General features: G+C 39.9%; 3 protein-coding genes and 1 long non-coding RNA gene across 7 annotated transcripts; 3 read left to right on the plus strand and 1 right to left on the minus strand.

The window, feature by feature from the left end:
• The first annotated feature begins 3,736 nt into the window (after nucleotides 1-3,736).
• On the plus strand, nucleotides 3,737-8,581 carry ZNF367 (zinc finger protein 367). Its single transcript, XM_054004467.1, has 5 exons — nucleotides 3,737-4,348; nucleotides 5,321-5,471; nucleotides 7,088-7,207; nucleotides 7,583-7,721; nucleotides 8,308-8,581. Exons 1-5 carry the CDS (start codon nucleotides 3,989-3,991, stop codon nucleotides 8,546-8,548), a joined length of 1,011 nt encoding a protein of 336 aa, XP_053860442.1. The 5' UTR covers nucleotides 3,737-3,988; the 3' UTR covers nucleotides 8,549-8,581.
• Nucleotides 8,476-11,883, minus strand: LOC128822671 (uncharacterized). Its single transcript, XR_008441549.1, has 3 exons — nucleotides 11,803-11,883; nucleotides 9,914-9,993; nucleotides 8,476-8,561 (listed from the first exon to the last, which is right to left on the minus strand). It is a non-coding gene; the product is annotated as an uncharacterized LOC128822671 (long non-coding RNA).
• SLC35D2 (solute carrier family 35 member D2) lies at nucleotides 11,504-34,701 on the plus strand. Of its 4 annotated transcripts, none has more exons than XM_054004464.1 (14): nucleotides 11,757-11,838; nucleotides 13,096-13,191; nucleotides 14,397-14,430; nucleotides 16,025-16,111; nucleotides 18,940-19,007; nucleotides 21,414-21,485; nucleotides 23,510-23,578; nucleotides 23,802-23,846; nucleotides 24,648-24,750; nucleotides 26,743-26,835; nucleotides 29,192-29,259; nucleotides 29,998-30,076; nucleotides 31,867-31,949; nucleotides 32,551-34,701. In XM_054004464.1, the coding sequence occupies exons 3-14, from the start codon at nucleotides 14,410-14,412 to the stop codon at nucleotides 32,651-32,653; spliced, it is 891 nt and encodes a 296-aa protein (XP_053860439.1). In that variant the 5' UTR covers nucleotides 11,757-11,838; nucleotides 13,096-13,191; nucleotides 14,397-14,409; the 3' UTR covers nucleotides 32,654-34,701. The 4 variants fall into 4 exon arrangements, with proteins under 4 accessions (XP_053860438.1, XP_053860439.1, XP_053860440.1 ...); XM_054004465.1 differs by lacking the exon at nucleotides 11,757-11,838 and adding an exon at nucleotides 11,878-12,068; XM_054004466.1 differs by lacking the exons at nucleotides 11,757-11,838; nucleotides 13,096-13,191 and adding an exon at nucleotides 11,878-12,068.
• A 4,060-nt stretch (nucleotides 34,702-38,761) lies between these two features.
• HSD17B3 (hydroxysteroid 17-beta dehydrogenase 3) lies at nucleotides 38,762-57,058 on the plus strand. Its single transcript, XM_054003042.1, is given in 9 exon segments — nucleotides 38,762-38,909; nucleotides 50,119-50,226; nucleotides 50,678-50,744; nucleotides 51,507-51,534; nucleotides 52,425-52,433; nucleotides 53,611-53,645; nucleotides 54,684-54,776; nucleotides 55,919-55,973; nucleotides 56,286-57,058. Coding segments are annotated over 9 exon segments (714 nt in total). The 3' UTR covers nucleotides 56,457-57,058.
• The last annotated feature ends 82,779 nt before the right edge of the window (nucleotides 57,059-139,837 follow it).

Raw genomic sequence — 139,837 nt, forward strand, 5'->3', positions numbered from 1 at the left:
CCCACACTGGAGCAAATGGATGCACAGAGGAGCCTGTTGTTATAGGTAAAAATTGACCCAGCCGAACTAAAAAGAAAAAAAAAACAATTTTTATTACAGTGATCAAATTCTGTCTGAGCCAGCCGCAAAAAAAGGACAGAGCCGAGCCCAGGATCAGCGCTGAGTGAGACACAGGTTCAGCCACTCTAGCAGAGGGTCTCCTGTGCTTCACACCACCTGTTCTGCACGAGCAGTTTTTATACAGTTTATTTTGCTTGAGGCCAGGATTTCGGTGATCAGCCTTTTCTTTCCATTCAAAGTCCCACATATTCATAAAGTCTCTTTTCTCTGCGCCGGGTTGAACAATCTGAGGTTCGGGAAGCGATGTACATTGATGATGGAGTTACGGGAACCTGACATTGAGATATGTCCCTCGGAGATTCCAGCGATTCCAATCTCGGGTAGTTGTTGGGTAGTCGTTGGGACGGGTCATCCCTCGGGAGATCACCCCTCGGAGTTCCTAGATTATCTCAAGAAACAGCCCATCTCAGAGCAAACCACATGTATTAACTTCTAAATGAAGCCTTGTCTACAATGGTTTTGGCATACATGAGGCAGTCCCCTTGCCCTGGCTTGCTTGCTTTGTGTCTATATTTTAATCATATAAAACTCCTACCCATATATCACTTTATAGGCGCAAATTATGCCTGTTACACATAACGCTGTGAACCCAAGGGAGGCCCCATGCTGGAGCAGCCTGTCCTTGAGGGACTTGCACCTTGTAAAAGAGTGACTCACACTGCAGCAGTTTTGGGAGGACTGTTGCCCATAGGATGGGCTCACATTGCAGCAGTTCACTGAGAGCTGCTGCTCATGAGATGGACTCATGCTGGAGAAGTTCATGGAGAACTGTCCCACATAGGTGGGACCCCAGGGTGCAGCAGGGAAACAGCTCCCCTCCCTGAGCAGCAGGAGAAGCCTTGGGTGATGAACTGCCATAACCCCCATTCCCTGTCTCCCTGCACTGCTGGGGTATGAGGCAGAACTGGAAGGAAGGAGGGGTGGCAGGAAGCTGTTTTTAAGGGGTTATTATACTTCTCATTATCCTGCTCTGATTTTGTCAGTAATAAATTTACTTCATATCTCTTAAGTTGGGCCTTTTTTACCCATGATGGTATTTGGTGAGTGATCTCTACCAGTCATTATCTCAACCCATGAACCTTTTGTTAAAATTTCTTTCCTCTGTCCAGCTGCAGAGAGAAGTGATCGAGGCTTTGGAATCTAGCCAGGGTCAAACCACAACACACATTAAGCTAGTTAGCATAGCATCAAAATACTATGAAAAGGAAACGTATTTAATATTGCTAAGACACTACAGTTCAGATGATTACTTTAGAACCGGTTTTACATGTTACATGAACTTTTAAAATAATATATCACAATACCTATGACTGTGTACTGAAAAGCAGTGTGTTTTAAGCCCTCTAGGTCAGGTACATTCTATATGCACATTTTCTCTTCCAGTGGCAGGATCTGGAGAAAAAGTTCACTACTCTTTGGTTATGGCTATTGCAACATGAAGCACTACTGTTCAGAACAGTTAAAATATCAGATGTGGCATCAACTAACTTCTTCCTTGTGGTGCCTCTATTAACAAAATTCTATTAGTTGGCATTAGAAAAATTTACAAGATCCACGTAAATAAGTTAATCTGCTGCCAGCCCCTTGAAATTCATCACAAAACATAATGTGTACATTGGGGCAGCATAGGTTAAATATGGAGATATCCAGTTGCTCACAATGCACTGCACGATTCCCAATATCTACAGTTCTGTATACCAGCTCACAGTGTCAATTCCATCCATCACTGGAGTTCTTTAGCAGCTACATGTACTACCTGAAGCATTTGGCTTCAGATTTAGAAGTAGTTTTGGAAAGTTATGAAGAGTATTTGCAGTTTGGTTTTGGGGTGCAGTTATTTTAACATAAATAATCTTTTCCCTTTTTTCTACATTTTAAAGTAGGTTTTAACATATTTTTCTTTATTACTACTCCTCTACAACATCATTATATTACCAGAACTATTTACCATGGGCTATTTTTAGGGCCAAAGGTTTTTAAGGGGGTCAGATCCAAGCATGTGGAAACCTATTTGCTCATTTTGGAAATAAATGCTACAAGCTGCAGTATTTTCTTTCTGGCCTGGTAAGCAAGGCCTGACCTGGCATAGTAATGGTAGGACTTTGACATATAACACTGACTTTGAGAAGCTGGGATAGCGTAACGATGAACAAGAATTTGCCTAAGCAAACATTTGAGGATTTTTAGTTAGTTTAAAAGAGTAGTCAAAGCAAACTCAACTATAATTCCTAATGAAAGGGCTGCTGATCTCAGGATGGATAAGGAATGCTGCAGCCCCATATTACAGCCTCTGCGCTGGAAGAACTAGTAGGCTTTTCGCATTATGCAAAAGACCATTAATTAGTAGCCATATGCTGCAAACCTGCTCTTCCTTGCACTTTCCTGTTCCTGTCAGTCGTGATGTTTGTTGCTCTTACAAGGCAGCAGTCTGCAGCATACGAACTGTGAACAAAATAGACCTAGGGAAAAAAAACTTCACCATTTTTACAGCTCCGTGGCTTCTCTGTGCTCCTGATAGTGGCCTCAAAATTTAGCTACTAATGTAATAAATGCAAGTTATGTTCTCAGACTGGAGTAGCCTCATTTTGAGGGGGAACTTCTTATGTTTTAGTTCTCTACCACACTCAACGTAATGAAGCTGTTCCTCATGTTGAGGTGAAGCTTCTTATGTTTCAGTTTCTATCACTGGGTACTTCTGAATAGTCTGGCACCATCCTCTTAAAATACCACCTGCTTTAAGAACCTCCTAAATTGCCCAAGTCGAGGGCCGTGACAACGTCTCCTGCATACTTCTCACAGCCCCGGGACCGGTGCACGTAGCTGAAAAGCTACGAGTGCCCTATTGCCGCGGGCACCGCTGCTAGACCGGGGCGTCTCCCCGGGCGGCCCCGCCAGCGCCATAACGGCCGCGCTGGCCCGACACCGCCCGCCCTACGATGCCAGCGGAGGCGGCGGCAGCTCACTGAGGAACCCTCGCAGCCCGCAAGTTCGCTCGCAAGTCTGTCCGCCGCTGAAGGCAGGGCCCCGGCAGAGGAAAGGAAAGTTTTTCCCCCGCCCCGGGAAAGGAAGCCACAACCCGCCGCCAGGCGACCGCTTTAAGCCGCCGGGCGCGCCAACTCCGCTACGCCGCCACGGGATTGGCCTGCGCAGCCCGCCCACAGCAGCAGCGCGCCAAACCTGCCCGGGCGCGCCACCCCGCCTCCCCCCGCCCCCGCCGCGGCGGGCCAATCAACGCCTCCTCCGGGGCCGTCGGCCCGGCTTCTGTCCAATAGAATGGCAGCAGCCGCACGGTCTCGCCTTCAGGCCCCGCCCCTAGAGGCGCGGCCGCCGACTTTCCCGCCCAGCGGTTGGCCGGCGGGAACAGACTCCCCGTGACACTCGCGCCGGGGCGGGTGATTGGCTGCGCTCGGGCGCGAAACGTAACGCGGGAAAACCTGGGGCTCGGCCCGGGCTGCGAGCGCGGAGGTACCGCGGCGGTGGCGGCGGCTTCTCCTCGGGCATCGCCGGGACCAGGGCTGCCAGCGGGGCCGGCTTCGCTTCGGAAAGGTGCGGGGACGCTGTGACTGCTTCGCTCCGGCCGCTGCCATGGTCGGGGGCCGCCGCTGACTTGGCGGATCCGCTCGGGGGTGGCCGCGGAGGCGGAGGGGTGCGGCGGGCAAGCCACCAAGACCACAGGGAGCCGCCGTCCTCAGTGATGAGCGGCTGAGACGAGCCCGGGCGGCGACAGGTGGTGACGGCCGCGGGACCTCCGTGCAGCTGCACGGCCCATTCCGGGACACAGACGCGGACAGCGGGGCCGTGCCGCCGCGGAGCGCCCTCCTTTCCCTCTCTACGCACTCCCTCCGCCGCTGCCCGCGAGGGTGCGGCGATGGCGGAGCGGCTCCCGCCGGGCCCTCCCCCGGTGATTTTTTGCCAGGACTCCCCGAAGCGCGTCCTGGTCTCCGTTATCAAAACCACGCCGATTAAACCCTCCTCGGGGGGGAGTGGGGGCGAGGAGCCGATGCCCGTCCCGCCCGTCCCCACCAGCCCCGGCTTCAGCGACTTCATGGTCTACCCCTGGCGCTGGGGCGAGAACGCGCACAACGTGACCCTCAGCCCGGGCGGCAGCGACAGCACCGCCGGCCCGTCAGCCCTCCCGCCTCCCCGCGGGGGAGCGGGCAGGGTCCCCGGCGGGGACGAGGAGAAGGCGGGGAGCCCGGGGAGCGGCGGCCGGCACCGGCACCTGAAGGTGAGTGCGCGGCGGGCGGGCGGGGGCGGGCCGCGCGCTTACAGGGTGACTCCGCGGCGCGCGCCCCTCCCGCGCTTCCGCCCGGGCATTTAAAGTGAAGTCACTTCCGGCAACGGCGCGCGCGCCGCGGGGAGAGGGGGGGGGCGGGCGGGCGGAGTGGCTCCCTGTTCTCCCTCCTTTAAAGAGTAAAATAATAAACATAAGAAAACCACCCTCGCCATCGATAAAAAAAACTCTTGTCCCCTCTCTCCTCGCATCTGGAGCGCTTTGTCCCGTTCTGGGTTCCATAGTACAAGAGAGACATGGAGCACCTGGAGTGGGTCCCGTGTAGGACAACAAGATTATTCAGGGACCGGAGTATTTCTTTTATGAGGAAAGGCTGAGGGAGCTGGACCTGTTCAGCTTCAAGAAGAGATGACTTTATTAATGGATATGAGTATCTTACAAGGGTGCCAAAAGGATGGAGCCAGGATCTGCTTGTGACGAGCTGTAGGAAAAAAAGGCAGGAGGCAAAAACTGATACGGAGGAAGTTCCACCTCAGTATGAGGAGGAATTTCTTTATATGTTGGTGACCAAGCACTGGCACAGGTTGCCCAGAGAGGTCTTGGAGTCTCTGTCACTGCAGATACTCAAGAACTGTCTGGACACAATCCTGTGCCATGTGCTCTAGAATGATTGCTTAGCAGAGAGGTTGGAGCAGATGACCCACTGTGGTCCCTTTTAACCTGACCCATTCTGTGATCGTGTTGTCAGTTTCTCCCCACACTCCTGAGCACATGGTGGTGCCTGTCACCTCCCCTCCTGCACCGGGCAGTTAGGAATGGGCTGGGCACACTCTGGTGTGGCTCTGTGCTGTCACAGCACCATCCTTGGTCATGCTGTTGCTCCAGGGGATGCTGTGCCAGTTGGCCAAACTGCCGGGGGTGGGGGAGGAAGTGCCTGAGTTTAGTTGCCATGTTATTTACACCCAGGATGGAGTAAGACGTGGCCGTCCAAGAGCAGACACTGTCCGAGACCTGATCAGTGAAGGAGAGCACTCTTCCAGCAGGATACGTTGCAATATTTGCAACAGGGTCTTTCCACGAGAGAAGTCACTGCAAGCCCATAAACGAACTCACACTGGTGAGTAAAACGAGGTGTGAATAGCTGGGGACAGCCAATTAGGAAGCACGAACAAAGGAATTAAATCCCCCCCAAGCAAACATAAAGGAAGTTATGAAAGAACTTGACCTGTTATGATTTTATTGTAACTGCTAAATTAACCATACTTTTTAGTGCTTTTTAGTCAATCAAAGTCTTTGTAATCATATTTGTCATGGAGAAGTGTAGCAGCAATTTGGGCTATATTAGTATAGTGAAATTGTGTAAGCATTTTATCTGTCAATGTGACAGACTCACTTTGTAAGAGAAAGAACTAGTCTTGGGCTCGGTGCTCTGTACTTGAGCTTTGTAGCACTTTCTATCCTGATTGCCTCTGCTCTGTGATTTGTTTCCTCCTTGCTGATGTATTTTTCACATCACAATTGAAGTTTTGCTGTTAGAGGTTACAGTAACTTAAAAAGCGGCTGGCAACTTCAGGATTGTCACATCCTAGGAAGTGTGCTTAAATATTGAGAGAAGAATCCACATGCTTAAAATCATCACCCAACTGTTTTTTCCCACCACCTAAAATTAATTTTCTAGGGTGAATTTACTGAATTGTATTTAGGAGGTGATTTGTAGTTAAGCTAAAATGTATGACGAACTCACTCAATACTCAGCTGAGCTTAAACTGAAGATGCTGTTTGAGTTTTTAAAACTAAACAAATATATTCTATTTCTTCAACAAAACACTGTGTTTGCCATAAAATATGAAGAAATGTAGCTCATAATACAGACACAACCACCAGCACTTCCCCCAAACCAACCAAACAAAATCCCACAAAAGCCTTGGCTCTCACCATCTCCTGACTCAGGTCACTATGACTAATCTAGATAATGATACTAAACAGCAGCATTCCTCATTTTTGGTCATGATATGTTATTTCACTCGGTCCTACAACGTGTTGAACTTGTAAGAACTACTTAACTGAGCAGAGCTTACCCTGTCATTCCTCTGAATTAGTGAGCCAGACTCACCCTCATTTTGTTGCCTTCCTGAGGGTGGTGGTATGGCATACCTTTGTGTAGCGTGTGCAGTTCAGATCCACCTGGGGAAGGAGACACCTCTGGTTGCTGTTTGCATGGAGAACTCTTCATTGATGACTGATTTAAGAAAACTTAAATCTGGAATAAGTTTCTCATGTAGACTCCATAATTTTAACTTTTCTTAAACATGAGATATTTCTCCTGATGAGATATTTCTATAACCTTGTAGTAATGTTGACCTCAGGTATTTCACCCTAGTTCAGGCTATGGTAAGGATAAAAGTTTTCTGGTTACAACCTGAATTACATTACTTGTCCAATTACTTCTCCATATTTCCTGCTCTACATCTGCACAGTTTCACACAACTTACGTAGTGCTATCTAAGAGTCTTAAACGAGAAAATATGACAAAAGTGCAATTTTTTTTTTCTCTTTGGAAATAAGTTTGTTCAGTAGCATAGAGCATGCACTTCTAAGTACGCCTGGATTTTTTAAGTAGATACAAGTTTCTGAGTGGGTAAAAGGAGAGTTTGCTTTTGCCAGGTTCAAGCCAGGGACCGCCACTGGATACTATGACTATCTTTCATAAATCTCTTCTGTTACTACTTTTAGGTGAAAGACCTTATTTATGTGACTACCCAGATTGTGGGAAAGCCTTTGTACAGAGTGGGCAGCTCAAAACTCACCAGCGTCTCCATACAGGAGAGAAACCCTTTGTCTGCTCAGAGAATGGTAAGTCATAAGAGAACGATTTGCAGCTTTCTGGGGTCAGACTAATATTGGAACTGTATGTGTGTTTACATGGCAAAAGCTCTGGAGTTTAAATTTGGTGGAACTTTTATGGAAGGGAAGAGCCATGCAGAATCTGCTTAATTGTGCAAGTATGTATCTAAGGATTACATACATTCTCAGTCAGTGGATACTAATGTATAAAATAATGGGGCATGTTACCAACTGAGAGCATTTGGTTTTCAACGAAACCTAGGTTTTTTTGTGAATGGGAAAGGGCGGATTCAGTGGCATTTCCATCCTACAGATGTTACGCTTTCTCTGGTTGGCTGCTTTCTGTAACATGTTCTTCATTGTCACTCTGTGGTTTTTTTTAAGGCTGTTTAAGCAGATTCACACATGCAAACCGTCATTGTCCCAAACATCCCTACGCCCGACTGAAGAGGGAAGAGCTCACAGATAGGCTGAGTAAGAAGGAGACCGCCGACAATAAAGCTGTGGCTGAGTGGCTAGCGAAGTAAGTTCCCTCATGGTGTCATCTTTCTCAAAATATTTAAGAGTGGTCTGACACAGCATTTATTTTTTGGGATAGTTAAACCCCAAGAAAGCAAAACTAGATGTTCTTTCAGTACACATCAGTACAGCTTTGCCTCTCCTTGAAGAATTATGAACTTCTGGTCAAGACAAAGTTCCTTATGAAATTTTTTTCTTACAGTTTTGTTTTGTTTTGTGTTTGCTCTCTGATTAAATATTTTTTTTTATCTTGATAAACACCTGTTAATACTTTATTAGCTGGTGCTACAGTTTTGCTGAATGTGCATTTGTATGAGGTGTACTGTATGCCTAGGAAGAAATGCCTGCTGAGAACACCATGGAGACAAGAAATCTGTCACAGATATTCACTTGGGCACTTTACATTTAAAATACTGAATAAAGGTTTCTGACAGCTTAAATACTACCATATAAGGGCTGAAAGGTAAAGCCAAGTGCAATGCCCAGTTGGATGCAAGCTAGTACTCGGGAGGTTTTTGCCCATTTTGAATTGTTGGTGTGCGAGTCAATTGTGTGTATTTTACAAGTATTCCTCATGTTTGATGTTACAGGTACTGGGAGACTAGAGAGCAGCGTGCTCCTGCTTTGAAGACCAAAGCAATCCAGAAAACAGATCAGGAACAGCAGGACCCAATGGAGTATCTTCAGTCTGATGAAGAGGATGATGAAGAGAAAAACGGCGCTCATTCAGCTGCCCGTCACCATCGCCTCCAGGAGCAGCGTGAACGCATGCATGGCGCGTTGGCACTCATTGAGCTGGCAAACTTAGCTGTGGCACCCCTGCGACAGTAGATAGGAGCAGTCTCTGCCCATAAAAAAATGTACTTTCTGGTGTTACTTAACCAGTTAGATCCTAAGCATAAGCTAAGCACCTTATTTGCTTATAATAGGCTGCTATTCTGTAGAATTTATGAAGAATGTTGTTGCCCCATAACATGGGGTGAGAGAATTGCACTTTTGATAGGGTAGAAGACAGATGTAAAATTTCTAAGTATTTTGTAAATATGGGACTGCATAAGGCAGGGTTAACAAATTTGTGTCATGGGAGGCTAGATTTTGCAAGGTTAACTCATTTATCTGAAGCAGATTTCACAGGAAACTCTTTCTGAACAAAGTGTTCACAATTAGCAGGAGGGTACATGTGGCCAAAGAAGGCTGACAATAAAGTATTTATCTGATTATCTAGCAAAGTGATGAGTCTGGGGATATTGTTAAACAGCAATGAAATAATGTTTTTCTAATGTCTGTATATCTTTACCTAGCATCTCCAAGGCGAAGGGCAGAGGTTATTTATCTCAGCTAGTACAGGGAAAGAAAATGCTTCATGCAGGGAATATCTTCACTGTGACTGCCCAAGGTATGAGGCTTGACTTTGCTGCTTCACATTTTTTTTGATTTGATATCAGCAGAATCTCTTGGTAGCACTTGTTATTCCTAACATGTGTAGTTGGGAAGTTTTGCACATTGTTTTATCTGAAAATGATTAGTCTTGCAAAGTCTAGAAAAAGGTAAAGAACTGGTAATATTTTTTCAGGTGTTTTTAGGCCCTGTAGTGATTTGGCACTTGATTTTGTTAGTAAAGGGGTTATATACAGGGTGGTATGAATTTGTAGTAAACTATTCTAGGTCTTCTATTAGCAAACACTAAGTTTTAAAGTATTGCTTTTATAATGATTAGCAAATAGAAGCCTCCATACTTACTGTGCATAAAGCCACCTTACTGCTTTACTCCAGCATAACATGCCGATTTTTTATTCACTAACCATAGCACAGCTATAAAGTAAACACTGCTGAAAAGTATTCACTATTCAATTAGAAAATAGGCTTCCAAAGTTAGTTACAAGTTTGTTGATAGTGTGATTTCCTATATGTCCCAAATAAATGAAGTTGCAGAATGCTGCCTAGTACTCAGATGCTATAAATGATGATACAAAATGTTTAACAGGGTATCTTGTCACTTTGTGAATGTTGTGTACTTTCAGTAGCATTGTCTCATGGTGATATTTTACCATATTTTGCTTTGAAGGCAGCCAGAGATTCCTAATATGCTAACAAAACTTTGTTTTCAGATTGGACTTTTGTGTGTGGTTTTGTTGTTGGTTGTTGTTGTTGTTAAGCTACTGCTCAAGGGGATATTAATAATGTGTATTTACTGACCTGCTTGCTTTAACTTCTTCCTCTCATTGGAAGTCAGGAAATTCAGATGAGAAGGGAAGCCTCTTTCCCTCTCACTTGAACTGAAAAGGAAGAAAACATTTTGTCAATCACTTGATATAGGCTGACCAGACACATACAGCTGTTCCAGAAAAGTAGAGTGGTTTTACATCAGAAACTGCAGCTGTTGAAGTATGTTCTCTGATAACCTATTGTGATTGAAAATCTCATTAACCCAGTTTGTTTAAATCCTGTGTTGATGCACTTAACTAAAAAGTAATTGAATAATTTAAAAAAAGAAAGTGTCTTTCATTGTTTGTAAATAATTTTGCACCAGTGCTACGGTTTAACTTCTGCTTCAGCTTCTGAAAAAAATAGGAAACACTAGTCATACAAGGCTTCTTTGCCTACATAAAACTGGTAATTCATTAATGTATGTAGGTTTTGGGTTTTTTAAAAATATTAAGTGCTTCTGACTGTTCTTCTGGCTTCATGTGAATAGTCTGATCCCAAAATGAGCCCTGAATACACATCTGTTGTAATTCTGAATCATAACTCAGAATTACTCCCGAGTAGTATTTCACAGGACAGAAGACTGGTATAATTACCAGCCACTTGCAGACTGGTATATTACTTCATCAGGATTGGTTGTGGGTGTTTTTTGTTTTTTTTTTTTCTTTTTCTTTTTTTTTTTTTTGTTTTTTTTTTGGTTTGTTTTTTTTTGTTTGTTTGTTGTTGTTGTGGTTTTTTTTTGTTTTTTTTTTTTTTTTTGTTTTTTTTTTTTTTTTTGTTGGGTTTGAGGTTTTTAAATTTCTTTTTTCAGTCAGCCAGAATATTTCCTCAGGTCTTTGAAGTATGACAAGTACACTGGATTGTACTTTGCCAGACAAAATTCAGACAGCTGAAGCAGTTTTGGATCATGACAAGTTTTGGGTAAAATACCAAGTTAAAAAAGCAAAGATGAGATGTGGAAGACTGCTTTTTGTTTTATTAAGTGATTACATACAAGAAATTGTTTGGTGCTTTGAAAGATTTAAGTTGTTGTTTGGCATGAGTTAAAAGCAGAAGAGTTGATGTGCTGTCATTCTAATAGATGCTTTGAATAAAAACTTGATTTAATTTTCAGGTTTAATGTGTGCTGTTTGGTAATTATTAAATACTCAGCGTCTTCCTCGTTTCTGCCAGCCTGACACGTTGCAGAGGAGGTTTAAGATGTTTATTTTGCCTGTCCCTTGAAATTTGACACAAATTAAACCACCCAAGGCAAATTGGTTTTTTACAGTTTCAGGAACTTGTGAGAGTCCGTCCCGCCGTGCGAAGCCCAGGCCGGGCTCTGGGGGTGCTAAGGGTGGCTGCAGCGGTGTCCTGCTGTCTGTGCCCGCGGGGCTCGCCCCTCTCTCTTCCGCGGGCGAGCCCCAGAGGCCCCGCTTTGCCACCGGCCTGGTTTAACAGCACGGCCGGGCGCTCCGGGGACCGGGCTGCAGCCCGGCAGCTGCTGAGGCGGCGCCCCGGCACGCCGGACGCCCCTCGCGGTGCCTGCCCCGCCGCCGAGCCGCGCAGGCCGCGCTGCGGAGGCGGCCCGGCCCTGGCGGAGGCAGCGCCTCCCGCAGGCGAGGTGCGGCGCGGCGCCGCTCCAGACCCGCCCGCGGGGCCGCCGCGCCCGGGACCCGGTGCCGCCGCCGCCGTCTGGGGACGGGCCGCGGAGAAGGAGGAGGAGCGGCGTCCCCACGGCCACCCTGGTGCAAGCCCGCGGTGCGGCCCTGCTCGCCGCCGCTCGTCGCCGCCATGAGCGCTGGGCAGGCCGCGGAGGAAGAGGCGGACGCCGCCGCCGCGTCCCCGGCACTTCCCAGGGTGCTGTCGGCGCTCTTCTACGGGACGTGCTCTTTCCTCACCGTCCTGGTCAACAAGGCGCTCCTCAGCGCCTACAGGTGAGCGCCGGGGCGGAGCGGGCGGCCCCCCACCCGCGGGTGCCGGTACAGCCGGTGCCGGGCCGTGCCGGGCTGTCCCTGCTCGGCGGAGAAGCCTTCCCGCTCCTGTTCCCTTTCCTGCTGGCGTGGTTCACGGGCGTCCGTGCAGCTCGGAGCCCGAGCAGCCAGCTGGTGGGCAATGTGCTGGAACCGGGGCCGGTTTCTCCAATTTGAGACCCCACTTGTGCTCAGTATGTACCAGTTCTGCAGCACCGCCCGATGGGCAGGCACAGTTTCGACAACACCCGTCTTTTCCTCCGGGTCTTTTTGCTATTCCCAGAGGATGGCACTGCCTCAGACACCCCTGAGGGAAACAGAATACCCTCTAACTGTTCCTGCCGAACAGTATATTCCTTCCAGCATCTTTTTTTTTTCTGAGACAGCCAGAAACGAAAAGTGAATCTCATAAAACGGCTTCATCATAAAAACACAGAGAGATTCCGCCCTGACTTGATGGCGCTAATTCCCATAGGGAATCCTGGTGATAGTTAGCATCTTCTACCATTGTGTAAAGCAACAGCATTAACTGCACAACTCTTACGCATGTTTTACTTAAAATCTTTGTTTTTGCTGTGGTTTAGCTCATCTTGAATCAAAATAAGAAAAAGAAAAACCAAAATGAAAAGAAAGCTATAAAGTCAAACTTGCTGTCATTTTCTAACATTCAGTGCTATTTGAACATATAGCAGTTGTATTTAATATGTCTCATAAATTGTACATGGTGCAAGTTGAGATTTTATTTTACAGTGGTTTTTATCCTACAGACTGCAGCTCCCTGAAAGTCCCTGGCATACATCTAGCACATCTGTGTGAGATAATTGAATACAGTATGTCCATCAGTAGGCTTAAGTTTTGTATTAATTCCTTACAGCATTGCTGCAAATATTTAGGCCTCTGCAAATCACAAATGTCTGGAGAAATCTGTGTGGTACAGATGGGCAAACTCTCCATCTTTAATGGGAAAGCTGTAAATACTAAACAAAAGGCAGTTTAAGTATCACATGATTATAAATGGAAGTCCCGTTATTTCTTATGTTTTTTCTGCCCCCAATACTTCTGTTTCTCTGATCTCTTTTGCTATCAATTGCTCCTAACTCAGTGTCAGGACTGTAATGCTCTTATGGCCTTTTTGCTGTGAGTCAGCGTGTTTGTTTCTTTTGTCAATGCTTTGTTCCCATCCCAATTATGTTACTATTAGATGTACATTTCTCACCACAGTAAGTAGGAGAACAGCAGCTTCTGCAAACATCATGAAGTTCAACAAGGCCAAGTACAAAGTCCTGCACCTGGATTGAGGCAATCCTAGGCACAAAGGTAGTCTGCACAGAGAATGGGTCGAGACTAGCCCTGGGGAGAAGGACGTGGGGGTGTTTGTGGTAAAAAGCTGACTAGCACCATATGCTTGCAGCTCAGAAACCCAACCACCTGGGCTGCATCAGAAGCGGTGTGGCCAGCAGGTCAAGGAAGGGGATTGTTTACCCCTGCTCTGGTGAGACCCCCACCTGTAATAATGCATCCAGGTCTTGGGCCCTCTAACTCAAAGAAGACATAGACCTGTTAGTCCAGAGGAAGACACTAATCACAGGGGCTCTGATCACAGGATGGCAGCACCTTTCCTGTGAAGACAGGCTGAGAGAGATAGTGTTGTTCAGTCTGGAGAAGATTCCAGAAAGACTGTATTCCAGGAAGACCAGAGTTTCAAGTACCTAAAGGGAAGAGATCAAGAAGGACTTTTCAGAAGACCGTGTAGTGACAGGACAAAGGGAAGTGGACTTAGGCTGAAAGACAAGAGGTCTAGATTGATATTAGGAAGAAATTCTTTACTGTGAGAGTGGTGAGGCACTGAAGTAAGTTGTCCAGACAGGTTGTGGACTCCCCATCCGTAGAGGTGCTCAAGACCAGTCTGGATGAGGCTTTGAGCAGCCTGGAGTAGTGGAGGATGTCCCTGCCCATGTCAGGAGGTTTGGAGCTAGATGATCTTTAAGGTCCCTTGCAATCCAAACCATTGTAGGATTCTATCCATGCTTTCAGCTAAAGCCAGCTGAAGGGTTATAGTAGGAATGTAGCTGGTTTAGTAGATAATAGATGTTTCTACAACATTTACCTAAGAACTTGATTTTGACAAAAACATATTGCTAGTATGTTTGGATTCTAGTGATAAACTTCCATGTTAGAGCAACTACAAGATGTTTTAGTTACTATCCCATCTCAGGATTCAAAATGTATATGTGAAGCTACTCAATAAGCAACGCATTGAGAGTCCTCTAAGTGTGTTGCCTTCACTTATGAATATTCCCCAAACAACTAGCAATTCAGAATTGATCAACTGTACATGGGCTGTATCGTTGGGCTGCAGAAATAAAATATTTCTACTACAATAAGTGTAGTGTTGAGCTCCTCTTAAACACAGGCCAGTCATCCTCATGTTTAATTGTTGACTTTGGTTTTAAACTTTGACTTTATTATTTTTACTAATTATTTTAATTCCTCAGTACTAAATATCTGTTCATGCTTTTCAGCTTCCCATCACCAATGTTTCTTGGAATTGGACAGGTATGTTCACAAGTAAAGCATACTTAAAGTATTCGTTATTTTAAAGTTAAACTAATGATAATAGAGGTAGATTTTAGGGGGCAAAATCACAGTTACAGTGAACTGCTTGTCTTCTGGATTAGATACACTGTAAGGAACTGTAATTTGTTTAATTGAAAACAGGCAACTTTGAGCTTGAGTCAAAATTATTGCCCAGAGAGAGTCATGTTAAAGACTGGAATGCTATTTATTTCTTCTTGTAAAGTTCAGTAATTAAGGAATCTGGCCTTCAAAACTGTCCAGCTTTGTTCTAGCAAATGCATACATTCTGTGAGGGTCCTTGAGCCTTTGTGGACTACACGCAGAGATATTGCCCCTGCTTGTAGCCAAACCATGTATTTCCTCATAAATTTCTCCCCCTTTCCCAGCAGTTTTCCATTAGGACCAGTGCAAAATTTTGATTCTTTCTTGCTTTATTTGCCCATGGATAAGTTGCAGTACGGCAGCAGAAATGTTTTTTTTATTATTTCTGTTGTTAGGAGGCATCATGGGTAAAACCAAAGTTCAAATGCTTGTGGACTGGGTCCATAAAGAAGAATATATCACTGCAGAGGGATCACTGATAAAGATTGAGCTTTGAAGTGTATGTTGTTTAGGCAAATACATTTTATAGGGAATTTGATTTTTGCCAAGGCTGCACTGCAGGGGGTAGTGAGGAAGTATTGAAAACAGGGTACCACAAGTCTGACATCTTTGCTCTTAGGTGCTAGAGAGAGTAAAATGTCTTGTAAAGACTTTGTGATGTGATAGAGTTTTACATACCCAGACTGGTCAAGGAACCACAGACCATGTTTCAGTGAAAGGCTAGAAAATAATTCATGTCTTGATGCAGCTTATTTCTTTGCAGTAAAAAGAAAAAGAGTTTTTGCAGAATCAAAGACTTACGGCATTTCCATTTTTTTGTTGACAGATCCTTCCAAGATTTTCCTGAACACTATATAAAGTACATATGATACAGTATAATGCTTTAGTCTGCAGAACATGACTCCACCTCATCCTCTAGATAGTTGATTGCTGTATTTTTGTATTAGGGAAATTTGACGCTTTGTTTTGACTCCTTGGGGCAGCATTAACACCTATGATGTATGATTGCTCAGATATTCTTCTTCATTCTGCCTGCATCTTTACTATTTCTTCCTCATTGTCAACAGACTGATCAATACCCAACCTCAATTTTGCATTACCAAAAAAAGTTCTGGGAGTGGTTCTGCAGACTAAACAATTCTCTGAGTAAAAATTTCATAGTTTATCTGGGATTGTGTCCTATTTTATTTGCTCAACTCCTTCTCAGTATGCATCGTTTCACAGTATGCCACTAATTTTCTTCGGGATAGTAAAGTATATGTGTGTATTTTACTTTTAAATAAATAGCTGGCAAAATTGATAAGAGCAAAATTATTTCAATTTGTTAATTTCATTCTGTGCTGTTCTTTTAGAGAAATACATAAAACCTTAGCATTTTTCAAATTCATATAAAGATTTTGTCTTTGACGTAGTTTTTTCATTCATTACAATTTTGCTCTTACGTGACTTCTCATTTTTTCTTTTTGTTTAGATGGTAGCCACTATACTTATCTTGTATGTGTCAAAACTAAATAAGATTGTTCACTTCCCTGATTTTGACAAAAGTATACCTGTGAAGGTAAGGATCACATATGTCCTGGTATTAATATGAAAGAGTTACTTTTTATAGTAGCGTTCTTTCTTATAGGGGCAAGAAAAACATTTGCATTTCTTTTTCAAATGGGATTCTTTGTATCACTGTTTCATTTAAAAATTGATTTGATAATTTTAATTTCTCGGCACTATTCTAGTTTGGGCTATAGATATAAACTCTGTTTGCAGAGAAATCTGGTGCCATTTAGTTATGCAGCACATGGGAAGGGTCCTTTACCTTTATACAGCAGGATGAAATCTTCCACATTCCTGAATGGTTTTTCTGGGTATGGCTCTCTGTGGGATCAGTGGGAGATAGGTGTTTGTGAAAGACTTTTGAACAGAGCATGAAGAGAGAAAGGCTGCTTGGAAATATGAATGGAGCATATGATAAAATAGTAGAAAAATAATGTGATAGATGAGAATCCGGAACAACAACTGACTCCCAGTATAAGATTTATGTTCCATAGGAGGGGCTAAACTAATACCCACTGAAAATGCTGTAGGTGGCGACTAGCTTCATCATACAGACCTTAAATGTATATGGTCTAAAGAGGCAGGACAGAACAAATGTGAGAGGACCTCCTCTTACCTCAGTTTGGGAACTAGGATGTGAAATGACTACAGCGATGATCCTCAAAGATTTTTGCATCTATGCAATGTTGCTGGAATGTTTCTTTGATGCATTAGCCTGTGTGTTTATGTCTTGTTGCAGGTTATCAGTTCGGTTTGCTCCAGGACACAGGGAGTGTTCCCAGCCCTGCTGCTAGGATCAGATAGTATAGCTTTTCAGGCCCACAGCTTTATTGCAGAATCTTGTCTTCCTGTCAGTGTGAGGTTTACAATGGATGTCTCACAGATATGTTCATTCTTAATGCATGTTGAAATCATTGGCATTTCTGCATGTTCTAGTCTTGGAGGAAAATCTATAGTATCATTCATAAAATGGACAATTCTTCTTTATTATTCATAAATAAGAAAGGTTTCCCAGTGGGTAGCTTTGAGTTCCATGTATAAACAACTTATTGAGACCTTGAGAAGTTTCTTCCCTCCACCCCCCACAAGTCCTGCTGTGCTCCCTCTCTGCTGTTGTCTTCACTTTAACTTATATACAAAGGCATTAAGAAAATACAGCATGTATTTTCTTTATCCTAATAATATCTGTTGTTTGGAAGACTTTACTGTACAGGCTAGAAGCAGTCAGCATTTTAGCTTCCAGGACTTCTGTATTGTTTGTAGTGTTGGATTTGACTAGTCATAGTGAATCAGCTGGATTGCTCATTGTTGATTTCTCTACTTTTTAAGGAACCCTTAGGCCAACTCCTTATCCTTTTGTCAACTTTTGCTTTGACACTAAGATTACTTTTCACTCCTCAACTGGTTTATGTCTTCAGTGCATTCAGCTAGGGTTTTAAAGCAGTGAAATGCTTATTTTAGTGACGAAGCTTTGAAGTTCCTGACCCCTTTTAAGTAAATAATTCACTGATCTCTGCTGTTGTGCTGGATGTTGTAATTTTGTCTTTACAATGGAATGAATTTCAGAGGAAAGATAATATAATCTCTGCTCTGCTTTCAGCCTATAAATTAAATGAAACAAGATGTTCTAAATAGAAGTCTGCAGATGAGACAGTACTTTACAAAATTTTTACAAACTTATGCTGACAGGCTGAATATTTATTGTTACTCATATTCTTGCTTTCTTTTTTTTCTCCTGTTTACTTTTACTGTGACTTTCACTCAAAAGTTAACTTCAGTTGACTATCAGCTAACTTTTACTTCACTTTTTTTCTGTCTTGCTGTAAAAGAAACACAGAATTTTTAACATAGATTAAATACACCTCTCTGCTCTGTATGCTTTTCCAGCAGACAAAGTTTAAAAATGTATACCCTTTGACACTTTGTCTTCCAAAGTGTCCCTGTGTAGAAGCAAGAGCAACTATTACACATTGGGTTAGAGGATCTGTTATGTCTTTCTGCCATTTCAGCCCCTCTTGACTGATAGTGAACGGGACCAAATGTACACACTGCCTTTGTCCCCACTGATTACTTCGGTTGGTTTAAATCTTCTGCAAATTCCAACCTTACCCATTCTATGATGCTGTAATTTTTTCTGTAACAGGAAAATTAATGTCTTTGAATTGCAGCTGATTATTGTAGGGATCCATGTATTCTTGTACATTTTATTAAGGCTCATAAGTTCCATTATTGTTTCTCTATATTGTGTTATGGACCGTAGATTTCTGTGCAAGTCAGTCTCTTTGCTAGAAGTAAAGTTTAATTTACTCATAATTACTTACCTTTCCTTTCTAGTATGTTACATAGCATAATTTTCTGGGTTAATCTAAAATGTTGCAACTTCCAGCTGTATTAATATATGTGGAATATGTAGAGGAGCACAGCATACTTGCAGTTTATTAACTTTTTTATTCCATCTCTTCACTTGCCTATTTAGATACTGTTATTATTATTAACTTTATATCTAAAATTAAATGTTAAAAAGGATATTAATATGAGGGTTATAGTAATTAGAATAAAAGTGATTAATATTTGCTCTAAATGGATTCTAAGTCTCATTAGTGGTAAATTGCAACTCTTCTAATGACATCGAGTGAAGCTGTGGTCATGACCAGTCACATAAATAGGAGCTGCAGATGAGCTTGCAGCATAGTTACTTTTTTTTTTCCTGTTTAAAAAAAACCCTCTTTCTTCATAAAAGTACGTATGATGTGACAGGTATCAAATTCTATCAAGTAAAGTTTCTCAACAGTACTTCTAAACAAAATAATCTGAGCTGTGCTTTTAAATTTATCACAGTTATTTCCACTGCCTCTGATTTATGTTGGAAACCACTTAAGTGGATTATCAAGTACCAGCAAACTCAGGTACAGTAAGTAGAAGTTATAAGTAGACTGTTTGGATTTTACCTTTTTCTCTTGTGGGGTAAAAAAGAAACACTAAAGAAGGGCATTCTCTGGAGTCTTAAATCCATGTGGTGTCTGTCTGCCTGTCTGTCTAAACCCCTGGTAGTGTTATGAAATTTTTACACAAACATTTGATCAGTTTACAAGTTGTCTGCTTTCTTTAAGGGGAGCTTAGCCAGTCCTGTACTGACATAAAATCACAATACTCCTATATGACCATGAAAGTGCTTACACTTTTGCTTCACACCCAAGCATCCAGCTTTTCCTGGGTGTCTTAACCAGAGAGTTGGAACACTGTAAGGTGTTTATGAAGGAAGAAGCATAAGGAAAATATTTGTACCATGATGTCATGGCAGATATTTAGGAGTCACCAAGAGTTTAAAAAACTGCTGTGTAACGGGGTGGTGGTGGTGGCCTAGCCCTGCTGAGTTCAAAAAGCAGGTTGTCAAGGAGCACTGCTGAAGGGTGCTTTGACTCCCATGTGCCTGTAAGCATAGACCCATGAGAGTTGCTTCCATGCTAGTGCTAAAATGGTGTAAGTAATGCACACATGTGCCGTAATAGAATGACTGTGTTTTCTGTGGAAGATGAGCACAGAAGCTTGATGGCTGCGCCAGGACTGGTGGATACAGCTGGAGGATACAGCGGGATACACCACTACCATTGTGGTGGTTTTTTTATGTCACTGCAGGCTCCTGAGGGTTGTACTAAACCAAAACAGAATTTTGCAGGTTTGTGTGCATTTTGTAGCTATGAGACAGATGCTAGGAAAGAAAGTAGAGCCACAGAATCATAGAATCCTCAAGGTTAGAAAAGACCTTTAAGATCGTCCAGTCCAACTGTAAACACAGCACTACCACTGTAAGCCTGGACCAGCAATCTTATCCTCCAGTGCCAGGTCCAAATGCCCTCAGGGATGGTGATTCCACCACCTCCCTGGGCAACCCACTCTAATGCCTGATCACCCTAACAGTGACTTTTTTTTTTTTTCTAGTATCTAGTCTGAATCTCCCGTCTCAGCTGAAGGCCATTTATTCTGGTGCTCTCACTGCAGGCACAGTAGAAGAGACTTGCCCTCACCTCACTACACCCTCCTTGTAGGGAGTTGTAGAGAATGATGAGGTCCCCCAATGTATTACTTTTAATTTGTTTGCATTTATTTTTATTTTATAGAATTTATGTTCTCTAGTTATAAACATTAGATGCCTGATTCTGCAACTCTTTGTTTGTGTTCACAAGCTGTTCCACTGAAACAGACATTAAGACTTCAGCAGTACTGTGCCTAGTAGCACTTCAGCCATTGTGGAAATGAAAATAGTTCCAAAACTGTAAAAGTTTGCTTTTTCTTTCCCTTTCCTCTGACTGTAAATTTAAATGCTTAGTAGGGTATGAAAATGCACCTTCTTCCTCTCCTGTGGCTGGTATACCTCTTAGATTTACTAGTTTTAACTAATTTTTATAACAGAAACTTTAAAATGCCTGCAGTGTTTCTATAAATTAAAATTTTGTTACATTACATTTTGGTACAATATATGATACTTGTTTACATCATTGAATTCTTCACCTTGTTTAGGTTGTCTGGAAGATGCAAATGATCCTATGCATAAATTCAAAATATCTGTTGCAAAGTTTTTAAACATTGTGTTAGGAACTGTATCATTTACTAATGCAATTGTTAATAATTATCTTAAGCAGGGGATTAATTGGTCCATATGGCCATGCTGTCATATTTACAGTGTCAGATGTAAGTGTTTTCTCACCCAGAAATGTTTCCAACTGCATTACTTCATGAAGATCAAAAATATGTTGCTAAAAGTAGGTTTGTTTGGTAGTGGCAGCTGTGGCCCCACCTTTCATGTTTCTTGTATTTCCTCTAATTTTTTGGTCAAGGATTTATTTTATTTTTCAAAGTACAGCTTGTTTACTAAGCATATTTTCTTTGTATTTTATTTCTGTTACATGTTTTCAGAAAAAGGTTTATTGTCTCTCCTTTTAAGTTTCAATAGAAATAGTTTTTATTTAACTATACCTATGAATTTTGCAGAAAGAATTATTTCATAAGGGTTATGCTAGGTAGAAAATATCTACTATATTCCATTTCAATAATGCAGAGTGACCTTCAAACATAGCCAGTTGCACTGATTTACTAATTGGCAAAGCTTGCTATCTTTCAATGATTTGGTTGTCCAATTTGCATGTCAGAGTGACATTCTTATATATGTACTAAATGATTTGCTATTTGTTTTGGTTTCTTATTCCTGGACTAATTGTTCTATCCCCTGGGTTAGTAAAATAAGAGCTAGAATATAAGATTTCCTCTTAATCTGATATTATGCTTGGATTTTTATTTTGTTTTTTTTTTGACAGTTTGCCGATGTTTACAGTGCTCAGGAAGTTTACCATTCCACTTACTTTACTGCTGGAAATCATCATACTTGGGTGATCCTTTTTGTTTGTTTTTGGGGTTGTGTTTTTGTTTGGTTGGTTTTTTTTTTTTAAATTTAAGATTGCTTTGTTTTAGATCATATCAAATGGATTACTTGTGTCATCTCATCAGAAAATCAAATGAGTGTTTTTTATTTACAAATAGAGAAAAGCAAAGAAAGTGATTTATGTAGCTTTTTTGAAGGCATAGATATATACATTTTAGTGAAGAGAAGGAAAAAATCAACTTGCCTTCATTTTCAGATCTCATTCTCTAGACTGCTACATGGGTTTCAGGTTAGCAGACAAAACTCAGACACTTTCAGTGGTTATGTTTGTGTCTTGTCTTGGAAGCTCCTAAACTGTGAACTGCTTCAAACAGACAGATTCTTATTGTCTCCAAAGAGTGTTGATAGCATGGCAGTCTGCTTATGTAGAGCAATTGTCTGGGTCAAGTCTGAAAACATACCAGGTTACTGAAGCCAAATGGTATCTACCCATTGTTAGATCAGAGAATTCCTTACTTACAGACACCTACATTATTTTCCATGAGAAATTAAGAAGGATATGCTAGCTGTTCAGGATCTCTAATTTCAGTAGTACTGAGTTGGAGGAACTGGAGTATAAATACATCATATTTTGTCCAGAACTTGACAGTTCTATCCACATGGCTGATGCTGGACTCATGAGATGAATTCACAAGGAGAAAACCAGCTTGCTGAAGCTGAACCCAGGCAGCATGAGAGTAATGGTCAAGGGAAAGCTAAAAAAGCAAAAAGCAAAAAGCCCCCAAGTAAACTATCATCTCTTTTTGGCTGAAGCAGCAGTTAACTCATCAATGTGATTCACTTTTGGATATGCTATGGAATTCTTTTGTAGTTTTAACTTCTCCCAGGGAAAGCAAAACTTGCTGTCTTCTGTGGGCCTGAAGACTCCCACAAGCAAGTGAAAAAAAAAAAAAAAAAAAAAAAAAAAAAAAAAAAAAAAAAGTGAGTCACTGAGATTTACATAAGTGCTCAGCTGGAGAATAGCAATGTGGCCTACCAGTGCAAGCAACATCCTAACCAGTGGGAAGCTTGGGAGGAGAATGCTGTATTGGTGCAGACTGACACAGTGTATTTCCTCAGGGCTGACAATGAAAGGACTCTAGAGACTCTGTGCAGGCTTATGTCAGGATTTTTGAAACAATCAAGGTTTGGATTGTTACTCTTGAGAGTCATTATGATCAAAGCCTAATTTATCTAGAGTCTACTCAGTGCTTTATTGTTGTGACAGTGGTCCACAGATGTGCTCCTTTGCACACAGGATTTCTCCAAGAGTATTTCTTCAACAGAATTGTACATTTTGTTTTGAGGATCTTCTCTCTCAGTCTACCTTGACAGAATAAGAACTAGGGGAATATCTGTAAAGCATATTGCAGTATGATGCAAAAATGAGTGCTTAAGATATTTCCAAACAAAGTAGTATAGATACAAAAACCTTTTTATAGGCTTACATAATGCTTTTTACTACTCTGTGTCAGCACTGATGTGGTAGTGAAGAATGTCATAAGCTCCATATTTTCCCTTTCAGGTAAAAAGTTTCAGTTTGAGTTCAAAATAAGTATCTGATTGAAAATAATCCAGACAGTGTGCTGTATAGCATCTTCCTCAACGAAGGTGATATGGAAAACTGTATGAGAGATGTACACTGATTTTCCTTTACTGGACTGCTGGAAGACACTGTAATATGTCTATTATGAATATCAATACACATTGAATTTGTTTGGTTCAGTGCTGTTACTTTGAACCTTTAATCTTTACTTTTATAATTGTCTAGTAAGAGAGCGCTCACAGTGCTTTTTCAATCTCCATTCTCAAGGCCAAGGTCTGACAGCATGGCACATGGGCAATCACGTTGCTTCTGTAAGGTTGTCAAGACTTTGCCCTCCTGTTAAATGTTCTGTGATTATTAATTGCTTTGAAACTTTTCAGGCAGACAGCCATTTAATCACTGCTTCAAAAAATGAAAATGTGAACTGTTTCAATTTCTGCCTACAGGAAACGGTACCCACTGAATATTATAGTCAGCGTATTTGCCATCATTCTTGGGGCTTTCATAGCCGCTGGGTAAGGTTTTAATTTCTCATACAAAGCCATATTATGAGGGGAGGGACAGTAGGAGGACTTTTTCCTTGTTTAATTCCAAGTAAACCTAAGTGGAGGTAAGTTACTCTGGATAAAGTTTTGGTTTGGAAAATCTCTCTAGTGACATCACTTGAAGGTGTAGTTATACAAAGGAAAAATCTAATTCCTGCTGACAGTCTTTGGGTGTGTCTTTTTCCACCTGTAGGTTTTCCGTGTTTGCAGGATCATTAGTGAATCAAGTTAAAACTATGTGAGGAATGTTGCTTTTATTTCATAGTATCAGTGTATTTTAATAATCTTGGAAAAATATATTCCTGTTCTGGATAGAAAGAATGATATTTTGATGTCAAATCTGGAGTTACACATTGTATATTTTTTAATCATAAAAATCCCACTTTTTTTTTTTTTTTTTTTTTTTTTTTTTTTTTTTGTAAGTTCTATTGTGAGATAATGGTTACAAAGCACCCGTATGCTGTTGTCCTCTGTTTTCTGTTTGAACATTCCTTTACCTATCTGGAAAGTTAATGTTTTGTTTGTTTCCTGGCTTTGCTGTGAACAAAGGTAAATAATTTCCATGTGATGTGACAGAGATAGAGCTATGTCCTATCAAATTAATTACCCTGTATTGATGAGGTAACGAGTCAAAACAGAAAGGATGACAATCTGTCTGAGAAATATACAAATATTATAAAAAACAGTTGGATTTTATTCCCTAGCCACTTTTTGTAGTAAAAGAAATAGGTAAGTAAATTCAGTTATAATTGGACTGGTTGTCAGGGTTGACATGGGTGAAATTTTCCTCTGAATGAAAATTGAAGATTTCCTGCCACTTTCACACTGAGTATTTGGAACTCTCCAATGTCTCATTTGTGATGGTCCTATGAATGGAGAAATGTAAAGTACTTTGACTTACAAAGAAGGCTTGAAGCAAAACCTGTGACTAGCTGGGTTTGCATATCCTCATTCACAATATTCTTCTTGGTAAGCAAGGTAATGCAATGCATTGCATATTTTTTGCTTATTTACCATACAGTATTTCTTTCTTTCCCAGGTCTGATATGTCTTTCAATCTGGAGGGCTACATCTTTGTGTTGCTAAATGATATCTTCACAGCAGCAAATGGAGTTTATACAAAGCAGAAAATTGATCCCAAGGTAATTGTGGGGTGATTGGATTGAATTTAGCAGTGGGCTACTGTCCTGGTTTAGGGGAAATTTAGGGAGGAGTTCCTCTAGAAAGCAGATTCAAGTGGCCTTTCTCCCTACCTGTTTGGGAGATAAACTTCCTTCAAGAAAAGCGGAAAAATGTTTATTTAACAAGCAAAGTACTCACAAACATGAAAAAAGAATAATATTAAGCATTGGAACCTCTCACTAGTCCAAAGAGAGGTTTCTCTCTGAAATTCATAGAGAGAGAGTCCTTTTAGTGGGGTGTAGCTCAGCTCGCTCAGTCTCTTATCAGTCCCTCTGGCGCTAGAAGATGCTGTGTCCTGGGCCCTGGTGGGCCACAGGGATGAGCTCCTGATGTTTTTTTCTGGGTTTTCAGTCCAGAGCAGGTTTGAATAGTTCCAAGAAAAAGAGAAACTACAGTCCAGGGAACTTGTCTGCCTCAGCTAGTTAAAAAAACTAACTAAAAGCAAAGGAGAGCTCTCTCCCGCTGTCCGTGCTGCAGATAACACACACTGAGAGAGAGAGCTGAAGCTCTGTCTTTATGTTTTTGAATACAGCCGCCTCAGACATTCCACCGCTCCTCCTTTTCTCCATCTTCACTTTCGGATCTAGTTTTAAAGGCACAAAACTTATTTCTGGGCTAAACAGACAAATGGGGATAAAATTCAGCATCATAAAGTCACCCCAGACATTAGTCACCCTAGGACACCTACTTATTATATGAATTTTATGTACTTACCATTATGAACTTATAAATAACTTCATTTACTTTCACATTCCAGTTGATATTTCACAGTTGATATATGCATTCTTATTAGAGAACAGCTTAGAAAAAGTTGTTATTTCTATCTCTGGCTAGGCTTCAGTAAGCAAACAGTGTATTTTCTTTCCTCCCAAGTCTTTTAAGCAGAGAGTAGTAGTTATTTAAAAAAAAAAAAAAAAAAGAAGCAAACTATAACCAGTTTACCTCTAAATTTGATATATATTTATATAGGGATGATGACTTTTTGACTAGAAACACATGTTATGTGAGGTTTATGTAAAATAAACAGAGAATTGTCCAGCCTAAATCATAACCACAATAACTGTACAGTAACTGTAGTCTTTTTTGGTTATCTAAAAGCAAGTATTCAGCAAAGGCAGGTGTGACAAGGTATTAGGTGATATATTGATACACATGTCTTAACGTAAATGTTGGGCAGGCTGCTCTTCAAATACAGTGCCATGAAACATACTAAGTATAGCAAAGAGCAGTCTTGGATAGAGGTTTGGTTTCTGACTTCTGTGGTTCACTCTGTACAGCAGAAATATATGTCTTTTAATAATCTTAGACATCTTTGTCGATTCCACACTGCATTTTTATATATGAGAAGCATTTAACAGCCTCACAATTTTCTGCAAAATACAGGAGAAGAGATAGGCTGGAGAGTTTTTCTAAGCAGCATGGCTGAATCTGGAGGGAGGAAGGGAAGGTTATTTTTTCATTCTCTTAATTTCCTCCTGTTGTGTCAAGCAAGTTAACCCACAGGTTAGATGGCAACCCTTAAGTTGCATAAAGTTACATCAATTACCAGTGGTTACAGAGCTCTATGAGTCAAACTTCATTCATTTTCCTGTTATATGTTTTTGTGGTTGATTTGTAGAAGGACTAGGTGATTCCTTGGCCAGGCAGAAGTCAACTTATGTGAAGTCAACACAAAGCACTTTTGGACCAGTGCTTTGAAAATTCCTAGTGTTGTATAGAAGGGTCCAAGGAATAACAGAGCAGTAATACTCTGCTGAATGCACAGACAAAGTGAGTGAAGTGGAAATTCAGCTTAGTAGGAAACACTGAACCCAAGGATTGCAAGTTTGTATTTTAAATTGAGATGTAGTCTGTTTACTCACTGACAATAATGTCAGAAGAATTACCAGAGTAATATGTAGTATTTTGCTCCCAAGTGGCTTTTAATATCAAACACTTTTTGTTTTTCACAGGAGTTGGGAAAGTATGGTGTCCTGTTTTATAATGCTTGTTTCATGGTGATTCCAACAGTTTTTATTAGCTTTTCTACTGGAGACTTTCAGCAGGTAAGTAGCAATATTGCATATCTCAGACTGTTAATATTATTTTGTTCAGATTTCATTCGGGAAGTGGGAGGGGCTTTTGGTTTGTTTCTGAAGAGGTAACCCTCCCTTATAGTTAGTGGTTAGTGTTTGAAAAGTGTGAGTTGGATTTGTCCTTCACAAGTAAGAACTTGTGATTATTCACTTAAGGAAAAGCTGAATTTGTGTGATAGTCCTTATCTGAGTCTTTCTCTGGGAACTTAGGTATGTTCAGGGACTGCCAGCTAGAACAAATGGTTGAGAATCCAACTGCACTATGTGATTTGCCACATGCTCTATAACAAGATTGCAACTGTACAGACAATTTCCAGTCTTTCTCTCATTCTGATATCCAGGGCAGATTTCTGTTTAGTCTCAGTTTCATTTGGTGACCTCCATTGTGCATTCTCATAGGATGAGAGCAAGACTCTCCCCAGGCAATCCTAATACAGTGTCCGTCGGCAGTATGTCCTGATACATAAACTATCAGACCAGAAGGTTTTCCTGGCTCCCTCACAGTCTTGCTGAGTTGCCTTTTTCGTAATAGTTAAATTAATCTAGTCACTCATATTGCTTTCTAGAAATGTTTTACATTTGCCACGGAAAATTATTTGGAGGGTGTAATAAATAATTGCAATGTTCTTTGTTGTATACTGTTGTGCCCTGAACTCACATGATTTTGCCATTGTGTACTTAGGATTATGCTTTAAGCAGAAAAATTATGATTCCTTAAAAGTGCTGGAATTAGGTCTGCTGTGAATTTGAAATTTCTTTATGTCATCAGTCCAGCATGACCTTGTGCCAGTTTAGGAAAATGCATCTGCTGCCTATCTTGGAAAAGGAGCCCAAATTTTTATAGCTGTAAGATTTCAACTGCTTTTCCAGCACACAGGGTTGAGATATGGGAGATTTTGGGAGCCCTGGTCAGAGAGGTCTCTCTGTTGCTAGGTTTATCTCAGGGGAAAAAAAGGAGTGTGTTGTGTCCACTGGCTTATTTTCTGTAAACATCTTAATGCTCAATTACCTGAAGAGAATAAAAATCTATTAGAGAAATACATTGTGCTTTCTGTGCATCACATTGGTTTGGTCACTTAAAAATAGAAGTCCTAGTAAATTATGCAGATAACTAGTGTCAGTGTGACACACAGAAATCAAATCACAGAGAAAACAGAGAAAATGGAAAAATATTGATGACAACTCAGCAAATTATTGTAGATAACCCGTGTACTTATAAGATTTTTCAGACCAGTTTTTACCCTGGCAGAGCTTCTTGCCTTGACCTGTCACAGTATATGTCTTCTGCTCTGAAGTCAAAACATCAGTACCACATCTGTATGATAGGGACATGCTTCTACTCCTCTAGCTAGTTCTGTAATCTTGGAGAGATTGCAGTTTGTGAGTGAATGTCTGAGTTAATTTCTCCCTCACCAGCTGGCTCACTGTGAGGAGAAGGAAAGCACTGAGAGGGCAGGAAAGCATGATTCACTATAAGATGAAGGAAGCCCCAGAATGGCTCTCTGTTATACTTGGCAGCTTGTTGTTGCACACCAGCAAAATTCTAGCAGGGCAGAGCTGCTCAAGATCCTTTTCACCTATTACCTCACATGGTGGAGGTTCAGCTGGCTGTTAGCATGGACTAACAGCTTTTTTTCTGTTTCTCGGGATGCATTCAGCCTCAGCTGAATTTGGTACTTATGCAGCAAGTGTAGACTAACCAGATTAAAATGAGGCATATCCAGGAGTTAATAGAGATGGAAAAGAATCTGTGATATGTTTCTTAGTGACTGTATGGCACTGTATGTTTGTTTGCTGCACTTCACTAGGGAGGATATTTCAAAGTAATTGAGCCTTTTCATTGATCTTCATTATTGAGAGACCTTAGTAATGCTCAAAAATGCAGGCATGGGCCTTGAAAGCTGTTCATGAATGAATCTGTGGTGTGGAAGAGATTTAGAGGAAATTATTTATGTATTTGCTGTTTCTGTCCATCTCACATCAACACTATTTATTATGTGTTATTATTCACAGTGTTAGTATCTGTTAGTAAATACCAAAACACAATTTTCTGGATTGCATTTATGTAAATTGCTTACAGTATGCACTTGTATATCTGCACTGCTCTGCATGTTACAAGTACGTGTCTAGGTATCAGAGATGCTGTTGTCCTGCTGTCTGTCAAGTTAGATGCATTAAACTGTTTCCAGAAGTAATATAAATGGTTCATAATTTTGGTATGAATTAAATGTATTTTGTGAATTTACGTATTTTCATATTAAGTACATTTTGTATGTGTTTCCAGTTGATTATATAGCACATAATTCTCTCTCTCTCTTTTTAATAGGCAACACATTTCCAGCACTGGACAAATTTTTTATTTGTCTTTCAATTTATTCTTTCCTGCTTGTTTGGGTAAGGACACAGGGGAATAAAGCAAGTTGTTTTCATGTCAGTGTTTCAAATTGCAAATCTCAAATGTAAGACTCACTAATAAGTTACATTAAAGTTCAGAGAAAATGGGTTTTCCCCCAGGATTATGTCTTGACTTTTAATTGTTTCTAATGGTGTATATAACTGTTCAGTGCTATCTGGATTTTTGACCTCGCAGTACAGTGCTGAACAACATGACATTTAGCTTTGTATTTTCTGTACTGTCTCTTCTGTCTGTCTCTTCCAACCATCTAACTTCTTTGCAGTTAATAGCATGTAAGTCCGTGAGTATAGGAACTGTTTCAGTGTGTTTGTTCTTTAAAGCAGCTGGAAAATGTGGGAGACTTAAAAGTAATGAAACAATGCTTTGTTCCTGTTGAAACTGCAGAGTAAAAGGAAGAAGGAATTGCATCCTGTTCTCTTTCACGTCATAACCAAGAGGTCAAATTAACTTCAAATACTGACATAAAAACAGCACAGAGAAAAGAGTTGACTCTGTTAGAGCCCAAGTAGCATATTTTAACATATAATTTGACTATTCTGTATGTGCACATCATTAACTTAAAATAGAGATGCACAGAAATTCTTTTACAAGGGTTTGAAAAGGTGGAATTATAGATTCCAGAAAAATACTGATCCAGATAATGTTGAACATCTTGAAGTAATGTTAAACTTCCTAGCTCCCTGGGAGGAATTTACAAAATTTTCTCATTTGTTTAGGTTTCTCTTGATGTATTCTACTGTCCTGTGCAGTCATTACAATTCTGCACTCACAACAACAGTAGTTGGTGCCATCAAGGTGAGTTATGGACCAGAAGACGGAAATAAAAATGCTCAAATAGACAGAAAAGAGCATTGGCTCAGCAGTGATCTTGAGTCTACTTTGAGATAGAAACTCAAAATGAAGGCTAATACTGAGACACTGCTTGTGCCAAACAAGGTCACACAACAAAGTGACTCTCTTCTCTTGCCTTCAAAGTCAAGTATGCTCCAGAAAACATTGTTGGTATTGATCTGTTTTTATTTCTTCTACAAGAGAAACTGGAACAATTTTAATTAAAAGTTGTACATTTAGCCACATTTCATCAGGCAGTATCCTGTGCCTCTGTTGTTTATTAGGTTATTGTGTGTTAGTCAAGATGCCCGGATGCAAATCCAGGTGAACTGTTGTGGACTAATTTTACTTTGGGCTAAACTAATTTCCTTTGCAGCTGATACATAGGGCTTTTATAGATACAGAATAATGACTAAGCTGAAGCTCTATGGTTAAGTGCCTCAGCCTTTGTGTGAGAACCTGTGTTCTAGGTGAATGGACTATTTAACTTTGGTTTGTACAAATTTGGTCAATTTGATCAACGCCAAAACATGCATGTATTAAAAATTGAATCCAGTATCCTTACAGTCTGTTTCCTTTAACCCAATTTAATTTAAAACTGTGCATCTTGCTTTGTATTGATGAGGACAGCATGTCTAGGAACATCCCTGACTGCCCATGCACATTTTTTGTAGGCCAGTTTGGAGAGAAACACAGAACTGTAAAGCTGAAAGAGCTTTAGTAAATACAAAACTTACTCAGCTGTGGTTGAAGCATTTTCAGAATTCAAACTAACTTAACAGGAATAACAGTACTGAAAGTGCACCCTTCCATGACTAAGAAAAACAATACATTCACCATAAAATACATTCACCACACATTCACCATAAAATCTGCAAAAGGAGGGCAATGCTTTTCTTTCTACATCCTTTTTCTTTTTTGAAAGCTGCAAGATTAATCTAGTAGTTTTCATTCTGTGGCTCTGGAAGTGTTCTTTTAAATTTTATATGTCTGCATCAGAACATTAAGTCAGGGCAAGACTATTTCTATTCTCTTAGCTGTAATAGTCTTTGACACACTTAGAACAGCTTTAAAGTTGAGAAGCTGGTTATGATGCAGCAGTCTCTATTAGAGACTTGTAGAGACAGATGTCATTATGCTGACTAGCTGCTAAAATAATTGAAAGCAACAAAGTGTTGGTAAAATGATCACACACTTCTACATCTTTCCTTTTTTCTTTAGGGGACTATTTTTCTAAAACTTGATGCCGGTGGGTGAGAGGTAGATTTTTTAACTTTAAACTGTGCCTTTCTTGAACCTGTACCAAGTGATTTCAGAGCACATTTAGTTGGAAAAGTAAGCAGATAACCCTCTTAAGGTAATAATGAAGAACTTTTACTGTAACTTTAAGGCATCCTTTTTATGCTGGAGAACCCAAAACCCATTTTTAAGAAATGAGATTTGAATTCCAAAGATAATAAGAAATAAATTTCAAAAAGTGACCTTAGGTCCATTTTGCCTAATATCAAATAGCTTTTTTTCCCCCTAGAAAGTTACTATGCATTGTATACATTTAGAAAACATACTGATTTTATTATTCTTTTCATTGCTACATTACCCATAAGGCTGACATCCATGAAATTAGTTTAAAGGCTGATTTTAGAGTGGTCAGCAACACAGTATAGCTATTTCCTTATAAAAGTTAATTAGTTGATATAATTTGTATTCATGGAGATGAAATCTGACTTAAATGCATGACTTTTGTTTCCTTTCAGAATATATCCATTGCTTACATTGGAATGTTGATTGGTGGAGATTACATATTCTCCATGTTAAACTTTGTAGGGCTAAATGTTTGGTAAGTGAAACTTGAATAGCCTTTATTTATTAAAGCTGAAAATTTCTCAGTGAGTTCTAGTTTTATACTTTGTTTGATTGGACTCATTTGAGTGATGCAGTTTTGAAACTACTGGTCTGACAAAGCACTTGCCTCAGGATGTAAAGGTCATTACAGTTAGTTATGACTTTTCCTGTCTATTTTCAGATATTAAATCTTGCTGTGGTGAGGCCTAATTGTGGAAATATGTCTGCAGTTTTACTGTGTGGAATTTTTTCTTTGTTTATAAGCAGCAGTTCTGAGCTGTGAGGCTTCCAAGTAAAAGTCAGGTGTGGTGTGGGAAGTGAGAACTGTGACTGAATGAGTTGTGCCCATTGAATATAAGTTTTAACTTGTGAGTGGTTACTTTGTGTGCTTAAATGATCACCTGTGTGTATGAATCTGGTAATTGATCTTTGTCTGCTTGGGGCTGCTTTCTCAGATGGGTTACATAGCACTTAGGCACTCCTAGTTTATTATAGCTGGTGTTCTTTAGCTCTTCAGAAGGAAAGGTATGTACCTATGAAATGACATCTGTAACTTCAGACATCTTTGACACCACTGTTCATTCTCTTTTGTTTAGTATGGCAGGAGGACTGAGATACTCGTTTTTAACACTAAGAGGAAACAGCAAGCCTGCACAACCCGGGGATGAAGAGAATGCACTTCCAGTGTCAAAGAGTTAGACAAAATGCCTGCCTTGAAAGAGACTGAAGATACCAGTTTGTTTAGCATTGCCAAGACCTTAAATAAGTATATGCTGAAACATATTTGGAACAACAACAAAAAAAAAAAAAAATCTACCTCAGTTGTCACAGATATGCACACAATTCACTGGCTCAGAAATATTCTTGCACGCCAATTTTTACATGCAAACTAGTTTGATTTTAGCTTTTTCTTCTTAATCTGAAAGCCATTTTAAAGGAAAGAATGCTGTGAGCAATTCTCAAGTTGTAAATGTCTGCATTTACCTGTACTTGGGTGCTATTTCAACAAGATCTTTGAGTTTTCAGTGACTGCCTGTAGTTTCTTGAGGCAAAATTCCCAGTAAAATCATGAGGCTTGATTCACCATTGCCTTATGCCGTATGCAAACCTAGATATCAGTGACGAGATGAAAGATCCTAGTGGTTCAGATTGATTTCATGCATGCATGTGCTCTTGGGTAAGTGATATAGAACATATGGGACAAAGAGGATATTTGCCCCCAGGTTGTTCACTGTGTAAGTCTAACTAAAAAATTGAGGCTATGTCTGTGTGTGTACATTGTGTAGGCATCCTCTCTCTGTGTTTCTCTCATCCTCAATCACACTATGGTGTTCTGCAGAAGTTGCCACTGTTGTTATAAATGAACCCTCATAACTTTGCAGCAGATCAAGGAGAGTAGGGAAATGACAGGGGATTTTTTAATATTTGAAGATGTTTTTGTGTGTGTGTGTGTCTGTGAGCCAGTACCAACAAATCTACTTTTGTTAAGGTACATTTTTCTTTTTATATCACATTCCCCTCCTCTCACATTTTATCTGTAGCCACCTTGCTGCAGAAAAGTGGTGCTACTATGTACAAACCTAGTAGGGGAGGGAAACTGACTGACTGTGTGGAAGACTGACTTGTGTTTAAATGAGGAGAAATGGCTAGTGTCCTATTGTGTCTTATATGTACAGTAAAAGCTTATCTGGTACTAGTTTATGCTTTCAGTTCTAAGCAAGGAATCATAATGAGCCTGGGGATGACTACAGTAGGCTCAGCTGGTACAGTGGTTAGGAGGCCCAGACCGATGGTCTGAGTGATCATTTGGGAAAATAACACCCATATCTATATTTCAATAACACCTGTATCTGTATTTCCTTCTTTGAAAATATTTGATAATGCTTACCTGTTTCTTTGAGGATAAAGTGTTAACCTTTGAAAATGTGATAGATGCATTGAAGTGTTGGAAGACATCAGACAAATTAATCTTGTTGAAGTTCTCAATTCCCTGTGAGCATGAGCCAAAATTTTTGAAAATAATCAAATCAAAAGAAGATTTTGAAAGACTTTGACATAGAGCCAGGGTGGTCTAATGACTTGTTTGATCACTTCAATTAAAATACAGCTAATCTGAAAATACAGAAAATCAGAAAACATTACTCTGTGTGTAGCACATCAATGAACAGTCTGAATTAGATCTAAGAAACAAGTGGGTTACTCACACTCCCAGAAGCTTCAGGGAATGACTGCCTGCAGGGATTTGAATGGCAAGAGGAGCAGTGACTGCAGATACTAGAAGTGGCATTTAAAGACAAGGTCAAAGAGAGAAGAGAAATCTGAGCTATCCATTTTCTCACAGCTGGTGAAGAATGTGACTTTCATTTTCTATCTGCTGAAGATGTGGAGGGAAAACATTTCTGCAAATATTTTTCAGTGATTTTCTGTTTAAAAAATTTCCTTTATGCATAAAAACCTTCAATATTTTTGAGTGTATTCTTTTATAAGGCTCCTCTTTCTTCAGATCATCTCTACCTCCACAATTTCAATTACTGAACCTTAACTCTGCCATGAGACAAGGTATTGGTAAGTTTTCATTTATTATGAAATTAGTATGAGTGCCATTTGATTGCAATACTGATGAACACACAAAGGCACCTGCTAAATAAGATGTAGTTCCCACAAAGGAACACTTAACATTTGGATATAATTAATTAATATTTTGCTGTACCTTTTATAAATAAAAAATATACAGATTACAGTTTTAACAGGTGTTTTGTTTGGGTTACTTTTTTTTTGTGGGTGGACACATTCAATTGTCCCATGCACATGAACAACACTAATATTTGCTTTCTATATAATTAACTCCTATACTGTACTTCAAGTAGTTTCTTTAGCTCATTCTGTACCATAGTGAAGTGATTTTATTTAATTTCTTGTTCATAGAATGTTCTTGAAGTGCTTCAGTCTTAGATTTCTCACCTGAAATACAGACCTGATAATCATAGTCTTTATGACAGTGTTACTCAGAATCATTTAGAAAATAAATCTAGCAATAACAAGAAATAGGTACTATCTAGAAGTACTTGCAATTGCTTGCATACTTTCACAAAGAAACTCAGCTTCAGTCACTTTCTGTTTTCTTCTATATCTGAGATACTGTTGATTTCAGTAAATTTGCTTATTAAAATTCTGGCAATATGGGCTTGACCAAGCACAACTATCATGTGAGAATTTAGGAAATTGCATGGCTGTTTCGTCCAGAACATCAATAATTGTGTCTTTCAGTTAATAAGATAGAAACTTAAAACTGATTTTTTAGGATACAGCTGCTTAGTTTTCTACAGATTTCATATTAATGAACTTAAGGTTTTAAATATGACATTCATACCATTACAGGTGTCAGGGTGTATTTACAAGGAGACATACAAAGAAAAATAATTACTGGACCAGAAAAAAATATTATCCTGTGCATTGGTCTGTTCATGCTCTAAATTTTGTGGGGATTTTTTAGCAGTGACCTCACTGTAGTGAAGTGAAATAAAGTGAGAAAATGTGGTCACCCAAGGAACTTTCTACCCATTCACTGTGTAAATTTCTTGCAGTGATTCCTGTGGAAGTCAGAGAGGCAAAAAAAAATTTACCTCAGAAAAAAACACTTAGACTGAAGAATTCTTCACATTCTTAAGGATTTATTTATCTTCTTATTGGCCTAAATTACTTATATTGGGCCTATGATGCTCTGTAGATCTAGCTGAGATGCATTACCAACCACAGGAAAAGAAAATGGAAACAACATGGAAGTCCAGAAGAGAAGACTGACAGCTGTGGAAGACTGTGTTTTTTATTCCATCATCAAATAGAAGGGATTCTTTTAAATTTTGGGGGCATTAATTTAAAAGAGGTATTCAGTATTATTTTTTAAATGTAGAAAACAGTGAAACCTCTTCAAATTTAAAGTATTCCTTGAACAGTGAGTGATTTTTTTGGGTTATTTGTGATTCTTTGTAAATACTTTTGTAAATGTAATATTCAAACCTTTTTTATTTGTTTGGCCTGGCTTACTTATGAGGTGAACCCTGAGGGGAAAATTAAGTATGAAAACTAAGTGTGAGAAAATTTAGTGTGAGGAAACTGGGTTGTTGTTAAGGTAAGACAGTAATGATTTTTTATCTTCTTGTTACAGATGAGTTAGTGTTACCTTCCGTGTGATTCAGGCATTGCCTTTACTTGTAAAGCATCTGCACAATTGTGGGTTTGTGTCTGAAGGTGTTAGTAATGTAACATGATAAATCTTTTTTCTGGTTTCAGTGTGAATTTGTCCTGGAAATCCTGGAAATTGTCTGGGCCACAATTTAACTCTTCACTGTAAGAAGTAGTGTTGATCTCTGTTTGGGGTAGTCTTTTTTTAAAGGTTTGGTTTACATCCATCTCCAGTCTGTATGAATGGTAAACAGTGACAATAAAATTAGTTTTTTGGGTTTGTGTAGTTTCCAGAGAAAGAGGCCCCTGAGGCCAACATCAGAAATCAATGTTTAGTTTGGATTTTCTCAATAGTTTACAAATGTGCGTGTAATGTAGTGATGTTATTCTAATCTAAATCCTGGACATTTCCTGGAAAATGAAATAATCTGATTTGATTCATCCTCTCACTTCTCTGCCAAGGCTCAGAGACTAACAGTGTGCTGTAAAGAGGTATTTTCTATGCAGAGAGTGTCTGATTCATACAAGCTCACTACCTTCTCTCACCATGGAAGTGTTCCAGCACATGGTTTGATTGGTTCCTTTTTGTTTTCTCCTAAAGCTTTGGGTTTATGAACCTGAAGGTTTTGTGTACTTGGGTGTTGCTGCAGGCCCCCAGCCAGGTAATAATTAGCATTGACTCTATGATTGCAGAAAGCTGGTCAATTGCTTTATTATATAATCTTATACTATGTTATACTATACTTATTAAGAATCTCAGTAACCTTTACAGCCAGTCTGATACTGCTTTGACCTAATTGGTCAATCCATCCATCTAGTGTCTAATTAAGAAATCACTCTTTGATGAACAAATCTCTATGACACATTCCACATGTGCACAACAGCAGGTGCAAGTGCAGATAAGAATTGTTTCTCATTCTTTCTGCTGATCTTCTCACAGCCTTCCCTGGGAAAATGCCTGGGAAAATCTGTGCCTGCTCTCTGTGGCCAGAGAGCTACTGCCACACTTGGGGAGATTAGAGAACTGGACAGACTGGTGTGTCAGTTCACACCCTGGTGTGTTGATGTGAATTCTCTCCCTGTTGCTATTTCTGCTGTTTTCTCTCTGCTGCAAATACTTTTATTTTAGTAGCATTACCCAGATCCTCAGTTTTCTGGTATGTGAAGCTGCTAGTTTAAGTCTAGCATGTGTTCTCCAGTTTTCAAAGCAACTTTTCCCATTTGTGTTGATGTTGCTCCAGTGTATTCTTTTCCAAATTGCTGACTTATCCTTAATGATACCATGAATGAACTAAATTTACTTTAGTCTAAAATCTTCAAAGGCTGCAAATTGGCAGTGTTTTTTAAGCTAGTATGCATTCTTGTAGAATAACACAGTTTAACAAGCACCTGCTTCTTCATATTGATCATTCATGTTTTTTTAAGCTTGTTAAATGATCAGTATAAAGCAGGGTTGAACCGGTGCTGCCATTCCTGAGTTCCTTGGCTGCTAGTGTTGCTGATGGCAGCTTGTTGTTAAGGAATTACCTGAACAGTAGACTTATGTTTGATTTTTTTTCCGGCATTAGACTTGATGGGACTAAATACATAAAATTATTAAATAAATTAAATACATAAATTAAATGTACAATTAACTGTTAAATATATGTTTATTTACCACATCTCCTAGTGGATTAATAAATTAAATCCATTCCTGTAGAAGACCTTCCTGAATACCACATGCTTCTAAGGCAGTGCATAAGTCTTATTTTGATTTAAGTGAGCCAAGGACCTCCCTTCTGTGTATGAGATGAGGAACAGCATGTGGAACTTTCTGTGTAAAATTTTTCTTTCCTCTTAAGGTTGGAAGACATGTTTCTTTCAATGGACCCTTATGCTGTGTTTTTATAAACAAAGTCTTCTGGCCCCAGTAAAATTCATCAGGCTCAGATAATTTGTGTTGTCATGTGGCACATGAAATTCTGAAAATCATGAAAATTAAAATTGGCATGTGGAAGCTTGTTTCTCAACAGACTCTTCACTCTTCATCTACAGGTCCGTTATGAAACTAAATACTCCTGCTCCCTAAATACCACTGCTCCTTCACTGGGATCTCATTTCCCTGTGAAATGAGAGAGTAATTGTTCTTCTGTTGGCAACACCTAACCATTCAAAACCATTTTGCTTTCTGTGTCTCTGGCAACACAGAATTCCTTAATCCACATTTTTTTTATATTGAGTAGTTTTTAATTTGCTCTGAAACTTACCAGGTTTACCTTGGAATTGCTTTGGTGCTTTGCTGTATTATTTCTTCTGTATTTCTAAAGTGTTAAGAATTTTTCTTTTTATAGTTCCTCTTTGGTATTTATATGCATAGTGTTTAAAGTTCAGGGTACTTTACAAATGCCAGGATTTATTTATTTTCACAGTAAGACTAAATCCAAAAGTGAACTGTGTAGTACAGTTCTGAAGGAAGAGCATTTTATAGGTGGTGGCAAGTTTGATGTGATCTTTCTTTACAGACAGAAATCTTGTGTGAGAAATTGTTGTACCAGTTTCAGTTATCAGTTAGTGTTTATCTCCTACCATTCTCCCACCAGCATATAAGTTCAAAGCTTGCAAAATAGAACTTGTGAAAATACATGTATGGTAGAAAATTCTGCCAGCTCTTCAGCAACTGACTTGTTGCTTGTGGACACCACTGAAAATGAGAGTAATGGCTACCTCCTGTACCACATGGGCTACCTCGGGGAGAGATTTGCTGTGAAAACAGAAAGTGCTGAATGCATAAGAGGTGCATAGGTCACAAGGAAAGCAATTTAGAAGACTGGTTCTATACTTCGGTGGAGACATTTAAGTTGTATTATTCAAGAAATGCAGATGATGAAGATGAAACAATTCAGAGAGAAGAAGCTGAACTAGAGCTCCAAACGTAATCCGTATCCTTTTTGCTTTCTCTAGTGGTCACAGGAGCAGGAGATGGGATTGGAAGAGCATATTCCTTCAGGTAAAATAGATTACCTGTCCTTCATTTTACCTTAACAAAATGACAATTGCTATCTCTCCATCAGTGTCTTCAAATTAGTAAAATTATTCTAATGACATGACCATGTCATTACTAAAATTATTCTAATGACATGACCATTAGGACCATGTTTGTCATGACCATGACAATCATGACAAACATGGTCATAATCTTTCCCTCCTGTATAACTAGAATAGCTTTAATCAGATTCTGAAAGAAAACCAGTGGTACATTTCAGAGGAAAGTTATTCAGGCATCAGTGGTCTCATCAAACCAGGGAACTAAAATGAGTGATTCAAAAGAGGGCCTATTGTCTGTCCAGAGAAGAAAGTCTCCTAAACTGTCATTTTTCTCCCAGTTTCACAGCTAATCTGCAATGGGCTGGTCCAGTATTAACACACAAAATGTATTTTTCTAGCCTTTACACTTGCAAACACACATTGAAAGTTTTGTCTGAAATAACCAATAAGGGAGAAACTTGTATAAATTAATATAAACTACAAGTTATGGAAGGTATAAGGAATCCTAATAGTTTAATTCAGAATCAGGAGCTCTAGGAGGCTGCAGGAAGAAGAGTATCTCTGTGCTGTCCCTGTAGCCACTGCTGTGCAGAGTCACTGCAGCAGTACCTCCCTATTAACCCATGGTAGTCAGCACTGAGGGCAGACTGGCCTTGTATTGTGTTGTATAGCCTTGCTATTACTGATTGTGACTGAGCAGTACATTTTCTCCTTGGTGTCTTCTTTCTAAACTGCCGCTAAACAGCAGTGAATCAAGAGTGGCTGTTTTCAGGGCTGAGGTGACCGGGTGGCAAAGAACATCCTGTAACATGCAAGAGTTTAGATGTGATGCCTTCTGCTCATAGATTATAAAAGAAAAAAAATTTGAATTGATTTGCAAGATTTTTTGTGCTAGTCTTTTCATTATGCATTGTTTAAACACCTAGATATCTTATGACTGCCATTGCTTGGAATGGCAATACAAGAACTACTTTTGAAAGAACATTGAATGTAGAACCAATACCAGGTATTAGAGTTTTATGTTTGGCATAGTTGTGAAAAAAAACCCCATGGGAGAGAAGGGAAAGTGCGGTCTCTTGTCTACTCACTGAGTTGCAGTATTAATAACTAAACGAGAAGGGTCTAATGAATACATAGGTCAGGGGGAATGGGATGGGATTAATACAGGGAGAGCAGGCATAAATGCCTAAATATTTTTACTATGTCTCTGGGTGAAGTTCTCTGTTTATGCAGCTGAACTAATTTTCTGTGTGAGCACCTGGTGATATTTTATCCATGTGAAGGCTGCAAGAAACTAGAACGTCTAGATTGGAGCCTCTGTCATTGTTCTGCTTCATTTGTGCTGTATGGGTTATGTAAGAGTAAATCCCATTAAATGGCCAGCTATAACATGTTAATGGCTGCATTATGCCATAAGAAAGAGTAAACACACTGCTGTCCTTTTTTTTAAACTTCGCTAGAGCTGGATAGATTTTGTGGAACATTTGTTCATTATTTTTGGCATTTGTGGGATGACTGAAATTCATCTTTCTCCGTGCTGAGATGTACCATCCTCTCCAGGTGGTCCTTTTGAATGAAGCTGTGCTCAGCTACTGCTCTGTGGGACAGATCCCAAGCCCACACCACATGAGCTCATAGTTTGGCACATCACCTTGCTGGCTGAAGTAGAAGCACACACTTGTGTGTGGCTTGTAGATAAATAAATCTGATCCTGCTGTTTTAATATTTGTGTGCCTTCAGAGGTTCTGGCTCAGCACTGCTGTCTTGCTGCTCTGATGTCAGGATACAAAATTCTCTGATGTTCTTCTGCTGTTATGTACTGATGTGAAGGCAAACCTTGTTTGATGGGCACAGTCTTCTATAGTATTAGTTCTGATGTCAAGTGATTAATTTCTTTCTGATGTCCTGAGCTCAGGCATGGGCTGATAATGAGTCAAAACTAATTTAAGGACTCCTTACTTGTTGCATATGATACAGGATTCTAAGGAGAGCTGGTTTTGTGTTTTGGAAGGCTAGTGGAATGTGGTTTCCTGTGCTTAGTTTTATGTAGAGATCCCAATAGGTGGTTCATTGGATAAAACTCAGCAGACTGAGAGAGATTACAGTATCTACAGGTTCCATACTCTTGTTTTCAAGGTTTATGCCTAGATACAGGACTCTGCAAAGTCTCTTAAGCTCAAAAGCTGCCTGGGGCTGTATGAAGAACCTGGCAGCTGTGAAGTCTCAGAACAGTACTTTGTTGATGCTGGGACACAGACCTTCATTTCACAAACTTGTATTGAGAGGCAAGCAGATGTGGAACTCGAGTTTATCCTCTTCTGAATGAATATCCAGGCTTCCCTGAAGGCTCTAGATGTATTTTGAGTAGATGAGTTGTTTTGAATGACTGATCTTCATGAAGATGAAGATGAAGACCCTGACATTTTAACTGACTGCTGTGATGTCAGAGTACTGGAATTTTGGATCTAGTTTGCTGTATGTACTTGAAAAGCCAGGCTTCTGTTACAATTGGTCCATGAGTTCTTGGGCTGATAGGGTTTAAACTCACCAGACTTCCAAGAAGAAACAAAAGTAACTCACCTGTGAGTCTGCTGCTAGTCTCTACTCAAGGATTAGCATTTCAGGTACTGATGTAGTCTTGTTTGTTCTGCTTTTGGGATGTAGTAACTACAGATGTGCTTTATCATCTGTTGCTGACATAGCAACTCAGACATACTGGGTTTATGGACAAGGCCATGGCATATGCTGAGATTTATGGTTTGGCCTCTACACACTTCTCATGTGATGTCAGGGCATAAGCAGGGTGTGTTTTGGCTTACATGGTCACCATTCTTGTTTCTGTTAATAGTTCATCAATCTTATAAGTCAGGCCAGTGCTTGTGTTCAATCAGTGTTTCAGCAGACCATTTTGAGACAGACCTCATTCATTTAAGATTCATTCATTTCCTAATTTACCAGCTCCTTGAATCTTAAACATTTGTTTCTTGTCCTGAAATTCTGTATAGTATTACCAGCAGTATAATATCTGTTAAATATGATCTGAGTTTTCCTGCTCTGGTTGCAAAGTATTCTATTTTCTCCACTTGATCTTGGATTTATTACTGGAAATACTGCTATTCTCCTTGCATTGCACAGACCATGCAGAGCTAGCAGAAAAATTGCTATATCATCCTGCTCTGCCATCTCAGTTCTGGTCTGCTGGACCAAAACCAGGGCTGACATATTTGAACCATACTTAGAATGAATGAGTTTTTGATTCGTAGGGACCCTACAGTTCTGAATCCTAGTTAAAGAAAGACAAAAGGTGAAACATGGATCATATCAGTACAGTCCTAGAGAAGAGTCTCTTCTCTAGGAAGTTGAAGATGACTGTAGGCAACTACAGATTCCACAAAGCATTAATAAGGATTTAAAATTCTTACATCTAATGATTCATGTAGACTATAGTGAATTTGTTAAGGTAAATGTAGCAGTCACATGCAGTAGCAGTCATGGTTTGAATTTAAAACCTATCTTGCCTATCATGAAGCTTTATTGTTTAAAAAATCAATTCAGACTGAGCTGTAAAAACATGCTAGAAAATGCAGAGGGACTTAATACTCATTTAATTTGAACTTTTTAATCGTGTATTTTTGAGATCCCAGAATGCTGATTCTGTTTGAATTTTCTTTGTCATTAACCCTATTTCTAAATGCTTAGTTGCCATGATTCTTTATGACTGGAGTTGGCAATAATGATCTTACATTTAGGCAGAGTGCGTCTCAGAAGCATTTTAGTCCTTTGCCACTGGGAGTCAGGATTTCCTTGCAAATGCCGCTTCCCATTACACACTGGCTGGGAGCCAGTGCTTATTCTTTACTATGAAGGGGAACACCATTCTTTAATGTCAAAGCCTTTGTATATTAGGAAAATTCTTTGTACTGAAGACATCAACATTAAAAGCTACCATCATTTGAAATATTAAGCCAGATCTAATCTTTCCTGCCGGTGGACAGGGAATTCTAAGCACAATTATTTTTGTTTGCTTGAGGGTCTGTTTGTATCTCATGGTTATTACAGTGTCCTACAAAACCTGTTTCTGGAAAGGATACACATTTTCTATGTGGGTAAGGAAGCAAAAGAGACTAGTCAGGTGTATGGCTTCCTTTGCCTTGACTTCTGGTTAGTCTGGTGCACAGCAGCAAGGGAGGTTCCTCTCACCTGATAGGTAACACTTTTATAAGGTTGCCCTAAATATATGCTTCTAGGTGAAATATAATGCAACCTTAGCACTAAGGATCCTTTTATAGTTAGGTTTTAGGAGGGGGTTTTCTATCAAATGACATACGGAGAGAAATATATGATACTGAGAAGCCCAGTGAAGCAGAACTTTTTTTTATTTTGTGTTTTACATGGCTGGTAATTGGTCTTGCATCTGAAGATGCAAAAGTCTAAACAAACCCTATCCAAACACCTCCCAGTGACAGAAAGGAGAAAGTGACCCTGGAAACAGAGACCATATCTCTGACTGAAAATGCCTTGAGTCAAATTCCTTGCAGACAATGGAAAATCTACCAATATGTAGGCAATTATAGCTCTCTATATGAGAGCTTCAAGTGGAGAAAGACTTTTGAAACCCCAAAGCACCCAAGTCTATGCAGGTGTCTTTGGAGCCCTGGTCAATTATGTTAGAGGATCTACACAACACAAATTTGAGAGAAAGGCTGAAAATGCAAATAATTGTAGCTGATGCCTTTAGCAGGGTGATATCCCCTTGTACTCTTGATGGAGAAAATTTTTGAGCAAAGGTCCTTACTTCTTAACATCCTCTGCATTGTCTCATGAGAACCAAACAGGACAAATTGTTTCCTCAAATAGTTTTAAGAAGAAAGTGTTGCAGCGAGTCAGCTATAGAAATGAATGGATCTTCAGTGGATGGCCTTCGGCAGTTATTTCTTCTTCTAAGCAAATCTGAAGGTTCTTTCAGATGATGTGAGCTTTATGTTTTGTGATGGCTAATTTGGTTCTCTTTCTCCTTTCTCTCACAGGCATTTTTCTGGTTTTAGTTTTATCTTTCTTTATATACTCAGCTCAGCTGACAATTTTTAATAACTTCATTTCAAAAACTAGGGCCATGATCCTTTCTCTGACTTTGCCTAAAAATCTGATGGGAATGGAGGGCCTCAGAAAATCAGGAGAAAACCATTCTATGTTTGTTCTGCACTTGTTCTGCACATGGTTACACCAAACCAACCATAAATGGATCATTATGTTAAATAGTGTTTTCAGCTATAGAATTCCAGCTATTTCCAATTCTTTGTGGATGTACATTTTTGTGACTCTATTTTGAGTATTTATATATAACTCACCTTTTTTCCTTTGATTTTTTAATATTTATTTCTTTTAAGTTTGCATTTAATTAAAAATAAGGGGAAAAACAGTTAAAATTTATCCATCAAACCTGAATCAGATCTTATTTATTCAATAAGAATTAATAAAGTCCAAATCCTTTCTCGCTGTTGGGCCTTCAATTCAACAGGCTTAATGTACTTCTTCAGGAAAAAAATATGATGATGGAAGGTGATGCTGTAAAATGACTGGAAAGCCAGCAACATGACTAGGCTCCCGAACCCAAACAAATATAAAAATAAAAATTTATTTCTGAGAAATTTCATGTGATTTTCACTCCCTGAAGACTTTCATTCATTTGAAGTTGGCTCAAATTATTTTTATTTTTTCATACTATTGGGATTTGGTTGTTGTCCAATATATTTTTCCAGTAAGGATCCAAAATTATACAGTGAAGGAAATATTCTGAAAGTCTTTAGAAGACTGATTATTTTGGCCTGGTTTTAACATCTCTTATTTATCCATTAGGCAAGGGACAGGTGAATGAAAACAATTTAAAAATTCATTATTGCTGTTTTTGCAAAACTGTAAAAAATGGAAAGATTTTTCTCACCTTCCTGTTTCCTAACAATTTTATATTCCTTTGGCAAGAAGTAGATTAACTATAGTGATGATAAGGAGAACCTTTAAAAAACTGAATTTGTTAAGCATTTGCCTCAAAATTATCCTCCCATTTACCAGTCTGGCTTTACAGGGATCTGCAAGTCTTTTCCCTGGTTATCTAGCACAGCAGGGTGCTGGATATTGCTACAGCTTACCTCCAAGTATTTCTCCAATACTAAAAACTTTTTTATATTACTGTGTCCCTTGAGCTCTTCTAGACATGGATCACTGTAAAAATATATGTTTACTTTCAAAGAGTGTAATGGGCTAAAAAAAGGTGAATGTGTGCTTTTTACTACCTTTATCTGCCCTTAAAAATCTGTAAATACAGATAAATAAACTACTTTAAAGGTTAAAGTAGTTCTTGGAACAGAGCAGAGGAGGACTAAAACCAAAATCAAAGTACCAGGTTTGTTTTTTGTTTGTTTGGTTGGTTGGTTGGTTGTTGGTTTTTTAAGGCTTTCAAATTACATTTGGCTCTTGATTAAATAGTTAAATAGAGTGCCTTTAGAATTAATGTTCCCTTTCTTTTCTTCAAAGGAAATTAGCCATTAATCCTGGTGAATGTGTAGTATAAATACTTTAAGATTGACAGTTAGAATTTATTTAGGAGTCAAATGAGTTTTTATCCTCCATTAACTTTACAAATTGCTAGAATGAAAATCATTCTTTCCACTGTCTCTTTTCCTATATATGGCTTCTATCCAGCAGATTCCTTGATTTACATGTTTAAAAGTATGTGTCAACTCAAGACTATATCTATACAAGTTGGAAAGATTCGTCTTTAAGAAGGCTTAGCAGCTGAGTCCAACAGAGTATCTTACCTAAGAGAGCAGCACGTCTGTCAGGGATGTGGCAGCCTTGGATGAAAAAGTCTGCAAATTTTCAGCCTGCAGCTACCAAAATCAAGGAATGGACCAGAAATTTTCTATCCAACATGCCTCTCTCTCTCTCTCTTTTTTTTTTTTTTTTTTGGTGGGGCTAAATAGATTTGTTTTCCCTTGGAAAGCAAGGGGTATCTGATGAGGAAAGTTGTAAATTCCTCTGCACTATGATTGAATACAAGGGCACCCCCAGTGGACACCTTCCTAACTGAGGCCATACTGCACTGCACTGTGTAGCTGCATGTGATGAAGGACTTGCCTGTCCTGCAAACACTCCTACACCTTCTGCACACACCCATGGATTTTCACTTGTTCACTGACAGCTCCAAGCTTCACTGACAGCAGCAGTATTATCCATGTAATCCAAGGTGTGGGGAGGTGTGTTGAAGTCCGGCTACACTGATAAGGTTTAGACACTGTTCCACCTGGTTGTGGTCATAGTCTTTCCCACAACTTGCTGAAATAGGTGGCAAATCCCAGTGAAGTATTTCAATTGTTTTCAGCAGGTTTTGGCTGAAGTCCAGAGTGAGTCATCTGTTGTTTATTTTATCAGGTTGGAAATTAGTATCTTAACAACAAGTAGACAGCACAAACAAAAGGAAAGAGAGAAAAATACAGTAATGAAAAGCATAGCGTATCTGATGTGGAGGCACTTAAACCAGCAGGAAGCTCTGGACACATTATTCTGTTTTCCTTTTTTTTTTTTTTTTTTTTAATATCTACACAATACTTTTTTGCAGTCCATTGGACATTATATTGAAAAGACTTCCTCCATTTTCAAACTGACTGTATTATTTGCCTAATTATATTGCCACATCTGTTTGGATACTGAGTGCTATAAATTAAAAGAGTCTAAGCTGTGGGTAATTACAGACATCTCAGTGTTTGGTTTTCTGAGTTCTGTGGGCCACAGGTGTGCCTGAGAACAGCACTCAGAGCTGGAGCCAGCAGAAACCCACAGTAAGAAAAACATTTCTCCAAAGACACACTGGAATTGAAAACCAGATTTCCATTCATTCAGACTGGAAGCTCTTTTAAAATGAGATAAAAAATACCAAAGTAGGTGTTACAGAGGGCAGACAGAATCACTAGCACAGGTACACTGCTCATTTAACACATTTAGTACTGTAGTTGTGAAACATTGATCAAACCACAATACCAGGGGATTAGAAATGATGGAATGCTACTAACTGCAGTCCTGTTTCTTCTGCTTGTATTTCCCGAGCAAGCTGTACAGGCAGAGTTAGGTCCTGTTTGCAAATCTGTACCATACTGGTGTTAAAGCCAAATAAACAAACAAACAAACAAAAAAAAAGCCACTTCTGCAAGATACACTAAATCTCAATTTACTCTTCTATCTGTAAATTTCCACTGCATATGAACACCATCTAAGATTTAATGCTTCTCTCTTTATATTCAAGTGTTGCTGTAGTACTTCAAGAAGGCCTTTCAAGATCAGTTCTTGTGCCACTTGGGCATTCATTTTGCTATGTTGATTTTCAGAACATCTTCATAACTCTCTAAACTATCTAAATAGGAGGGGAGTGGTTCTGGAATGCTGTATATCCTAAACAACTTCATTCTGATTTATTACCTTTTTGGTAAATTTCAAAAAGCAGCACATTATCCTACCTGACAGCAGATTCCCAAGTGGTCTAAGGTCAGAAGGAGGTAGATGTAAAAGTCTTAGCAATACATCTTATAACACATTGAATTAACCAACTTGGTTCCACTTTTAATTTTCTTTGAATTAGTTTTTACTCCATTATTTAAAATAAAATAAAAGAAAAAAAATTTAAAAAAAAGAAAAAAGAAAAAAGACAGAAGACAATAACCTGTCCTGGTGTTTGAAAAGCTAGGCATTTTACTTCTATGACACTTAGGACTTTTAAACAGAGATGTAATCGCTTGTATCTTCAAAGACTATCATAAATCTTTGTCACAGAGAAGGAGAAACATAAGAAACATTGGAAATTGGTTTTTGGCTCTCTCCTTTGCAGAATTGCTATAATTTTTTGAAGAGCTATCCCTGGGTAATTCAGTTGTCAGCATGAGATTTTTATTGGTTTTTAATATATTGGTTTATTCTTATAAGAGACGGAGGAAAGCCATCTGGAGTACTTGCTTGTTGGCTGACAGTGCTGGTTGCAGCCATACAGTTCTGTACAGACAAGGAGTTGCAGAGAAAGTCCAAATGGCTTGTTTGATCCTCATTTTTATGTTGCTCTAGTTTTGGCTGCCCTTCTGATTGCCCGCGAGAAAGATGGCCACAACATCACTATACATTTTAAGACCATCTCATTTTGTTTATAGAGCTCTTCAAACAGAAGGTCACTGTAGGTGTCTGCTCCAGCTGTTGCTCTGTTCTTTCCCACTCACTGCATTTACACTCACAATGTCCTTTTATTTATAGTTTCACTATTCACCCAGCCTGGGACCATGACGGGGTCATTTGCCACTAGAGTTGCTTTTATAGGTTGAAGGTTCAAAGGATGTTTTGTCCCTTTCATACACAGAACTGCAGCTTAGAAAGAGGGCAAGAAAAAGGGCAGTCCTTCCTCCTTTCTTCTGTCATGGAGACAGATGTCCTGTAAAACTGCACGTAAGATGCAGCCCACATTTCAGATGCGCAGTCAGTGTGTTTGCTGTTTCCTCAAACTGCATTACTTGAGTAGTGTAAGGTGGTCAAAACTCGCAGTTTGCAAAGAGCTTGGAGGGGCAAAGAGGAACAACTGGAAGAGAGCAACTTTATCTCATCCTCCACTCCAACAGAGGTTCTGATTTGTTGCAAATTGGCCTGCTGGACGCAAAGCCAGCTTTCTGCATCCTTGCTCTCCCACAGAACCTGGCACAAGGCCTCTTCTTAGTGAATGAGCACCAATAGATGAGACAAAATTTCTGGGTAATAATTCAGCAAGTCTGATTCCTGTTCAAGCCAATGCTTTCTGTCTTCTGGATGCTAAGATAAGAATACAAACCAGCAAGAGACATTTTGCCAAAAGCCATGTGCACTTTTTGCCATGAGTGTGCACCTGAATTCCCGTCACTTGCAGAGAGCCTGCAATCTGGTATTCTATTGACATTTCCAAGCTTTGCTTGTCACTTTTTCAGCAAACTTCATCTGGATTTCAGGTTGCCCATAAAACTTGAAAGCGGGTTTAGTAGCAAAAATTTACAATGTGAACATCTAGTTAGAGGAGATCTTACTGGGCCCTTTTAACGTAGAGTCTTGCCTTTAAAAATTAGTAAATAAGAGTTTCTACTTCTTTTCCTCATGAAACTGCATTGAAAATATGAACAGCAATAAATCAACTGCTGAAAAAAAGGCAACGTACAGCTGGGCTCCCCTCCTGCATAAAAAGTGACATTGGAAAAATCACACACATTTCCCTTTCCCTTCTAATTGACCTTGTAAAATTTACGCTATAGCCTCTCTAAAATGCCTTTTAGTGCTGCAAAATCCCAAGAAAGGTTCAGGCTATGAGAGTGCAAGTGTTAAAACTGGCAAGGAATTTTAAAAAAATAATGCAGAAAATGCTACATCCTATCCATCCTTGTTTACCCCTCCTCTTGTGTAAAATGATAAGTTTCACTTGTTAAAATGCTTATCTTATTCATCAAAACTCTTTTAAACTGTTCTGCAAAGTTGTGCTTGTATAGGGGATCTGGCATCCACATTCATTTGTCTAATGTATGCTGACAGTGTTCATCTATATATATTATGATAACAAGGGGAAGAAATCCTGTGTGGCTTATTTCCAAATTTGTTTTGTTTTACCTTACTGAAGGACTAAATGTTGTGTAGATCTTGTAAGAAGAAATCCATTGATTTTAGGGCATAAATTCAGCCTATATATGCCAGGCCATTTTCCTGAAAACAGCTGGGTAGAGTGAATATGTTATGCTTGTGTTGTGTTATTTCTTAGAGTAAGAAGGTTGAAACAATTGCTTGATGTACAATGGACATTACTTAGCAAGACATCTGGTTGTTTCTCTTATTACAGCTCTCCCTCTTTCTCAGTCGATGCAAACTGGTTTTCTTGGCTGGTTGGTCTTTGGTTTTGGGTTTTTCTTCCGTTACAGAGCTGGCCACAGATCAAAAGGTGAAGGGTATACAAGTTGATTTCACTAAAAATTCAGTGTAAAAGAACGTTGAAAGAGATCTGAAGGATGTGGATATAGGTTTTCTGGGTCAGTCATTAAGGTCTGTTAATTGACAAGTATTTTATAGCTGTAGTGTATTAAACAGACCATTGTATAAATGATGTGTTGTAACAACTTGTTAGCCAATGTTTAAAACCAAGTACTCATAAGGAGTCTGTGGCTTATTATCTGGTATGACTCATGAAGCAACAGTGAAAACATGGGGTTTTGGAAGGTTTTTTATATTTTTAAAGAAAGTCCTTTTAATAGTGAAAGAAATGAAACAACAGCAACAATACACAACTTTAGCAACAGTCTGTTTTTCTGACACTTATCAGTATCAGTGATTTCAGTGAAAACAAGACTTGATGCTAAATAGTGTTTCTCTTCACATGCAGCTCACAATCTTCTGGGTCTTAAGAAGAAGCAATTTGTTTAACTAGATGAACTATGCACTTTTTCTATATTTGATTCTTAACACTGTATTTTCCCTGACTAGTTAGCAATGTTTGAATGCTTCATAATCCTCTTCCATGCTGTTTCCTTAATGGGCCAAACATAGAAGAGTTAGGATTATTCTGTAGATTTCATCTTCTAATATAGCAATGAGGAATTCATTGAACAAGGCACAGATTTTGCCCCCACTACAATCAAGTATTAACTGTTCAGTTGGGTTGGAAACTGGCTGGGCCTGAAGAAGCATATTTTGACTTGGTTTCAATGCTTGGAAGAGCTTAAAAGAGAAAAGGAATAGTAGTTTTCAGCTAAACTACAGGAAACATCCAGTGATAGAGGGGAGAGTACAGGGGATAGAGGGGTTGTAGCAGGGATTAGCAGACTCCCTGACTCCCTGCTGGCTTGTAGTGTAATGGGGTCCAGTCCATCCACAGCCACAGCTGAAAATAATGGGTTCTTGTTAGTGTTATTAAAACTTAGTTTCTTTGGGACACATTGCTTAAGAATATGGAAATAAACAAACAAACAAACCAAATTTTAAAAAATAAGAAAGAATAAAAGAAAGAAAAAAGAAACCTCATTTAAATACTGTTTACTTTGTGGGGGAATTAATTTACAGTGGTTGAATTGAGTGAGAGGATTAAGGATGTGATCAAGTTTTCCATTGCCTTATTGTTATTTACCTCTATATCACTTGCAATGAAAAGGCCAGAATTTCTAAGTGTGCATCTTGCTAGAACCTCTCGCAGGATTCATTCAGTTTTTATGTCATCATCAGAGAATCTCATTATGCCAAATTAGAGAATCTCAGGCAGGCTGCTTCCCTCAAACTCTGACTTAAGGATGAATTTACTGTTTTGTTGCTTCCTGCTGGACCTTGTCAACTGCATTATTATTTCTGTTTCAGGTAGGTACGCGACACAGTCCCATCTGTTCTAGTGCTGTAATGTATTTCATCGGAAAAAAATCAGTCCCATATTAGAGTGACCAACTATCTTTTCTGTGTATTATAATTTAATTCATCAGCAGACAGTGATTTTCAGTAGGCATATCAGTGTTAATTTAAGGAACCTACCTGTTTCTATTACCTGTGAAATATTTTGATCAGAACTGACTGGAAAATTTTTAACAGAATTTCTCAGTTGAAACACATCTTTGCACTACAGCTGAAACAGCTAAAAATTTCACAAATCATTTTTGCTTTCATATTCAGGGAGATTTGCTTCAGAATTAAAGTTTTCAAGACAGGTAGACCTACAGTTAGAATTTTAGCACTGTACTTGTGGTTTTTGTCACAATTCTCTTTTGCCAACATGTTTTTGGATCAATGCAGGACAGAAACTCCAGGAACTGTCTCCTAATTCTGTATTGCTACCCCTTGGTGCTAATTTTGGTTGGCTCCTTCCCCTACAAGAACATTTAGTATTTCATGCTTTTCAGCTCTGATTAAGATTTGATTTGCTCTACTGTTTGCAAGCATGATGTTAACATGAACATGAGCAGAAGATCTCAACCTTGGCTTTCATGGCTTTCATGTCTTTCTAAAAATGGCATGAAAATTAACAGCAGATGTTTGTCCTTCTCTGGCTTTTAAAATTTGCATCCCAAGTTTGTACTGCTGCTTAATGACTTAAGATAATAAATCATGTAATACCAGTCAATGGAAGCAAATTCTGTAAGTAGCTTTTTGACATTTCTGCTCCTAGGATATATTCTATGTCAAAAGAACAGAAATATCTGCAATATCTGAATGCTATATATATATGCCATTCTGTACCGTCTCAGTCTAGATACAGAAGGTTTTTCTTTTCATCATTTCCCACTTTACATATATCTCAGAATCAACCTCTTTTGTTTTTTCAGTGTCTGGGCATTGCTCTCCCCACTGCTGCAACCACATCCTTTTCAGTGTTTCATGAATATTCACTTTCCAAATTACAGAGAAGAAAGTACTCTCCTGACCAGTATTCCTCATGGTTAGGTCCAAATAATCTTTAAATCTTTTTGGATTTTTCTTTCCCCTCTCTGTCTGGATTCCTGCTAAGATCCTGTTCACCGTTTCTCGCCATTTCTCCCGGCTCCCACAGAGGTCAGTGGGATTTTCAGCACTGCAAAAAAAGGATCTTTTCTCATGTTTTGTGCTTTATTTGGAAATTCATCTTCATCTAAACTGATGTGACTGACCTATGTTGTCAGACTTTGTCAACCGCACACTGCTCCTACTATCCCCTTGAGCACAATGACATTACTGAAAAAAAAAATCAGGAAATAACAAGTATTCAATTAAACTGTGCCATTAATTTGCACTACTTTTCACTACTGCCCTTTACAAGTTAGGTCACACTGCTGTCTTGACACAATACATAGTGTAAGTATGACTTCTCCTTGGTACTTAGGCTTACTATCAATAATACCCTTCAAAAGCACAAAGAAAAGCTGGTTTCTTACCTGAACAAATGCATCTAAATTCACTTTAAAAATCAGATGCCTGATTAAGTCTATTGCTAAAATAAGAATGAAAAAAATATAAAGTAATTAGCACTAAAAATGATCCTACAGCTCTTTTGGGAAGCAGAAAAAAAAATTATATATTTTCCTGATTTTCTGCAATTTCTGATCCAGCTGCAGGCAGAAGTGACAATGCAAAAAGAACATGGAATTGACTTTCTCCTTGCAGTTATGATTCCATGTTGAAGAATGATGAAATTCAGAAACTGTTGAAAAGCTTTGGATAAACATAAGACTCTCACTGCTTAGAGGCTAACCTTTGGAATTTTTTGACAACTCAGATGATTTTCAGGCCACAGCATTTCTAAAATATTTTCCGAAATGTTGAATGTGCCATATTTTAGCTATTTGAGCTGTATATATATGGTTTGATCAAGTGAAAAAACTTGTTATTAAAATAAAGTCAGTTCAGAAATGCTGTCAGGAAGATGTGAAATGAAAAGAATTCTTAAAATACTTGTCTTATAGATGACAAAAATAATTTTGAAACAGATGCAAGCAAGGTATTTTTTCTATAACTTTGAACTGTGTTCAGCTTCTACATTCAATGCCTTTAGTAGTAGTTAAGCTTTTTCATTAACATCTGGACTTCACAGTCTATCAATCAGTAAGATATCTTCTACTTCTGTTAGTGCTGTATGATTATATGTATAGGAACTCCCACAAATTGTCAGTCAATTGTAGAACAGAGCAGAAAACAAAATATATATCTGTCCCCAGTTAAAAATGTGTGGCAGAAATAGAAAAGGATGTGATGGGCCTAATCAAGGAAGAAACAGCATTTGAATTGAAACAGCAATTGAATCTATTCTTCTAAGAGTGGTAGTTTAGCTTGGAAGAAGGATCTTGAAATAATGCTTTTCAAGCTCTGGAAATACCCGTATTACTAATCAGCGATATTAATTCATCTCTGCGATTAAAGATCCCTGTCCTCCTTTTCATACTACATGTATTTTAGACATGGGGTCCTTATCTAGAAGTTTGGCTCTTTGGATGGATTTTCTAGAAAATATTGTTAAATACTGCATTTTAGAGGCCAGTACATGCTTTTAGTTTTGGCAGAAAAAAGCCTTCTTACTGTTTAGTTTTATTTTTGGGTTTTTTTTTGTTTTTTCCTCGTTGTTGCTAAATGTATTGGGTTTTAGTGATGTGTACAGGGAGTTGTGAATGGGGAAGCTAAACCAACAGATCCATGGAGCAGGAAAAAGAATGTGCTAACTAGAGAGCAAAGGGGATTAGCCAATTACTTAGGAGAATAAAAACTTTCCTCTGATGACAGAGTTTTTTCTCTGTTAGATGTACAATTGCATGTACAATGTTCCCATGGTTCTGATTGTGACAGGCATTTAATTTTCACTTATGACATTATTCCTGTCTGGTTTAGACCAAACTAAACTGTAAAAAGGGAGTCTTTTGAAGGTACACTTGACAGTATAGGAGAGTTATGCCTTCTGGGGAAAAAAATGTTTTCTGCTCATGCTCTCTTTTACTATAATCCTGTAAAGTGTAAACAGAATGTAACTGTTAAAATTAAATTTCAGTCAGAAAGTTCTAATTCTGAATCTGTCCTCTGGTTCGAGTACTTTCCCTTGTCCATTATATACAATGCACTCTGTTACTAAGATAAATCTTTCACACTGCTTTATGAAGAAATCCCCATTAAGTGTTTCTCAAAGCATTGTATTAGTATAACAAATGATCAGTATATAAATAGCATTGCTCCATTGAAATAATGAAGTAATGTAAATTAGCACTACCTGACAACCAGGAATCAGTGAAACTATGTAAATGAAATCAGCTCAGGGTATGTCTGATCCTTGGAATGATTTTGCCTTTGATTAAATAGTATTATACCAGTGCTCACAATTTGTCTTCATTCTGGGAAGTGATGAATTTTACTAGGCTCACTTATCTAGTTTAATTAAAACTGTAGATGCACAAAAGTGCTAGGTTTTGCTTATGGAACCAAGAATAAAATTTCTGGTAGGTGACTGGTAAGTTGCCTAACTTCATAGATTTCACCTTAAATTTTGAAAAACAGTCTTTTTTTTCCTCACTAGGACTTTTATATTTTTCATTACAGAGGAGCAATTCAGCATCATCAAGTTTCTGACTATTTCTCAAAAACATCCAACTCCTAAAATCTCTCATGAAAGAAACCCAATATTTGCATAAAGTTAGTATATACATACTCTTCATGATGTCGAGAAAAACTTAGATAAATCTAATAGATTGAAGCTAAAACTTTCCTTCAAATTCAGAAATACTTGACTTTGAAACATTTATCTGTAGGTTATGCTACTACGAAAATACTGAAGGCACAAGTTTCATTTTCCTCCACTTTTCATTGCAAAAGAAACAACAAGTGCAAGTGTCTGACTGGCATGATAGGGATCATCCAGAACAGAGAGCCACATGAAACAATAGCTAGAATAAGTGGGACTTGGGGATGTCTCTACTTTTTCATAAAAGTGTCAAAGCTTCCAATGCAGTCTGCAGTACTACTTGTTGCATGTCCAGCTCAGGACAGTGCCAAGTTCTGTCTTTTCTGGCACAGAAAAAGAGTCAGCCTCGCCCAGGTGCACCAGCAGAAACTGTATCTTGAAAGCTTCATTTCTATATTTTCCGCCACTGTCCTGGGACTTAGCTTGTACAGTGTTAGGCCATTTGTGTTTAGGACATGTTCACACATTTCTGAGCATAGTGAAAGCACTTAGTTTCCTATGCTAATGGTTTGTTTGGTTTGGTTTGGTTATATTCTATCTAGGCTTCTATAAACACTTCTGCAACCACTACAAGCAGAGTATAAGGCAAAGGTAATTATGATACAGGTGTTGCTGTATCTTGCCATATTAGCCTTTGTTTCAGCAAATTCTTCAAGAATACTTGAGATGCCTAAATCCATATTGTGTAGCTGTCCTCAGTGAACTGCTGGGTGACTCTGCAAAAGTTCTGTCTCCCCTCTATATGAAGCTTTTTTTCCTTATTTCACCATAATACTATCACTGATTCCATATAGTGCCCTAATCCATTGCAAATATCAGTTAAAATATGTCAGATGCTATGGGATTCTGTAAATGCCTTATGTAAGTGTTAGATGGCACTACACTGTTGTTATTATCTTTTCTTTTTTTTTTTTTAAGATAATGATTCCTTATACTGTTTCTGCTCCAGTGACAATGTACCAGAACCCTGATGTTATTACAAAGGCAGCAGAAGAGCTTGTTAGTGAATCCCTGAAGTATGTCACCTTTGGAGATGAGATTTTTGGATGTTTCACCCATGAAATTCTGATTGAATTTGCTTATGTGTAAATGTCTTCAAAAGACTTCAGCCAAGTCTGTCTGGGGTCAGCCTGTTCTTTTCACTTTTTCATAGACCTTGGACATAAATGAGAAAGAGACAATGGGTTGTTAAAGCTAATATGGCACCAGTAAAATATGAAGAGAGGAATACACAAGTAAAGTGTAGTGGTAAGAGCATAGTATGGTTTTCTTTGCTTATGAGCCTTGAGCTGAGCTCAGTTTCATGTCTGGTTATCCTTTATCCTCTCTCCAGCTGCCTGTTTTCATGACCTTGCTAAGGAATTTTCCAAGACCTCTACTCCTTCAGAAAAATTGGCCAGAAATTTCAAAAGTTATTAGTGGGGGAGAGGAAGGACATAAAACTAGAATCTACTATCACAAAGACATAATTTCCTTGGATACCATGCTAATAAAATAGAGTAAATATTTATACACAGCATCTGTTAATGATGAGCATTAAATGCAAGTATAAGAAAGGCAACAAATTTGCTGAAAGCAGAGGAATTAACAATTTCCTCTAAGAAAAATGTAGTTACTGAAAGCCTGAAGTAAAAGGTTTTGTGGGCCTTATATAGGCTCTAAGAAATTTATATAACCATTTTAACATAGTCTTGAAGGTCACCAATAATTATGGTTATTTGATATTTATTAATAAAACAATCATTTGCTTTATCTCCATCTTGTTCACAGTATATTTTCATGGTTTCAGTGAGTGCTTTGTGTCTTTGGTTTCTTTGGAAAAGTCAAGGAAACTTGCAAGAAGATAAAAAGAAATCTGTCAGAATGTAAAGTACACATTGGGTTTTGGGAAGCCTGCAATGATATTTTTTTTTTCTTTCCAGAGCCTGTGAATGGCTCTGCAATATCTGATATGGGATGTAAGAGGCAGCAACATAGGAAAAAGATACACAGTAATTCTACACTGCTGAATGAATCCAGAAGACAAATGTTTTGACTGGATGCTGGTCAAATCAAATTGGATGGTGTTAAAAGGTATTTCAAGGACAATGCAATGACCAGGCATAGTCATTGTGGGTTCATAAAGGGAAAGTCCCGCCTAATTAATCTGCTACCCATCTAGAATAAGGTTACTTGCCTAGTGGATGAAAGGAAGGTGGTAGGTGACGCTTTTCTTGGTTTTAGTAATATTTAGTAAGATTTTGGTAAGATTTTTGGTGCTGTCCCTCACAGTGTTCTTCTGGACAAGCTTTTGCGATGATGAGGTTCACAGTGTGCTGGATGAAGAACTGACTGAATGTCAGAACTTCAGGGGTTTTAGTGTGTGGGGCTACTTCTGCCTGGTGAGCAATCACCAGTGGTGTTCTTCAGAATTCACTGTAGGACCAGTTCTGGTCAACAAGTTTATCAATGATCTGGATGCAAGACTTGAATGGGCCATTTGCTGACAGCACTAAACTAGGAGATGCTATTGTCTCTTCAGAGACAAGAGGCCTTCCAGAGGGATCTGAAATAGATTGGAACACTGAGTAAGTATCAATAGCATGAAATTTAACAAGAACAAATCCAGATTCTGCACCTGGGATGCAGTAAAGCTGGGCACAAGTATAAGCTGGGAGAGGAGTGTGTGTAGAGCAGCCCTGCAAAGTGGTCTGGGGGTGCTGGTCGGCAGCAGCTCAGGCTGAGCCAGCAGTGTGTGCCCGGGCAGCCAGGAGGGCAAACCCCATCCCGGGGTGCATCAGACACAGCATCACCAGCTGGGACTGGGATCATCCTGCTGGATTCAGCCCTGGGGCAGCCTCACCCTGAGTCCTGTGTGCAGTGCCAGGCCCCACAGCCTGAGAAGGGTGGGAAGGTCCTGGAATGGTCCAGAGGAGGACAACAGAGCTGGTGGAAGGGCTGGAAGGCACATCCTGTGAGGAGAGGCTGAGGGCTCTGGGTTTGTCTGGTTTGGAGAGAAGGAGGCTCAGGGGTGACCTCATTGCTCTGTACAGCTCCCTGAGGAGGGGACCTGGAGAGGGAGGGTCTGATCTCTCTGCTCTGGACATTAGGAAGCACCTCCCTACTAAGAGAATGGTGAAATGCTATCACAGGCTTCCTAGAAAGGTGGCCGATGTCCCGTGCCTGTCAGCGCATCTGGACAATGCTGTTCACCTTGGGCTTTAACTCCTAGTCAGCCCAGAAGCAGTCAGGGAGCTAAACGACATGATCTCTTTAAGTCCTTTCCAACTATTTTATCCTGGGCTAGGCTTGTTTCTGCTATTTAATCAGATGGATTTCTGTTCATTAAAACTCAGTAATTTTCATGTGCCCTTTAATTTTGCATGTTTATTTAACTTCTTCATTTCAAAAAGTATTTGTAAAACACTTGTATGAAGATAGCAAGGATTCTATTAATAAATAATTGAGATTTTTGCCAAATGTGACAGACAGTCTCTGTAATCTTTGCCACATAGATGGAAGAGAAACCACAGAATGTATCCTACTGGCTCCAGAAATTGCTGTCTGCTGCATTGCAGTTAATGACATCTATAGACAACATATCATAGACATATATTATAGCACCATTTAGGTCCCAGCTTTCCACACGTCTCCTATACTTGTTGTTATAAATCTCAAAATAATAACTAAGGATTGAGCTGACATCTCTGAACTGAAATAATGAAAATTGCAATACATAAAATGATATGTATCTTTCCTGCAGTACAATCAGATTTGACCCAGATCTGCAAACAGTTGTAAAAAAATCACTTTACTCACATGGGCGCCTATGAGTTCGTTCTGCCATTGAATTGAATGAAAGTGCTGATACACTTATGTTCTTTCATATTAGAATTGGAAATAAAACTATTACTTGAATATTATCACTGTCATGGTTTGACACGGAAATTAATTTTCTCAGGAAATTGTGGTCAAACCAATCAGTGGTCAGGGTTGGATATTGGCATTTGGACTGACCACTGAAGGCATGGACACGCCTCTGAGAACACAGGGGGTTAAAAGCAAGAACTCCCAGGGGAACAGTCCCTTTGGTTCCAGTCAGTGTGGAGTGCAGACTCTCCCCTGCCCAGCCTCACGCTGGGTGGGGCAGGGGCAGCCACACGGCCCAGGCTGAGGTAGGCCAGGGGTGGAGGGACTGGAACAGGGCCGGCCCCCTGCGGATGGAAGGGTGGAGGAAAAATCTGGGATGTTTGCGTTCCGCCCCCACCAGAGTCTCTCTGGAGAGAGAGAAAAAGAGACAGCGGTGGTGCCGGCAGTACACCGGCAGAGGAGAAGGAGAAGCGGGGGGAAGGTGCCCAGTCATGGGAGTTGGAGGTCTGGGCAGAGATCCCGGCCATCTGGGGAATTTGAGACTTTTAACCCCTTCTTGGATGATTAAAGTTTTGTGAAATATTACTCCTCCTTGATCTGAAGGAGAAGAGATAGCCTGGGAGTGAGAGGTCAGAAGAAGATGGGAAAATGAATTATAGTGTGGGAGGAGATGATGGAGTGGCCTTGGCTGGACTTTTCTTGTACAGCCATAGTCTGAACCAAATTCTCCTGCAACAGAAACTGCATTTTTAGGGGGATGCAGTGATGAGCCAAGAAACCTGCTTCAGCAGCTGAGAGTGACAGGAGTGGAGTGAACAGAGAAAAGTTGAGGAGGGTGTGGTGATGCCCTCTGTCTTCAGAGAAGAAGAAGAGAAGAAGAAGATCTCTGTTCTTGGACCCTTGGCCCCAGGGGGAAATGGGGGGGACTGTGGTCCCAAAATGAGAAACGGAACTGTTGTTTTTCTTTGGTCCTTGGCAAAGCATCCTTGAAAAGAAACCCTATGAGCAGTCTGTCCATGCATGGTGGTGAGATCACTGTGACATGGAGAGTGTCACACTGGCAGATTTTCTCTGGGCAGTTGCCTTGTGTGACATGGAAACACAGGAGGTGGCAACTGTGTTTCCTGGGGGGTCTATGGCACAGGAGAGACTCCTCTCTCCCTTGATGGACTGAGTATTGATTATATGAAGGGTGGGAACCTGACTGAGGGTCCGAGTTGTGTCTCACTGTAGTTTGTTGGAATTGGGGGCGGGGGGAGGAGGAATGTTTTGGAAGGTTTTCATCCTGGATTTAGTGTGTATGTCTTTTATAGTAGTGGTAGTTTAATAAAGTTTTTTCCCTTTGTTATTAAGCTTGGGCCTGCTCTGCTCTGTTCCTGACCACATCTCACAGCATTTATTTGGGAAGGTGCATTTTCATGGGTGTGCTGGCATTGCGCCAGCATCAAACCATGACAATCGCCCAATGTAGAAAACATCTGGAAATAAGAATGAGATACCTATGCTGGACATTTCAGCATTGATGGTTTGAAAAGCAAGGAATAGAAACAGTTTGTTCATCACTCCATAAAGACTTATGTTTTTAAGTGATTAAACTGTATTCTTCAAAGTGTTATATTTGTGCAGCTGTGCAGCAAATAAATATAGAATACAAGATATGTTACAGACTGCATGTACACCAAAAGCTGTTGAAGCTTCTGGGGGAAGTGTACATTGAATATGAGGTGCAAGTGTGGAAAGTAGGGTTTGTGTTTGTCATTAGTAGAAGTGCCTATTTCTCTACGTATGTATATGCTCAATCAATACATCCTCAGATACAGCATGGATGCAGTACATATCTCTTCCCCAGTTCATCCACTCCAAGACATTCTGAGACCTTGTCCCCAGACAGCTCTCTGCATGTTTGATTTGCATGTGTTAGTAGTGACAATGCGTTATTTTTCCTGATCTCGGGCAGCTCCGGAGAGCCCGGCTCGGGCACTCCTTCTCGGCGGGACATGTGCTTGTCGCAATTCCCAGGCGCTTCTGCTGCCGCGCACCGGGGCGGGCTGGCTGCATTCTGCCGTCAGCATGAGGGAGGAGACAAAGAGGTGAAGGAATTGTCCACTTCATCCGTGTGGACGGCTGGAAAGCTTTAATGGCTGCAGGAGCTGCGGTGGGGAAGCTGCAAACCGCCCCCAACTCTGCATGGACAAAAATGGCGCTGGGAGCGGGGAGGCGTGGGATGTTATAGGGGGTGGGACAAGGAGGGCAGAAGCCCTCCCGCCCAATGGGGACAGGCACCGTGGCGGTGACGTGGACCACGGCGACCAGTGGGAACGCGGCAGGGGAGAGAAGCACTCTCAAAGCACGGGGCTCCGGGGCGAATGGGGTTGTGGGAACGGGGTGACGGACACAGAACTCTCCGGAGTGGACAGGGGGGTGGTTACAGGACTGGCATGGTGAGCTCCAATGGTAAGAGACCCAGAGCGGACCACTGCGGGCGGGGGGAAACACGGGGGTGCACGGGGGTACACAGAACTGGCTAACTAACACATAACAGAACCCCTAATCTAAATGCAGCCCGGGATGCAACAGTCCCTGCAGGGTAAAGCAACTCCTACAGAGCAGTGACTTCTACTCTGCTTGAGTCAGTGGGGGTCACTTTGGGATTCAGTCACAGCAGCAACAAACCTGAGGACTCTCTAGCCTGAAGTTTGTCATGATCCCTACAATATAGTTAAATTCCTTTATTTTCTCTCTGACTTTCACACCAGTTACCTAACTCATGTTAAAGAATACACTTTCACCCTTCATACAATGACAATATTTTGGCACTGTAAACAAATGTTTATCTGACATACAGGGACCCTAGTAACACAAAAGTACCATTGGTATAGGTATGGATTAGTGAGTAAAAGACTTGGTTTCCAAGGTTTGCAAGTCCTGTAATCTGTGACAAATGACAAATCCATGTTTCTTGTCTCACACTGGTTTATGGTTGTGCATTCTAAGTGAGTCTTGCAGTCTGTTGAGTAGAAAGCTGAGCAATCAGCTTAGTGTCGATTTGTTTCTCTTGATGAACATAAGGATACTGTTACTTGCTGCTCTTGCATGGTCAGTCTGCAGAGCGTCGTTGTTCAACCTTTCAACTCAGGCAGATGGTGTGATTCATGGGGTGTTCTGAGTAGGCCCAGGAGTTGGACTCGATAATCCTCATCAGTCCTGTCCAACTCAGCATATTCTAGGATTCTGTAATTTTGTTTTTCTATTTGCACATTATTAGGCTGGATCTTGCTGACTTCCAATCTTCTAATGATAAATTAGAAGTGCTCTCTCCAGTGATAAATTAATCTAAGTCTGCAAGAAGAGGTTTCTCTTCCTTTGACTTCTCAGAGAAGTTAGTGAGTGGATCAGCTACCAGTGTGTAAGCTTGGAGAAGAAATCATACCTTCCTCTTCATTTTGTACACCACATGTTCTCTCTGAGTGCTGAACAAACAACTCAAACGTTATATTATCTGCTCTTGCTCTAAGTTACATTATCTGCTCCTGTTCTTGGACCTGGTTGATGGGGAAATGGAAACAGAAGGGAAAAATAGCAGTTCTTCCCAGTACTCCATACCTAGGGAGAAGGTAGAGGAGCAGACCAGCAAGTCAGGCCTTCTTCTTCTCCCACAGAACCCATAGGAATTTCCTCTTTTATGATAAAACATTGCTAATAACCACAAAACTGCACACTGGAGCAGTGGCTCTTCATGGAAGAATCCAGTATTATCCCTGTTTAAGGAGTGGGAAGAAGTGGTGCAGGGAGGTGAAGCACCTGCCTCAAGCCACCTGGAGGAGGGAGGATCACCTCAAGACAAACACTGTTCACCTCTTCTCAGCCCCATCCTCCAAGGAGCCTATGACTTCTAAGGAGACTCAAGGCTCAGAAAGTCAAATGCCTTAAAATTATGTAACAAAAATAATGGCTATCCACCTAGAACCAAACTTTGCTGGGTTTATGTGCTTATATCCTGACTCGACCAAAACTGGGAGTTTGATGAAAAGCTGCCATCCATGCCTTAGTGGAGGGTTATGCCTCCTTTTCCCAGGGTTATTGGATCAGGGAATTACAGAATGGTTTTGATTGGGAAAAAACTTCAAAGATCATCTACTCCAACATCTCTGCCATGGGCAGAGGCATCTTGAACTAGAATGGGTTGCTCAGGACCCCATCCATCCTGGCTTATTCCTTCTATATATATAAAACATTTATATAAATATAAATATATATAACATTTTTACCCTCAAAAACTCTAAAACAAGTTTGCCCTCTTTCAGTTTAAAACCAGTGCCCTTTGTCCTGTCATTACAGACACTGATAAAATCTCTCTCTCTCTATTATTAGACTCCTTTGTCTATTGGAAGGATGCAATGAGGTTTTCCCTAAGCCTTCTTTTCTCCAGACTGAACAACTCCAACTCTCTTCTTAGGAGAGATGCTCCAGCCCTCTGACTATTACTGTGGCCCTCCTTGGAACCTCAGGTCCCAACAGGTTCATGTCTTTCTCCTGCTGGAGACTCCACAGCTGGATGCAGCACTCTGGGTGCACTGCTCCTCTGTTCTAATGAAAACAGAGGACAAAATCTCTTCCCTTGCACCGCTGTGTGCACTTCTTTGGATGCTGCCTAGGGTATAGTTGGCTTTCTGGGATGCAAGCACACATATGTAATTCTCATATGTATTTCTTTTTATCTGCTAGTATCTCCAAGTCCTCCACAGGGCTGTTCTCAATCCATTTATCTCTCAATCTGTACTGATATGGGAAATTGCCCAAACGTAGGTACAGAACCCTGCACTTGGCCTTGTTGCACTTCTTGATGTTCACATTTGCCCTCCCAAGCCTGTCAAGGTCCCTTCCTTCAAGTGCTGACTGTACTACTCAACTTGGTGCAATCCACAGAATTTCTGAGGATGCACTTTTATCCCTTTCACTATATCACTGACCAGTATGGTCCCAAGTGACAGGATCCTGAGAAATTTTGCGACCTCTTCAGCCAGAACTCCATCCAGTTATTTTCAGCTTCTTAGGGCTGCTTCAACAATTGTCTACACACATTATGCCAATTTTGGCCCTGACCAAAGCCATGCGTGTGGTAATCACATATCCTCTGAACAGAGGGAGACATAGCTCTCCCAGGATTTTCGTGGGAAGATGTGAGAAGCTGTGAGAAAGCTCAGAAAAAAGAATGAGAAACAATTCTTATCTTCACTTGCTGCACCTGTTGTGGTGCACATATGGAATGTGTTATGGAGATTTGTTTACCAAAAGGTGATTTCTTAACTGGCCAATGGTGATGGTGTTTGGATTTCAATTAACCAGTCTGGTCTGTCTGTATCGGACCGTCTGCAAAGGCAGAGTGTTTCTTGATGGTATAGTATACTACAATAAAGCGATTGATCGGCCTTCTGGAACCAGGGAGTCAATGCTAATTATTACCTGGCGGGGACCCCTGCTACAATAAGTGATGAACCCCGACGCTGGGTGCAGCCTAGGCTGAAGAAAAAGGACCCTAATGGATCTGGCCGAGTTCGCAGCTGAGGCTGAACCCGGGAGGAGTCTGCTGAACCCTCACAGAAGTCACGTCCGGCAACCCTTCGTGGAGTTGCAGGATGGGCGGGGACGCCTCGGGACTCCGCCGGGATCCCGGCGGGACTCCGTCGGACCCTCACTACGACCCCGCGGTGTCTGTGCAGCCTGTTCGTAACCGGACACCTTCTGCTTAACCGGAAAGGTAACACTGACCTCTCCCCGCGTCTTCCTGGAGAAGATCAGTCCCTTCAGACCGCGTTTTGGCCCCGTAGCCTAGAGGCTGGGGCGGGGAACAGACCTCCCAACAATAGCTCTGCCCACGATCCAGGGTGGGCTTGCAAGAGATGCCCGCAGAACTGGGCATCCGATTTTCTGTGTCCAAAGAGGGTACCTTTGAGGCATGGAAATTTCTAGCTCGTCATCACAGATTCCCTGTGTCAGAAGAGGCTCTCTACAGACTTTTCTGTTAGGCAAAAGCTCATGGTTTCCCCATGGATGTGGAATCCTCCCTGGATCCGCGGGCCTGGGACTCACTGGGTCTCTATCTTTTGGGAAAACTCAGGCGAGGTGCGAGAATACCTCGACACCTGCTGATGTGGTCACTGCTTTCCAGAGTCGTAAGGGGCCAAACCCCATTGGAAAGCGATTCCACCTCGGTGGGCACGTCCAACTTGGACGTGGAGGAGCGCCTCACCCCGGGCGGGTGGCCGTCAGCCTCTCCGCCACAGCCAGCCAGGGACCGATCCCTTCCCGGACGGCCGCCGCTGGCTCCTTCCCGCCCCCACTGCGGGGGGGGCCGGCATTGCCCACCGAGCACTCGGAGCAGCGCCCCCCCGCGCTTCCCAGCGCATGCGCAGGAGGGACCGAAACCTTCGGCGGCTCCACTCCCATGCTCAGCAAATTGCTGCGACCAGAGCCGCTCCTGCCCCTTTGCCTTTGCCATCGCCTCCTCCCCCTTCCCACCGTGTGGCGAGCGGAACGGCCCCGCCGCTGGGTTCTCCAACCCTTACGCCGCAGGACGGGGTGGAGCCGCCTCTGCCGCTGGCAAGAGAGGCAGCCGGTCCCACGACGGCGGCCGGCAGCCCCGCGCTGGAGGGCACATCCAGCCCTCCTGCGCCGCGGCCTGAAGGCGGTTCATCAGCGGCGGCGCCCGCAGCGCCAGTCGAAGATGCTCCCCCGCCGGCTCCGCCACTTCCAGCCGGCCCAAGTCCCGTCCGGGATGCGAGCCGTGGCGCTGAGGAAGATGCCCAGCCCGCCTTGCCGCTCCCGGCTGCCCCGCCCCCCGCTGCTTCCCTCAGGTTGCCCGGGAACACGGACAGCAGCAGTGAGCGTCAACAGCCTGTGCCTCGGCAGGGGCGTGCTTCCGCAGCTGGGTGCGGGCCCGACCTTGCCGTGAAATCTGAAGATCAGCATTCCTCTGGGGACAACACCTTCCCTGCCGTGCTTTGGAGCACCCCATACGTTCCGCTCTCGTTCGCAGGGGGAAGGAGCGGGGTTCCCGAGAGGCTGTGGCTTGGTCCATGCCTGAAAGGGGCGGGGGAAGGTCGGAGTGCCAGAGGAATGGCCAAGACATTGGCAGGATGGTGGGGGCGGGCAGTAAAAAAAAAAGGCAAAAGTGAATCGCCCATCTGGGGATGGGCATGGGCTGTCCCAGGGACCTCAGATCCAGGGGCCCCAAATTATACCAGTGCAAAGCTGGGGAAGGGAACAAGCCGAACGGATCTGGGCTCAGTAGCGGGGCCGGGTCGCCCCGCCCACCGTGGCTGAATCGTATGGCTGCTGCTGCTGGCCTTCTGAAAAAAAAAAAAGGAAAAAAGAAGAAAAAAAAAAAAAAAGTGGAAAGAGCTACGTCTTCACTGACAGCTTAAAGTACTGGAAAGCCACGAGTCAGCCTCGGCCCAAGTGATTGAATTAAAGGCTGTGGCCATGGCATTCCAGAGATTTTTCTCAGTACCTCTGAATTTGATAAGTTTTACACAAAAAAGGTAGTCCTACAAACCATCCAATTAGAGCTTGGGCTGTGGCCAGATCCTAACCCTACCTGGATGGGGATGGTTGACAATCAACCCAGATGTCTTCTGCATCCAAAGGATTCAAGTCATTTTGGCTTGGCAATTTGACCACACATACATATGACAGCTGAGCCTGCTCTCAAAGGAAGATTGGAAAATCATGATCTGGACATGATTTCCAAATCTGATGATTTGAGGTTTATCAGCTGTTACAGACTCTGGGATGACAATCAGTGCTATAGTGCCTGATAATTATATAATGTCACATGTGTTATTGATCATGTACATTATCTGATTGATTTCTAATTGTTTGTAACCTTCTTTAGCTCTTCTTTGTTTCAGGATTCAGCAGTTCTCTGTTTCAGGACCAAGAAGGACATTCAATGATGACAAAGATCAGCATCTCCAACTAATGGACCATCTCCTGAAACTCAGCTGTTTGGACTTTGAAACAATGATCATTCTTTGCATTGTTATTTGGTTTTCTAATATTGTAAACCTTCTTTTAATGATATCATAGAAGTAGATATTCTACAGGTAAAGAATCGTCCTGACCATTCTAAATCTGCTTCTGAATGAGGTTTTGATTGGCAACTGATAAACCTCTTGAGCTGTGCTTTCTCTTCTGCAAAGGGCCCCACAGAAGATTTTCAAACACAGCTCTTTTTTACAGTAAACAGGGTGAGATGTGGTAATCACATATCCTCTGAACAGAGAGAGACAGATTTTCCCAGGATTTTCCTGGGAAGCTGTGAGAAGCTGTGAGAAAGCTCAGAAAAAAGAATGAGAAACAATTCTTATCTTCACTTGCTGCACCTGTTGTGGTGCACATGTGGAATGTGTTATGGAGATTTGTTTACCAAAGGGTGATTTCTTAACTGGCCAATGGTGATGGTATTTGGATTTCAATTAACCAGTCTGGTCTGTCTGTATCGGACCGTCTGCAAAGGCAGAGTGTTTCTTGATGGTATAGTATAGTACAATAAAGCGATTGCTCGGCCTTCTGGAACCAGGGAATCAATGCTAATTATTACCTGGTGGGGACCCCCGCTACAATACACGCGCTAGAAAAAAAATCCCAAAAACTTCATATGTATCCTGTTGCAATGGTGGCAGGCCATTGGGAAGACCACCATCAGTTCCAGTTCCCCTCAGATCTGGCACTTTCTTGAAAGAAGGCCTTTGGCCATGGTCATCTTCATTATGGGCTGGGTGCCAGGGCTGTTGAGCCACAATTTCGCTTGGGCATGTAAGTCAATCACCCAAGTAATGGCAGTGCAAAAGCATTAAGTGAAAGGCACAGAATGGCAGACCCTTCAAGAGCGTGCTGCAGCTAGAGTTATTCCCAAAGAGGGGTTGTGTCCTGATTTTTCTGCAAGGAACTAAACCTAGCCTGTTTTTCTGAGCCATAGCAGAACAGAAGAGAGATAGAAGGAAGAGCACTAGACCTGTGGAAAAAAGAAATAGGGTCAGAAATACAGTGTAGTGCACAAAGCAAAACATTTAAAGGATCTCTCTTTCTTTCACACACTCACACTGGTTACATTCCCCTGCTTTTCCCTGTGAGCATGCATGTGCATAGTCACATATGTGTGATGCCATAGTATTGGTGGCTTGAGTTACCTTGAAGTTGGTCTTCAATATGGGCCACAGAAAATAAAAAAAAAAAAAAATTGAGAAAGTCAGATCTTGTCCCTGAGCTCCTTTCAGGTATAAAAGTGCAAGTGTTCACTAGGGACTTTGAATGCATAGTGTGCAGGCCAGTATAGAGTTGAGTGAGGGTTTTGCTGGTGGGTTTTTTTTTTGTCGTTGTTGTTCTTGTTTTCTAGGGCTGTAGGGTTTTTTGTTTGTTTGTTTGCTTTGGGGTTTGGGGTTTCTTTGTTTGTGGTTTTGTTGTTTGAGTTTTGTTTTTTTGTTTTTTTTGTTTTTTTTTTTTTTTTGTTGTTGTTGTTTTGTTGGGTTTTTATATTTCTTGTTTTTTACTTTTGACTATTTTTCATTGTATTTTTCATGAGGTTTTGATTGGCAACTGATAAACCTCTTGTGTTTTTTTCCCCAGAATCACTATTTTTTGAGTAAAGCTAAGACAATTTACAGCTGTGGGATGCAAACTTCAAATCTTTGAGTGACACAGATTTTAGTTATTACATTAGTCACATGCTCAGGCAAAGCAGAAAATCACTCTAGGAAAAAAATCTCTCTGGTTATCTTAACACTACTAGATTAAGGAAAAGAGGAACTAGTGCAAGATTGTTTATAAAAATACATTGTATTCAATCATTGGATTACCTCAGCAGTTGAGTCAAAGCCTTACTTTCACGAATATTGGAGCTTCAAGTCTGTCTAGACAAGTAATTTACAGCAAGGGAAAAAAATCTAAACCATTGAACCCTAATGTTGTAAACAGTCTGTTATCAAGACTGGTAATACAGACAGGGCTCTACTTTTCTCAAGGACCACCCGCTAGAGAAAGAATTTGATATGGCAACTTGCCTGAAAAATTTATTGATGATATCCCAGTATGTGGTAGCTGCATGAAAGAGCTGTATGAGTGGGGAGTGCTTTGCTGAGGGAGCAGGTGATGGGATTGGCCTTGACAGTGACTGCAGTATATACTTCAGTAATGTCAGTCCTCCTACAACACAGAATAAAGACAGGGAGTCTTCAAACAATCTCTTGACTATTCTGCTCTGTCCTTTGGTCTTTACAGCATTATGGCATTTCAAGAATCCCAAATTAATCATAACATGCGTAAAGGGACAGTTGTCTTTCCCCCTGCCCCCTTTCTTTTTAAAGAGCCTTCTTGATTAAGAGCCTACTCGCAGACCTTCTGCATGGTCTTTAAGCCACGGTAGCATATATCCCTGGTACATATGGTTTCTGAAGGCAAAGGCAGAATTCAGCATTACAACCCAGAGTTTTCGAAAGTCAGACACACCATCAGTCACTGTCGGCAGTTGCAGCAGGAGCATGGCAGACATCTGGTATAAACTGCCCCTTGACATCCTCTAACATCTCCTGGGACAGCTGTGGGACAATGAGAGCTTTCTAAATCCCATTTTCAGTCTTGCATATTAAAGCTGAATACCAGCATCCACACTTACACATTTTAGAACAGTCTGTGTGATTTACATTGAAATTGCTGTCCAGCTTACTGAGAGATTTGGGAGAGAGATAGCAAAATACACTTCTAGCTTAAGTCTCCTTGCATTGATTTTGCTGTATTTTAACCTTACAGAAATGATTAAAATCAAGAGTGACTGAAATGTTATATAAAGCACATTTTGAGCTAAAGCTATCTAAACTTTTCCAATGTTTCAAATCTAGCTGAATTTGGGCATTTATCATGAAAAACAGAGGCAGTCACACCAAAAAGGAGACCGCTTGTAAAACAGTTCTCCCCTCTCCACAATGTTTTGAGGTATTGATTTTAGTGGGTTTGGTTGGTTTTTTTTGCTTTGGTTTGTTTTTTTATTTTCCAGTCTGATTTGATTTTGAGAGTTTTTTGGTGAGTTGGCTGGTTGTGACTTTTTGTTGTTGTTGTTGCCAGAAAGAAAGGTACATGAAAAAAGAAAAGGCTGGTTAGTGTTCCTGGCTACCTGCTTGGTGAAGAAAAACACAAAAAAGGAAGCTGTCCCAAGAGGGTTATTACATTCTTCTCTCCCTTTCTCTTTCCTCCACTACTCTGCAAACTTCCGAGTTGAATGGTTCAGGAGTGACTGAGTGGGGAGCAAGGTCAAACACAGCTCTACACAATGAAATCACATCTTGATAGCTTTGCTAGCTCAAGGGGAGAGTATAAAATCTACTGGAGGATGACCTGTTGCATTTTGCACCTCCCTGAATCCAGGCAGCTAGGATTGTTATACTCCCTAGGAACAGATTAAAAATATATTGGATATTCCCAGGGAACCTTTTGGAAAATCTGTGTGGCAAAACAATTGTTGCTACTGTTCAAAATGCTAAAAGCCTGTTTCAATACAATGAGAGATTTTGTTGAAACTGTGACCTAGGAGGAGATGTCCTCCTGCCACCAGACTTTGCTATGTTGTGAGCACAGTGTGAGTCTGTGCTGGGGAAATACCTTCACTAAACAGGTCAATGAAAATTAAATAGAGATCAAAGTTCTTTTCTCTTCGTCAAATAGACAATGACCTAAAATTTGCTATAGAAGTAAATAGTGGGAAGAAACAATGACAAAAATGTATTTGTGCAGAAATACTTGGCAAAGGAAAGGAAGTATAAAGCAAACATTTTGATGTAGACTAAAGCCTATTTGGGGTGCAGGAGAGAGGGGGAGATGGCCCCAGTGCCTGAGCTGGAGCAATACAAGGGGAGTGATCTAGGCTGACAACTGATGTTGGTACAGGGGTCAGTAGGGGGTCTGTGATTACTAAGACCTCTGGATCAAAGTGTCTCTCCATGGAGACAAGAACATTTATCCCACAGCAAAGATACTAAGATGTGAAGCCACCATTTTGGAGGACTTATTGCAGACATAGGGAGGCTGGTTAGTATTACTACTGTTTAACGGCTTAGAATATGATAATTCTGCTAGTCCTGGGAAACGTAGTTCTTTCCCTACAGATTGTACAACCTAAATTAATTCTGGAAGAAAATAAATGCAGCCTATATTAGGATTATAGCTGCTTGAATCTTCCTGTCCAGGGTAGGCTAACTTCTACAACTGTGTTTCAGAAAGTACTGATCTGTCAGCATGTAAAGTAAGCAAAAGAAAGACTTCCAGTGACCTCAGTGGACTTTGGCTCAATCCCTACTGAGACAGAATGAATCTGCAGGAAACAAGACATCTTCTGCTGATACCAGATATTGTGTTTCAAGGAAAAGTATAATATTGTAATCTGTCTACACTCAGTCCTAATAGGATTTCTTTATGCAGCACAAATTTCTTGCAGGTAAGTGACCTGACTCAGTTAATCAGACCAATTGTCACCTCTTACTGAACATTGAAGTGCTGTTATTGAAATGAAGAGATCAAAAGATCAGATTTTAAATGCTTATGTAGGATGGTTGAGCCAGTGTCTGGGAATGAGGTGTAGATTGGCCTCACTCCTGGAACAGGCACAGCAAGGATGTGCCCCGCAGGGAAGTGAACACGTTGAGGGAGGTAAGTGATGCAGAGATGTCTGTGCTGCTGGCATAAGGAACTGTCCTTCTTGTGTCATACTGGAAAACGGAAGCACTGCCTGGTGCCTGAAACTATCTCCTGGGAAGCAGTAAACCAAGAGCTGGCCTCACCTCTGAGACATGCTATAAGAGTGTGTAACCAAAAGACGGTCAGCAGTGCAACTCTAGCTTGTGTATGGAGAACAGCAATGGTGCGTTGCAGGAGTTCACAAAATTGTACAAAAAGCAGAACAAGTCAGAGTTGAGAGAACAAATCAGACCTTTAGGCTTTATGTACACTGATGTTTAAATAAAGAAAGTTTTAAAATTAAAGGGAGCCATGCAGCTATCTGAGCAATTACCTCTGGGGGGCACTATGACCACAAAATGAAACCCTGGCAAATTCGGCTGCTATTTTATTCCCCTGTTTATTTTCTTCTAAATGGTATTGGAGGCTTCGTACACTCATTCATCTACTCTCTCCAAGATATATACTGAGGTTTTTTTTTTAAGGAGAAATGAAAGAAAAAATTAAAAATTAAATGCTGATTTCAAGGGAGTTTTTCTTGAGACAGAACACAGTGAAACCCAGATAAAGCATCATTGATCTCTGTTCTGCCTCAGCCCTACAGAGACCACAGCATGTTTCAGCTCCAGTCTTAGCTGGAAGGTCTGACAATCCAGCAGAAATTCCTGCCTTCTGTACACCTCTCAACAGCATGCCATCCAAATTAATAACTTCCGAAACACCTGACTGGGCATGCTCACACCAAAAGCCCACTGATGTCAACACAGTATTGAAGAAGGATCAACACTACAGGAGATCAGCCCATGGGGCACACCTGGTTCTGGTTTATGTCTGTTCTGCTTGTGGAGTTTGGTCTAAATCCCCTGTGTTGTTCCATTCCTACCCACGGGCTAACATATGGCTGGGAGTCGGATCATCTGACTGCTTTATGGGCTCTTATCTTTCATTGTGCTGCACACAAGCAGAAATACTTCTGGATTTTGCTCTGGTAGAGCAAACAATTATATAAGTGACATTAGGTAAATAAAACATCTTTTTGCCTTTGAAGAAGACAAAAGAATGTTATATATCTTCTCGCTGATCAAAGGTAGTTATATTGCCCTTTTTGTTACACATACAGAAATTGTTGTATTTGTTTAATGTTTACAGCATGTAAGGCTGATTTAATCTGTCACTCAGATTTCATAGTTTGTCTGCTTTTGGTTTTATCTCAGCTTTGAACAATAAGGTTTAGTGAGAAAGTATAACTGGGTATTTACACCCCCTTTTTATTCCAGTTTGAGTTTTCACCTGCATTTTCTTTGTAATCTGCTCTACCCCCTACTCTCCAGCCTGTGCTCATCAGCACTGATGATTTAAGACTATAGCAAACATTTCACTTCAAACAGGATGGGAATATTTCAGATATCATTGGAATGGTATTCTCCCTCACACACAGTGACAGAGGGACTTGAGTGTGCATGCAAGAGTGGGAGAAAAAAAGAAGGCTGTAAAAGGAGCTGAATTTAAGCATTGGCAGCCAGACAGTGGAGTTCTCTGGCAGACTGGCAGCTGCAAGTTGCCGGGAGGCTTTTTGGGCATGGTCAGGAACCACAAAGGCAATGGAGTGTGGTTTCATGACACCCTGAACAGCACGGCCAGACAGTCACACACAGACTTCACAGCACCATTTTTAAGCATTCTTAAATCTAAATCACCTTGAATTGTAGTGTCCAGAGTAGACTTTCTAAAAATGTAAATGAAGGTCTGAGCCTATGTGAAAGTTATGAGACAAGTATAACTTTTAACTTCAGCCATATCAAGTCATCTGAACACAAATCTGTTTAAAACAAGTAAGTATTGATTCCCTGATATTTTAGAGTGAAGAACCCCACTCAGCTTACACAACTGAAGTAGCTCATCTCAGTGGTCTCCTCCAGGGCTTGCTGCAGCTTGGTCTGTGTCTGATTCTTTCACTGATCACTGGTACATTGATAAGTCATGCAGTGAATTTATTTCTTGACTTCTTTAATTTGTTTTGGTCCTTAGATGGGACCAATATCTGTGAAGACGAAAGCCCCTTTAAGATGAAGATTGATGAAACCAGTTTTACTAGCAAGAGTTGAATATTTTGTAACTTTAATCAAGGACCATTCTTTACCTTGTTTCTCTCTTCTCTTCTCTACTGTATTTTACAGAGGCAGAATATCTGTGTCACCTGGAAAGAAAGCCTTTTGATGAATAAAGGTGTGCATGCTAGAAAGGCATGTAGTGGAGAAGAAAGAAACCTAGAGATGAGATATCTAGGGAAAGGGATGAGAGATTTACAGGAGAAGTGGCCCTGGTGGCAAAACATGCTTGGAGAAATGTCTGCAAGGTGTGGGTTCTGGACATAATCTCCAGTGAGACAACCAAAGGATGATAGCTGCAGACTGAAAGACTAGGAATATGTCACAATTGAGGGACTAGAACAAAGATCTAGGAGAGTGAAAAATGTCTAGGAGGCATGAAGATGGAAATCAGCTTGTGAGGCAAATGTCTAATGCCCAAAGTGGAGGGAGTTTCTGTAGAAGGGAAATTGAGAAGTCAGAAACAGGCAAGTCATTTGGTTTTGGCTCCTGTGCTGTAAAAGCAAAGAAAATCTATAAACCTTTCCATTATGTCTGATTCTGCCTGTCCCGTTGCTTCTCCACAAGTCTACAGGCTTGTGGAGTTGTTCTAGCAGCTCACTCTTTTTCCTAAGCGTCCTAAAACTCCTTGCTGCTACCTGGCTTCAAATGTGTGCCCATCAGAGGGCAAAACCAACACCAATCCCATTTTTTCTCTCTCCTTCTCTACAATTTGGTGTGTGAAGTAAATATGACACCAGTCACATAATGGGGAGGAGATGGAGGTTATGTGGCCCTTGGTGCACCTGAGTTTTACATTTATTTCTTTCAATCGGTCTTCTGGAGCTTTCTTGCAAGATAATGTAGTACAGCCCACAGCTTACAGTTTTAATTGAAGCCTGAGAATTTTTTTGTAAGGACGTTCTCCAGACTGCAATGACTAAAAGTTTCTGAAGATGTTATATGTATATCACACTTAACCACCTGCACCCAATATGAGTTGCTCAGAATGGATAAGCAAAGCACACTCTGCCTTTTTTTCAGCACAGGAATAGTTTTGAAAACAAGAATATTTAAGGATTAATTCTGTACCAAAAGAAAAACCAAACCAAGCAGAAGTTCTTGGTGTCTGAGACAAATGTTTGCAGAACATTGTCTAACTATTTTCACATGCTGATTTTATAGATCTAGGCTTTAAATGGCAGCTTTCTTCTCCCAAAACTCCACCCCCATAATAAGTCAATAAATAGATCAATAAATAGATCAATAAGTAAAGTAACAAAATATCTGTGCTGCTGATACACAGTATATGCCAGTTTCTCTTCCTTTTCTGTTTGGCAGATTCCAATGAATGGCACAGAGTGTGTGGCCCATACATTGATAATCACCTTAATTGTCAGAGTTGCCTCTATGTCACTGATCCCATCTGGATTACAGAAACCAACTTTACTGATGAAATCACAGAGAATTTCAATAAAAGTTGAATAATATTCTTTCAATATTGAATAACTGTGTGGATCTGGCTGTGCTCACAGAATAAGCATATGGCAAGCACATGAACTACATGCTGTACTCTGAACCTATTGTTTTAGTTTGTTTCTAGCAGTTTCAGCCCAGAAAAATCCATTGCTAGTAAATTACTTGTGATGGTTTGTTAGGAGAAAAAGATGTTACAGCAGAATAATATCCTCTCTCCTTGATGCTCTCCCTCCCCCCTGCCTGTTGAGAGAGTATTGATGTTGCACACAAACACTACTTTTAATTTTTTTTTTCTAAGTATAAGCAAGTCTGGCAAAAAGAAAGTAAATTTCATGTTTTAATAAGAGTAAATCAATATTTGTCAGGAAAGATAGTCCTTTGTTAGATTGAGTGTCATACTTGGATAAAACAGGAAATCTTACAGACGCATATGCCCTCCTTCAGGTTCTAATGTAATAAAAAATTTTGCCTCTCTTCACAAACACTGTCTAGTTTTATCCTTGTACCTTGTATCAGAGCTAAATCAACACAACAATCATATGCTTGTGAGCAACAATCACAGATACTTTTTTTATTACTTGACAATTTCAGATGTTGCTTTTGGAGTTTTTGAGGACACACTCGCAGCAATCTGAATTTTTTTTTATGTTCTGTAATGCAACTGGCTTCACAGTAAAAATGAAAATCAATGTATTTTTAAAATTCTGTATTAATTTTTAGATATTATACTTTTATGTATTCTCTGATCCAGTTACAAACTTCTGCTTGATGTCAGCAACAGGTTCTCTTTTTTTAACAGTTTCCTAACAACTCCATAGAGACAGCCTCTGGCTCCCCAGGTGCCATGTAATTCCAGCAGTGGGCATATTCTAAATCCCGTTTAAATGTGGAGTAATTTTCTACTTTTTCCACAAAAGAAGGGCCACCCAGCACTGTCTGATATGTCTGACATGTTGGAAGTGCTCACAAACACAGCAAGAAAGTGACAATTTATTCAGTGCATTTTCACACCCTATTTTATGCTGTAGTACATCCAGCTAGTGCATCCATGTCTATGCTGGAGATGGCTGTTTCCTGCCTTAAAGCTGTTCCTCCACATGCATTTGGCCTTCTCATTTTTCTTCATCAACCGTCCTCTCATGAAATCTTATTTCTGTTGTAGGATGTTTATTTCCTCCCCAGGGAAGCAGTGCAGAGTACAGCCTCTTAAAGGATTTGAGATTCTTGCCTTCTGATCTAGGCATGGTTGCCTGCCTCTCTCTGGGAGTGGCAACTGTGTGGAGCATCACTCATCGTCTTTCTTACAGGACTGCTCTTTGTCCCTGGTACTCAAAAGCTGTGCTGCTGAACCTGGCCTTGAGCAATGTGAAAGTGTGCCATGTAATTTGATGTGAGGTGACACGTCAGGTCAGCTCCTCTAGGGATGAGACGTTGCCCCTAGTTCCACCAATCATCAAGTTATCTAGCCAGCTACCTGGCCAAAGAAGCACAGCCTGTGTACAGAAAAGTGGAATTCAGCTAATTTCACCTTCAGAAGCTACTTTGTTGAATTTGGCAATATAAATCAGGACGCAAACAAAGTTCCTCTAGGCACTGGTAAGCTGCCTTCACCTTGCTGGGGTGACTTCCTAATGTTCCAGCAGCACCACGTGTAGCACTGAGTAGGGAAAGCTACACCTAAGCTTGGAGGTCAGAGTTAGACTGGGTTAAGCCCAAGCACCCTCAGGGCCATTTAAGTCCTTTTCCTCTTCGGGGGGCAGTAGACATTTTAGCATTCATGTAAATAAAGTATGTGTGAAACATATGTGGTATCTCTCCACACAGACACACATGCATGACACAAATGCTCTGAGACTATCTGGTCATTTATAATGCTCTTTGGTTTTTATTACCAAGTAGATACAGTATTATTCATGTATACAACTAGCATATTCACTATTATTTTCAGCTGTTATAAAGTAATAAGTATTCTCATGCACCTGGCCATGATGGTGCTGCAATTCTTATATATTTGCCTTTCTCCCATCACTTATTTTAAAAGTTCAGTATTGATCCATAAGGTTTTGGAAGTGTGACAATTATTTTAGTCTGATTAAAGAAATATTGCTGGATAAAACATTTGCTCATCAAATATGCATTGAGCCCCTATATAAAAACACAGAAGAAAGAGCTGGACTGCTAATCCTTGGAACTCATCTATTCACTACTGCTGTAATAGTACCTTTGATTTAATAATAAGCGACAGGGACAATATACCTCTTTTATGTTTGTGGCACCATTCATGTTTCCAGCACTCTGTTAAGTTGTAAAACTCTGTTAAGTTGTAAACCCTTTTAAAGGCTGTCACAACACAAACACAGAGTCTGAAAATAAAATTCTGGGAAGAATGAAGTTATAAATGATCCAAATAAAGCAGCTTCTCCCCATTTATAAAAGTGAGATGACACTGCAGCAGCCCCAAGTTGTCTGTGCTGCTGTCCCCCAAGGAAATGCCTTTTCCCTTTTAGACACACCAAGCACGATAACCATGGCAGTACCTATCACCTTCAAAATTCAAATTGACATGAGCTGCAACTGCAGGCTTAGTGCAAGTGGACAGGAAAGATTCTGCCACTGCTCCCACACAGCTACAGCACTGCAGGTGATTAGGTGGATTGCTCTGAGCTTTCCACTTTGCTGGTAGAGCACAGAATTTCAAATGCCAGGAAAAGAAAGTAAGATCATGGCTTTTTCATATGTTTTCTGTGGTGTTACTCTAAATACGTGTGTGATCTGCAAAAAAAAGAGTGACAATGGACCTGCCATTTCTCTGCAATCTTGTCAAGACAAGACTACGTGGTGCTTCAAAACAGAATAATGGCATTTATCTTCAAAACAGATAAATGGCATTTATCCCAAGGTGTGTTTCTAGCTGTGCTCACACTATCCCCAGCAGTCTGTGTGGTGCACTGACATAAATTTGTACTTGTGGGAATGCACTACCACATAGGGAGCAATTGTTGCTTTTCAAGATGCAGCTTTTTTCTTTTGAGACAATTAGCTTTTGCTATCAAGTCCAAACACTGGAAAAAATGGGAAGAATAAATCCTAAAATGACACAATTTACAAAGTGTGAAGCTTTAGGGTGTTAAGATATTATTAAAAGGGTCTTCACTTTGTTGGGTTCAGTCATGTCCTCTGATTTGAACTTGACTTGCTCTAATTAATACGATGTTTCATTGAATCAGGGAAAAAAACAAAAGAACAGAGTGAAGCATACAGGACATATAATCAGGCCAAAGCCTCTGGTGTCAGGAAAGGACAGCACTGAGAACAGTCAGTGACATTGGAACACGGTAGTTCAGAATACACTTATGTTTGTGGACACATAATAGCTTTGTCCTCAATTCAGATATATTTTGAAGATATAATAAAATGTTATATTGTAGTTTCTCGTGAGATGGTGTCCTGGTTGGGTCCTGACATGCATCAGCATTTTAGAAAAGACATTTAACATGTAACAAGAGATGAGCCATTATTCTCCAGGTTTACAAGAATGGATAATAAAGACCATGAGTGATAGTCTGGCAGAAAAGTTCTGGCAAGGAGGATTACAGTGAATTTTAATATGACTTTGGAATGTCATATAAAGGTACTTTTGAAATCTACATATTTTGGTATCTGCTTCTCCCTCCATGCACTCTAGGTCTAGTGTGGCTGCATCAGAAAAGCTGAATGAGTGCTACTATGCGCATGGTATTGTGCAGATTTAACTGCTGGATTGTCCCTGGGCCAGTGAAGAAAGCCCTGCCATGGATTGTAACCTTTCTTCAGCAGAGGGGTGAGTCACGAGAACACATGCATATATGTGACAGTGTGTTTTGATAGGCCATATCTTCTCCCCTTTTTGCTCCTGGTGAAAGATCCTTCACCTCTGAACAACTGAGTGCTATTCAGGACAAGATTTTAGGTGACATGGTAGTCATTAGCTGCTCTTTCTATGCTGCTATTGGAATGACACTTAGGTAAAGGGAAACTTCTTGATGGCAAATGTCGTGGCCAATAGGGAAGGCATTGCTGATAATGTAGTTATTAGCTTGAGGAGAAACTCTGGTTACCTCCAGCAGGCTTCTCTAAAATCCATCACAACATCAACAGTAGAATTGCTGACAATTCTTGCTCCTCTTTCTAGGTAGGTGAAGTTCATTCATGATGAGGGGCTTCTACTGCTAAACCTAGGCCATGCTTTTTGTTTTTTCCAGTAGATGAAAGATGATAGAGCTTCTTAGAACAGATCCTAATCTGTGAAGAGATGAGGAACTCAGTGTACTCACTTCATAAAGAAACCTCAAAGGAAATTTTCTCTGTTAAAATTTCTCTAGTTTAATAGCTGTGAAGTCATAAAATTTAACTGAACATTGGTTTTCCGTATAAAGGTCTCTTCAGTCAATAGTTCCTCTCTAAGCTGTCCCAAGTCATCCTGGCTTCAATAAGATCAGATGCTCAAATAGCCAGTGCAGGAAACAGTGTGACTTCAATAGGTTTAGCAGCTGTTCAATATGCTCTGTTGTGGTGGGTCTTTCTTGTGTACAGTTTTGTCACATTTTTCACAGGCTTCTGTTATTGTGTCTATTAGACAGGACACATAAGAGATAATTTTTTAAGCAGTTTGTAGGGGGAGGCATTGCCTATTATAGTACTTTTAAATTGAGATGTAGACAGAAGTTCCACTTATTAAACCTGTAAATGGTTTTGCAGTAAATTAGCAATATAAAAGAGGACTATCTGAGCTTCCAGAATCAGACAAGTGTTTTGCAGCTCCAAGTGGTGATTAATGTCAGTGATATTTATTTATCTCATGAACACTATGACAAAATAAAACACAGCCTATTGAATTTCTTGTGTTTGTTTCACCAGAAAATGAGAATAACATAAATTCTTTTAGTCTCAATTCTGTTCTCCTCATCTACAGGTCAATAAATTAGAAATACAGTGGAGATGGAACATATTTACTCTTCATGTAGCCCAAGTTCATCAGTTGCCTTGCTTTCTCCAATTGAAAGGGCATCTGCCCTGGATTGGGTACCACAGGCTCTTGTCTCTTGCCAAGAGTGCAGTCATAGGTTCATTGCCATCCTGCTGTGCCTTGCATTCATCACTGCTGCAGTGCTGTGGAAGGATGTGTCCCTGAGAACAAATTTCAGATTTCATTAAAAAACCCTAAACTTTACATGAAGGATCGGTTGCATTTTCAACCACAGACAAACCAGGAAGTTGTAAAACAGTTGTTGGAGAGAATGTGTGAGGCATTTTGTTTAACCCTACAATGCAGAGTTTCATTCAGAGATTTTTCTGTCTTGTAAAATAAAGATGGATACATTTCTAAACAGCATGTCACTTCAAAATGTGAAACCAAACTTCTCAATTTTTTATTTAGGACATCAGTTAAAACTTTTGCTTTTCTGTGTATGGCTAAAGCAACTCAACATGTTCAACATGAATTCCAGTTCACTTTTACAGAGGAAACATTATGAAAACTAACTCCAAACTAATAAAATACAGTTCTTCTCTCTCTAACTGCACTTATTTCTAGATTATTTAGATTTAATGATTTTTAGACTATGGGAGTATATTATTACAATTTATTTATTCCTTTGATGTAATAATTCCCTGGGGGAAAAAAAATTCTGCATCACTTACAATACTGTGGTCCCCCGTTTGGAGAATTTTCATATGTATAATGATTGGTCTGAGAATTGTAGTGAAGTCAATGATAGCCAGAGTCTGCCTAAAACTTGCAATCCAGATGCAAAATCAATACCAGTGGTACATCTCTCAGCAGAAAACTGCCTCTTTCTCTTCTGGCAAATAGTTGGTATGAGTGGATTGTATATCTGACTTCAAGAATCTGAATTTGATAGCACTGTAAGACCATAATAGAGATAGTCCAAATACAGGATTCTGGTAATCTCAGAGGAGTCAGCTTTTTCATAAACAAATTTCAGATTATCCAGATGTCAGACAGATCCTTCAGTTCTAAAACTCAGGGACTACATGAATTTATTTGAAATCACAACTCTTGGACTGTCCTGGAGCTACTTGGATGACTGGAATGTATCTGCATTCCACAAAATTTCAGCAGACTTCCCACCACACTAAAATATTCAGAATGAGAGCTGGCAGGTCATAATTACATTCATATATTCACATGTTTGAATGACAGTTTGTATATATTATTATGATGTTGCTTCATTTTCTTCTATATATATTTAGGATTAAGGTATTAGGAACATCCTTACTATGTGGGGGAGCTGTTCATCATTTATGTCTGTATCTACTCTACTGTTTTGAAGTCAAGATTTTCCATGCTAGCTCCAAAACAAGTTATGTGGTTTAGGTAATTTGGGCTGATAATAATAATAATATTTAGGTAAAATATTATCTCACAAACTGAGATGAAACACAGAGATCCACTGTGGAGCTGTACCAAAAAACATTCAGAGAAACTTTGGAAACAAATGCTAGTTCACAAAACAGTTTTCATAAAGCTCTGTCCCTCCTGGCTGATGTGGGCAGAAGGCAGATGTTTAATGAACTGCAAACAAATTTTGAGTGTCAGAACTATAGAATCATTTCCATAGTTGGAAAAAACCTCCAAGATCATCAAGTACAACCTTTGACCAAACACCCATGCCCACTAACTCACACAAGCTTCCTACTTCTTTCGTCCTGGAGGACAGGTGTTGATGAAGAGTCAATACTCTTGGCACAACGAAAGCGTGTGCCACTGATGGTGTGAGCTTAGAGGTTTGTTATTCATTTGAGGCTTGTGAGCAAAAACGATTCCTACTGGTCACTTTGAAATGAGATATGATTGCTAATTAAAACATATGCCCAAGGGTAATTGTTCAGTTTTGGTCATTATGGGACTGTTTCTTCTCCCTTGGGTGCAGTACAGTACAGTAGAAAGGTCTGTTTAAAAACCCGGACTAGCCTCTCCTTCTTAGTTTTTCAGGGACAGTGTGATTCTCCAATTAAAATTCCACCAGGGATTGGCTATGCTATAGTTTATTAACAAAACATTGAAGCACATATTTACTGTAGTCCAAGTTCAAGCATTTAACCATTAAGCATATGACTGTCTGCATAGTGTAATGGCAGGGCAAATGTCTTCAGAGACCCCAGACTATGTAGCAATGTTTATAAATGTCCTTGCCTTTTTTTTCAAACTTCATTTAGCAATAGCTTGGTGCTTCAGTGGTGCTGTGTGAGTCTGTATCCACACACAGCAAACAGCAACAGAAGAAGCACAAACTCAAAATTGCCTATTAGTTAAGATTGCATCTCTCAATACATAGGGGTGTGTGTAGGGAGGAATGCAGGGTTACACCTCTTAGGCAGACAGTTTTGTTGTGCATATGATCAGCATGGAGACTACACAACAGGAAAGTTGATTGATGGTAAAACCAGGCATGAGCTATGAGCTCTAGCACAGGTAACAATGTATGAAATGGTGTTCAGTGACGTGGCCAAGTGAGATTCTGTCTGCTGATAAACCTGAGTTTTACCAGAAGAGACAAGCTTCCTCTTATGGTCTACATGGAAAGGAAGGACAATTTTGAGTTGTCTTCTGGAAGAGCTAGATGGAAGAAGCAGAGTACTTTTTTGACCAGCTTCATTCAGCCAGAGATTTCTGTGGATGTGATAGGAACATTTCACAAATTATCAAATATTTATGTAATTTGATGGCCTGGTCAGAGTGTAGAAAATCAGCTCAGTCTGTGCCTAGTTTTAGAGATTAGCTTTCCTATTTATTTAAATAATTTAATCTAATTTGTTCAGAGTTGTCACTCTCACATGTAAGGACACAGGTCCACAACTGCAGATGCGCATAGGCACAGAAATCTTGCCAAATGCATCATTCTTCTCCCATTAAACTGTGAGTGTTGCATGAATTATCTGTGAAGCTTGTTGCAGATGTACCAAGTATTTACAAGCTTGCTACAGTGTTTCATGGGAAGCGCAGGGAGAGAAGAGCCCTTCTCAGAAATGTCACGTGAGGTGTTCTCTTAGACTGCTTTAGAACATGATTTCACCAGTCCCCTAAAAAGGCGGAGTGCGAATGGGTGCTGCTTCTGTGTATATTTTGAGGATGAGCTTTAGTTTTTTAGAAGGGGATGTCTGCATATGATTTTGTATAATGCTAAGGGTAGCCAGGCAAGAGTGGATGAGATAAACTGTAATTTAGGATAGTAAAGTCCAAAGCTATCAAGATGCCATGTGGGTACAGCTAACCACTATTGTTGATCCCAGCCTAAGAGTCGTGGATGAAAAGAGCTCAGTGCCAGCAAGTCATAAACAGCTCAGGAAAGAATATGCATTACAGAATTGTAATTTTAGTTAAAAGGGAGTTTAAAAAATCCAGTTTTGATGTGACCACCATATGACATTCACCTATTTAAGTGTGTTTAGGTAACTGAGTTTCAGATGCATATGAGTATTCACTGGCTTTGTCTAATCAGTGAAGAGGAAGGGAAGTTCTAAAGCATGGGTCCTCTAATCCCATGGCAGTGTCTAGGTATCTTAAAAAAATCCTTATCGCTGACTGCTGATGAAGTCTAATAGCTCATATTAACTGAAGCCTAGATGCAGGAATATTAAGTGATAAGTACTCATTAATTAGATAATAAATGTTGAAATAAAAATTTAAGCACCTGTATTAAGATTAAATTAACTTTATTCCCTTTAACTGAAATAAGGAACTTCTCAAATACCATGAAAACTGAAGGAAAGTGGTACTGCATTACCAGTGTCCAAGTACTTAAAAAAAACCCTATAACAGAGTTTCTGAGCTGGCATTTAGAAGACCAAGGATGAAATCTTGGGATTCCCTGTTAGTCTTTCAAGGGTGCATTAGACTTTTGACAAGAGACAGAGGAAATTACTTGCTCTGATGCAAACTTTTCACATGAGAATATTTTGGAGTGCGTATGGAAGAGTTTATACCATCCGCAAGGCATCCTTAATGAGAAACCTGGCTCATAGCTCTCTTTTAAACATCTGGGGCCCCTCTGTTGGTCACAGCTTTCAGAGAGAGAAAATCTAGTAGGAAAGTCCAAAGCCATCAAGGGCCTTGTAGGTCAAAGTCAACACCTTTGCCTCAGTCTGGAAAAACAGCAGGAGAGCAGCAGAGATCACAGAGCACTGTGTCACATATTGCCATGCTGAGGAGTTGTCAGCAAAAATCCAACTCCAGGACTGCTAGAAAAAACAACAGATAGCAAAAGGTTTGTTTTGCTTCATTTCAGCTGAGTTCTGAGGTTACCAAGTTTTACAGAATGACAACGACCATGTACATTTTTATAGTCCAGCAGAGTTCAGAGCCCTGGTAAGAAAGCAAATCACTGCTTGGTCAGCTCTGCACAGGCACAACAGTTCAAGGGTTTGTGTTTTTTCTCTCTCAGCTAAGCTGTTTTCCCAAGAACATCTTCGTTACTTTTTTCCATAAAACAAAAGGTCAGGTTTGATGTTGCTCCCAGAAATGTTCTTGTTGTTCTGTTTGTTTATATAACCCCCTTCTCTGTCCATCTGATGGAGGATGTGCTCTGTTGCTTAATGCCAGCTGCATGCAGGATGATGAGAAGAATGACAGCCCCAAAAAGAGGGCCAGGGGAGGGGTATGCAGAGCTGTGAAGGAAATAAGGGGAAAATAAGCAGAGTTTTGCCTCTGGTCATTTTCAGACAGCTTGTGAGATCCTCACATCACACACATAGCTGGGTTGCCTGTGACGTTTCTGAACACACAAGCTGTTATTTCCTCACAAGGAGTCAGCGCCACTAAACCTTTTCAGGCAACGTGGGTGGGCACTTTAGAAGACATACTGTCTCATCCCATTCAGGAACTGCCCTCTGTCACTGCTCTCATGGCATGCTGGATGTTTGTTGTTTAAGTAAATAAACTGGCTTGTGTCTCAGGCTAGCTGTGAATGCTGTGTCCTCCCACCACCACCCTTTCCCGGCCACTCCAGGGGACAGGACAAAAAAAAAAAAAAAAAAAAGAAAGAAGAAAAGAAAAAAAAGAAAACAGCCAAAAGCAACAAGAAGATGAAAAAGTTCACAAAGAGCTCAATGCCACCCACTAAGCCCCAACCTACAAATAATCAGTGACCAAATGGTGTTATTAGAGGCCCCAATATCCTGTCAGCACTCAGGCTTTTGATGGAAATCCATGATGGAGGTGATTTCAAAACCGTTTTTCCTGTCTCAGAAAAGTTTTGGGGAAATGGCTATCACAGGATACTTTGGTTTTCCTTATTTCTTTCAAATGTACCTTTCAACTTCCAAGTCAGGGGTCAGCTTCTGCAAAACTAAAATAATAACTTTTGAAGCCCAATTGTCAGCTTGCCTCCTTCCTAGGCTATGGAATGTATGTGATGTAGAAGGGAGATGCAAGATCATGAATCTGCCTCTGTTTTGTCAAAGATGCTCAAGCATGATTGCAAACCGGCTTAATTTGGATTTTACTGCATCTCCACTGCCCCTTTTTTCAATATTGATGTTAAGCTACAACAGGGAAAACACATGTCTGTTACAATACAGATTGTCTTTAGGGTTAACAGGAACTTTCCATATTGGCTGAGGCAGCATGCAGTTTTTCGTATTCTTCTCTTGCTGGGTATTCACATCAACCAAAGGCAGAAAATTCATTAAATAATCTGGCCTTCCACCCTTAATTCCATAGGCAGTCAATGAGAAAAAAAGCCCAGGTCAAATCAGAATAATTCTAGTAACTTCTCTTTGAAATCAACTTCTGCATGATTTTCTTCTGTCTTCCTCCTCTGCACTGCCTCTCTGGTACTGCTTTACCAACTGCAAGCAATTGAATAAATTAAATAATTTCTTCACACATTAGTCATTGTGCCTTTATGCTACCTGGGAACAGAGTTTATCGCTGAAACATTGCTTCTGGAGAAACTGCTTGCAAAAAAAAGTTAATTAAGTGAAAAGTACAGAATGGTGGCAGATCCTAAGAATTTGCTCAAATGATTCTGCTTTCTTCTACAAACACCTTTACCAATTTTCAGACTGGATTGATGACATCAACCACATTAAGAGTTAAGGCATAGAAGAACCCCAGCACTAGATGCACCCTGCAAATGCAGAATGGCTAAACTGAACGTTTTTGTAGGGTGCTTAGTAAAACTGGCTTTCAGAAGTGTTTCATTCAGTGAAAATGTCATAAACCTTGAGTTAGCCACAGAGAGATGTGCCATTGATTTCCCTAGTCTCTCAATACACTTTTTCATAAATAATCTAAAAAAACTTTTTTCACAGTTATTAGCACCTCTCCATTAGACAAGTGGGGCAACAGAACCACGCTAAGGTCTCAGCCCCTGAAGTTCTCAAGAGAGGCATCACAGAGCACAGACAGGTTACTGGTAATCTATCTGAACCCACAGCAAATCACACTGTGTTTCATAATACTACTTGTGTCTCGTGTTCCCATAAGGATGAAGATCCAAAACTTAAAGGGTTATTTTTATATCCGAGTTTCTACTGATTCAGCAGTGCTTGCTACCATATGAACTCGATCAGTTTGCATCTGAAACTCATACAAAATTCAAAAAAACTTCACCCCCAAACCCCAGCCCTTAGAAGCAAGATTAATTTCTAGTTTTCCTTTCAATCTTTTTATTTTCACACAGTTCTCAACAGGGGGTCTTGTCACCAAGGAGGTGTTTTTCACTTCTACAAATAGGCAATATAAAAGAAAATTGGTCTAATGTCAAATTTAGGGCACACTGTGAGTAAACACAGAAACTGAGAGCAGAGTCATAGTGCTTGATGCCATCACATTTAGCAGTTTGTGGGGGGCTGCCTCCAACTTTGAAAAATCATAGCTACATATTCTATTTGGAGACCATCCTTTATTTGACAAAGATTTCTTTAAATCTTAGGCAAGCTTTGAAATCATAGGAAGAAATATTGCCTTGCTTTCACAGAGAAATAAAGGTGTTACATGAGATTTCATTTCTCCTGCCTTCTTTGCTCCAAGTAAAGCAAAGTTTAATTTTACAGTTGCATTCACTTGGACTGAAATAAGCAAACAAAACAAAAAACAAACAAACAAAAAACAATCAAAAGAGATCCACTAGGGAAAAAAAAAAGAGTTCATTTAATTCAGAACTTCAAAGCTCTAATAATAGGCACAAAGAAAATCTTAGTGGTCAGATTCTGTCATGCAAGAAAACATCACCAGGTGATAGATTAAGCCACTACTGGCATGATTAAAGGAGTGTAAATAATGAAACATACCAAATAACATGGCCCAAAGCATTTTAAAGCTTTCAAAATCATAATGGCTGCAGTAGTCACACTTCCACAATTGTGATTACAGATAACTGGATTCAACATATTTTCCAGACAGTTTTGGTCTGTATTTTGCACTAAACTTCAGCAGACAGTGAGCCTGGGAGTAGCAGGGTACAGCTGGTCATTCCCACCCATTCCTCAGCCCCTTCAGACTAGGAAGACACTGCTGCTTCCAGAGGCCAGGTCCTTACTGTAGAAATAGCAAATGGTCACAATCCCTGCTCTTGGCCTTTGCTTTCATGGCACAGGGGACTTTCTCTCCTGATTAAGCATGTGGACATCCCTTCTCCACCTGACTTGGAGACTCAGCAAAGGGCAGAAGCCATTGTCCCTTCCCACAGGCCAGGTCCTGCAGCTTTCATGACAAGCAGGCCAATGGCTCCAGACCTCGTCTCTCTGACCTGCTGTGTGAGCCTTGGCTTTTGTTGCAAACACTTCAGAGCAGTACAAGTCCTGTGATGCTACATAGCCTTCTTCCTCCTTCTTTTTCGGTAACTCTGTGTTTGGGTTTTTTTTTATCAGGTTCAGCTCTACTTTGGAAAATTACTTTAAAATGGAAATAAGTTTATTGTGCATTTCCTAGATTGAAGTCAAATATGCTGCCTGTATCTCTTGGCCTTGCAAGCAACAGTCTGGTAGCAAAGAACAAGGCAGAAAGTCTGTTCTGTGTGTGTATCACTGAACTGACTTGATACAGATTGACCCAGAAATACAGAGACTGTAAAATGCTTTGTTCACATGGGCAGTTTACATGGGAAGCTGTAATTGAAAGCTGTAGTAGTGATGCTGAATACAAATGAGATAACACATAATTTAATCCCAGTTGCTATTTAGAGCTATTGTTCATAGGAATCACACATTTTAAATTAGCTAAACCCCAAATTGAACTGACATTTTAACTATCATATTTTCCCCCTTCTACAATTTCTTGTGAAAAATCAAAACCAAAGTATGGTTACTATGAGAGCTATAGTAATATTCTGCAAATTGTCTTTTTATGATTTGCACCATGCACACAGAGAAGATTGGAGTGTTAAGTAACTGTGCTTAAATTGTCACATGCACATACAAAAGGACTGTCTTTGCCTCCTGTCCTTGAAAAATGTTTAGAGAAAAACAAACCAGCACTGAAACTATGCTTGTGAATCCATTTTAACTTAATTAACACTATGCTAGTTACAAATGCAAACAGGTTCCCAAGCACGAAGTTTGGCTGTCCCTCCACTGTGAATTCAAATTTGACTCCTTGCTTTGTTCTAACAAACAAAGAGAGCAAAGAACAATGCAGCCCTGACCCTTCTTTACCCCCTCACATACAAATTATCCCTTTAAATATTCAGATGCCCTGAGACATGAAGAGGTCCCATAAGAACAAACACCTGCCATTCCTCCGGACAGCACTTTGACCAGACATTGCCTATCTACTTTTCAAACAATTTTTATATTCCTGGGACTGTTTTATAAAGAAGATGGCAACACTTGTGTTCTCAGGACATAGTCTGTATATCTATGCAGAAACATAAAATGAATCCCTTCCTACCACATAAACACACTCCACTTGCAACCTCTCAGCAATTTTCTTGCCTAGGGCTCCAATGCCATAGGCTTGGATTCAGGGTTAGTCTAATAGTCCATCTGCAAACTTCCTTTGAACATGTTTGTGTACATGTGCTTGGACTGAGATAGGAATCTGCAGTCTCCACACACTCTTCCTCTTAGGAGTGAGTCCAGACCCAACGTGAGAGGAGGATGTTAGGAAGCTGTGGGCACTGTCTAGACTGAAAGTACATTTTTGTTCCTTAAATGCACAAAATACATGCATAACTCCTAAGACAGGGACGTTGCTGGGTCTGGACCCAGTGAGAACTCCAGCTGTGGTGCTGTGGACACACATGGGCAATGCAGGGGGCAGATCCTTGGGCCCTCTGCACAAACTGCAGCAGTCTGGCTTCCGTGTCCGCTCCAGCAGCACTGGGAGCTGGGCCCTGAAGATTCTGGAAGATGCTGGAAGATGGCATGAGGCTGGTAGGATTTCTTGTTGTCTGGTGATTAGAGATTGCTTATCCTCCCTCAGAGGTCCTGGGTCCTTCCTTGCATAGTTAGACCACTTGACCAAGACCACTTGGCTTATTTCTGAAAAGCTCACTAATAGGAAGAGATGGCTGGAAATACCTACATAGCTCACAAAATTGTATTCCTTACTGGCCTCAGAAAAACTCATTTTTAAAACCCTTTAGGGCTGAGAATTTCCACCCCCGCCCCGCCCCCAACAATCCATGCTAGTGCATCACCAACTACACCATTGCAAATGCTTTCTTAAAATCAGGTACAAATCTCTCTTGCAATGATTTGTACCCACTTGTGTCCCCTCTGTGATGGACATAAAAAGTAGATTATTTAGAAGAATGATGTCTGAACACTGAAAGGAAACCTTGTTCTGCTAAATGATATGATGATGAATCTGCTCTAAAACTGCTACATTCAGCAATCACCAAGATTTTCTTCACCACTTTGGAGTGCAGAGTAAGAGTTGACCTTACATTCAGACTTTTCTCCAAAAAAAGGATCTGTGCTGCTGTAATTTTTAATGACAGAAGGCATGCAAAATGGGATCAAAGAAAAACAGAAGAAAGGAAAGCCTTAATCAGATAGTACTGGCCTTTGAACTTGATGTTGTCTGAACAGGGTGGTTTCCTCCATGGTTCTCATCTATCTAATAAAAAGCAACAGCATAGTCTGAGCACAAAAAATCAACAGAGGCATGTTTGCTCTGAAAAGCAACGGGAACTAGGCCCTGACATATCACTGAGATTTGTCAATCATTTTCAACTTTTGATTTTGACTAAAGTTGCAGAAATACTCCCAGTCATTTCTGGTAGGCAGCAGCAAAAAAACCTAAACCAAAAGCTACAAGAAATATTGGCCAAAAAAAAAAATTCAAGAGTCTAATTCCCACAGGAAACAGTCATGTCATTGAAGTTAATGGAAGTTTGGTACTGACCACTTAAAAGTAGCTGAGCACCACCAGTTAATATTCTTCCCAACCACAATCTGTGAGAAGGTTTTGACTTTGTTTTTATACTTGAAACATTAAATTTTTGACATTTTTCCCATTGCTTTAGTTCTCAGGAAGAGATGCAGACTATTTCAGCCTAGGTAATGTGACAACCAACCATTTATCACGTTGCGTAAACTGAGCCAGAGCTTTTCTTTTCAAGTAAATGAATACATTTTCAGAATATTTAGACACAGCTCACTGCTTGTCCTCACATATGAAATGAGCTTTTGCCCATGGTCTAACACTGTAAGAGATTGCTGCTATGGTTTAAAGAAACCTTCTTTAGGTTCAATGAAGCTAAAGAAGCTTCATTGCTTTTCCCAGGGTTAAGGAATGCGTTCCTGGCATCCCATGGACTAGCTGGGACTCTGTTCCATCATGAGGTATCCAGCCACGTCTGTGAGTGAAAGTGATTGAACATCCATCTAAGTGCTGTACACATGCAACTGCATAAGAAATGTGGGGGCAAGGTGTTGGGGATGGAAGTGACTGCTCTTGACCAACTTCCTTCCATGCCCATTACTAGAGCCAAAAGTTTGTGGTGTTTGATGAGCCTGTTGTTGTTCTCAGTCTTACACTTTATTTCTGTCTGTGCTTGCTATTTTCTGATAACTTTTTGGGGAAAGTTGAAGCCATACAGAAGAATGCTTTTGCTTCATACCAAGCTCTCTAGGCCTTGATCAGAGATCTGAAATGAGGGAAAATGGGTGGCATTGATGGTTATATCTTTGAGGTCTGAGCTTGTCAGGCTGAGGAGAGGTGTGTTTGCTACACAGAGATTTGTAAAATCAAATATGCAAAAATACAGCTCCCAACTGGCTTCTGACCTCATGATTCACCATCAAATGTTACGAAGTGAAGTATAATTTAGCTCTGAGAGAGGTTAAGTTAGAACTAGTAGTCTATGGTTTTCATTCTCCATCATTCAAATAATTTGGATTAAGACCTTTCAAGAGACTTGAACAGAGGTTGAGACCTGACAGTCTTTTCCCCTTGGAGAGAGGTGGTGCTCTGAGCTGGTATCAAGGAACATGGGGCATAAAAGACACCTGAGATACTCCTGGCCTGTGTTCTCAAATGTCTACTAAAAATGGCTGAGAGACATTTTTTGCTCCTGGGGATAACAGGCAACAGATCCTGAGTGGCGGTAAGAGCAATGTATACATTCCATCAGAAATCTAAAACATGTAAACAGACAGACAGAAATTGTCAGAGGGATGTGAGAAACTCATAAATTAACAACAAAGGCAGGAAGAGGAAGTCCAGAACAAATACATCAATGTTTTTCACAACCATGGAGGAAAGTAATCCACTTGTTTATAAAACATTTGGTACAGTAAACATTAGCTGGGTAACAGGCTGAGAGACACATGGCACTGGTCCATGGAAATATGAATACAAGGCATTTGTTTCATTGTGTTTCTTTTTCTTTAAATATTTACATTCTGTGTTTTTCCGGGGTATCATTTTTTATCCCATATGCATAACAAGATACCTTTCCAAAGGTTGAATTGGGAGGCACACTCAGGGTCACTGGTTTGGCCTCAGTGGCTCTTTGTTGGGATTTAGTATGCTTCATGAGGGAAAAATAGATATATACAACTTTTCTCTCCCATTCCTAATCACCCCATGCCCCACCACTGTATTTGATAGCCTTTTTTGCAAAAGTTCTTGAGAATAAGGACTGAAGGGGTTTGCAAAACAACATCTTTTTCCTCCTCTTTTTCATGGGCTGGAGCATCTATGAAACAGATGTGCCTGCATGGATAGGGAAAGTAGACGTGTATCTTTTTCTCATTTTATTGTAGTACAGTCCCTTAGGCCTTAGAAGCAGTTTGAGTGGTGTTCGACCCTATGAAATTTCATGGCATGGACAAAACACAGAAACTGGAAAAGGCACCTATGAGTATGTTCATTTTCAGTGTTGGCACACACTGTTACTCATACTTTCTGAGCTGTGTATTTTCGGCGCCATGCACTAGATTGGCATCTGCCTGTTTGCAGTGGTGACATTCATGATTCTGGATATGTCATGAACCGTGTGATTTGAAGGCCAATTGAAAAAAGTATGAGAGGTGGCAGTCCTACCTATAAATCAGGAATCCATACAAGATTGTCCTTTGTAGCCTTGAGGCTCCATAGCTTCTGTTACAACTTCACTTTCCTGAAATGCTTCATGCTAGGAGGAATGCACCACTTGGCATTTGAGGGCCTACTCTATCTTTTCCTTCCTATCCCCTAAAAGGGGAGGTTGAGAGGAATTGTGAACAGGACAGGTTTTCGTCAAAATTTAAACATTTTACAATCATTACTTTCTTTGAGATTGATATGTGCTATACCAGAAAATTAGTTTGAACATCATGACACAAATCTGAAGCAGGTTTACACCAGCTAGCTCTGATTGTGCTGACAGTGCAACACCATCAGAACCATGTTCAGTGATGATGAATTATTTCAGCAGAAAACTGATGTGGCCTGAGACAAGGACCAGATTCTTGACTGCTCCATAGCTTGACACAGAGCAATGTAAATGTGCTTCTGCACGTTCTGGGTCTGCAAAAGCATCAAATTTTAGATATCCTGTGAATGTCTGTAAAAACAATGGACAATTTAATGACATTTCTAAAGGTTCCTCAATGTCGCAGAGGGGCAAATCTAGGGCAAGAATAGACGGTGGAAATGATAAAAGGAAGAATATTCATTCTAACTGTAAAATTATTCCCTACATATTGACAAATCTTTGATTAGCACATCGTTCCTCAGAGCTAGTTGATATTTTTCACTACAAAAAAAATGTCCTTTGTATGTATTTTTCCCCTTTTTTTACTTTCAAGAAGAATCAAACATCACTTGACAAACATAGATATTACGCAGTTAGTTGAGAATTGAAACACTATGCTGAGAATGGAAAAGAAGTGAATGACAAATAAACTCCTCAGAAGCATATTTGTTAATATAAATGCCAACATTCCTTATCCATCTCATATCTTGCAGAGTGTAAAAAGCTTGTTACAAAAAAGGACTACAAACATACTTAAGTCCACGAGGGGGGGCTTCTTCTTCCCTGTCCTCCATTTCATATGCATCTCATAAAAGTCTCATAATCTAGTCCTTTATTCTATTAAGCTTATGGAAAATTCCAGAAGGTGTAGCAGAAATGGTTTAGCTGACTGAAAGCTGAACACTGTAATGTTCAGACAAGGTGGAAATGTTTGCTGGCAACAACCATGAATACACATTTACTAGCACTTCAACAACTCAATTTTTCTGATCCATCCTTCTTTTGGATCTTTTCTTTATTTACAAAGGATATTTTTATAAAAAAAGTCTGTGGCAGGAAGAACAAAATGACATCTTAACATTTTTTATTTAAATTTGTATTTGAGATAGTAAAATATTCTGACATTACTTAAAACATTTTTAGTATGAACAATTAAAAAGAAAAAGCAGCTGGATCTCTCTTATTTTTATGTAGCTATTATCTCGCTTCTCACCAGGATACCCGCCATGGTGTAATTTTGAGACATGATGTAAGAATATGTCTGTTCTGTACTAGCCCTTGTGCTGCTGTAATCTCTATTTGGCAGGATCTGTTGCCACCCCAGGTGGCCACCCCAAAATTGTGATGGGCACACTGAAGATGGAGAGGAGTAAGTGAATCTCTCATAGTCAGGCCTTCAGAGAAGGGCCAAGGCATCTGGTCTGATGTGGATTATTGGGCCACTATCCAAATTCACAGCTTGATCATTTGCTGAAACACTGATTCATAACAGATAAACTCCTCATACTGTAGTTCCTAGAGAAAATACAAAGAAGTTTGGCATTTCAATGTCTAGGCCCACAATATATTACCATGCTGGCAAATACCAAATATTTTCTTTCATTGTACTATGACTCTAAACCTATAACATTGAAAACACACAGTAGAAAACTATGTTGAAGAAAAAGATTGAAACATAGATTAAAATTTGAATGTGACTTGGGAAGGACATAAGAAAAGAAATAATTCTAATTTCTCTTTTCTCAAAAAGTGTGAGTTCACAGCTTATTTTGAGCTATATTCTGAGCATATGTTAAAACATCTCTGTAGGACTAATAGAATCTTTATTTAAACATCTATGGAAGTTGGAAGTGTAAATCCAACCCAAAACGCCATTTTAATTTGTGCACAAATGATGCAAGTTTTAGTGTAAATTGAATGACAATTTTTTGCTTTATATGCTGCTGTATTTGGACCATATGTAGGGAGCTGAAAGCATTCTAAATATAAACATTATAGACAAGGGTTTGACAAGGGGAAGGTATGTGCCAATAGGCATGAGAAAACTAATCACTGTCAGAAGGACCAGGAAAAGTTTACAGAACCAGACTCCCCTACTTTTTCCCATAATAAATTGAGTCAATCTCCCAGGCTGCCATGCCCTTCTCCCATTTTTCTCCATGGGAAACTGACTCTGGGAAAAAGGATTTTTCTAAACGCAAAATATAAAAGTCATCAAGAAAATAATTTCACTCTTAGCCATCACTGGCAGGCAGCTGCTTTTCTGGGGGAAGTTCATGCGGCATTTGTAGGTGCTGTTTGTGTGCTGGTGTTGCCAAACCATCTGCATTCTGATACAGGCAGCTTGTGAATGTCAAGCTAATTAGCCAAGGCTAATGTCTGGTTTCCTGTGGAGAGCTTTTGTGGAGTAATTGCTGTCCTCGAGGTCAAACCGGTGTAATTACAGGTCTTTAATTAATCGAGATAATCAGCCTTTGAATCTTTGCAGTGAGTCAGCCAATCACTCTAATGGACTTTTATCTTAAACTACAACAATATAGGGTATTATGACAGGTGATAGAAACGCTTTTTATTTGTATGGGATCTAAACAGTAAGAGTTTTCACTAAAGCCATAAAAATTATTAACATCTATTAAAATCCCTGCCTGGGCTTAAGAACAAATTCATTGTTACATGCTTCTCAAGCCAGACATTCATTTCTAAATAGAGCAGAAGGTAGGTGTTTTCACTGATGTAAATGAGTAAGAGAAAGAAAGTATTCTTACGGTAATTTCTCACTCTGTGTAAAGATCAAATTGTTCTTTAAAGTATAGTATTGAGGCCATTTAAAAATAACAACCTCCCAAACAGCCTGTTTCTCCTCCTTAAGTGTTTTCCTTCCTCTGTGTCCCCTTTGCTCCTCACACCTCTCCTTGGGGCTCAGATATTTTGGTCTACTATGGGAACGTTGGCAAATGTTTCTCCACCTAACTTCATTATTTCTAAGGTCAATTCTCTGTAGAATTTCCTCCTCAGAAACTGTTGTTTGCTTTACTGCCTTTCCTTGTGCACTTTGGTGAATAAAATGTCTAAAATAATACCCCATTTTATGAAAAATAACCACCTTACTTCTAGTATGAGGGTCTACTCTGATGAAGAAAATTAAATGGAGTGTGGAAGGAAATTAATAGAGGCTTGACCCCTATTATCTTCTGTAGACTTCATCTTAGTTTTGGAGTGCATAACAATTTTAGGTACCACATTTCCCTAATTTTAGTAATCACTGTAGAAATACATTACTAGAAACACATGGTAGTTTAGTCTGTTTTTCTGCAACAGATGAAAAACAATATTTGGAAATAACCTTCACAGCAGTCCAATCCGGCAGTCAAATTGTCAACACCTAAGAAAATAATGTCCATAGTGCTGCTATCACTGAATTGATTTTTTTATTTTTAATAACTAATAAATTGAATTTGCACATTCCTGTTTGAGGTTTTTTGGGGGCAGGGAGTGATTTTTCCTTTTTGGTTTGATTGGATGTTTTTGTCTGATTGGTGGTTCTTTTTATTTTTTTTTTTTTTTATAAACTAGGAGTATAACATAATTAGAGCTTTAAAGTAAATTAACAAGCACTTAAAATACAGCATGATGAACTCTAGAATGGTAACTAATGATCAAACAATATTCAGTGTTAGAAAGCATTATGTTTCACATAAGGAACTAGTTTGGCAGGAAATCAGTAGTCATGTATGTACAGTGAAAAGAAACAGCTCTTCAGTTTTATTAATTTTGCATGCATGACACACAGTGTGAGGCTGCTCTTCTTGCTTTTTGTGACCCTCGACTCACACTGGGTCCATGTGATATAATGTTATACCGTTATCACTGCGCAACCTACCCAAGGTAATAAGAAGAAGGACTAGTAAGGGTTAAATAAGTCCTTATTAACCAAGTGCCTAAACATTTACATCCCTTTCTCCAAATTCAGAACAAAACTCTGACTTTTTGTCTACATATCTGTAGATGCACATGTGTTTGTGTTGTATGTGTGTGTGTGTGTGTGAGTGTGTTCTATAAAATATTATTCAGTATCTGACACTGGAGTATCTGTTCATAAAGACCTATGGGAAGGCCAGCTCAAAGATCTCAAGTAATCAAGCAATGCAAATACTGTTTGCTGTGCTGGCACCAAAGGTTCTCTCCACAAAAAAAAAAAAAACTCAGGATGGTTAAGCAGTATGTGAAAGAATACTGGAAGATATCCTTGGAGTGCTGAGTTGTTTTGCGGGGGATTGTGTCTGTCCAACTACAGTCAGGTAAGACTTATAATGTAGATAACTCTAGGATCCAGTCACTCCAGTCTTTTTATAGCCAATAGCCATCAAGTTGATAGCCTAATATTACCTGCAGAGGGCTGATTTACCTCCCTTATCTGAAAAAGGACTGCAGAGACAACACTGTTGTCATAAGTGGGGAAGCCCTACCCTACCTGTACTTGCAACAACAAAGCATCTTCTACAATGGCTTTCCATAGCTTCTCTATTCTGTGAGATACTGGGAATTTCTCTGCACTTACTCTTTGGCAGTACTTCTCATTGCAGTACTCTGGCTGAGTTATGCAGCCTCATGCTGGGCACATATTATATCCACATTACTTTAAAGCTGCCTAAAGTTGTCAGCACAGGCTCTGTGTCTTTCTAAATATTCATTGTTCTGCAGCAGCCATTCTGTCCCAGCCTTTCACAAGCTATGTAATGTGTTGACTCATCTGCTCTCTTTCCCCTTCCCACCCTGTATAAGCTTTCAGTCACTGACAATACATTCAAAACAAAAGTATCCAAGAAATTAAAACCAGAATGAAATCTTCAAGGCCAGTATTCAGAACCCAGTTGTAAATGAAACATCTAGCTGCCTTTATAGTATTTAAGTGGTGTAATGGTAAATAAGATTTCTCCTTTAAGAGGTGACCCATATGCCAGGGCACACTGGAAGGCACATGCAAACTGACCGAATTTGAGTGGGATGCAAAGTGCTAAAATGCAGCCTCAGACATGTGCAGGAGTTTGGGCCCAAGAGACAAGTTAGCTGGGACTTTTAAAGGGACAGGGATCTGAGGCAGTTGGCAAAGAGAGAAAATAACACAGCAGCATCAATGATAGCAAGAAATGGTCTTGATTATGGATACCTGCCAAGAGGAATATTTTTGCATATGATGAATCTGATGCATCCATGGCAGAAAGCTTCTCTTGTCCTTCAGTGACAGGGGATGAAACACTGACCATAATTAGTGCAATTGTAAAAGCAAAATTAATTCCAGTGTTTTCCAGTTTAAAGTCAAATTCCAGGATTATTTCATCCAGAAGCAGCCACAAAGCTCATACAGTGACGGAATAGAGTCTTTGCTTTCTACCCATTTGCCTGCTGGCAAAACCAAGAGCCTCACCAACTGTATAGACACATTAATAGATACAGTTTCGAGAGTGTCGTCTTTTAGCCTGTGTATGCCAATCCAAAGAAAAACTGTGACTCTCTGGTTCTCTGGAGAACCCTGGGAAGACACAGAAAAGTAGATGCACATGCTGGGCAGGTAATTCTCCACTGACTTACTGTTATAAATATGATGAGGGTAAGGTTTAATAGTTACAGCAACACATTAACAGAGGGATGAACTGAAATTGATTCCTTACATCTGCTCCAGCTTTTACATCACTGGGAACCTAACACATTCTCTCATCCTCACTTCACACATTCCAGTCTCCAAAGGCATAGGGAGACTTTTCCCACTCCTGGAAATCTGGTGGAAGGTGTTTCTATGTGCAAAATATTATTTATAAAAGAAAAAAGGTGGTGATTCACTTCCTGGAAGCCAAAGTCCTTTTGTTTGACATTGAAATATTGTCAGGGCAAGGCATGTATAGGCTGATAGACATTCTTAGTCATAACTCACAGTAGAAGAAAACACTAGAAAAATTTTCAAGTATATAAACATTAAAACTGAGTGTTCCATTTAAATGATGTGTGTATTTATTTGACCTTCCTGTTTAGACAGTGCATTTGAAATTGTCAAATTGAGTCACATTTGTGTATAGCTTTGTAGTGTATTACTTTTCTTGTATCAACAATACGTTACATATATATCAACCTATAATACCACAAGGATATGAACAATACATATAAGGATATAAAACTGCTTCCCTTCCAGACTGGGATTCTTTAAAGGCGTTTGAATTTAGGGTTTTTTACTTCTCAGTGAAAAGACGGCTCTATCACAAGCCTCTTCCTGCTGATAAGCTAGTCCTTGAACATGTTTTGAGTGAACTTTTCTGGATACCAGACTAAAATTTTACTTTGAATATATGGTGAGGGTCAGGAGGTTTGAGGAGAATGGAGTGGTTGGTAGTGGTTTTTGGGGTTTTTTTTCTGTTTGGTTCGTTACTTTGGGGTTTTTGTTGTTATTGTTTTGCTGTTCCTTTTTCTATTTGGGTTTTTTTTTTTTTTTTTTTTTTGGTTGGTTGGTTGGTTCTTTGTCTTTTTAATTGTTTTTGTCATTTTTTAAAGCCACATACTAAAAACATACATTCACAGTTTTGGTTGTGAAACATGCATTTGTTGGCAGAAGTATTAACTTTTTTAACTTAATGCTCAGTGCCTAATCAGTGCCTAAGATTCTCAGCATTTTTCATTAATATCTCTGAGACAATCTGCTTTGCTCAAAGGTAGTGAGTTGTGAAAATTGTACTAGTTATCTTCCCGGAGTTAGTATTTATTTGGGGAGATAACACTTAATTTGCTTTTAGTCACACCTGCCAGAATGACCCTCTGAAACTCACACCACCCCAGAACAGTGTGTTTGAAAGCCTTCCAGAGTTTGGCCAACGACTACATCAATCATGGGAATGACAGTGTGTTTGGATAAGAGAGCTGTCAGGCTTGCTTAGCCCTTCTGGTACTCCCTTCCCTTCTCTCATCTTAAACCAAAGTCTTTGAAAACGCACCAGCTGTTACTGGGGAGAGGGACCTGAAAAGTATTTTCCAACTGTTGTTTTGAGAAGGGGTTAGAGATTGGAACAGCACCATCAATAACAAAACACATGGAACATAGCCCTGTTTCATAATCAAAAAAGAGGAAAAGAAGCCAGCTATTGAGAATGCTGCAATTAAAAACAAAAGCTGAAACAATAGCTTTGGGCAAATGTGATGTTGTTAGTGAACATCCTGCTTTTCCAGCAGTCCACATGGAGTGGGGACAGTAATGAAATGTCTCAAATCAGAAACAGTGCTAAGCAAAAGGTGCTGCTCCTGCTGGGATAGTCCTGGTCTGCCTCCAGTGGGCAGGCTGGAGCAAGGACGAGAGGGAGAAGCAGTGTTGACACAGAGCTCTTACCATAGCATTTTCACAGTAGCTTGCCATTGGGAAGTGTAAGACAGCTTCCAAGAAATATCTCGCTTCTGGGTGGGCCAGCCTAACACCACACATAAGTTTATTGCATAGGGCTGCAAAGTTCAAAGGAATCTCTGGAAAATGAGAACTGTGGCTCACAGTGCTGAGCCCAATCTGTTACACCACACATGGCTAAAGTACACACTATCAGTAATCAAGGGAAGGACCTCCCTGAAGCACAAATGGCAGTGGCTGTACCCTTCTATAAATATCCTGAGAAATAGCAGTTTCCTTTTCCAGTTGCCTGAGTGACTCCACCTCCTTTGATAGCTTGCAAATGTTCCCTAGGTTTTAGTAGTTACCACCGTTGTGTATGTTGTAGATCAAAAACAAGTGCATGGGAAAAGGCAGCTAAACACAATAGGCATAGGTTGAATTGCATGCAGTAGGAACTGTTTTAGAGTTGTGGTTCTGTCTCTTCCTTTTTTTCCATCCTTCTAATCTCTTTTCTCTTTCAGTTACATTCTGGTTTCTTGTACTCAGAGAAACCTAATGCCAGCTACAGTTCTCAGCCCTGAGGAATTAAAACCATACCCACAAACTGGTAAAAGACAGATCCTGCCTGGCCCTTTTTTCCTGCTGCAAGCAGCAGAGAAGTAGAACCCAAGAAGAGCCTCCAAGCCAACTCAATAACACTGGAAAACCAAGCTGGCATTCAAGTAATCTTTGTAAGTCTGCATATTCAGTTCTGACGTCTGGGTTTGGCTGACGATGATCACAGTCAAATTTGCCCTGATACCTTTCCACTAATCATTGGAAAGTCTGATGCAGACTTCACAGAATTCTGCAAACTCAGATCTATTTAAAATAATGCAAAGCACCAATAAAGCATGAAAAATACACACTTAGGTTCCTAAGAAGAAGTATAATCTGCAAGAATTTCCCCTGGAAAATAGCATTTTTGTTCCATAACATAAAAATTCAGTAACTTTGTTGCATCTACATCATCAAATTTAAATCACGGCTCATGTGTTAGAGATCAGAAGAATAAAAAGAAAACTTCCTCATTCTTTTTCATGTGCCTGGAAATGGTTCTGATGGATAAAACTTATAAATAGGTGTGGGAACTGGCCTGTTGTATAGAATACAGCATGAATACAGTGTGACTACCTGGAATTTAAGATGAAAGAAACACTACTAGAAATAGTGCTCACTTTCCTAAGAGCTGCCATTTACCCAAGTGAAAAAGCGACTCACCTGTTGCTGTAAGTGGCACTAGTCACCTCTGATGAGGATTTAAACCTTTTTGAAGCCCTGTGATGACTATGAGAAAAGCTTTCATTTTAGGAAAGGCTGGGTATTTCCTTCAGGTTTAAAAAAAGGTACCATCCAGCACTGCATGTCATGTAGCTCATCTGGTTCATTTTTAAAGGCTTGAGGGATAGACTCAATTTGAAATCACACTGCATTTCTGTCAAGGAAAAGAGGAAAGAGAGCACATCTTCATCGAAAGGTCCCACAAAATGCAACAGAGGTTTTTCTGGATTAACCTGCAGAAATAGGGGATTATATTCTTGTTACAAAATAGGAAGAGGCAGGAGCCTTATGAAAGGCTATTATTGCTTTCCTTGCAATCATATCACATTACTACAGAACCAAGGTCATACTCAGCACAACAAATCATTTCTGTCATGAGGATTAGTTGAAAGAGTTGGGTGATTTCTCAGAGCAGGAACTCCTCCACAGGTTTGGAGAACATGTGGAACCTAGAAGTTCTTCTTCTTTTGAATAGAGCAAAAATAGAAGCAAAATTTCCTAAAGATACCTTTACTTCTGAAATTCTGGAGACAAGCAGCAAACAGTCACAAGCACAACAGCTAGCAAGTGAAATTTTCATTACTAGTGACAAAAACAGTCCTCTAATGCCTTTTGCCTACCATGCCAATGTGAAATCTTACAAGAGCAGAAAAGGTGATTTCAGGCTGACCTTGAACCTACCTCCAAAATCAAGCTCCAATTTTGCCTAAAATACAGTCCTGCACCTACTCCAAATCCGTCTATTTTGTGCCCATGTCCTCCACATGATATGCATGTGTGGTAGATCATTAGGCAGATGCAATGATAAAAAGAGACCTGTTAAATATCCCTTTCATTTGGTACATCTCACTGAACAATCACAGAGACATATTAAAATTATTACAGGAGATATTATATACTTGCACAATAAATGCTACTTACCGGAATGTTAAGTTAAATACTTTTTATTGTTATTCTTTTTCTAACAATAGAATTCTTTCTAACGAAGCCAAAGCTTTCTATCATATCCACAAACCTTCTTTCGTATTTAGCAGAAAAAAGTAAGTGGCAGATGCCAGAGATCTCTTCCTAGGAAAATAGTTCACTTTGGCTGTTTTTACCCCCAAGCTATAAAATTAGATGCACATTTACAAACTCTGTCCATTGCCATACTTTATCTATGCTAATACTGTAATTTAATCAGGTTTATATGGTTGACAAAAGGTAATTTTTCAAATACATTCAGAAAACAGCTTTGATAATATGAACACTAACTGCCCAAGTGTTTCTTCTACCTAGTTCACACAAACTGCAGGCTAACAATAAATCCATCATGAGACTTTTATTCCTGCTTTACAAGCACGTGATTCTTCTCATAATACAGTACACCTTATACAAATATTTCACTCAGGTGTCCGAGGTACAAATTCTCTATTCTTCATTATAGAAATTAACAAAACTTTTAGGCAGGTTTCTAGAAGCATGATTAACTTCTCTGTGTATACAAAAAGTGTGATCTGCTGAATAGAGCTGAAGAAGAGATAAAAAATATATTTAAATACTGAACAGTTCTTAAAATTATACAATCTATTAGACTTGTTGAACTTGATGGGAGACTCGCAAAATCAGATGGTGTATAAATGTTTGTTGGATAAGAAACTTACACTTCATACTTAAAGTTATGGGTCTCCAAAGATTCCCAGGCTTTGGTTGCAGTTATACTTTTCAAATAAATTTGAGCAGGATTATTTCTGTTGTATTTTTACTTGACCCATGGCCTTTGAAATAAATACTGTAAAGGAATTGAAATTCTATAATCATTTCCCCCTGCTTTTATGTCACTACAGTACTTCAATAGATAGAGTCGATAAAAACATCAAAACCTTCTAAGGTTTCTTACAGACATATTTTCCAGGTTTGATCATGATGTATTTTTCAGGTACAGTTACTTTTTCCCTCAATGACTCTGATATTATCTTCATTCTGTTGTGGACTCTTATCTCTGAGGGATGAAATGTCAGTTGATCTCCTTGCAGGAATTACATGCTCTGTCTTTCCATTAAGTGAACCCAATTATGACTTTTACTTTGCAAATGATCTTCTAACATGGAAACAGCATATGGGAAGCAAATGGAATAAATAGATTTATCTTCAATTAATGCTAATAAAAGAAAAACACTTTAATTGCTTTAGTCAACCTGCCTTAAGTCTAACTTTATTATCTACCATGCCTTCTTTTGAAGAAGTCATAGTAGTTAGAAAAAATGTAATTTACCTTTGAACAAAAGTATAAATTTATAGAGAAGATATTAACTAAGCAACAAAATTTAGGTCAAGAAGAATAAAACTTCAGAAAACCTGCTTGATAGGTGTGTGGGTATAGGTGTTCTGTTATGATGGTACTACTCAGGCCTCAGTGTGGATTTCATCAGCATGAGAATAATAAGCTACATGGCAAACTTACTATTTTTAAAATTCTTTTCACTTCTGCAATATGTGATATTTTTAGGTATTAAAAATTAATATATTCTGCTTTATTTTGCCCATGAAACTCTTCTATCTGTTAAAAGAGTGTAATTTCCTTCAAACCCTAACAAGAGCACTCCAGAACAGCAATAAGCACTCTGGTTAAAGTGTATTAACACTCTCATTTCGAATGGATACCACAGAAGACAGTAGAGGAAGATGCAGTTTTGATTTGTGGCAGGACACAGGAGTCATATATGGAGTCCAGATATTTCTGGGACAAATGCAGAGGGAATACCATAGGTTCATTCTGTCATTTTGGGATCAGGTCACTCCCTTTTGCCCATATGCTGTCTCAGTCCTTTTTCATCCCCTCCCTCATGCTTTCAGTTTATTTTGTCGTTCACCAGATGACAGTGCTTTAACACCTTTATGTTTTAGTAAAATAAAGAAAATATTATTAAGCAAAGAGGTCTTACACCCTTTGTTTCCTACAGTCTCCAAAAGTAATGCCTCTTTAGAGCCAGTCCAAGCACCAGGCTCAGCAAAGGGAGCAACTTTTGGGAATTGCCTGGTCTGTGACAGCCTGTCCTTTAGCAGTGTCTTATGATTTTAAAAAATCTGAGTTTTTCCATTAAAAGAGGAATGGTGTCTTTTTATCACTTTGATGGGTGAAAGAGACATATGTCTCTCTTGCAGTCCCTCAGGATCCCTTGGAAACGCCCAGATGAGGATTGTTAAATAATTAGTAATTACTCTTGCCATGACAGCCGGACATCTGCAGTCTCAGTAGCTGTAAATGTCTTCTGTGAAACTCCCTTTCAGTAGAGTGCGTGTTTAAAATCTTTATTTTTGTCACAGCATCTTAAAATGCATATAGATTTCTCCCTTGGCCTGCATCACCTGTAATTGGGTAACATGCACATGATAACTCCAGACATAGGGTGTTTTTTCTATACTTTTCATGTACATGTTCCCAAGTACACAACCTGCTATAGTAGAGCTCAGCACTTCTGAGTCATCAAAAAGTAATCTCTGAAAACAAAGAAAACCAGCCTCAAGAATGTTCACATGAACTTGGTTTAATTTGTACCGTCAATGGTTGTTGTTGGGGTTTTATTGTTAATGTTGTTGTTGCTGCTGCTGCTATTATCATCGTCATCATCATCATCATTATTAGAGTAATTTTTAGTATATTCAGACAACGATGAGACGGACAATTTTTCTGAGTGCCATCTTGATCATTGTTGCAGCCTATCCCCTTGGGCTGCAATTCTCTGAGACTTGAAAAACAAATAGCCTGAGATTGCTCAGCACATGGTCCTTCATGAAATAATACTATACAGTTGTGCTTGGGAGGTGATTATCCACTTTGTTCTTTTCTTCCTTTCTGCATAACTTTAGGATAATTTCCTGCCAGAGGTCCTGGTTTTCTTTATAATAAGTCATAAGTTGCTTGTTTGACTGTGTGCTAAAATTAAATGCATCTTTGTACTTGGGGCAAGACCTGGGTATGTTCTCTAGGTCAAATTACAGTTTGAAAAATTACATCCTACTTTCTGAAATGCCAGCCATACATTCAGCTGGATATTAGTACTTACCACTTTTCAGCTTACAATATTGCAAGTTTTTAAGCAGCTGCTGCTCTCCACTCTCCCTCCCCTCCAGGTGGCTGCACTTTACTGATGGGTAAAGTGATTTTTGTTTAGAGAAAAAGCAGCTTTTATAGTTTGTAAATGGTTTTAGGGTCCTTTGGGAGGAAAAGCATGGTGCAGGAATGTAAGCTATTCTGATTTTTGTTAAGAGAGGGGTACAAAACCCCGTGGGAATTACACCAAAACGAAACTCCTGTAAAAATCTCCAGGTGTGCAATCTCACAGAGTAGGAACACTGGGCCAATGAAATGATCACTTGTGGATTTAACTGAAAGCTCTGAAGAAAAGCAAAAAAGTTGTTAACAACATTTACATCATGGAGGGAGAATGACGGAGAAAATGGTTGATACATAAAAGGTCCTTCTCTTAAATGTGTTTACAAAATCAGGAAACTTGTATGAAGTGCTAATGATATCACAAGAAACAATCCCACTTCACTGTCAGAAGCCAGTTTTCTGTGAGCTCAAGTGGACCGCACTATGCCTGTGACCCAGAATGGATCCATTAAATTGTGATCCACAGGGATTTGTTGTGCAAAGGATGTTAATCAAAGTCTGATTAACTATGCATGCAAACACAGACAACCCCCACGGCTTCTGGCTTTAAAGCCTAAGCTTTAAACTCAGCCCAGCAGCACTGGAGAGCTTTAAATCCTGTCAACAGCACTCTGAAGAGTCCCTCTGAGATACAGCCAAGATGCACTCGGTGCACTGGGAACATTAACAAATGGGAACTAGACTGTCCCTTCAGTACAAAATGTTTTCTTCAGCTAAAAAGAAAAAAAAAGTAGTAAAAAGAAGTGATCTGAAATTCGAACAAACTTGTTAGGTTTTAATCTGTGAGCTCATGTAATTTTTTCCATGCTTTCCTTAGAGAGAATTATTCCACAATTTAAATAAAAAGTTCAATTTTCTTGTAAAAATATTGACATCGACAACACAATCCAGAATCCTCCCACAAGCCCCCTCTGGCCGCCCTGTGGCTGGCAGGACCGGCATTGCTGTGGCGAGGGCCCGCCAGCACCCTGGGGACAGCGGGATGCTCACTGCACGGAGGCACACCAGACTCCCAGTCTGCTGCCACAGGATGGGAACAGCACAGCCTGAAGCCCTGCCTTGCCACCCCAAGGCCCACAGAGTGGATCACATTTTGCATGTCTTCAGCAGGGTCACAGTGCAGAGACTTTGAGCGGGTCAGATTTAACAGGGGAACTTACTGGTGGGATTTGGAAAGGATTTAAATTACTGCTGTACAGCTACCAGGCCATTTTCAAGACTGAATGCACACTGTTTTTTTCTGATACATTTGTGTGGGTCTGCTGGAAGTGCATTGGCACACTGTCCCTTAAAGGCATCTGCCTCAAGCCCATATGAGAATTAGCTCTGGTTAATGCTCCAGATCTGCAGGTTACTACTCCTGCAGGTGAGATGGGTCCAGATGATCTAACCTGCTTCTCAGCTGCCACCATTCCCAGTCCAGCTGTTTGTGTTCACTGCAATAAGCTCTTTAATTGGGTTGGCAGGGATGCAGTGGGATGTGAACCACAGTGGCTCACACTGCTCACTCTGCTCTGCTGCAGCAGGAATTGTAGCAGGCAGGTGAGATACGTCCTGCCACTGCAAAATCAGGCAAGGGAGCATCACCAGGGCACAGCAGGGATTGGCAGGGCAGAGCCTGTCTCAAAGGCAGTCGCTGATCAGTGCAATACTTATAAGCAACTCAAACTAGAGATGTAAACGCAAAAAAGAGAACTGACAAGATCAATCCCGCTCTCGTGACAGGCTTTCACATGTGTGACTGAATGTGCCTTCAAGGCAACTTTTAGGCAGCTCAGTGGAGTTGAAAGCAATCATTTGAGAGTAGTTTAGGGAGCAAGTGCAGCTAGCAAGAAATTTGGCAAATTTGCAAGGAGATATGCACAGCAGGAAAGCAAATGCTGTTCATCAGGATGTATGAGGTTTAGAAGTATTATTTATTAACCGTACAAGGCCAGGTTAAGGGTGGGAAGTGAAAGCTAATTACCTGTTTTGACTTAGTCTTAGCAAAGCTTGTACAGGCTGCAGACCTTCTGTTTTGTTACTGCTCCCTGGAGCTTTCTGGGTCTCACACCAGCCAGGTACTGCTGGAATATGCCCTTGTATTGAAGTAATATTGACCCATCCTCTAAAGGCCCCTTGTGTCAGAGGATGCATGAAAGAAGGAAATGAAACTTAAACAACTTTCATATCTGCAGGGAATTTCCACACCATCTGGGTTCCTGGGAAAGCTCTCAAAAAAGACTGCCACTATCTGAGCAGTAGCAGCAGTACACTGACTTTGTACTGGGCAGATGCTCTCTGAATTTCGATTGAAGAAAACACAACTTTGACAGAAAAAAAAACAAAAAAGAAAAGAAAAAAAAGTTGTCAAAACTTTTAACTACAAGTTGTCAAAACTTTGACTGCTAGTTGTCAAAACTACCAACTACAGTTGGTAGTTTATCAAAATTTGTTCTTGGCAATGGTGCTGTTCTTTATGTCCTCTACAAAGACTGGATTTGATTTGGCATGAGGAGACAAAGCTAATCAGGATCACATTAGCCAGGAACTAAGCCTAGTTACATTACTCCAGATGAGAGTTCTTTTTGCTACACATAGATCAACTTTAGGTTGACAATTCATTGGTCCAAGCTGAATATGTTAAACAGTGAAAGGAAGAGAATAATGAGAAATTTTACACACACAGAAGCACTGGCTCTAAGTTCCTGGCAGCAATTTCAAATTTTTTTTTTAAGAGGCATTTTATCACAAAATAATTTTAAAGTAAAGGTGTTGTGAAAGTATTTGTGCTGCAGTGGTAGCACAGTCTTGCCCAGGCATTACAGCTGAATTCTTCTAACACTCAGAGCTGCTTGCAGCATCCTGGGTTCCCTCTGGCATGTAGGAGATCACTAGGAGAGGAACCTTCATGGTGTCTGGGATGGGAACAAAGCAGAATTGACAGCAAAGGGCTGGTCCATGGAATTGGTACTGTTGCTGGTGGCCAAATGCTAGCCAGTGCACGCCTTTGCCCCTCTCTGCCCAAAATGCTTGTTTATCAAACAGGGACTGTAGTATTTCTGTATCATGTAGAAGCCTTGCAGATGTAAGTGAACAAATTTTTCAGAAGGACCCATGAGGGTATTAGAAAAACACTGCCAGTCTTATGAAATGTCACATGCCTTTCCAGCCAGCACAGACTTGCAGGAAGCCAGTGGTCTGCAAACCCTCCTGCCAGCCGCTGTTCCATCTGATGCAAATGCTCCTGCTGCCAGTCAGGTGGCATGGCCACCTTGTCCTCCCCCGCTGTGTGTGGTGGCCATGTCCTCCTTGTTTAGGGTGGTGTATAAACAATGAACAATAGTTCCACTCACCAATAGGTGAGTTGGTCATAAATTAAGCAAACTACATTAAAATTGATTTTGGATTATGGGGGAAAATTAAGTTATGAGGTGTTACAGTTGCAAACATTTTGTTTTATATGTTAGTTCCAAGAAGAAAAATATTATGCTAAATAAAAAAGAGTGTCAACCAATCGGCTCTCCTGATGCCTGTCCCTTCCTCCAGCAGTAATAGTCCCATCGTGCTGTTTTACAAGGCAGAAAGCCAGTCAGCAAGTGGAGGAACTACCAGAATAAAGTTCTCCTGGTTTATGCCAGGGAGGGAACCAAATTATGGCCTTGTAAAACAGTGTGATAGTGCTATTAGTGTGCGGGTGCTACAAACTGCTTAAAATAGTGTTTTGAAGAAGTTTTTCAAAATATTCTCAGGAGCTGCTCAGGAGAGAGAGTCTGTGATGCCGAGTCATGTAAAGCAAGGAGGAGACCTCAGAGAATGTGTGTCTGCTCAGGAAAGGTATTTGTAAGCCAGGACCCAGTGCAATACTGCATTCCTTGTTGAAGGCCAGACCAGGTTCAGGCTTGCCAACAATTCCTGTGGGATTTTCAGTCCTTTCTCATCCCTTGGCATAACAGACATTTTACAAGAATAACTGTTATCTCAATTTTTTAAAAATTAACTAGGGTGTCAAGAGCAAGGACCTTTTAACTGTTTTTGATCACTGATGCAAAATGTCCCATCTTGCCTTTTGTAGGCTGCCCAGGTCTCCCTGCAACATTAATGTTGAAAGGAAACATACTAAAATGCAAACAATGATAAAAGCAGACATAAGCTCCCTAGCCCAGAGATAAAAAAGGATAGTTTAGCATAAACCTCAAGAGCAACATCTAAAACTAACTAGGTGGGAAGCAAAGCAATGATAGCTCAGAGGATTTCTAATCAAAGCCTTCTTGGAGGAAAAATGAAGTCTCAATCAAAAAAAAAAAAAAAGTCTGCTTGCAGCAGAAAATGTTAAATTTCCATTAGAAATAATGTAAATGTCTGCCTGACAAACCAAAACATGTGAGTCAACAGGATGTAATCCCATTTTGGTAGTGCTGTTGATGAATTCTGAAATGCAGTCGTCTCATAGCTCATGAGACAGGACCATGCCATGTTCAGTCCCCTGTGACACACTACAGCCAGGGAGATTTTTAGGGCTTACACTGTGTCTTGAAAGAGAAGGAGAGAAAACACAGGTCATAGAGAAAGCCCATGTTCAGGAAAGAAATCCTTGCTAGCATTAGCAGATCAGTGGAAAATGTAGAGCATAAGCATGGCAGCTCACCAAACCTCAGGCAGAGACCTGCAAATGACACTCAGGTACTCTGTGAAATGCAGCAAACACACACACTGCTCCAAAGCCCGGAGGCTGGGGACAAGACAGACTGAATCTCTGTAGTTTATAAATCAGCATTAACTTATTTCTTTAATCTTTGAAAGATGTGGCTTGCAAAGAAGCTAAAACATATTAAAAAACAAATATCAATACTTATACATGGAATGTGCACTTGCATCCATGACTTATGCATTTGTAGGCAAGAAAAACAGAGCAGAATGGAACTGAAGTAGAGGAGAAGGCAGGTTTAACTTGTTTAATATTTGTAAATATACTAGAGAGGAAATCTCATTGATTTAATTCTAGGCTCTGCTTGTTTGTTGCCTCTAGTAAATTAAATTCCCAGATAAAATTACCAATGGGCATATCTGAGACTTTTTAAAATAACTTCAGTGCATAAGAAATCTGGCAGACCTTCAAATAAAACAAACTATACACAAGTAAACCTATTCCTTTTAGTACCAACTACAGATGATGATAGGGAAAGCAAAGCTCTGACACTTAAAAGCTCAGCAATATTGTTCAAAAAGAAGACATAAACAAGTGTTTACATTGTCCAAAAAAGGGTAAGAATGAAATAAGAAGCAGGATTTTGTTCAAGGCTTCAATGTAATTATATATTTTATATCTCTTTCAATGCAACACTTTGTTTAAGCATGGGAATGTTCTAGCAGACTTACAACAATATTTCCATACTGTACATTTATTGTAGCTGCTCATTAAGTCGAGCACATGAAGTCATGTGGAAAAAAGAGGGATTTAAGACATAACATTTGCAGGATGCAAACATGGGAAGTGAAGATTTTTTCATCAAACTCTGGTTCACTCAGTCAAAGCAAAATTCCAATGAGCATGCAGAGGCAAGCTAAAGGGAGGGAGACTGCTATCAATTTGAATATGATTTTACATTCAATTAGCAAATTACAGCTCTTGCCAGGCTGGTTGTGGTATATTTATGTGGTGCTATTCATATGAAAAAAAAAAACATAATAAGTAGCAAAACTCTAAAAGTTTTAAAATATAGTAATCAAAAGAAGCATTAATGCAACCAATCTTAATAATTAACGAAGTGCTGTTATTCTCATGCTAACAATAATCCTTGTAGAGACTCCATATTAAAGGTCTCTGAAAAAAATTGTAAACCACAATGTAATTAAGCAACAACAACAAAAAATATTTGGGGTGTGAAGGAAGTTTTGGTGTGTGTTTTCCTCTTGCTTTGTTGTCCAGTTGTACTACATTTGCATTGCCACTGCTGAATTTTGAATCTGTTCATTGCACACAGCTGTATTTCACAAGTTAACTAGACATGAAAGCTGTGCTGCTCATTGTCCTCCTTCCCCTAAGCAGTTTCCATTTCCCCTTTGCAGAGGAAGTGGAGCTCAAGTCCAGTGAGTGGGCACAGAAGGAGGGCAGCACAACCAGTTCCTCCACCGTGAGAATGGCAGCTTCTCCCCAGGCCAGCCAGAAATTTGCCCTCTGCAAATGCTATTCTAAGCTGGGGACCAACAAAGCAAGCTTTAGCCAGGTAAAGTATCACAGGGTTTGAGGAGGGGCAGGAAGAAAGGCAAACTGTGGGAACTATATAATTATGTGTGTATATACGCTAATGTGTATTTTACACAGGAAGTGAGACCTGTGTAACAGATGGAGTTAAAAAACTTGCAACATAGCCCTGTTGGAGAGCAAGCTGTAGCAACACTAAGAGAAACAGCAGCATCTACCCTCCTGCGTTACACATGCAGGGGTAGTCAGTAGTCAGACATTACAGTGTGACCAAAATATGTAGCTGTAAGAAGGCCCTTTTTACTCCCTGGTGCTTATTATTTGTTGTTCAGTACAGCAGAAGGGGGAGGCAATAACAACTACAGGAGCAATAGTTATGTGTCAAGGTGAAATAGAGTTTCTGAGAGGTGAGTCCTTATCTCTAGATATCCTATATTGGCTCAACATGGATGAATGTAGGAGTAAAAACCAGGGGCAAACAGGAGCTAGATACAGAAAGGAAGCCACTCTACCAAGACAGCAGTTAAAAAGAAATTGGAGACTCCCCATCACTTCCACACCCCTGGTCTCCTAGGACAGCAGCTACTGAGATCCCTGAGCCATGCCATCTGGAAATCTCAAACAAGGCACACAAAAAATAAACAAGAAATAAAGGACCACCTGCCTTCCTCTGATCCAAGCAGCATCCCACAAATTGTCACTTGCCTACTTTGGGCAGCTTAGTAAGCAGTACACAGGCATGCTCTAGAGCCACTGGTATTTTTAGATCATTATTCCAGAAAGCATACCTTGGTGTCCTGCCTTCCTCTGTTTCAGTACACCTCTTCCTCTTCTGTCCCTAGCCTGCAAAGTTCATTTACCATTTTAGCAAGAGTTTCACACCAGAAGATCATGTGTTATCTCAGCAGTTCAATCACATTTCTCTTGCAAAGTAAATAGTGTGTGCTGTTTTCCACTACATGATCAGTGGATTTACTGAGAAGAGGGGTGCAGATTATATGCTGATGGACATGACAGGCTCAGGACACTTGGATTTAATCTTGTATTTTTCATTAGCCTGTCACTGGCAGTCTTAGAAACCTGAACACAAAGCAACACCCAGATGCTAAGGTGTTGCTTCATGTTCATCTCTCTGTGCAACAAAGTAGACTTGCACACATAAACCAGCCTGGTAATGGTGTGCATTGCTGGGCACACTTCCCTGCTGCTCTGAAAGCAGGTTTGTGCTCTCTGACCTTCACCAAGACTGTGCTGCAATTGCCAATTGCCACACCTGTATAATGGCTTCTTTGTGAACCACCTCAGTGTCTACTGTATGACAACTAGGTAAACTAGGTATAGGTAATTCTACAGTCAATTTGTTTTCAGGTGGAATGATGCTACTTTAGACAGCATTTTTCAGAGCATTGATGCATTTGTCCTTTTAATTCCTGGAATGTATAAGCACAATGAATTGGAAATCTTAAAAATCCCAAAGAGTAATTTTATTAGCTGCTGAAATACATTAGAATTCCTGGACTTTGAACTAATAAAAATTATAATAAGCCTTTCCCGAGAGTAGAATTTTTTTCTGATGTTAGATTAAATTATCTTTGTACTGCTTTAGCTTTAGTGGTACATAAATAGCTCTTTCTTAGCCTGCCTTTATGTGAGAGGACAGCAAATAAAGCTCTCTTTTTGATCTAAGTTACTCATTGCATGGTGACGGTTAGCCAGACGATGACTGTTGTTGGGCAGACTCAAAAAAGAATCCAAGTCTGTGATCTTTCCTCTTATTTAAGAAGCCTAATTTTTTAATGGTTCCTGTTATACCTGGAAGGGCTGTAAGGAATTGCAGAGAGAAGGAGAGAAGTGGGGTTGAGGGAATCCCTGATGAATTTGCCTAGGCTTTTTGGTTCTTCCAGCACTCTGTGTAAAGCCCTTGTGAACAGAGCTGTGGTCTGTGTTCACTCAGCCCTGGTGTCTCTGCGCATGCATCACATGCATTAACAAAGAGCAAAGTGATGGCAATGTTGGGTAGGTCTTCACTCACACACCTTTCTAGGCTCAACATCAAGGCACTGAATACCTTTGGCTTCTGTTGACTATGAAACAACTCTGAGACTTTTTAAACAGATTTGAAGGTATATGTAATCACTGTTCCCAACACTGATCAAAATTACGATTAGCAGGAAGCTATACTGGTATAATATCAGACCATGGTGTTTGGAAAGCTAAAGAACATTCTGGTGGTCTATAGACCATGATTAAATAGTCCTAGTTCTTACAGAAATTTGGATAATATCCACAGGATTTTATCACAGGTTTGCTGTGATTTGGATTTCAGAAATTTAGAATTTTCAAGAGCAGGAGCTAAACATCAGTTTCATGAGCTGCCTTCTCATGACAACTGGTGGGAAGAAAACTGTCCACTTAGATGAGACTGGAATATGTGTGGGTAGCTGCATCTGAAACAGCCTGGACACTCTGGCCAATACTTGTCCTGTCAGCTAGTCAAGCAAAAAAACTTGCGCAGAGGTGAGAAGCAGATACTGGTAATCTACAGACTAAGCAGTGCTTAGACAAATCAGTAGGGTCTTAGGCTGTCTGACAGTGGCAGGTAACAGCCTGCCTCAGTGTAAACACAGGTAAGTCCTCAAGCATATGAAGAAACTTTAACCTGCTTAGTCCCAAGGAAGCTGAAGGAACCATTTGGGAGCTTAAAATATGCACGGAAGTCTGCTATTAATCAGTGAGACTGAAATTTCTAGGATAAAACCCTGTCGCTGGAACTTTATCATGCAGAATTGAATGCTGGAGGTTCACATTCATATATAGTTTGTATTTTTTTTTTTCCAATCATATATTGCTTCTGAATCTTCACTATTATATCTTAAATCTAGCTTACACTAATTTTCAGCCTTAAATGATAAAATTTTTCAGCTGGAGATGTATTTCATATGCCTTTATTTTGTACTTAGTGTTTGCAGGATGTCACCTCCAGAAGAAGATGATCTGTCTACAGCTGTGCTTCCACACAGCAGGAGTGAGCCGAGCTCCCAGCGTACAACCTCAGCTACCTTGCCAGGTGGCCCAGAGAACTTTGCCTGAACATATTCCAATGTTTAAAGGGATCTTTCTTTCTCATAATGATGTGATACATAACTTCAATGTCCATCCTCAGCCCAGGACTGCACTTAGGACAGTGTCACAGAGGCAAAAGCAGCAGGAAACTGTCAGTGAGCACATTAACACAGGGTTTGAGTCTGTAACAAAGAAGCAGCACATCTGGTCTGTGAGACTTTACACACTGTCGTAGCAGGTAACTAAAGATCCTTTAGAGCAACAGCAAGGAAGTCTAACCTTTCCACACTCTCAAACTAGTTAGGCAGATTTCAGAGCTATGGGTATAAAATGCACATAAAACAGAGGAAAGGGGCAAGGGAACTGAGAACAAGAGATTGATTAGAAAAATATCAGAAGCAGATTCTCAAATGTGAATTGCAAAAGGAATTGAATAGTTTTTGAAAAAAGATTTTGTTAAGGGATTATTTTTTTATAAATGGAAAAGGCTTCAAGTTCAAACCATGCTGAAAATCATAACCATATGGGACGAGATAGCAACTTGGCACTCAAACATTTTCTTAAGAAATGGACATCCATACTCACTCTGTACTATGTTATCAAAATAACATTTCTGTATATCAGCTTTGTTCATAAGTGCTTTTGAAAGGGGATCATTGGTTGTCCTTTCCAAAGCCATTTTTTGCTGGAGCCATCATTGCTGACTCCTCCTGGTGACACATACTACACTGGATCCTCATAAGCAGAGGATCCCTTTTCTGGCAATGAAGAGGGCATTGGCTCCTCAATATTGCCTGAAGAAGGAGAAAGTAAGGACTATGTCCTGTCCATATAACTTCAGTATTTATCCATCCTTGAATTAAACATTCAAGTATAACATGTTGAAAATAACATGTTCAAGATCTTGCTCATAAATATTTTATTTATGGCTTTGAAAATATAAGTTGGAATGTCAAACTGAAATATGTCCTGCATTTACAATCATAAATTATACAGCACTGTAAATTTACTGGGCATTTTACAAATACAGATATTTTCCCTGTCTCAAAAAAATTACGTCCAAATCAGGTATGACAAACACAAGGCATGGCAGAGGACAACCTTTCAAGACAGATAAGGTGAGAACAGGGTAAACATCATCTGAAGTGATTGGTATAAAGGGACTAGAGAGAGAATGTGAAGTAAAGGTCTCCTTTCAGGTGCAGGAGAGTTTTAATTCCCAACAAAGGGGAAAATACTTCTCTGCAGGTCTTCATTTACATGCTTACTGATAAATTCTCTTGCTGAGTTTTGAAAGTGAAACTTGTTTATGTTTTGGTGGTTAATAGATTATTCTTCTAAGTAGACTTACAGAAGGACACTGAATTTACAAGTGACAGCTTTTGTTGTAGCAACAAAGTTAAAAAGCTCAGACAGGGGTGGCAGAGGGCTTTGCTTTGGTTTGCTTTGTGTTCTCAACTGGGAGAGCCTGTGCCAAGCACTGAGAGGAGTCATGACCACAGTGCAGAGCTGATTACACAGGAAGTATGGGGAGAGTCAACATGTGCATGTACACAAATCTGGCTACTGGGCAGTGTGGGTGTGCTGTAGGCTGGAGCCTAGCCCTGTAGACCTCAATGGATCTGCAGAGGGCTGACACTTCCATGGGCCCCTTCTCCACCAAGGAGTAGAGGGGGCTTTCAGTGAGGCAGCAGATGAAGTTTGCAGTAGGATTGAGCACTCTGGACCTCAGAAAGGTGAACAATAAATACTTGGAGCTCAAGGCTGAACAAACTCCATGTGAAATGCTTTGAAGTAAATTCTTCCTAAATACCAGCTAAAAGCACAAGGAATGATACAATTTGTCTTTGTTGGTCTTTTCATCCTGTGCAATAACACATCAATTTCCTCTTCTTAGTAGCTTGGAACTGGTAAAAAGTCAGAGCTATTACTCCATAGCACAGCAGCAGTGTTATAACTAAGGTACCTTATGGGAGACATCCACCAACTGCAGTTGCATCCAGGCAGGAGGCTACAGTAGACTCCTGAAACCCTCATGCAGTGCTTGTGGGAGCTCTGTAGCCCTCAAAGATCACAGCTGATGGTTAGACATCGTTCACAACAGCACCTGAAATTACTCTAGGCTTCCATATTTGGGCAGCTGAATTTCTCATATGGTGTCAAATGAAAGTAAAAGAGGGTTTAAACAAAAAACACTATAACCCGAGGAACTGGAATGATACTTTACTTCAGCCATTGTTCCTGACTACAATGAAGCAGTGACAAATCTAGATGAATTCTCGAGTTACAAAATACCCTGTGTATCTACTAGCAGCTAAAGTTGCTGGACCTTTTGAAAAGGTCTCTTTTGCCATTATCCCTACCTCAGCTTTAGTCTGATTTTGTTGGTCAGTGGCAATATACTGAGTAGTTGAGTGATAAGAGAGATAGAAAGTCTGACCCTTGGTGGTCTGATGTATCTCAGAGGTGCTGGACAGACATGGAGCAGGACACATGATAAGACAAGTGTAAAGCGCTCTGGCAATTGATACATTTTGTCAATAGAGAAATCTTTGCTCTTCTGTTGGACTGCATTTCATAGGCTGTCAGGTAGGTCAGAGCTCCCCAACATGGCTTCTTCTTCCCAGGAGGACAGCTGTTCAGTGCTGCCAGTATGTAGGGTGGGTCAGGTGTACTTGTAGTACAGAGGAAACTCGCCCCTCCTGATGGTAAGGCACAGCCATTGCTCCTGCTGACCTGATAAAATGTCCCAGGCTGAAATATGCATGTAAAGGGTTCTGTGCTTGTTGGTGGATACATACAAATGCAAATGGTCTTTCTTCTATGAAGACAGACACATTGGACAATTTTTTCAGATGCACAGATTTAAATGACACCTTTTGACTTCTAGTGTGAGATCACAGCCACTTTTAGCACATACCCCTTTAAAAAAAGACATCAAGTTTGCAATTACCAGCACAAACATGAGCCTTGATTGCAGATCCAGGCTACCTTCCCTTCCCTTCCCTTCCCTTTCCTTCATCAACATGTGGTTGATAAAATCACTGTTGTCCTGATTTGCTATCTTAATTCATTACAGAGACTAAGCTAAAAGCTATTTCAATTGTTTATCCCCATCTCTGCCCTTTCTGTTTTGTTCTAATCAAAGGTTAGGACAGATGCATTGATGCAGGCACTACTGCCTGCTAGGAGTGCAAAATATCCAATTTGCTAGAAGTCAGGAGACCAAAGCATCATGGCCCTACAAATATGAGTTTGCACAGTTTTCTAATTGCTGGATCCAGGTGCTGGTTCCCAAAGAGATGCACCAAGGTGCCCCTGAGCTAATCAAGAAAGAACTATGTTTTAAAGCAAATTCTCATCATGAACTCTACAACAAAATTTTCTATTTCAGAGATTTTTCAAAATTTAACAGCTACAATAGCTTTGTTTTACCTGTGACAATGTTGGCGCTACCAACAACAAATCTAATACTGGTTGTACGGAGGAACAGGCAGAATAGAACAGACCACTGCTCCCCTGATATGATGAAGGGCTGAAGCAGATGTCTGATCAGCCAGCAATACCACAGAAACTGCCTAGAACTCATGACTTTGGTTTTGCAAATTGAAGAAAGAAATTAATACAAAACCTGCCAATATTCTAAATCCTAATCTATAGATTTGAATATCTGGACTTAGCACAACAGTGGCAGATGAGGCTGTCAGAACAGCTCTTGACCTCCTACACATGGGAGCAAAGGAACTGCTTCCATTAGTTCACAATTGTAGCATAACTGCTGATGTCCCCACTTAGATGAGTTAAAAATATCCAGTTTGTCAGTATGAGAAAGATTTACAGGAATAGGCTGGCTTCCACAAATTCATCAGGAAGTGTTTGAAATACACAGCTTCTTTTCTCCACTTTGGTTAACCTTTATTTGCTCAGACTGTGACAAAGTTTATGTAACACTGTAATCTACACAGAAAAAATGCTAAATACTTACATACTAGGAACATTATGTATAATATAGGTTAATTTAATTTTCAAAGTTCCACAGAACTACAACACTAATATTGAAACAATTTTTTAAATACTACCACAGTAATCAAATCCTGTCCGACTTTTGTTTAATGGGAACATGTTAGCATTTTCTTCTGTTTTGGAATAAACTTTGTCTGAAACCATTGGAATTTCCTTTAGAACAGAAATCCTAGTTACCAACCATTTTTGTTCCCATTGTTCCTGCATTCCAGATCCTAGCACCCAGAGGCTAAACTTTTCCAGTGCATGTCCTTGTTCCACCTCCCCATGCTCACAAGTCCTGCTATGTAGGGTTTCACAGGCTCTCATTTTGAGAAACAGCCTCTGCAGACAGCATGGGCCCACAGCCCACTCTTTGGAGAGCAATCGTATTGTGTTAGGTTCCTCTGCCTAGGGCTTTTTTCAAATAATCTCTTGCAGCACAAACATTAACCACCTAGAACCATTTATCCCAAGGAGAGTCCCTGTGGACTACATTACCCAGAATCCTGGACAGGGGAGTTGATGAGTAGGTTCATGAGGGAAAAATAAATCATGCTCAGTCCTTGTGTTCCCCACGATCTTTTTCTTGCATAAAAACTACTGCCCAGGTGCACACAATGGGTGATAGCGATACTAGACAAAAATGTAAACCAGAAATATTTGCACTTAAATTCATCTCAATAACAAGTGAAAAATTCAGACTCAGTCTTTCTGTTCACATCCATATCCCCAGGCACAATGTGAAAAAACTTACTTTTGTTCTGTTCTGATAAAAAAAAAAAAAAAAAAAAAAAAAAAAAAAAACAAAAACAAAAAAAAAAACCAACCAAGCAATAATTGTAAAATTTGAGTAAAATGAAATCAGGTTTTGTAAACAAAACACCCAAGGAGATTAATCAAAGTTAGCCCCCCTAGGATAATCGGGGTCAGTGGTTAAAGACAGATGGCTCTACAGATGCTGTAGCAAGACACCCATATTGATTCCATTACAAGCGCAGGTGGAAAGATGCCAACTTCCTCACTGCAGCTGGAGCAGATGATAGCAAATCTCTGGTTCTTCCCTAGGCAACCGCAGCACTGACCAGCAGCTTGGCATTTGCACCCTCTGCTACCAGTTTTCTCAGATCAGAGTGCTACTGCTTTCACTGCTGACAGCAGGCATCCAGTTTCAGAGAGGGATCACTACAATTTAAAAAAGTTTCCTTCGAGTTTACGATGGTGGAGACATCACAAAACATTTGGCTTTTGATGTGAAGCAGTGTAAATGCTGTAATCATATTTACAGGACATGATTGATAACATGCTGCACATGAACTCCTTCCTTTAAACTTTCCCATAAAACACATTCATCTGCCATTTCCCAATCTCAACTACCAAAGTATTGAAGTGAAAGAAGAAAAATGAAATAGGTTCAAGCAGGGCAAACAGGCCCTAAATGACTGTTTGGGAACAGAAGATGAAAGTTCAGCTGAAAATTTCAGTTTGATGAATTATTACATTCTTTTTTTGAAAAGTCTGTGTAAAATTGAAGTTTTGGAGGCTTTTTTTCTCTGTTAGTTTCACTGAAAAAACTAGACTCACACCCATATAAGATTAATGTGAGATCCAAATGAATACAAAGTCCAAGAGCAAGTGTTCACTCGATTACCAGTTCAATTAATTCTTTTTTTTTAGAAGTGTGATCTCATTGATACAGAAGGCTACTCCTGAGCTCCACTGCTGTACAGGCATCCGTGGGAGATGCTGTACAGCTGTAAAGGCTATAGACTTTGTGAGTTGCTTTGCTTCCTGACAATACTCTCCTATTAGTGCAAATCACAGAAAATCACCCGAAGTCACTGCTAGGTTATAGCCAGCTCTGTTGGCCGGGAATCAAGGAGAACTCTGTTACCATTCTGTCTCTGGGTTTGGGAGGTGATAATCACAGGCTAATCACAATGGTAGCAGGGAGTAGCCCTGTTAGCTACTAAACATTTCCACCACAGCTCTAGGCACTGAAGTCTTGGTCCAGGGAGGGAGCACTTTAGAACAAAGTCAGTCAGTTGTGCTCACTTACCTTCTTTGAAACTCTCCTTCAACACCATATAGGCAAAGTCTGATTCTTGTAGAAGACGTGAATTTGACCAGGTCACACAACAGGAAACACATTAAATTCTTGTAACTGGAGTGTGATGGAAAATTAAAACAACAGTAAAAATACAAATTTGTCATAGTGAAGGAAGAACATGGTAAATAAACTCAGATGAAATGGAACATATTTGTGTTGCATTAGAATTTCACAGGATTCTGAGATTAAGGCAACCAAGTAGGACATATTAGAAAACTCCAGACGCAAAAGAAACAAATTCAATTTTTGTGTCATAGAGAGATGTATTATTTTGCTATAGCATCTTTGAATCTACAACCAAGAATGTCTAAAATATACTGTAAACCTTTGGGCAAATGGTAGATAAAGTTGAAGAAAAATCATCCTCCCAAAATCTGGCACGTGGTAAAGTTGTGCTGCGCTCATTTAAGATTACTTTGTGTAGCAGATGGACAGCCCATCCTGCAGATGCTCAGATAACAAATGTTTTCTGAGCACTTTGAAGATGAGGCACATAAATACAAGGTTTCATTATTAGATATTAGGAAGAGTAATAAAAATAAATACAGTTTGTACTAAAGAACATCTGAAGGCTTTTTTACAAGAAACAACATAGAGGTCTTTTCAAAGCAGTGATTTCTTTTTTCACATTACTTTTTTTTATTAGCAGAGTTCACAAATTAATTTGAAAACTTCTGTTTCATTCAATCTAGCAAGTGTCAAATATTTTTGTCAAAAAAAGACACAACTACTCAGTGTAAAGAAGCTTATAAAAAACTAGTAGATGGAGAAGTTCATTCAATGACTAGCAGCACTGATTGGATCCAGAGCCCCAATAAAAATGGATTGCCAATGTACACCCTTACCTTAAACCATCTCAAATACCACACAAAGGAAGGGAGACAAAGGAGCAATAGAGCTTAATGTAGAAAAACAAAATGAAAGCCATACACTCAACATCTCAGTTTCAAACAGTTGTGTAAAAACATCTGGAAGCTGCAAATCCTGAAAAGCCCAGCAATGCCCTGGTCTAATGTTTCACCCAAGGATACCATATTTGGTTTCTATTAACTAGATAAAGAACAGGTACAAAATGTACATGAATGTCAAATATAGCACATGCATGAGTTAAATATTTGTTGGCTTCCTTACAAATTAATCTATTTTCTATGTAATCAATGAGAAATGTCCTAATGACTTGGGCTGTGAAAGCAGCACACTACAAAATTCCTTTGTTTTATGGAGAGACATTTGGAAGAGGATCTCACACCCTGAGGCTTACATGGGTAAGTGTGATCTTTCAGCCATGTCCCTACAGTTACTGTAAATGTATACTGTATCTAGACAGCTTATTTTTTGCCATGATGATTATATGTAATGAAATTTTTGGTAGATACATCTTCAAGAAAGGAAATTCTAATAAGGTCATAATGGTATCTTTGAAGTAAGAAATATACTGAAAGATAGCCATTAAAATTTTATGAGGTTTCCTTTACTGGTAGAAGACAAAGACATCTAGTATTTGATAGACCTAAAGTGAGACGCAAGGCAAATTTAAGTACCACCTACATGAAAAAAATGAGAATGCAAGTCACACTGGACTGGGAAAATAATGTACTGTCCTGTGCTTTGTATGAGGCAATTTTTGTGAATACTAATATTATCAGAGAAATCCCTTCACTGAAACACTAGGCAGGACATCCTCAGAAAGGATAGTGCAGGGAGTAAGGAAGTGGAACCAAAGCAGATGACAAATAATTGTCAGCTGGATTACAGAGTCATAGAATAAGCTGTGTTGGAAGGGACCCACAAGGATCATTGAGTTCAACTCCTGGCCCTGCACAGCACCATCCCCAAGGGTACACCATGGGCATGACAGTATTGTCCAAACTCTTCTTGAGCTCTGTCAGGCTGGTGACCTCACTTCTCTGGGGAGCCTGTTCCAGAGCCCAACTGCGGGGACTGCTGGGCTCCTGGACAGTTTGGATGGGTGGTGATGAAGGATCTCTGAAGTCAGGTCTTTAGAACATGTGGTTTATTAGAAGGGGTGAAGGGCCCTGCTTGAAGTTGCCAGCCGCAACTCGTGGCAGGCCCAGGGAGAGCGGGGAGAGAGAGAGAGAGAGAGAGGGTCCCAGGTGAGCGTCCCAAGAGGAAGGTCCAAGAAAGCATCCAGTCCCTCGGCCACACCTTATCAGGGGGCTTCAGGGTGGGCTGGGACAGGACTTGGGCCAATGGGGTTACAGACACCTGATACTTCAGGGGAGGGTTACAGGTGTGGGATGAACCATACATTGGGGGGTGAGACAGGACATTCCATTTGACCTTTGGATCTATCAGAAGGGGGGATTGCTTTCAGCTTGGCTGCATTATTGTTTTTGAGATGCCTAGCAATTAAGGTTTGGTATTTCAAATCTTGTTCTCATCTCAATATCTGTATTTTCTGACTCTTTTGCCAGGCCATCATATTTATAGGACTTTGTTATTTCATCTTCCCCAACATCCAACCACCCTCTGGGTGAAAAGCCTTTTTCCATAAAAGACCACTCACAGAAGTGAGAACCAGAGCAGGTAAGGACAGGACAATACTACGGGATGCAAAGACCTAGATTTTCTTTTCGATTTGGGAGGGTGGGTATGTTGTGGACAAAGAAATACTTGTTCTTCTGATCTGGACATAAAAGATGTCATGATGTAAAAAAACCGCAAGCAGTTTTCTAGTAAAAGAGAAGTATAGAAATATAACGAATATTTTAGGATTAAAATAAATGAGATTAGAGTTAGGATTACAAGGATGATGAAAAGAAAAGCTATTAGGGATGCATAATTCTGTGTGTGTGGTGCGCACATATGGGGCTAAAAATCCACAATGAAGTCACAGTTTCAATTCTTTAAAATGAAGAATACCAGTGGGGTCACTTGTGTATGTGCCTTAGGATATGGCAAAGCTACTAGTCATCACTGTGCCCCATTCCCAGTGTTCAGCATGTGTCTTCTGCATGATTCAGAGACAACTTTGAAGACATAAGCCCTGAGTTTCTTGCATGTCTCTCTGTTTTTCTTCTCATTATAATACTTGAGTGCCTCACAGACTGCATTTATACCAAACCTATGAAGTGAGGGACTACTATAAGACATGGAAATTGAAGCACAGCAGATTAATGACCAAGAGGATCAGGGTCTAAAGTGGGTGTGTAAAGTGAGGTTCCTAGATTTTTTTTTTTTTTCAATTTTTTGGAATTAGTAGGAATTTTACATTTTCCAGATGACCCTTCCATCGACTTTCATAGCTCTTGTGAGTGCTCTGCAGTTCTGCAGAAAGCAATAAGCTGCTAAATTCTTGACAGTATGATACACATAAAAGGTGTTAAGAGAGAGAGAATTCAGTTGTCAGTGACAGAATTTTATAATCTGACTGTCCCTGAGTCAGAAAATGTCTTCCAGTTTCCTCAAAGGGCTAAAAAAAACCCTCCAGATAACAAAGTCTTCCATTAATGACTCCAGCCCCTTGTGCATTGCATTCAGTGTGTTGAACTGGCCCACTCAGATGGTTGCTAGAAAAAGTCTCCAATGCAATCTGAAAGTAGCAGTTTTCTCCTAATATTCCAACAAGTTTTTTCCCTTTCTTGAAAAAATTCTAAAATCTCACTGAGGAAAAAGTATCCAGTCATGAAAGGTGGGCTCTGTGTTAGAGTTCCCATTGGAAATGCTATTTGGCAATTTCAAGCCCAAGCAAGACAGTGGTACAGAGTCTGGAAAATACAAAGCCATCATGGATTCCTGTCCTCCTGTCTTCCAAAAACAAAACAACTAAAAGTTTGCCGGTTTACTGGAAGTCCATTTTTTTTGGTTTTGACACTGTAGACTGATGAATAAAAATTACTGATGGCTCTACACATATCTTGTGTTCTTGATTCAGCAAAGTAACGTCAAAATATTGGTTGGCTTTCAAATACTAAGATTTGCTGATTATAATGAAGGCTATTTATGCACATTTTGCTCTGGCTGACCTTCATACAGAATATATATTTATACTCTGTATAAAGCACAATGAAGATTGTTTAACATACCTGTAATGTAGTATGCTTTATGACCAAATTAAGAGCAAATGGAATTCAATGGTTGTGAAAGAAATTAATGGTCCTTCTGGTTTTAAATTCTTACGAATCTATAAGAAGATACAAAAAAGTTACAGGGGTATTTTCCCTCCTAGTTGCACATAAGTATCTGGTTACATCTTTCAGACAGTTCTGATTCAGCAGCTTCCCAAGAACCTGATGTTACTTGAAGCATAAGAAGACCCACAATTCATGGCAACAACCACCTGAAAAAACAAATTAACTACTCTAACTTGCTTTCAACAAAAGAATCCTATGAGCAGTCATTCCAGTATATGAGTCAATCCTTTTGCCATAACTGTTTAGACATTGTGGGACTGTATTAGATCTCACCCCATCATATCAGAATATGACACAAAAGAACTGTTGCCAGCTCCTTGTCACCACTGCTACTTCCTTCTTCCACTGGCACACAACCAACACTTGTAACTTGACTGATAGCTTGAAATGACTATCCTAATGGCTGGTACCATAAATGATCACATTTTTCTGTCATTCTCATAAGACCTTCACATGTACTTCTAGAGCAAGATTTAGAAATTGGTTATTTGCAAATCAAGAAAATAATTTCCTACCCAGCAACCCTTAATAACTGCTAAGTTCCTCTGTCAAGCACTGTGACATTTTGCTGATGTGGAAGACTGAAATGAAAGGAGGGGAAGGACCTTCCTGTCCATGGTATGAACTTAATCCATGTGGATAAACCTACAATGGGCTTCTCAGACTTCACAGAAGTTTTGATCCAACACTGACACAAATGAAACGGAAGCTCCATTTTTATTTAGGCAGGAATTATTTTTCCCCCCTCCTTCTTTCTGTGTCCTCATGCACTTTGGCCATATTCACTAATACTACATGCCTGCTACAGCCTCCAAATTCATGAGCTCAAATTCAGACCAAAGCTTGAGTGAGGGAAGCTAGTAAGATTCAGCACATAATATATGTTTCGTTGTAAGCTGCCTGGATATTCTGCACTTCTGCATATCAAATGAATATTCTTTTTCTGTTCTCTGCCAAAGAACTCAACACTCCTGTACTTCACAAGACAGACTTTTAGTGTCAGCTTTTTACAACTACATGAGAGCTTCACTGTAATAACACCCAAGAGAAAGTGAGGGATTTCTTCTGTTTAAGTTGCTCATAGCATCTAGATTTTTTTGCATATTCATCCCTCTAGGTCATCCTTCACAGTCTTGCTGTGAAGCTGGAGGAAGCATGGAGGTTATATCAAGGTCTGTTTTAAATCTCATTTAACATGCTGATTATTGTTATGTCACACAGCAGCTGCAGAATTGCAACATTTTCAGCCAGTTCTGTGCCATTATCTGTACTGTGATGAATCCAGAACACCCTGGCATTTTATATCTGAAAGGCTCACACAAACCTGTATTTTTTTTATTATGTTTAAATTTCCAGCAGTTCCTTCAAGGAACTGTTTGTTCAAACCAATAAGCATTTGCATTTGAGGCTGTTTCCCACAGCAAACTACAGAGTTTCTGAATGTAGTCCTTGTGCTTTCTCTTTGACCCCAGTTATTTGCTGCATAGATGATATGCTGCTGTTGCAGTTGCCTGCCTGTGGTTACCATCACCACTAATCCAGTTATTTCTAGTACACATTTAAGGGGCACATCAGCCAATCACTGTTTTATGGTTGCCTCTTTTCATATACCACACACCAACCAAGGCTGCAAAACAACATTGAGACTCTGCAGCTCTACACAGGTCTTGGCATTCTTAATTGGATCAAACAGCCAGAATTTCCTTTGTTTCATTTGTTCTCATTTGGAAACACAATTTTAATAATAGCACATGCGAACTACACAGATTCATCACAAACTTTGACAGTAGTTCTTAATACAAAGCCATATGAAGATCAGATTTATAATGACTAACTAGTCTCAACTGGCTTCTCAAGTTCAAGTGGCACACAGCAACCATCAGTACTTAGATAATTTTCCAACTTTCCACCAAACATTTACTTCTCAATCCAGTACACTGTATTCTTTCGACATATTAGCTTCCTGTATACATTGAAGAGTGTATGTAAATTTTGATAAGTAACTCAGTTTGTTGAACTTTGATGACATAGCTGTAGAGCAACAACACAGGGAAGGAATTAGAGGAAATATTTCTAGAGGAGACAGGTACACCAGTGTAGAATCTTTTGTTTTTCCACACAAGACAGGAAGGCAAAATTAGTTTTGTTGTAAATTACAGCATTTTGCTTCCTTCAGTATTTTATTAGAATACGGCAAGAAGTAAATCCCATGACAGATATGTAGCCTACCAGAGCAAGGCCACAAAAGCCATTTTGCTGCCAGTAATATTTGCCATACATGTTTTAACAGTGCAAAGGACTTTGTGAGGGAAACTGGTCAACATTATTAAAATAGCATTTGACATCAGGATGATCTCTAGACAATGTTCCTCCCTACACTGAAAATTTCCAAGTCACCTCGAAGAGAAAAGAAGTTAATAGAAACATATCCCTCAATTATAATATCACTAGGCACAGATGAGTTAGAAATTACTTTGCATTGGAGTCCGGCAAACCAACCTCACTCCAAATGGACAACTGCCAATAAGCTGATAATGGGAACATCCTGAGGAGACAAGAAACACTTCAGCTGGGTGAGATTGGCCATAGCGCATAGAGGCAAAGGGCCAGGACAGAGCTGAGGATCTGAAGGATGTATGCTGTTGGATAAAGGGTACATATGACTTTGAATCAGTAACTCAGGCCTTCACATAGATACACCAAGATGCCTATTATCATCTGAAGTTACAGAGAGGTACACTTTAAGCATTAAGAATATATGTACCTGATGTTAACAATATTTCCTGAAAGCACTTACTGCTTACAGACCGTTATCTGCCCTCTGCAGTAAATTGTCACCTTTTCTGTTCACTGTTTTTTTCAGATTTAATACACATATCCTGAAAAACATGAAGATATAGTCTGGCAGTGAGTTGGAGAATACAGAAAATCCTTACAGTGTGTGAAGAAGAAAGCAGAAAAAGCCAAGGAAGACATACTGGCTTTTGGGAATTTCAAAGTCATGATCTTATTTTTTTTTTACAATGCAGTCATTATTTCAGTAAACATGACAGGATTCATGAGAAGAATTCTTAGCATTTAAGAGATTTTAAATTATGGATGTTATGCACAAAATGCTGTCTTGGCTTTTCTGCATTTTTCTCTCTCACTTGCCTTTGGCACATTTTCCTCAGAGCTTCTCACTTCAGTGTTTGACTGGTGTTTATTACAGGATCTTCTACCCTTATTTATTCAAGCAGAAGAAACATACCTTACATGTATTTCCCAGAGAGAAGGAAAATCATGGAGGTTAAAACAGAAAGTGTTTCCAAAGAGCTACAAAGCCTCATCACTTAAAGGCCTTGCCAAATAGGAAAGAACTACCTGGCAAGAAGATTGAATAGCAAGCAATATTGCTTAAAATCCCTTGGTTACTGCTTCAGCCTGTATAAATTATCCCTCTAGAGGCCAGCAGAGTATCAAAAACCAATTACCATGAACTAGGCCATAATACTACTGTAGACCCAAATCTTGGCCAGACTATTAACATCTAAAACTTCTTACAGCTGTCCAAGGGCTGCTTTTTGCAATGAGACTGAACTGTCTTGCAATTACAGAAGCAATGTAAAAAAGCATTTCATAACATTACCTCTTCCACAGATCTAGATTCCTCAGTGTGGTGTCAGGGATGTTAGAGAGTGCTCATGAAAACAGATGTATTGCCTTGACTCATATAGGGAAGATCTCATTTAAGCAGTGTGTTTGAGATTAGAGCATACTTAGGAGAAGCAGTGTTTATTGTGGTCACAGACAGGAATGGGACTCTAACATACTCCAGCACTGATTTGCTGTTTCTGAACTTTCTGTCTTAGATTTACCATCTGTCAAACAGATACGGTAACACTTAAAATGCAAAACTGACCTGGGAGAAATGCCTTCCATCTCAAAGAAGTAAGCAATGGGAACATTAATTACTGCAATCAATTACATGGAAAAGCGTCAATGAAAAGTGCAATAGCAACACAAAGGAGTGAGAGATTTGCCAAATGAAACAGGTATATGCATGCCTTAGTACTTTGTTCTAATGAGTGCACTGATCTAATACTTTCACTTAGAATGGGTCTCACTCTAAGACTTGTTCCTGCAGCCCTCACACAGTCTCATTCCCACAGAAACTGGCTTGAGGAAAGCCTCAAGATTTGACTTTGTGTGTTTTCTCCTGTGCCAGGAAATACTATCCTTTTAATTAGCAGGTCCATTTCTTTGGTAACTGTTTAAGTGGCTTTACTGCAATTTCATCTCTTTAGTTGTCATCCAGCACCTGGGAGGTAAGGAAACAAGCACTGAATTTTTCCATCATTTCTGTTGAGGGATATTTTTGAGACACTGTACTTTTGTGGGTGGGCGGATGGATGAATAGACAGACGGAAAAGGGAGTTTCCTTTATGGGATTCCAATAATTGGTATGTGGTTTACATTCCATTCATCTGAAGGACTCTTATTTTAATCAGAAACAGGCTCAGGCTACTAAACTACCTCCAGTGTTCAAAACATATCCATGATTTCAGCTGGCGACTTTTCTCACATGCATCTTTTCTTTGACACCCACAGGCCCCAAAGAGTAATGTGGTCATTTACCACCAAGAACTCAGCATCAGGTCCTATAATAGGGGTTGATTCAGAGCCTTTTTCCAGACAGAGAGAGGTTTTCTGATTGCTAGCTTCACAAGCAGAAGCTCTTTAAAGTGTGGTATTTGAAACTGGCATTGATTTCTCTAAGCTGGTTTTGGGTTTGGTGGGTTTATTTCCTAGGTTCATCCAACTCTGGGAAGGCCTTGTCTGGACAGTGTTGTTGAAGTCTGGCAGCATAGCTTGGTCTTAGTAGCCAGATGTTAATGCAGACAACTGCTGAGAAAAGCCCTGTATTCAGCAGCTGGACACACTGGTGTGCTTTAAGCACAAAGGAATGAAAGACTAACACCTTGTCCAGAACAAGTCAGACTAAATAAATAACAATACAACAATTTTCAGCTCTGGGGCTGGTGAAAATGTGAAAATATTCAGCAAAATTGCTGTCATTCAAGTGCAGGGAAAACATAAAATGACTTGCAGTGAATTAGTATTTTATTATTCAAGCCTCTCTGAATCTTTTACGATAGGTCCCTAGTACACCCTAAAAATTTCTTCAAATGCCACCTTTCCCTATCAGCTAACTTGTTTCACTGTTCAGATTTGTTTATCCTTAAATTTCATTATGGATGCCCTAAAAAATTTCTTTTCAGGGTCTATATTATCTAATCTGTCCAGAGAGTAACTGCACATGCTTTAGGATTTTCATGCCATTCATCCTTGAATGCCATCATGCCACAACTCCCTCCAGTGCCTACTGTTCATCAGATCTGTCAAGCAGCACAGCAGGAAATCTCCTGCAGGCAGATCACACATTACACAATCTAAGAAAGGAAGAACAGTTTCACAGCTAAGGTCTATGTCAACCTGGGTCCACCACAAGAGTTTTTGCACGTGCAGTTTGCCTGTTTTGTGCTTCACTTTCCCTGTGGGGAGAGGGAAACGATGCAGATGCAGATATGCCATCAAAGGGAAAGGTAAGCCTGCCCTCTCTTTCCCACACAGAAGATGTGATGGAGACAACCTGTGGCAGTAGCCTGTGAACACAGACAAGAGCTACACAGTCACCAGTTCTTTCTGGATCCATGTATCCTGGAAAGACAACATGCAACATGGCTTGGCATTTCATCTGTCTTTGGCCCACGCTAAGCAAGTAAGAGTTGCTAATGTCACAAAGGAAATAAAACCATCTATTACCTCTTGACTCTTCACTACGATTCAACAGCCTCTTGGCAACATTCGTTTCTCTACTGTTTATTCAGAGCATGAGACCTTTGGCACCTAATTTAACATTGGTACTGGAAGGTGAGAAGTATTTGAAGTTGCATTCTGGGTTGCAAAGGTTTCAGCAAACCCCCCTATCTACAGCCTGATGATTTTCTCTCTTATGCCACAAGGAAGCAGAAACCTCACTCCTGGGGCAAAAGCCTCTAGCCATGCACTCTGCTCGACCTCTGAGAGGTGCGGACCCAGGTCGTGCTACCCAGGGCAAGGAGACCATTGTTGCATGTCTGTCACAGGATGCTTTCATCAAATTATGCTATCACATTTTGTCCTGCCTAGGCTTTCACAGATCCTGATCTCTCAGGATACAAGATTTCTGTCTAAGATTCACTTTAAATGAGATTCTTTTGTTTTGATTTAGTTCAGAGCTATAATGAAGTTGATCTTTAAATACATGGATCTGGCAACACTGCTCGTTTAGAGTCAACGTATCAAGATAGAGATATTCTGATCACTGAATACTAGATTGAAAACAGGATTTGGAGTACTCAACCATGTTCTGGCCAAACAATTTCAAATTAAATGAATAATAATATTTTGTTTGTTTGTTGTATTTTCTTTCTGCCTTGAAATGAACTATCATTTATTTTGGATACTGAGATTGATTACAGAGCTAAAATTTGCTATAATAACGCTTTTTGCTGGACATTTGTAGTATTCCAGGGCAGAGCCATTTACATATTTTGGACAGCAAACCAGCTTGATACAAGGGTTCTTTAGATTGATCTTTAAGGGCTTACAATAATAATTTTACACTGCTTTTGATTAAAGGAAGGTGAAATGCTGAATAAACTGGGACCAGCAGACCACAGGGGACTGTTAGAGGCACAGGCAGTTAATTTAATCATTCCCTAGTGTTCTTCCTGGACTGATCAGACAGCACCTTCACACACCAGGAAATATAATGCAGCCTTTAATATTAATTAATGTATGACTGCTTAAACTTGTGTGTTTTTTTCCCTTCCTTCTCTTCCCTTGGCTGGCCACAACTGTTCAAGTGTTGCTATCGGTTATTCTGCTTAAGTATTAAAAAATGCTTAACTAAATAGGCTAGCTTATTTGCTTTTGCTGATAGTAGCAGTCCACCCACAGAGCCCTTTCAAATCTCTTCAGTGTTTTGGAAACTGGATAAGGGACTTATTCAGTGACGTGCAAGTTTGACGGAGCCAAGAATGAAGCGTGCATTTCATGAAATGAGAAATAACCTCAGACCACACACACAGTGTAATTTCTGAACTCCGGCTTGGGCTCTCTTCCCCTCGTCCCTGTGCACACATACACACACCCCTGCTAAAAAACCAGATGATGACTGACATCCTTAAATCCTTTAAGCATTCTTTTACAGCTAAGAGCAGAGGGAGGTTTTCAGAGCTTAGGTTGCTCATTATTAGTAACGCAATGATGAAAAAAATGGATTACTACAATATGTGCATACCATGCCGAAGAGAAATAGCAAAAAGCCTGTGCCATCTAAATACTTTCAAGAGGAGAAACTGCTGATGCAAACATATTAAAGCTATTTTTACTGCATAGGGAGATGAGAAGTCCTTCCCACAATTTTCCTAGAGACTAATGCTGGTTCTGTCACTACTTGTTTAGTTAAGCTAAAATCACTGAATGTTTTAAATATTATTTTCCATTAAAATTATAAAAAGAAGTAAGCCAGGAAGATAAGTTTATTGCTCTTTCCTCTCCTAAGCAGAGGAACTATACTGTATGGCTATTGGGAACAAACTACACACAGAAGAGGCAAATAGCAAACTTTTCCACAGATTCAATATCCCCTCCTAAGCTTAATTCTTCACAGCCATACACCAAATGAATACACTTAAACAATGAGACAGCAGGCGGACTCCTGCTCACCTCTCCTTAAATATTTACTTTATGCTAGACTAAAAGAAGTAGCTTTATTGTCTTCAACAGGTAAGGAGTTCTCCTGCATAACAATTGTAGCACCACTGTTGAACTGCCCCCACAAAGCTTAAATAGGACAAGAATAGGTGCTTACAGACTGACTCCTGTACCTTTTCCATTGCCTTGTACCTGATCAGTAATACCATCACACAACTGAGCCATTGATACTATCTGTTTATGCATACAAATGCACATCTATACTCATATCATACACATGGGCGATACTTCCACCAATGAAGTTTGCATAACACTTTCTGTTACGGTTCAGATTTCTACTTTGCCTCATACACTTCCTCCATCACCAGACTAAATGCATGTCCTTCCCACAGATGAACTGAGTGACTCCACAATTACAAAAGAATTTATAGAGCATTTTGGGTCTTTTCATGCAATTTATAGTACTGGCCCCCAGAAGCTGCTGTGGCACCAGAACTGAGAGCTGAGAAATCCTGCCTGTTGTTCCATCAATACTCATTGATGGTGCCCATGCAGGACACTGAGGAAACTCATTAGCTTGGAAACAAGCCGAAGAGCTTGGGCTAACAAGAAAGAAATAGAAAGCAGAGCAGACTTCAAGAGATAGATGAAACCTAGGCAGGGCATAAATGTTCAACTGTGTTAAATACACAAACACCGTCTCCAAACTGCAGAATAGAACCAAGATTTCACAGACACCTGCACTCTTTTGTTTTCAACCAGTTTCTGGGACATCTACTAACAATTACATTCTTTCTTCCCCTAAATGGCTAGTCTACAAAAGAGACTGCAATCCAGTGCTATTAGCAACTCCAATAGGTCAAGTTATTGGAATTGTGATTCCAAATTTCCATAATGATTCACACGGGAATCAGTCACTTCTGAATAAAGGAATACCCTTCTCTTTATGGTTTGGTTTTTAAGTTTTCAAAAATCAACTTTTCAGAACTGCACGAGAAATAATAAAGTTATAAAAAGACTCAGAAGCTAGAAAACTATAACATGACAACCTCTCATGCATCCTGTCTTCTACTGTATGCTTAGCAATACTAACTTTTCCTAGAGACATCACCCTCCCTCTCTGCAGATCACCACATTTCTAAAGAGATCCCTTTATTTCTTTCCCTTTAAGATTTATAGTTTTTCCCCTCTGTCTGAGCACAAAGCCAAGGATGAAGAAATCCCAGGTTGCACCACAGATCAGCTGCAGTCTCTGCAGCTGTGAAGCACAGCTGCACTGTGGGCTACCATCTCAATGCATCCAAACCAAGCTAGTGTGTAATTATAATCTCTTCTAGTTAGTTCCCAGTTCGCTGCCTGAAAACCAAAAGATAAAGCCAAACACAGATCATAGATTTCCAATCTGTTATGCTGTAATCCTGCAAGGTTAAAAATTAAATTCTCTGCTGCCAGGAAAAACAGTTTCACTGAGGCTTCCCAGAGGCTGAATACCCACTTCTCATCCCTGAAGGAATAAAACAACAAAACATAAACTTTTGCTTAAAAAGTGACATGCTTAAAGTATAGCAATTCAATTACAGAAGGTTTTATTGCTCACTCTTAAATACAGTATCTTCTAAGATGCTGAGATTTTTATGGTGAGGTAAGTAAAATAAAAGTGTCTTATTCTATTTTTAAACTCCCCAAAATTTCCTAAATTATTTTCTTACTATGATTTTTTATTTTCAGATACATCATCCTCAAGACTACTAGGTTACAAATGTCTCTTCTCATAGTAGAAGCAAAGACTTCATGTATGAGATGAAAAATTGTAACCACGCTCAACCTATCATCACAACCTAAATACCTAACCATGCAGAGCAAACTCTCCAAAAACCTTTACCTTTACCTAAACCTTTACCTTTATTAGGGTAAGGGTGGCAGTTTTGACACTGCACATCAGGGTCTCCAGATGCAAACAAGTTCCATGTCTTTGGCTTTTTCAGTCACTAGTCAGGTTATTCCTTTCACTGGCATTCATGAACATTAATGCATAGAATACTTGAACCAAAGAGTAAACGAAAACATTTTAAAAACTCCCACCACTTTAAACAGCTTTTCTCATTACTAAAGAGGATTATTTAATTATTAAATATTAAATTTCTATTTTAAGTTTTTCATTACACAAGCAATAGTAAGTACAACCTTCACTTTTAAATGGTTTCCTACTGCTCCTATTTCATTTAGTGAAATGGAATTTACAAAGAGAATTCCTTAATCTATTCAGAAATGTTTCAAAAGAAATACCAGTTTAGTCCAAGCACATTTTCCTAGACTGCACAGTCTAGGAAACTGCACTAAGTAAGAGACTGCACATTCTCTTCTGTATAGTTTACAAAGAATCAGGGAGATGAATGGCATTGAATTCAGATATTTCTAATGTTACAGTTTTTCATTGGTTTCTCATCTGCCTAAGGTTTGACATAGAAGATTATCAAATCGCAAATTACCCAGTTATAATTTGATAGAACCACAAAATTCTAAACCACTAAATTATTCCCAAGGTTCAAACAGCAGTATGTCAAATATTAAGATAAAATACCTAATATTTCTTCTGCCTTATTTAATAATCATAATTTCTTGTACTGTATGCTAGAAGTTAATTATATAGTATAATTCTAATTTATATATACATAGGTATATATAGTATATAATATAAAGACTACCTAAATAAGTACATATCTATAAAATATATACTATCTACCTCTAATGATTAGGGAAATGTCCATTACAAGGAACAAAGGCTCTGTTTTTTCTAAATAGTGCAGAGTGATGCATCAGAAGCAGAACAGAACCTCAATATTTTACTAATGAAGAGATATTCCTCAATACTCCATCCAAGTATGAGACTTTTAAATTAGAATTAGCGTATTGTAATTACAGAAATATATATAATCACAACTACAAAACAGAGAAGGTAGAGAGGCAAGATGAGCATAAATGCCTCTAGTTATGCTATTTCAGTACACATATATCGAGGGACAAAGCCAAGCTAATTTCTGAGTCTGCTGTGGAGGTGAAGAGACAAAAGCACAAAAGAGACCTTTTAAGAAAACAGCTTTCTCAGAGGCAATTAAATTACATTTCCAATCAGACCACAGTATGAATGTTTTCCTTGCCGCAGTTATAAACCAGAACAAGCAGAAACTGTCACAGAAGTTCCATCATAGTCTGAATCATGGAGAGGCAAGTGCTGATGACAGTTGTGAGCACTTACCTCAAACAATATAAATAAACATATGGTATTCGTTTTTAAAGCAAGTAGCATAGAATGATTTTCAGGATGATACAGTAGATCATGTTTACATGAGCATTCCCATGATGGAATCAATTCAATACAAACAAAGGGGAATAAATCCCTTCTCGTATAAACAGTTCTGTTGAAGAAAAAACAAATTCACTCTGAGGTTAGCTGATATGTGTTCAGCATCCCAGCTATCCCCACTGATAGGTCATTGTCTTCACCAGGTACAGTGTTAGGGACTGAGAATGCTGCTATTAAATACACAAATAACATTCAGCTATTGTGACATGCTACAACAGACCAATGCAAATTGTAACGTAATTAAGCTGTCTCTGCATATTTTCAGAAAACAATGCTTAGTGCAGTGTGGCTGCTTATGGTCCAGCTTGTGCAAGTTTTGTGTACAGTCTCAATTCAGTCATTCTGTGTGTTAACACAGACACTACGTCAGGTTCTGACCACTCAATTCCATCCTCTCAGCTCAGGCAAACTCAGAGAACAACTGAGAGAATCTGTCCTCAAGTATCATGCATATACATCACGCAATTAAGTCTTTTATTTCAGAGCACAGTCTTCACTTGGTCTTTGAAAAGGAAATTCAGCTTTCTGATGCCAACCAAACAAAGGTTAGGATGCCAAGCAAGCAACTCTGAAGCCCTCCAATCATCCATTTAGATGCACTTTCTTCCTCTTTCAGAATTAGCTGTCAGAATCACACACTTGTCCTTCTGAGATACAGACTCACAAGGACACTGCTATGATCCACACATGATCTACAGGACAAGAGGCATGTGGCAAGCACATTTCTCTCTCTCTCAGGATTTTTTATTGAGGTGCACAGAGAGAAATGAAAGAGAAAACAATTTTTATTTCTGCTCCTTGTTTTTCTCTTGTGGAATGTGTTTGGAGAATTGTTTACCCAGAGTGAGCGCTTGGTTGGACCATGGTGGATTGTTTGGGCCTGATGGCCAATCGCATCCACCTGTGTCTGGGCTCTGGAGAACAGGGTCACGAGTTGTGAGTTAGTGAGATATGATAATTAGAGAAAGTAGCATGTAGTATTTAGTATCCTCTTTTATATAGCATATTAATGTATTATAACATAATTATAATAAAGAAATCATTCAGCCTTCTGAAATTGAGTTAGACATCATCATTCTTCCCATTGGGTTCACCGACATCTACAATAGAGGCATGTCTCTTAAATGCTTTGAATCACTGCCTACCTCTCTCATCTGCAATCCAGACATGCAATTTCAACAGCAGAAACTACATCTCCTTAGTCACCCCTACCCAATTATCTACTTTTCAGGTACCCTCATAAGAAAGGTAGATTCTGACATGATATCTACTTAAGTGGCCATTACTTTTTTTATAGAATGGACCAAGTCAAGATGTACTGAATTGGGGAATGTGCAAATACGAGGAGAGAGTATTTGTAACAGTATTACATCATTTGTTGCATAAGCTGGAAGGTATGCAGTGAATAAAATATGCAGGACACTGCAGGAATGGAAAAATATGTAGCAGCAAAGGCAGTTAAATGCTTCTTTGGAAGAACAACATCTTCTCCTCCTTCTGCAGTTTTCTAAGGCAGTAACTTAATCTTTTTCTTACACAGTAACTGTATTATCACCTTTGAATTATCCTGTGATACTCTGATTATGTTATTACCAATCACCCTTTCCTCTTCATAATGCTGATTTTTACTCCCTGTGCTGAAGCCATGGCACTGTCATCAGTCTGTCTTCTGATGCTCGAAGTCTTGACCTGCTAAAGCTAAAATGTATCCTTTCAAACTGTCTTAATGTGTTGACAAATGTTTGCATCTACACTCTGACTTTCTCAAATATATTAATTATCTGAAATTATTCAGTCTCCCTCCCCCAGATCAAATACGGAATCTGTGTACCACAAAACTACTGCCAAACGCAGTTCTAAGTATAGTCCTAGTTTGCAAAATAACTTATGATCCAAACTACACTGCAAATCAGACTCAGAACACACAGTGTCTTTAACTAGGTTTGTAAGGTTGTTGTTTGGATAGCTGCATTTGTTAGCACAGACAGGGCCAAATTTTATACTATTTCACTGGCAACCTGTTTTTTTTTTTTCCACTCAAAGAATTTCTATTGAAGACAATACTGGAAGTACTGGTACCACCTGCAAGGTCAGGGACCCACAGCCAGACCCATAGGAACACCAATGAGTAAAAAAACAAGGGAACTGCAATCAAGAGTAATAAAACCTACCAAGTCATTTCCACGTGAAAGCAATGACACCCCATCTCCTGGATGATTTATATTCAGATCAGGTAACAACTACCATGAAGCTATTTCCTTATGCCAGGAGTTTGTTAGGAGTTTTCCTGTAGTCTGTGCCTTCCGGCATGGAACCTGTACATGGAAGTGTGAAGTCCACACAATGATTTTTGTTTTTAAAGCCAAAGTGATAACCACAGATTTCTAAGAAGACAGAATTGATCTTTTCAGTTCTAATTTTTCAGGACTGTATCCTCAAACGCAGGTAAAATTCTTCTTTTTTTAATTTGTGTAGATTCATTTTTTAAAACTATACAGATGTCTTGACAACCAAAATATTTTACAGATAGATCCCTAGGGTACTAAGTTGCAATATTTATGGCTTAGGTGCTATTTCCTTGTAAAATACATTAAATTTGCAGGAAGCAACAGAGTGACATGAATCTTACCTCAAGACATGTTCCCATAGCTCAATTCAATTGCATACAACAAATAGATTTCCACAAATACACTGTCAGTATTTGGCATACATGTGAATAAAACATGCACATGTATGGAAGTTTTGATTTATGCATACCATCACCTTGTAAGAGGTGTAAGAAATGTAAGAGAAACATAATTTCCTGATCATTCAGGAAAACGATGACAACTTCATACTTGGTCATCAATAGAAATCTTACCTACCCCAATCAGATTTTGCTCTGTCTAGCACCTACTGATTCACACCATGACTGACAAACATGGCGCTAAGGTGAAGCCTTTCTTCAGTACACCAGTATGAGCTGAAATGAAACAAGGTTATCTAGCCCCTTCTGGCCCTCAGGTGAAGGTTATCAGTCCCTCCTTCTGGCCTAAAACAAGGACAGTTTCATCCACGCAACTTTTAGCAGATACTTTTCTCTCCTATTCTTGATTTTGTCAAATACTGGCACTACACAACCTACAGAATCCCTACAGGGTTTCTTTCTCTATTATCTTACTTGTCCCAGATTGAAAAGCAAGATGT

Source organism: Vidua macroura, chromosome Z (assembly GCF_024509145.1).
Source record: "Vidua macroura isolate BioBank_ID:100142 chromosome Z, ASM2450914v1, whole genome shotgun sequence".
NCBI lineage: Eukaryota > Metazoa > Chordata > Aves > Passeriformes > Viduidae > Vidua > Vidua macroura.

Bases quoted from the DNA above. Each gene is read 5' to 3' on its own strand.
- ZNF367 (XM_054004467.1), top strand. From the start codon at position 3,989: ATGGCGGAGCGGCTCCCGCCGGGCCCTCCCCCGGTGATTTTTTGCCAG. The intron at 7,208-7,582 runs GTAAGTCATAAG...GTTTTTTTTAAG, and splicing joins CTTTGTCTGCTCAGAGAATG to GCTGTTTAAGCAGATTCACA. The intron at 7,722-8,307 runs GTAAGTTCCCTC...TTGATGTTACAG, and splicing joins GTGGCTGAGTGGCTAGCGAA to GTACTGGGAGACTAGAGAGC.
- SLC35D2 (XM_054004463.1), top strand. From the start codon at position 11,696: ATGAGCGCTGGGCAGGCCGCGGAGGAAGAGGCGGACGCCGCCGCCGCG. The intron at 24,751-26,742 runs GTAATTGTGGGG...TGTTTTTCACAG, and splicing joins AGCAGAAAATTGATCCCAAG to GAGTTGGGAAAGTATGGTGT. The intron at 29,260-29,997 runs GTAAGGACACAG...TCATTTGTTTAG, and splicing joins ATTCTTTCCTGCTTGTTTGG to GTTTCTCTTGATGTATTCTA.